Source organism: Sciurus vulgaris (genome assembly GCF_902686455.1).
Source record: "Sciurus vulgaris genome assembly, chromosome: 8".
NCBI lineage: Eukaryota > Metazoa > Chordata > Mammalia > Rodentia > Sciuridae > Sciurus > Sciurus vulgaris.
In genome coordinates, this window is record NC_136468.1 from 16,332,470 (window position 1) to 16,476,648 (window position 144,179).

General features: G+C 41.4%; 5 protein-coding genes, 1 long non-coding RNA gene and 1 pseudogene across 12 annotated transcripts; 4 read left to right on the plus strand and 3 right to left on the minus strand.

The window, feature by feature from the left end:
* Positions 1 to 1,249: 1,249 nt before the first annotated feature.
* LOC306667480 (intraflagellar transport protein 56-like) lies at positions 1,250 to 23,283 on the minus strand. Its single transcript, XM_079150142.1, has 8 exons — positions 23,171 to 23,283; positions 22,570 to 22,707; positions 20,216 to 20,308; positions 18,295 to 18,409; positions 16,272 to 16,321; positions 8,683 to 8,828; positions 7,632 to 7,803; positions 1,250 to 1,363 (listed from the first exon to the last, which is right to left on the minus strand). The coding sequence occupies exons 1-8, from the start codon at positions 23,171 to 23,173 to the stop codon at positions 1,265 to 1,267; spliced, it is 816 nt and encodes a 271-aa protein (XP_079006268.1). The 5' UTR covers positions 23,174 to 23,283; the 3' UTR covers positions 1,250 to 1,264.
* Positions 23,284 to 23,334: 51 nt separating this feature from the next.
* Positions 23,335 to 33,087, plus strand: LOC306667491. Its single transcript, XR_013765565.1, has 3 exons — positions 23,335 to 23,416; positions 31,195 to 31,444; positions 32,084 to 33,087. It is a non-coding gene; the product is annotated as an uncharacterized lncRNA (long non-coding RNA).
* Positions 33,088 to 40,437: 7,350 nt separating this feature from the next.
* Positions 40,438 to 40,968, minus strand: LOC306667294 (large ribosomal subunit protein uL24-like). The gene has a single exon (XM_079149769.1). The coding sequence runs from the start codon at positions 40,936 to 40,938 to the stop codon at positions 40,501 to 40,503; it is 438 nt and encodes a 145-aa protein (XP_079005895.1). The 5' UTR covers positions 40,939 to 40,968; the 3' UTR covers positions 40,438 to 40,500.
* A 4,855-nt stretch (positions 40,969 to 45,823) lies between these two features.
* On the plus strand, positions 45,824 to 100,823 carry ZC3HAV1 (zinc finger CCCH-type containing, antiviral 1). The gene is made up of 13 exons (XM_079150101.1): positions 45,824 to 46,859; positions 62,201 to 62,336; positions 66,050 to 66,302; positions 69,916 to 70,662; positions 71,381 to 71,482; positions 74,883 to 75,006; positions 77,173 to 77,353; positions 83,016 to 83,136; positions 86,615 to 86,717; positions 91,106 to 91,199; positions 91,938 to 92,068; positions 92,441 to 92,571; positions 98,173 to 100,823. The coding sequence occupies exons 1-13, from the start codon at positions 46,552 to 46,554 to the stop codon at positions 98,433 to 98,435; spliced, it is 2,694 nt and encodes an 897-aa protein (XP_079006227.1). The 5' UTR covers positions 45,824 to 46,551; the 3' UTR covers positions 98,436 to 100,823.
* On the minus strand, positions 65,453 to 65,846 carry LOC306667488 (large ribosomal subunit protein eL39-like). The gene has a single exon (XM_079150153.1). It carries the CDS (start codon positions 65,793 to 65,795, stop codon positions 65,640 to 65,642), a length of 156 nt encoding a protein of 51 aa, XP_079006279.1. The 5' UTR covers positions 65,796 to 65,846; the 3' UTR covers positions 65,453 to 65,639.
* Positions 100,824 to 108,797: 7,974 nt separating the features above from the next.
* ZC3HAV1L (ZC3HAV1 like) lies at positions 108,798 to 137,703 on the plus strand. Of its 6 annotated transcripts, XM_079152407.1 has the most exons (6): positions 108,798 to 109,920; positions 110,770 to 110,905; positions 115,938 to 116,199; positions 117,922 to 118,047; positions 118,754 to 118,905; positions 121,085 to 121,441. In XM_079152407.1, the coding sequence occupies exons 1-5, from the start codon at positions 109,343 to 109,345 to the stop codon at positions 118,858 to 118,860; spliced, it is 1,209 nt and encodes a 402-aa protein (XP_079008533.1). In that variant the 5' UTR covers positions 108,798 to 109,342; the 3' UTR covers positions 118,861 to 118,905; positions 121,085 to 121,441. The 6 variants fall into 6 exon arrangements, with proteins under 6 accessions (XP_079008533.1, XP_079008537.1, XP_079008532.1 ...); XM_079152406.1 differs by having other exon boundaries at positions 108,799 to 109,920; positions 118,754 to 121,441; XM_079152408.1 differs by lacking the exons at positions 118,754 to 118,905; positions 121,085 to 121,441 and adding an exon at positions 137,663 to 137,703 and having other exon boundaries at positions 108,801 to 109,920.
* LOC306667438 (non-histone chromosomal protein HMG-17-like) lies at positions 132,255 to 132,521 on the plus strand (annotated as a pseudogene). The gene has a single exon. The product of its transcript is annotated as a non-histone chromosomal protein HMG-17-like (transcript).
* Positions 137,704 to 144,179: the final 6,476 nt, after the last annotated feature.

Below are 144,179 nucleotides of genomic sequence, written 5' to 3' on the forward strand. Positions count from 1 at the left end.
ACAAATGCTCTTCTGAAATAATAAAGTTCTGTTTTTAATCCTTCCATATATAATTGTCAGGACTTCAGCAAGTGAAAATCTTTATTTGCTAAGACTCCATGATAACTCTTAAACCTAGCTTTGAACCAAGGAGAGCTTTACCACTGAGCTACATCTCCAGGGATTTTTATATTTTATTTTGAGACTAGGTCTCACTAAGTTGCTTAGAGCCTCTACGTTCCTGAAGCTAGCTTTGAACTTGCAATCCTCCTGCCCCAGCCTCCTGAGCTGCTGGGATTACAGGTATGTGCCACCATGTCCAGCTCTAGTCTTGATCCCACTCCAAGCTGAATTCCAACCTGTTATCTCAAATGTATCATTCTCTATAAAAATATAATTGAACTTATAAATTAGTTTAGAACTGAAAAGATTAGAGGCAGGAGCCCATAAGAGAAGCTATCCAAATAAAACTTTATCTTTGATGGAGACCTGACCTACAGAAGAAATGAAATTAATGTAAGTCATTGCAAAGAAAGAATTATTAGGGTTTAGTTACTACTTGATACTAGAGATAAAAGGAAGGGGAGAGTCTAAAATAGCTGTGGTTTTCAGCTTGGGGACTGGAAGAATCAGTGCTAAACAGAAATCAGAAGGAAAAGATAAAGTTATTATTATCACCATTTTTAGATGAGGAAACTGAGACTTGGCAATATTACATAATTTACCCAAAGTTCCCAGGTATCTGAGTTGAAAGCAGCTGCTCTGCATCTTACTACATTACATGGTCAATAGAATCAAACTTAATCTGAGCTCAGATTTTTTTTTAAAACAATGGCCATCATAATCTAGCCCTAAACTCAACCACTCTGCCCAGCTTTAGGATTCCCCAGTGCAAACTTACTTCTAGTAAAATCAGTGTGTTTGCAATACACTGATGTCACTGCTATTCAAGGTCCATGTCCTAGACTAGAAAGAACCCACTAAATCTTGGCCATCTTTCCAAGACCAGAAAATCTTCACCATTTTTTCTACCCACAAGGATATGTTTGTCTTTGCTCAAAAACCAAACATTTGGATCTACAGTGCCTTGAGCTACCTTCCAAAGGTAATATATTCCTGCTCTCCCAAGAAATATTTCCTTAAGGAAAGGGACTGATATCCCTGATTTCTCTTTTCTGAGTAAGGAGACAGTCCTTTGAAGAGGACCAATATATGTCGGGGCATCTCCTTTTATTCGCCTTTCTAGTTGCTGGGATGTACCAAAGTAGAGTAGGGCTGAAGTCAGTCAAGACGGGAAACCATTATTCACCAGATTGTGCCTGATGAGTTCTTTAGCAAATTCAAAAGACGAAGAAGCATTGTCCATCAAGCTTTTGAGTTCTGCCTGAAAATTAAAAAGCAAAGATTTATGAAAATAACAAGTTTATAGCTCTTATGCCACATATTTATATAATAATTTCTATTTTACAAAGAATTTAACATGCCATTTCATTTGATCCTTATGACTCTGTCAGTGTAATTACTATTCTTCACATTTTATAGATGAGCACAGTGAGGCTTATAAAAGTAGAGTCTTGAATTTCATACTAAGTGGCAAGTTTGAAAAATAGCACATTCCTAGTGTTAGGTTTTCTTTCAGTGCCAAAAGTGATAAAGAGTAAAGCCTTTAACAACTAAGTTCGATTCTTCAATCTGATCATTTCATCTATATCCTGATTCTCGTGGTTCCTCCTTCCTGCTAAACTGATTTTTATTTACATAATGTAATTCAAGTGTCTTTTCCCTTTTGTCTTATCTAGGATAGCTCTTCTGTTTTCTCTTGTCCCCCTTGATTCACTGTAGAACAAATGGTCAGTCATTTCCACAGGTCTTCACTAAGTCCTTAGGCTTATCCCCTTCTTTAACTTTCTGCTATTTCTACCTTATCAATCCATATTTTTTAAAAAAATTATTAGCTTTTTTAGTTATATATAACATTTGGATTCATTTTGACATAATTATAATAGCATGGAATATAATTTGCTTTAATGCAGTACTCTTTCTCTCTACTCTCTACTCCTCCCTCCCCGTTCCCCTCTGTTTTTTTTTTTTTTTTTTTTTTGGTACCGTGGATTGAACCCAACAATCTTCCTCTTATTCTTTTTCTACTCCCATTAGTGGATAGTTAAGATGTTCTGGATAAAATTGTTAAAATTCTTGATATTCTCACTGTCCTCTACAAACTCATTCCACTTGATCTCAGCTGGGAGTGCACATCTCTTTAGCAATCTTTTCTTTCCTTTCTTCCTTTCCCCTTCCCCTTCCCTTTCCCTTTGTGGTATTAGGGATTGAACCCAAGGCCTAACACGTTAGGCAGGAACACCATCAGTGAGCTACACCTGCTCCCCATCCTTTTATTATTTTGTCTTGAGACAGTGTCTTGTTAAGTTGCCCAGGCTGTCCTCAAATCTGAAATCCTCAGCTGGGATGATAGGCGTGTACACCCAAGCAACAATCCTTTTATTAATCTCTTCTTTGTTCACCACAGCAATTCCGAAGTTTTGGATAATACTAGGCTAGATTAGCAGGATTTTTGGGGGTTCCTTTTTGGACTCAAGATCCATTTTATACTCTTAAAAATTACTAAGGAGCTCAATGGGCTTTTGTTTATGTGAGTTATAGCTATTGATATTTATCACAAAATAAATTAAAACAAATTTTTAAGTATTTGGTTAATCAAAAGAGCAGTAACAACTCTACTACATGTTAACATAAATATTTTTTATTTTAATAAAATTATATTTGCCAACAAAAATTTAGTGATAGAAGTGGCTCTGTTTAACATTATCGAGAAATCTCCTTAATACTATCTAGCTTAATTAATATAAGATGAATAAGTAGGCAGGGCCAGCAAGGACCAAAGGTGAGACAAGAGAGCTGCCTAGGGACACAATGTAAGGAGGTGCTTTGTGCAAGTGGCGTGAGTCCCTACACTTAAACTCCATTCCCGGGCAGCCTGCCTGCCCTATTCTCTCCTAGCCCTCCTCCAAGGCCCCTACATGGGTTTCAGGGACCTTTGGGCTCCCAGATAACATTTTTTAAAATATTATTATGTTTTTTATACCTTTATTTTACTTGTTTATTTTTATGTGGTGCTGAAGATTGAACCCAGTGCCTCACACATGCTGGGCAAGCGCTCTACCACTGAGCCACAACCCCAGACTGCCCAGGTAACATTTTGATGGCCATGGGGCTAGATTATTCAAATTACTGCTCCTACTGGGGGGGAAAAACTTAAAAAATAGAGAAATTACTAAACCATTTTCTTAAGCATACCAAAGAGATGATAAGGAGCTGTCAGGTCAAAAACAAAGGAGAAAGACTAAATCCAGAGAAGTAAGAAAGCACAGAAGTCATTTTTTACTCTGGAATCAGAACTTCTACTTGATCATCTTACCAGGCAAGAAGGACAAAAACAAGGCCTAGGGCCAGAACAAGGTGGGAAATCTAATAGGAGATCCTTGCCATGATCATCTTGGATTCCAAAGAGCCACATGGGCAAGGGAAGGATGGAACAGAACTAGAATAAGCCTTGTGCAGAATTACAGCTCAGTTAGAATCCTGTGGGCAGTTAGAATCTCAGTCCTTGGCTTTGGCTTAAGGTAGTCTCAGTCTGATATTTCTACCAAGCACTTGGTGGAAAGAATACATATTATTTAGAGAGGAAAGTATTCTCATTGCAGGCCTTAAGTTATTCCTATAAGTAATTTTTCAAATACTATGTCCAGCACATCAAGATAACCGGAAGGAAGGAAGGAAGGAAGGAAGGAAGGAAGGAAGGAAGGAAGGAAGGAAGGAAGGAAGGAAGGAAGGAAGGCTTCGAAATCTGAAACATTTTGAGTACTGGTGTGTTTTTCAGATTAAGGATGCTGAACTGGTAAAGTCTATGCAAATATTCCAAACTTCAAAAAACTCTGAAACTTAAAACTTCTGGTTCCAAACACTTTTGGATAAAGGATACTCAACCTGCAACAAAATCTAATGGCCTTTTTTGCAATCTTCATCTTTATTGGTCTCTTTTGCATATCCTCCTTCTTTAAATGTAATTCTCCTTGTCAGTCATACTTTTAATTTCTCATTCAACCAACATACAGTTAGTATTAACTGTGTGCATACACTGTGCCTGGTCCTGGGTTACAAATGTCAAACAACTCAGTCCTTGCCCCCAGTAAGATTGTCTAGATTGAAGTAGTAGTAACTATCAAATGATAAGCATGATGATAGAGACACGTATGCCAAAAGCAAAGAAGAACGAACCTTAAATCTGCAGTAAATTTTAGTGATTAAGTCTCTAGGCTTTAGAGTCAGTCATATGTGTTTGAGACCTGAATTTGCCACTTATTATGTTAGTTGTGTAATCATTTTTTAAAAAAATATTGTTTTAGATGTTGATAGACCTTTATTTTATTCATTTATTTATATGTGATTCTGAGAATCAAATCCAGAGCTTCACACATCCTGGGCAAGTGCTTTACCACTGAGCCACAACCCTAGTCCAAGTTGTCTAATGTTGGCAAGTTATTCAAAGTACTTTAAGAGTTAAATCTATCATTACAGATTATTTTAGGTCAGAACAGATTATTTTAAGAACAGAACACCACTAGTTTTTTTGATAAACTGAACCATATAATACAGAATTCATTTTACTGAAACTAGAAAAATGCCTGATTTAATAAGAACGCCTTGTTTGCTAGGTGTGGTAGCACATACCTGCAATCCCAGTCTCTCAAGGCTGAGGCAGGAGGATTGCAAATTTGAGGCCAGCCTCAGCAACTTAGTGAGGCCTAAGCAATTTAGTGAGACACTGCCTCAAAATAAAAAATAAAAAGGTATAGGGATGTATTCAGTAGTTAAGCACCTCTGGGTTCCATCCCGAGTACAAAAAAAAAAAAAAAGCCCGGTTTAATAAGATTATCAAAATTAAATAAAAACTATATCCTATTGCTACCAAAATGAGGTTGCATTTGTTTTTTGTACTCTCCATTCCATACCCTCTCTCCCCACTACCAAACACTGCTGTACTCAGGGGTGACTCCATCTGTTCAAGTGTGTCATAGTGCTCCTTGTAATTACTTTTTTCCATAAAATTTGTTTTGATACAGTTAATTTGCTGGTTTAAATATCTACATCTATACATCTATGTGTAGATGAACATCCTATTATCTACCTAAATGTATACATGTGAATATGTGTGCACACATGTGTGTGTATATGTTGTGTGTATCTACATATAATGTTAAATTGCTTTATGTTAGTTAAAATGTTATTACAATTATGTTTTAGGGCTGGGATTGTGGTTCAGTGGTAGGGCGCTTGCCTAGCACATTTGAGGCACTAGGTTTAATTCTCAGCAACACATATAAGTAAGTGAATAAAACAAAGGTCTACCAACAACAACAACAAAAATTTTTAAATTATATTTTATTTAAAATATGTTAACCTAAGACCCTTCACCAAATAAAAGAAAAAGTAGGCCCAAATCTCCATCACATTGCTTAGGACCAGACTTCCTTAACAAGACACCCATAGTGCAAGAAATAAAAGCAAGAATCAATAAATGGGATAGATTCAAACTAAAAAGTTTTTTCTCAGCACAGGAAACAATTAATAATGTGAAAAGAGAGCCTACAGAGTGGGAGAAAATCTTTTCCACACACACCTCAGACAGAGCACTCATTTCCAAAGTTTATAAAGAACTTAAAAAACTTTACGCCAAAAATACAAAGAACCCAATCAATAAATGGGCTAAGGAAATAGGCAGACACTTCACAGAAGAAGATATACAGGTGATCAACAAATATATGAAAAAGTGCTCATCATCCCTAGTAATTAGAGAAATGCAAATTGAAACCACCCTAAGATTTCATCTAACTCCAATTAGGATGGCTATTATCAAGAACACAAGCAATAATAAGTGTTGGCGTGGATGTGGGGAAAAAGGCACACTCATCCATTGCTGGTGGAGTTGCAAATTGGTGCAGCCACTTTGGAAAGCAGTATGGAGATTCCTCAGAAAACTTGGAATGGACCCACCATTTGATCCAGCTATCCCACTCTTTGGTTTATACCCAAAGGACTTAAAATCAGCATACTACAGTGATGCAGCCACATCAATGTTCACTGCAGCTCAGTTTACAATAGCTAGATTGTGGAACCAACCTAGATGCCCTTCAGTTGATGAATGGATAAAGAAACTGTGGTATCTAAACACAATGGAATATTATTCGGCCATAAAGAAGAATAAAATTATGGCATTTGCTGGTAAATGGATGAAGTTGGAAAATATCATGCTAAGTGAAATAGGCCAATCCCCAAAACAAAAGGCCAAATGTTTTCTCTGATAAGTACATGACAATATATAATGATGGGGGGATGATGAGGAGAAGAGAAGAATGAAGGAACTTTGGGTGGTATAGAGGAAAAAGGGGAGGGAGGGGGTGGGGATGGAAAAACAGTAGAATGAAACTGACAGTATTACCCTATATATATGTATGATTACATGAATGGTGTGACTCTACATTGTGTACAACCATAGAAATGAAAAGTTGTACCCCATTTGTGTACAATGAATCAAAATGTGTCTGTAAAAATAAATATTTTAATAAAAAATAAATAAATAAAAATAAAATATGTTAAATAAAAGGTGATGATAATGTATGGTCTCCTGTTTTCTCTCAATTTCCTATAAAAGTAGGCTACACATCCTTTATCCATAGGCTTGTCAGGAAAATTAAATAATGGATATGAAGTGTTCTGCACAGTGCCTATAAGTTAGCCAGTTTCTCATTATTTATAAAATGTCTACATGCTTATCTCTCGGGATAACCCTGAAGAGAAGTTGAGGTGACTAAGTAGAGGAGGGAGTGGTTGCAGCAGAGGGAATGGAGTGTGTGACACTGTGGCAGAAAGAGAGTAGGGCATGCCCAACAGGCTCAAGGACTGGAGTGGGGAGGACAAGAGGGACTAGAGTTGGGTAAACTATTCAGAGGGCCAAAATCAGAGGTGAGGGGCTCTTGGACTAGAGCAGTAGCAGACAAGAACCGGGGGACTGATAAAAAGAAATTTCTAGAATAAGTAACTGATAGGAACTGGCAGATGATTATATGGAGATGAAGAAAAGAGTGACATATGCCCCAAATTTCTGATGTGGTTTACTGGATATGTATTGGTGACATTCATCCACATAGCCACAAAGATATTTCAGAGGAAGAAGCTAACACATTTGGTTTTAAACATATTTAGGTTAACGCAGGGCATCTAGGTCAAATTATCTACAATAAATTAGACATAACAGAGAATTCAGAAGCCAACATTTTAAGAATGGCATCTGATAAACAAAAATATTTATACAATTAGGTTCTTAGAGAATCATGCTGGCAATGACCAGGGATATTAATCAAGACTTGCAGATAACAGGTGCTGGAGTTGAGGCTCAATGGTAGAGCGCTTGCCTGGCATGTGTGAGGCCCTGGATTTGATACTCAACAGCACATGTAAATAAAAAAAAATTTTTTTAAAGAAGAGTTATAGATAACAGAGATCAATGAGTAACTTAAAAAGTATAAAGTAACTCAAATCAGAGTTCAGTCAATTAGAAATAGTTCAATCACTACCTCAGCTGCTTTGCCATTGTAAAGGCGAAAATGATTACAGGCCTTCAGATTGAGTGCGATGGTACTATCAGGAATTTGCTGAAGGTAAACAGCCAAAACTTCTTGAGACACATCATAGTAATCCAACTTGTAGTAGCAAAGGGCCACATAAACATTGAGGGCAAGGTATTCCCTATTGGAGAAAAGAATTAACAGTTAACAGTCTATACCTCACAGCAATGTCAAACTACGAGCTCAAATGCACAACACGGCAAAGAGAACAGGTCAAGATGTGCCCTGAAAGAAAGAAGACAAGATGCAATCAGCACAATTTTTCCTCCTTTTGCATTGTAATATTTGGGTATGTCAATATAAATAGAGTAAAAGATGGGAACTAGAGAGCAAGGGAAAAGTTCAGAATATTCATACTGAAAAATTAACACATGCTATAACTGAACATAAAACAAAGGGCACCCCATAAAGAGAAGGGACAAAGAAGCTTGGAAAGAGGTCAAGTGTTAAATGATAAAGTTGGGATGCTAATTCTTAAAAACGGTTTGTTTCTAATTTTGTCAGCAAGTTACCTACAATGTGATCACATCATTGAGATTGACCCATCTAGACCATGAATGTTCAAAAGGGGTATTATCACTACCAGAGGTAGTGGTTTTTATAAAAGCTGTTTTTTTTTAAAGTTGATTTTTATAGGAGACTGAAAAAAATCATACTAATTTTGTGGGTAAACATAGACGAACATATAGTACATAAACATGTTATTCATATATAAGATATACTTACACATACATAGACATATACATATTAAAATCTCATGGGGGGGCAATTGGAGAAAAAATGTCTACAAAGTCTCCTTAGAAGGGTAATAATGAAAAAGGTAGAGAAATACCAATCTAAACAATATCTAAGTAATTCATAATTGTATCAGATTATCAACCAAACAGATTTGAACATATAGTGCTACTAGATCCAAAGGACATTGGTCTTCAGCCAAACTTGTCATAAAACAAACTAACAAAATGAAAGACATTTCAGGTAGGCATGAAAGGACACAGACCTGTTATCTAGCAGTATTCGCTTATATATGTCGATAGCTTCTTGATAATGAGACCGCATATAATGGATTGAGGCCAAACTGAGTTGGTCTTCTGTGATATCCTGAAGATTTTGATGAAAATTCATCAATTTTTTCTCATCATTAAACTAAAATTGTGAGAGAGGAACAGACATGTAAAGATTCACATTAGTGTAGTTAGAGAAATCAATACCTATGTGATACAGATTTGAACGCCTCTTCTGGCCACTGTGTTTCTATTTTCTATTTCCCTTAGGCTCTGTGTTTCTGTGTTTTTCAGTCTCTCCAGAGAAAGAATGGAAATAACCTCAAGACAGAGCCTTGGCAGCGAAAAGTCTTTTTTTTTCCCCCCTTCGAGTACTGGAGATTGATTCTAGAAGCCAGAGGTGCTTTCCCACTGTGCTACATCCCTAGCCCTTCATATTTTTTATTTTGAGACAGGATCTCCCTCAATTGCTGAGGTTGGCCTCAAACTTGCAATCCTCCTGCCTCAGCCTCCCAAGTCACTGGGATTACAGGTGTGTACCACCTTACCTGGCTAGAAAGTCTTCAAATTACAGTTAATATTAATTACCTAACTCTCCACCCTCATCCACTTACCTTCCTTTCTCTATATTTTTGTTCTCTCCACTCTCCCTCCCCCCAACATCTCTGCCCTCCTCCTTTAACAATTTATCTGGTATTGTATAATTCTTTCTTCTTGGTGGACAATATGTAATCAAAATGTATTTCTCATTGTGTATCTTAGTGATTACAATTTTTTATCTAGATTTTCTGTTCTAGATTTTTTTTCATCCTGTCTTTAGTTACTATGTATTGTTCAGGGTGTCAGAATTCCATTCTAATCTTGTATATTTATTTTATTAAATGGCAGCTGCAAATAATGGCTGCCTTTTGCTTATACCTGGGATAGAACAGATACATTTTGATAGTGACTCTTTATATACAGATTACTCATGCCTGCCTGGTGTAAAATTGGCTTATTTGCTTAAAAATTTTTAAAGAATCTGTGTCCACAAAACAATAAATTCTGAAGCTGACTTTTAGTTTGGTCAGTGATATATTAGAGATAATCTTTCTTCATGGTGGTAGATACTGAACCCAGGACCTTGTCCATGCTAGGGTGAGCTCTCTCACTGAGCTACATCCCTATCACCTATTACAAGTAATTTTGTAAATTACTGTTTAATTTGTAAAATAAATATTAATGATGTCACCTAATGAATGCCTAAACTATAGTCTATAGACTACATTCTAAACTCTGACTTGGGAAAGTCTTTATTGAGTCTAATTTTTCTTACCTGCCTGCACTCTGTTTAATTTACAATATGCATTTTTTAAAAAGTTTCAAATGATACTATTTCCTGAGACATCAAAATTGGAAACAATTCAAATGAGAAACAATAGGAAAGTGATTAGGTGAATTAATGACACATCTGTTAAACAGAATGCTGTGAAGACATTAAAGTGCAGGACAGAGTAGTGAGGTTCCAAATTAAAATGTTATGACAGCACAAGACTAGGAAAAAATGGAGACAACCTATTCCATCTACTCAGCTTCAATCTTCAGATCTTCAATTTGCTGCATGTAGAAATGGGAATTCAAGTTTTAAAATTTTCCAATTTTTCAAAAGTCAGAAATAAAGTGTTTGTGTGACATACCCTATTTTTAAATATAAAAATTTGGAGTGCTGTTTTAGAAACACATCTGTGGTGCATTTTCAGCCCGTGAGATACCATTTACAATCTCTTCTCTAGAATATCTTGTGACATGAAAAAATGTATGAGACACTTTTAAGTTTAAAAACCTGGTTATACAACAGCATAAATATTATGAACCAAATCTGATAAGCATTCATATATTTTTAAAAGATATGATTTTAAAAAAACTGGAAGAAAAGAGAACAAAAAATAATAGTGTTATCTTTAAGTGGCAGACTTATAAGAAATCTTGATTTGTGTGTGTGATTTTTTAATGATTTTTCTAAAAGTGCTATGATGAACATTCATTATTTTTGTAATCAGAAGAAAAACAAATAAAATATATTTCTTAAAACTGAATTAAAGCCAAGTGTGGTGGCACACTCCTGTAATCCCAGCAGCTTGGGAGGCTGAGGCAGGAGGATCGAGAGTTCAAAGTCAGCCTCAGCAAAAGCAAGATGCTAAGCAACTCAGTGAGACCTTGTCTTGAAATAAAATACAAAATAGGGCTGGGGATGTGGCTCAGTGGTTGAGTGCCCCTGGGTTCAATCCCTGGTGTGCCTCCTCAAAACAAAACCCCAAATTAAAGACTGCCATTTTTAATAATGGCAGAGTAGTTTATAGCACAGTCCTCTCACCAAGAACAAGTAGAAAAGCTTGAAAACTACTAAATACCTGTGTGAAGGCATCAGAAAGCTACCAAAATAGTGAAGACTTCAGACACCAAGATCTCAAAGAGAATTTAAGGCTGGGCATGGTGGCGCAAGCCTGTAAGCCCAGCAGCTCAGGAAGCTAAGGCAGGAGGATTGCAAGTTTGAGGTCAGCCTCAGCAACTTTGTGAGGCCGTAAGCAACTTAGTAAGACCCTTTCTCAAAATAAAACATAAAAAGGGAGATGTGGCTTAGTGGTAAAGCGACCCTGTGTTCAATTCCCCGTACAAGGAGACAAGAGAGAGACAGAGAGAGAGACAGAGAATATTTAATGGACAAGAACCCAACAAGGCTATCAATTAGAACCACTGGAAAGGTACTCTAAAAGGTAAAATGGAAATAGACCAGCCTTCATAAAAACTGAACACCAGCTTTAAAGTAGTGAAATTCTACACACAAATCAGTAGATTTGCCCCTATCCTGTGTGCCTGTCAAAAACAAAAGCAAATTCCCTCTGGAAGAAGAAAGAATTATCCAAAGTCTAAAAATTATCCATATATATTTTCTCTTTTCTTCTTTTTCTTTTTTCCTCCTCCTTCTCCTCCTCTTTCTCTTCCTCCTCCTCCTCCTTCTTGTTGTTCTTCTTTTTTTTTTTTCTTCTCAGTACTAGGGATTGAACCCAAGGGTGCTTTATTACTGAACTATATCACCAGTCCCTTTTTGTTTTTTATTTTGAGATAGGGGCTTATTAAGTCACCAAGCCTGGCATTGAACCTGTGATCCTTCTGCCTTAGTCTCCTGAATAGCTGGCCTTCTCTATTTTGCAGGGGCAGGAACTGGGGACTGAACTCAGAGGCACTGAGCCATCTCCCTAGCCCTATTTTGTATTTTATTTTGAGACAGGGTCTCACTGAATTGCTTAGCACCTCACTTTTGCTGAGGCTGGCTTTGAACTCTTGATCCTCCTGTCTCAGTCTCCCCAGATTACACCTGGGGTTATAGGTGTGCGCCACCATGCCTGGCCTGGCCTTCTCTATTTTTATATACCATAGCCAGCATTCAATGCAACATTACCAAGCTTACCAGGACACTTATCTCCATTTCCTCTAACACTCCATGTACAGGACACTTAGCTCCATTTGACCAAAACCCCAAAATCAGTTATTGGGCGATTAAACCATTAGACTTATTATACATGGACTTTGAATATCTGTTATTGATAGGTTTTAAAAATTAAATTAAAAATTGGGGAATTTAAGAGTTGGAAATGGGCTGGGGTTGTGGCTCAGTGGTAGAGCACTTGCCTAGCATGTGTGAGGCACTGGGTTTGATACTCAGCACCACATTAAAAAGATAAATAAAAGTATTGTGTTCATCTATGACTAAAAATTTTTTTAAAGAGTTGGAAATGTTAAAAATGAAATGTAGGGGCTGGGGAGATAGCTCAGTCAGTACAGTGCTTGCCTTGCAAGCACAAGGCCCTAGGTTTGATCCCCAGCACAGCAAAAAAAATAAAATAAAATAAAATAAAATAAAAATATAAATTTAAGAAATGAAGAACACAATAAAAATTAAGAACCAAGTAGATGGATTTAATAGATGATTAGATATTACTGAAGAAAGGTTAGTAAAATGAAAAAAAATCTCTACAGTAAAATGTGAAAAAGTGTTTATATGCAACACAATGAAAATGTCTATATATGTGCATATTATTAGTGTTCTAGAAGGAAAGTATGAGACTGAAGAAAAATTTGAAGAGTTAATAACCAAACAGTTTTCCAAATTAAAAAAAGAAGGAGAGGTGCTAGGGATGTAGCTATGTTAGAATGTCTACCTAGCATTCGTGAGGTCCTGAGTTCAATCCCCAGTAGGAAAAAAATTTTAAAAGACGCAGCTAGAAACATCATAGGAAAAGTGCTAAGACCCCAAGATAATGCATAAAGGCGTGTTGGTGCACCCCTGTGATCCCAGCAACTTGGGAGGCTGAGGAAGGAGGATTTGAAGTTCGAGATCAGCTTCAGCAACTTAGTGAGGCCCTGTCTCAAAATAAAAAATAAAAATGACTGGGAATGTAGCCCAGTAGTTAAGCAACCCTGGGTTAAATCCCCAGTAACCGCCCCACCAAATAATATATATATGTGTGTGTGTGTATATGTATGTGTGTACATGTATAGGTATATATAGAGATAGACTGTGTGTGCCCATGTATGTACATATGTATGTATGTGTATGTATATATACATGTGTACATTATATACATGCATATGTATACATATAGCCAAGAGGTATAAAATTTTGTATATTTGTGTTCTCTTTCCACCCCAATCCCACTCCTGATTGACTAGATAAAGCCTCATCTATTTTACTGGTTTAAATTTTTTTAAAGCCATTGAAGAGAAATATGGAATTTTAAAAAATCAATTCTAGGGCTGGGGAGATAGCTCAGTTGGTAGAGTTCTTGCCTTGCAAGCACAACGCCCTGGGTTCGATCCCCAGCACAAAAAAAAAAAAAAAAAAAAAAAAAAAAATCAATCCTAAAGAATACAAGAAAAAAAGGGGATGTAGATTCATAGTGACAAATAGGAAATGAATAGTACAAGGTAGTTATTAAGCTGACCATATCAGTAAATACATTAAATTTAGGAAATGAATCAAATACTGGAAATTTTTAAAATGAAGATTTCAACTGGATTAAAAAGCACCAAAACTCATTTATATACTATTTATAAGGAAGACACTTGAACTATTAGGACGCAGGAAGTAAAAGGATAAAGAAAAACAATAAACACTAACCAAAACAATAAACACTAACCAAACCATCTGTGCAGCTACACAAATAGACAAAGAGGGAGTTTTAGAGATAAGGAAAGACATTTCATGATAACGAAATCTACTAGAAAGACACAAAAATTCCAAATCTGTGTACTTAATAACGGATTTTGAAAATCATATCAAGTAAAAATTGGCAGAACTACTAAAAGGAGGAAGAAGCAAAGAGATAATTACAGTGCAAAAAAAATTTTTTTTTTTTTTTTTTTTTTTGCGGTACTGGGGATTGAACCCAGGGCCTTGTGCATGCGAGGCAGGCACTCTACCAACTGAGCCATATCCGCAGCCCAGTGCAAAATTTTTAAAATTTTTAAAATTTAAAAAATAATTATTCTTATACTGCCTATAGGTGATTTGATAAACTTTCTATAAAACAATTTAGCAATATCAATGAAAAGATTTAAAGTTATTCATACCCAATAAGTCAATAAGTTCATTTCTACAATGTTTGAAATGATATTTTACAACTAAAAATTAGAAACTATCTAAAAATCAAATAAGTAGGAAATGTAAATAAATTATGGCACATCCAATGCATATGATGGAATGATATTAAACCATTTAAAAATTGGGTTTGAAGCCTATTTAGTGATGCAGAAATAAGCTCATCAAACAAAGGTAAGTGAAAAAAAGGGAAATACAAAAATAAATATTCAGTATGAATCTGATTCTGCACAACAAAGTAACAGACAGATAAATACGCATATAAAAATTATCCTGAAAGATGCCATCAAACTAAAAGACTCTGCAAAGCTCAGGAAACTATTAAGAGCTTGAAGAGAAAGCCTACAGAATGGGTGAAAATCTCAGCCACCTACTTCTCTTGTAGGGGATTAATATCCATAATATACAAGGAACTCAAAAAAGTTAACATTAAAAAATAAATAACCCAATTAATAATGGGCAAAAGAACTAAACAGAAACTTCTCAAAGAAGAAACACAAATGGTCAACAAATATATGAAAAAATGTTCAACATCTCTAGCAATCAGGGAAATGTATATCAAAATTGCATGTAGACTTCATCTCACTCCAGGCAGAATGGCAAGCATCAAGAATATAAACAAAAATAAAGGTTGGTGAGAAGGTACACTTGTACAATGTTGGTGGGGCTGCAGACTAGTACAACCACTCTGGAAAGCAGTGTAAAGATTCCTCAAACAACTATGTATGAAACTACCACAGACCCAGCTATCCCACCCCTTGGTATTTTCCCAAAAGATCTAAAATTGGCACACTAAGCGATACAGTCATGTCAATGTTTATAACAGCACAATTCACAATAGCTAAATTATGGAATCAATCCAGATGCTTGTCAATAGATGAATGGATTAAGAAATTGTGATGGGACTGGGGTTGTGGTTCAGGGGTAGAGTGCTTGCCTAGCATGTGTGAGGCACTTGGTTCAATTCTCAGCACCACAAATAAATAAGTAAAATGAAGGTCCTTCAACAACTAAAAAAGTACTAAAAAAAGAAACTGTGATATATAATACACACAACACACACACAATGTGTTCTACTCGGCCATAAAAAAGAATGAAATTATGGCATTTGCTGGTAAATGGATGGAAATGGAGAATATCATGCTAGGTGAAATTAGCCAGACTCAGAAACTCAAAGGTCAAATGTTTTCTCTCACATGTGGAAACTAGAGTAAAATAAGGGAAAATGGGAGGGAAGGATAGAATAACATAAAGAACCAATGAAATACAAATTAACAGATGAGTAAAAGAATGTCTAATAGAGGAAGGAGAAAAGGAGAGGGGCTGGAGGATGGGAGGGGAAAGGGGGATCATGAACTGAAATTGATTTCCATGCATGTATGAATTTGCTGGGATGAACTCAACTACTATGTATAACTATAAAGTTCTAATAAAAATATATTCTAAAGGAGATAATTCAAAAGATTAAAAGGTAGTTATTTTTAATATGGTAGATATTATTTCTTTTGCTCATTTTCTTACTTATATTTTGTTTGATAAAATAAATGTATATAACTTTTATATTTTAAAAACTTAGAATTTAAAATACGACATTATAATGATCAAAATTACTGCCATAAGGCAATTATGAAAAGTGTATGTGAGTCAGAGCAAGGTACCTCTAAGTCTGTTTCCTAAGAGATGATAAGATAGTTGAAACACATTGACCTTCTTAAATGACTGCTGTGTAAGGAGAGCTAAAACTTAACATCTCTGAATAAATTAGGAGGGTAAAGAACATTGATGGGGGAGACAATCCGATAAAATTAACATCTATATTCCACTTATTCTAGAAATACTGTTAACAGGAATTTATAGTTAATGCCTTTCTCTACTGTTAAAAAGAAGAAAGTCAGAGAAAAATACCGTTAAAACAAAAAAATTTTTTTGAAATGAAAACATAAATACCTTGTGAGCCAAATGGAAGAGCAGGCGGTTTTGGAGTCGACTTTTAGGAGCTAAAAAAAAGATCCAAGTTGGTTGTTAAAAAATTCAATAGTCGATGGCACTTAATACCTTGTAAGAATAAAATGATACTCAGATGAATCTCCCTAAATCCTTATCTATCTGATCCTGAGATGTGTCTAATATAATGAATATTGAGTCTGATCTCCACCTGAAGTAGTAGCAGCAACATCAAGAACAAGAGAAATGCTCTAACATCTGCTCTTCCCACCACTTTTTCTCTCTGATTTTGTTATATTCTCCAAGAGCACACACTCCACACAATTAAAACAGCAGCCCACTTTCATATTGTTCTTATATTGAACCAAACAGTGTTAGTGGACAACTGTGGTCATCTCAGGATGTGCATGAATCCACTATCATTCAGTTGTCAACCCAGAATTCTTTTTCAATTCCTTTTTGAAATCTTCTTTTCCACAATTATACTGCCATATCTTCCTAAGTAGTAGCCCAAACTTTATCTCAAAGGTCTTCTAGCATAGCAATGTACTACACTTAAACAGGAAGCCACACATAAAGGTCAACATCTTTCCAGTTCCAAATATCCTCTGTACTCCTAGAAATTTTTCCAGTTCTGAACACTTAATTCTTCATCTCTTTTACAAAAAAAAAAAAAATCCTATTTTAATGCATATAAAAGAAAAAATATTTTTTGAAATAGAGATAGCTACCTTGATCACTTTTATGTGTCTAACACTCTTCTAAGCACAAAGTCTAGAAACATGAGATACAGTAAACACATTAAAGGACCTTATGATTAAATTAGGAAAAACTTCACAAATATGAAACACTGGGTACAAATTACGAAAGGCTTCAAGCTGGGTATGGTGGCACATGCCTGAAATTCCAGTGGCTTGGAAGCCTGAAGCGGGAGGATCGCAAGTTCAAGGCTAGCCTCAGCAACTTAGTAAGTCCTTGTCTCACAAGAAAGGTAAAAAGAGCTGCGGATATAGCACAGCAGTAAAGTACCCCTGAGCTGGTAAATCCCCAGTATATATATTTTTTTAAGAAAGGCTTCAAGTTCCGTTTTTCCATGAAGATTAATATGTATGTAAACACACACACACACACACACCTGTCTTCATATCTTTGTATGTGAATGCGTATGAATTATACCCTGGAATGTATTCTTCCCTAACAAATTTCCTAACAAATAGTCCCTTATCCATTTCTCTAAATTTCATTGAACTTAATTTGATTTATCCTCTAATTATCCTTATTCTTTTCTCCCATGTTTCTCCTTCTCCTTACTCTTGTTTACAAATTTGAATGCAATCTCCTGAGATGACTGTCATGACAATAAGAAGGCACAGGGGAAAAGGTCTCTGGATTCCTCAAGTTAAAGTTACTGGGTTTCTGATTCAGAAATTGGGAAAGAAGCTATGAATCTGCAGCCGTAAGAGCTTACATACCTACACCTGACTACTGTACTACCAAGAGCAAGATTGTCCTACTGTGACGGGGCCTAAAAGATACCTTCCCTTTCTCTTCTCTCATCCTTCTACTTTGGGGATGTAGCTTCTTGGATGAAGGCTGATGGGAGTGGGGGGTACTAATGTGAGGGTGAGGGGAATTAACTCTTCCTTTAAACATAGATCAAATCCAATACACATTCCCCCTGTGGAACTGGGGATCAAACTGGGGCCTTTCATGGAGCTACACCTCAGCCCTATTGTTTAACAAGAATTTTTTTATTTTTTTAATTGTAAGACAGGGTCTTGCTAAATTGCTCAGACTGACCTTGAACTTGTGATCCTTGTGCCTCAGTCTCCCAATTAGCTGCAATTATAGACATGTACCACCACACTCAGCTCAAATTCAGTATTTTTTGAAAAATAAATCTACTTTTTAGTTTTCTAAAGCTAGTTGGTTCTTGCCTCCATGATAAATAAAAGAAGCTTTAAAAATCTCCAAAATGTCTCTTACTCTTAGTGAAGAGTATCAAATATAAAAAGAGTTCATTTACCTTTAAATCCAGCTGCTTCGGCTTGTTTATACATCCCAAGGAAAAAGTAGGTACAGGCTAGGTTCACCCAGACTTCAGGATTGCAATTTTCCTCTTTTGTTGCATTTTCATATTCCTGAAATACATGTTAAGTATTGATCTCATTTTGGCAGTAAAGCAATTGATAGACCAACCTTTTATAAGGAACTAAGATTTCTTACTGAGATAGGGCACCTTTACATTTAGAGAATCTGACCAACTCCTCATTCTATACTGAAAAAGTGAGATACAAAAGCTGAAGCTCAATCCTACCCACGCAGGGCTGTTGTTCATTTGTTTACACTAGGTTTCCCCATTCCGCTTTTAACACTGACAATAGGCTAACAAACTGCGGACATGAAAAACAACAAAAATATTTTATTTTTGCTAACTTAAAAAGACATATAAAAGTAAAATACTTAGGTTCAATTAACTTAAAATCTGATAGCTTTAATACACTTAAATTTTATTTCATTCTAGGGCTGGGTATGTGGTTTAGAGATAGAGCGCATGCATAGTATACATGAGGCTCTGGATTTGATCCCTAGTACTACCAAATAATTTTTTTTTCACTTCATTGTACTTATTTCTCAGTTTTGGTAATTTTTGTTAATTTGTCTTTGTTTTATTTTTCTAATTTTTTTTAGTTGTAAATGGACACAATACCTTTATTTATTTATTTATTTATTTATGTATTTATTTACTTTTATGTGGTGCTGAGGATTCAGCCAAGTGCCGTACACGTGCTAGGCAAGTGCTCTACCACTGAGCTACAATCCCAGCCCTCAATTTGTCTTTATGTTAAAAAAAAGGCATTAAATTTCTTAAGGATGCTTTCTGAGATTCACTTTCTTAACCACATTTTCCACATAACTTTCCTGGTTTTTATCAAATACCACTGTTTATTTTTGTATTACATTTGGGTTACTTTTTTCCCTATATCTTTCACAAACAGTAACCAGTTTATTCTGTCCTTCTCACATCTTTCCTTCTCCTTCAAGAATCTTGTTTCCTTTGTTCTTCAACTTACCTCCTCATTACCTGGCCTTGAATATTTTTTTGTTATGCAGAGTCTTCAAATTCTTTTAGGTTACATTTTGAGTAAGAATATGTGGGAAATGTTTCAGCATTTTCATTTATAAATCAAAACTGCTTGACAAAAAGCATCTATAATTTTATTGAGACCCATTCTCCTACATAATAATCACTGCAGATGGGTAGGGTTTGCAATGATCAAGAAAAATGATTACCCAAGAAATTATACTTAAAATAATAATAAAAAAGATTACATAAAGATTATACAATCTTGTCTATTATCTGAAAATAACCAAGTGAAATAAAAGTGAAATTCTTTTCAGAAAAGACTGATGAAAGTTTTTGTCAAAAGTGTTCAATATTTCTCTTCTAGAGATTTGGGTAAGAAATACTAATTCCAGATGACAGTATAGCTCAATGGTGGAGTACTTGCCTAGCATGTTCAATACCATCCTAATGCTAATGCTAATGTTGTATTAGTACACATGTTAAAGTAAAAAAGCAAACGAGACACATACTCATATGCTGGAATACATATATAGATTTCATTTTGTGTGTGTGTGTGTGTGTGTGTATGGTGCTGGGGATTGAACCCAGGGCCTTGTGCTTGTGAAGCAAGCACTCTACCAACTGAGCTGAATCTCCAGCCCCCATATATAGATTTCTGAATCAATAAATTAAAAAAGAGTCAGTGGGGGTTTCTATTAATGAAACAGAACTGGAGAGGGTAGATAGGGTGATTCAGTTTTTCTTTTTTACTTTGTTTTCCTCTTCATTGTTTGAATTTTACCTTGAGTAGATATTATAATACAAAGTTTAATAACATTTTACACACATTCCTGTTAAGATTTTTTACAATTTTACTAACCTCCAAAGCTCTCTTGTAGTCACCCAGATGAAAAGCACAGTATCCAATCCACAAATTAGTATCCTCTTCTTGTTCTCCAACATGACGTTTAAACTTCAGGTTTAAAGTTTGTTAAAAAAATTATGAAAAACTTTCAATAGTAAATCCTCTGTTTTAAAAAATGCTATATTAAGTTACTAATGAATTATCAGCAAGCTAAGTAGCATATGCAGAACAAAATATAGTTTAATTAGGCCTCTACTTATAGTACTCAGCACAATTATTTTCTAACCATCACAGAAATTTATATGTTCAAATATTTCACACTTGTTTTTCTATATTTATAGACACCTTACTCCAGAAAACATTGAGTTCTCTAATAACTCTGGATGATATGTATGGAACAAAATAATTGTGTGAAATGTTTAAAGCCAAAGAATTGAAGGTCAGAGAGGCTGAGCAAGGAATTTAAGATCACACAGCCAGCACATGTGATGACAGGGACTTAAAAGTACTGTCTGCCTCCAAAGCCCATATTCCCACCCTCCATGCTTACTGCATTCAACCTCATACCTCCACATGAGCACACACAGATTTATTAATAGGTTATAACCCTTCCCTGAGGATAAAGTACTAAATCATTCTACTACCCTTGACCAAGCTAGTTTACCTAAAGGAGTTACAATTTACAGAAGACTAGCTTCATTTATGTTCACCATGAACAAATATTTATAAGTTACTCAGCCAATAAAAGAAAAATTCTGTTTTGCAGGAATAGACTGAGACTTTGAAAGAGGATTGTGAATTAGCATGGTAAGGTGAGTTTTTTGTTTTTTGTAGTGAGTCAACACATGTTCATAGAGTATCACCACAGTGGCTTAGTCATGACAGGAGGAAGACATCTCTTTGATACATTTTTGTCTGTGATCAAAATTTACTCTTCTCACCAAATGCTATGAATTTAAGTATAGTGCCTTAAATCTGGAGGAATTTTTGAAGAATTACCCCTGAATTTGCCCCCAGGAATTCCCTGAGGCCATGAAATTTTTTAAATTCCAAACCATAATAGTTACCATTCCCCACTCCAATTAGCTACCTGAGAATGTAGGCATAGAGCAGAGTTTTCCTGCCAATTTAAAGGCAGTCTGAAATACAATAAGGAAAATGTCATTGCCTTAAAGAAAGAAAACAGAATGACAAAAATAGATTTATATAATCAACCCACTGGTTGATAGAGCTAGAAGTTCCCTCCAAGTCAATCTCTGCAACTGTAAAGATGAGTTGCCACCAAAAAAAGCTAAAAATTGAGCTCACTGCCAGAGTACTACTAAGACATGGAAGACTGAGAAATATATTTAAGTTAATTAAAACAACTACTATAGACAGATTCATAGTAATATAGCAAGAGTAATATCTGGGAGAAATGACTGCAGCACCACACAACCAGACATGCTGGCCAAACTCTTCATCTTCTGGTGTGCTCCTGCACTCTCCTCTAGCGTCTCACAAAACAGTTTCTCAAAGTACAATCTCCATCAACCATCTCCATTAGAAGCACTTAGACTACTTACTTAAAATGCAGACTCCTGAGGACTGCTGCAGACCTAAAGAATCAAAATTGCTAATGCAAGAGTCCAGGAAGACACACATTTTGGTAACTACTCTGGGTATTTCCAATACATATTAAAAGGTGAGAACTACTGGAGCTGGGAGTGTAGCTCAGTGGTGGAGCTTATGCAGGATTGCTGGATGCAATCACCAGCTGTGTGTGTGTGTGCGCATGCACAGGGGGTGGGGTCAGCACTACTGTCATAGAGATTTGAAAGGCTTTCTGGGGATACAATGTTTTTTAAAAATAAACATAGTAAATTGTTTAAATTTGACCCAAATTTCATTACATAATAGAATCCATCATAAATTGCCCAGGAGTTAGGATAAACAATGTGAGAAATGAAACTGTATTAAGTGTCACTGCATATTTTTAGGTTGAATCTACTATCTGTGAAACTAGACACAATCAAAGTGGCCCTTAAGAAATAAGTTGTTGGGCTGGGGTTGTGGCTCAATGGCAGAGTGCTTGCCTAGCATGTGCCAGGCACTGGGTTCTATTTGTAGCACAGAATATAAGTAAATAAAATAAAGGCCTACTGCCAACTAAAAAAAATTTTTTAAAGAAATGTTATTTTTAAATTCATCTTTAGTCAGGTTCATAGTTAACTTGGAATCTGCAACCTACCAAATTTACTAGGTTCTACCTTGAAGAAACCCCATAATGTATCCACCTGTTAGAACAACACAGCAACCAGAATTCACCTGAACATTCGCCTATAGTCTGGTATTTACCGAATCAAGAAGTAACCCTCTTTGGACATTACCTCCAATAGGGTAATAGCGCCAGTGAAATCTCTTTGTGAAAGTAGCTCCTCTAGTTTTGGAATCTTCCTACCTTTCTTCTTTCTTTTGTCAGAGTGCGGTAGTTCCCCGCCTACAGCAGGCTTGGCCCTTGAGAGCATCTGTAAAAGAAACAACAACGACAACGGAATGCTCCAGTTTCGATGGTCGTTTTAAACTGAGAGAGAGCGACAGCTCCACGATTTACTAGTCAAATCCTTAACAACAAACTCCAGGGAAGCCTATTCAAATCCCTTTTGAAGCACTGCATTTTCCTAAAAGGGCCATCACTCTGTACTTGAGCCGAACCCAATAGCTACTCCCAACTTCTTTATCCACTGGAGACGTTTCCACGCAGATTCTGTCACCTCGGCCTCCCCTTGCTCTGCTCTCCATCCCCTGTGCAGCTCAGGTGGGGGAAATGGAGAAGCAGGATGGAGGAAAGCATGGAGGCATTTAGGTCTGCACCGCTCCCTGCCCCCGTGGGGAACGCAGGGAGGCTGACACACCTGGACTTCGCCCCAAAGTGTGCTGGGAGTCTCTGACCTCCAGCCCGGGACACCTTTACTATTCAGAGCCACTAACCATCTTGGCGTCGGTCCTGTGAGCCCTCTGTGTGGACAGACAGCAAAGGCCGCGCCTCCGCTGGGCGCCGCATCCACACAGCTAGCTCGGTCTCCACGGCAACCCCGCCGGGCGGCCGGTCCGTTTGGGAGAAGAGCTCGTCGGAGAACCAGGAAACTCCGCTCTTTGGTTCCGCACCACTTCCGCCGCTGGAAGAATGGAAGCTCCTCTCTTGGGACGTTCTTTGTGCTGAAAGCGAGTTTGGCGGTGTGTCTACTTATGAATTTACATTAGGAAAAGACTAATTAGAAGGGCATTGCTGGGGCTGGGGAGATAACTCAGTCGGTAGAGTGCTTGCCTTGCAAGCACAAGGCCCTGGGTTCGATTCCCAGCACCCCCCCCCCCAAAAAAAAAGAAGGGCATTGCTTTTCCAAATGCAAGTTCCTTGGGAAATATATTTCCGAGGACCACTTCCGTTTTGGATTTGGGCTCCATAGCAACCCCGGTCTCTGACACCCTTCATGTCTCCTGCTGGTGAGCGAATCTGAACCGAGGGGGTTGACGTTTGAACGCGGAAGTGGAACCCAAATCGTTTCTTATCTGCTTAGATACGCCCCCACGCAGTAAGGAACTGTGATAAATATTTGCTGAGTGTCAACTTTATCCCAGTCCTGGCCGGGTGCAGTGGTGCACGCCTGTAATGCCCCTGGCTCAGGAGGCTGAGGCAGGAGGATCACGAGTTCAAAGCCAGCCTCAGAAATTTAGCAAGGCCCTAAGCAATTTAGCGAGACCCTGTCTCAAAATAGAAAATAAAAAGGGCTGGGGGTATGGTTCGGTGGTAAAGTGCTCCTGTGCTGAATTCCCAATTAAAAAAAAAAAAAATGTGTCTCACTCCTGAACCCAGTTAACGCGGCTGCAAAGGTAGTCTTCACAAATCACCAAATCGTGGAATGCTGGAGCTGGCAGTGTAAGGCGCCCAAAAAGGAAACCCCAACTCTGTCCCATGGATGGACGGCAACCCCAATCAACCGCAGGAGGCGTCACTTGATGCAAACCGCAAGAGGTGTTTATTCCAGCGCGCTGGGACCCAACTCGAGGAGTCGAGTCCCTAGCAGAAAATCTTGTAGGTTTATAAAGGCAGAAACCACACATCGGGAGGGGTCGCACATGAAAGGGAAAAGGGGGACAAAGCTGCCGGGAAATTTCAAAGGGGGCTGGGTTTGCTGATAACATACAACATGTTTCACAATGTTTTACAACAGGGCGTAGATTCTGGTCAATAGTTTCTGGTAATCATTCTGTTTGATCACTATCTGGCTATCTGGCTCAATTTACCCTTTTATTCTCTGTTTGGGGCTGTTTCTTGGAACAGTTTTAAGGGCTTTGTTCCCATTCCTGGGAGGGTGACCTTAGGGAGTTGAGATGACTGGGAGGGTGACCTTAGGGAGTTAAGATAACTGGGAGGGTGACCTCAGACAGCTTAAAAAAATGTCCATTCTTTCATTTCCCCATTTTCTTTTCTGGTAAGTTCTAATCATGGAACTTCTGTCTCTATATACTCTTCACCAAAGCTATTTCCATGGCAGAGGGACTGGTATTATTGCCTGAGCATTAGTACCTGTACAGCACTTATTCTTTCCCTGATGAAGGTGACTAGGCGATTTTAGGCAGGCAAGAGCCGAGGGGGCGGGCCACCAATTAGCAGCCCCTTGTTTGCAGTCCTTGATAAACAGTCCTTGATAAAGGCAGGTAAATTTGGTAATCAATGGCCTCCAGAGATCCTTGACATTCCATTCTTCCAGGGGCAGTCTCCAACTTGCAGAGGCAGATGACCTCATGGCTTCATTTCCTCGATTTGACCCGATCCCCTATTTCTACACTAACTGCCTATTCCCAATTCTGTCTTCATTCCCCGCTTTAGCTTTAGGAACCCATAACTGCTTGTTAAGGAAATGAAAAGGGGCGTCGGTCATTCTGGCTGCTTCGAAGCTGAATGGGGGCAGCGAGGGGCAAGCAGTTTGGAGTTCCTTCTTTTTAAAAATCGGGTCAATCGAGGGGTCCCAGGAAGAAGCCTGGTTGGGGAAGAGCAGGTTGTAAAGTCATCTGGGGGTGGCTGCTTCTATGATAGAAGAACAAAAAGACATGAGTACTGAAATGAGATTAGCACAAAGTAAATGTTGCAGCATCTGAAACATGCCACTGAGTATCATGAAAATGACAGAAGTTAATCTCTCACCAGGAGGTGAAAGAACTGAGAAATTGTTCCCATAACTAGGCCTAGCAAAGGCTGGAGAGGACAAGGCCTTCATTTGGGGACTTTAACATTGCCATAGATGTCCCTAAAAAATATAGTTAAGCTACTTAATGTCATCTGATTTTGTAAAATATCCCTTTATTGGTATAACCTGTGTTTAGTAGAGATCTCTATACTTCTGTTACTTAGAAATAGATAATCATACTGGCAAACATAGATTAAGTCTACCTGTGTAGCTTAGGAAGGTCTGCAGGCCTTAAACTGACTAAAAACTTCTGACTCTGGCAGTTTCTCTGATAGTTATCAGGATACATCTAAAGTTACATTTAACTATTATTTCCTTTAAATGCCCAAGAATGGCTATACTTTGGTTTTAACTGTTTTGCTGGGTGTCTAAGATCAAGCTGGTCAAATTGACCTGGTTCCTGTCTTGTTAAAGAGTCAGCTGAGTCCCACAGGGGTCACTCGTACAGAACTTAAGAGCGGCTCCTTAGCTCCACCAGTGACTTTGGTTAGGCAGGGTCTCTTGATGGGGTGACTTCCTTTAGAAACATCAAGGGATGTTTCCCCTTTTCCATGACCCTCCTCTGCAGCAGATGCACTGGATGATTTTTCATCCTCTAGTCAACAATCTCCTTGATCAGGAGGTTGTGTGACCCAGAGTTGCAACGCTCCTTAGAGAAGTTCTCTTACTCCCTGGGTTCAGGCTAATGTTGAGGGCAAGACCCAAATATGGACTTTTCTTGACCTCTGTATTTAACTCCAATTTCTAAGTTTGATCTTAATTATCCAGCAAGCCAGTCTCACCAGTCATAAATTAAGAGTAATGGGCTTTAACTTTGATGTCCATAACTTTACAGTTATTTACCCTTTTATCTAACTGGAGTCTGCATTAGTACTGGAAGTTACCACTATCTATTCTATAGGTGATGGCTTATTATCACAAGTTACCTAGGTTGTTTATTCTTGGAGCAGCTACTTCTGCAAAATATTAACAGGTAACAGTTTTACAAAATGAAATTAGCAAGAGTAAAAATATATTCAGCTTGTATAATAGCTATCTTGAATTTTGATTGAGAACTACATTCTATCCCCTATTTGAGATCACAGTACTTTTACAACAAGAACCAATCTTTTGACTATAACTTTAAATAAGCTGAAGTCTGGCTTATTTTGGAGTCACTCTAACATGCAGTAAGGTGGGAGGCAGAGCCTTATCTCAGGTAAGGCAGGGCTCTTTACAGATCTTAAGTGTTCTAATTCTGATGTTGATCTTTGCTTCTTCCTTAAATATCATTAAGTAGTTTACATATACTGTTTCCTGAGTCTATATAAACTTTATAATTAACACAATTTAACATAGTATCTAAAACATGAATCAAAGAAAGGCTGAAAGAGCTTTTGTTATTTCCACAATCCGAGAGTGCTGGGACTTGAACCCAGGCCTTCCGCTTGAGAGTCAGGAACTCTACGAGATGAGCTAAATGGCCTGCACTGAGAGAGCTTTTAACTTTCCTTTTGTGATTAAATGGCAAAATGTTTTCATGTTTCTTTCATATTTCACAATATTACCCTTTAAACAAATCAAACTCTAATGTTTAGAAATACATTTACATTTGAAATTCTTTATCTCAGTGTAAAAAGTAACAAATTTTACACATACCCTATTGATAGCAGGTCGTATAATAGAACATTAAATGATAGAAATAAATCCCCAATAAAATTTACTCTTTATAAGTTTAAGATTACCATTACAGACAAGTTTAATCTGGAGGATAGCAGAGCTTAATAAATTCCTTGCTTTAAAAACTTGTGGTCCTGAAAAATATGAACACATTTAATATACAACTAGTGACCATTTCACAAATAACTTGACACTTTTATCTTACCAAATTGAGTTTTTAAAGAGAAATGTAGACTCTGTAACAAAGTACAATACTCTATAATAGTTGTTTAACCATAATTGTATACACCCCAATTTTTAAGACTAATTGTTCTAAAGAATAAAACTTAATAGATACAAAGAGTAAATTAGTGTTTCAAATCCTTGTCATTTTACCATGTCATTCTACCATATAGATTAAACTTTGGTTTATATCAGAACATTAGTATTTCACCTTAGGAAAAACCTTCAATAGTTTTAGCTGTCTCACATATATATAACCAACTTAGTTACACACAAACTTGTTGAAACTTGCCCTTTACTTACACAGACTTTCTTAGCACTTACTTAGACCCTCATGTATTTCATCACACAAGCACTTTCTTACCCAGAAACATTTCCTTTTTCCTTTTACTAAATATATTTCCATACCCAGAACCTTTTATTTTCTCTTTCCTACTTGTTGTCCCCTTTTTGTTCACATTCTGAAACAACTCTTATGAAATTTCTGAATTTAGATAAATTACTCTATTTTAATAAGATTAAATATTCTGTTGTTTATAGTACTCTAATTGAAACACAGTTGAAACTTTTGGGACCCTTTGTATATAGAATTGCACTTGTTAGGACATAACTCTTAGTAACCTTGTTTTTAGTTTAGTGATGACACAAAGCAAGTTTAAACCCTTTTATTTACCAACCTATGAAAACACCAATAATGTTTAAGTATGATACCCCATGGAATTTAAGGAGTTAAAAGTACTCGATGTTATTTAACAATTAGCATTTTAACTTTGTAAATTAATCAGATGTCTCTACAAACACATTAGAGTAATCCCATACATGTTAACTCTAATTCACTTATTCTGTAAAAAACCAAGATATCAGATAAGTGTCCTGAACAGTATTTGCTGTCTCTTCCCTGTTGAAAAGTCCTAGAAACAATTGATATTAGACATTTTATTAACATCAATATTTTATTAGCTTGACCACCTAGAGACTTTCAAGTTATTTTCAAAGACATTTTACTCTTATTAGTTTACCCAATTTGAACCTTTTTAAATCACGTGAATTAAAAGTATCTGGATCCATTTTTAAATTTTAATTTTAGGAGCGCTCAGCTTTGATACAGACAAAACATGACATCAGACAGCACAACATACAAATAACACAAAATCAAGCCCTTGTAACTTTATAGGTGAATCTCCATTGCAATGTAACAGATGTTCAAAAACTCTAGTTGAATAAAAAATAGAACTGATCAAAAAATCATGAGCTCAAAAAAACATATAATTAAAAATATAGCATTTACTTTGCTGGAGTTTTAAAGACTCTTTTTACCTTTTCTTTCCCTGGGTTTGAGACTGGTCTCCTACTGAGCCTTTAGGCTTCTTTTATTTATATTTCAATGTAAGCCTTGACTGAGATCTGGAAGGATCTAACAGGTTTTAACAGAAACTCTGTGTCTAAGGCATTTTAGCCATCTCATCAGGACAGGTTGGATGTTAAAATTATGAGACCTTATTTTTCATTACTTTTGAGACTGAAGCTACTTTGCTAAGTTACCCTTCAGGGCTGTCGGGAGGGGGAGTCCAGAGAAGGAACCTTTGGGGTCCACCCGAGAGTAGCCCGGGCCGAGAATCCCCCAGTTGTTCCAACCCTTCCTCCACCTTGTCCGCCACAAACACACAACAGAACCAGATACAGACGGGCACCAATCTCTGATCCACCAATTGAACCCCATCAGCGCCCTTACCGACGGAGACTACCAAGCGTCCCTGGCTCTCCTTCCACCCTTAGGGCGTCCCCCAGGGCTGCAACCTGTGGCCCCCCAGGCACGTCTACCGGCCACTGTCCGGCCACTCTCACGAGTCACCGAACGGCTGCCACCGAAACCGAAAGCGCGCTCACAGAACCAGACCAACTAACAAAACACAAGACAAAGACAGACAACTTCGGGGTACCCCTTCTTACCTCCGAGGTCGACTCCGCGGATGAGGGGGGGCCATCTTATCCCGGACGAGCCCCCAAATGTAAGGCGCCCAAAAAGGAAACCCCAACTCTGTCCCATGGATCTACGGCAACCCCAATCAACCGCAGGAGGCGTCACTTGATGCAAACCGCAAGAGGTGTTTATTCCAGCGCGCTGGGACCCAACTCGAGGAGTCGAGTCCCTAGCAGAAAATCTTGTAGGTTTATAAAGGCAGAAACCACACATCGGGAGGGGTCGCACATGAAAGGGAAAAGGGGGACAAAGCTGCCGGGAAATTTCAAAGGGGGTCTGGGTTTGCTGATAACATACAACATGTTTCACAATGTTTTACAACAGGGCGTAGATTCTGGTCAATAGTTTCTGGTAATCATTCTGTTTGATCACTATCTGGCTATCTGGCTCAATTTACCCTTTTATTCTCTGTTTGGGGCTGTTTCTTGGAACAGTTTTAAGGGCTTTGTTCCCATTCCTGGGAGGGTGACCTTAGGGAGTTGAGATGACTGGGAGGGTGACCTTAGGGAGTTAAGATAACTGGGAGGGTGACCTCAGACAGCTTAAAAAAAATGTCCATTCTTTCAGCAGGCACCTTAAAAGACATCCAGTCAACCTCTCAGAATTAACAGACTAAAGTAGCCTGGCATGATGGTGTAGACCTGTAATCCCAGGGAGGCTGCGTCAGGAGGATCTTAAGTTTGAGGCTAGCCTGAGCAATTTAGTGATAATCCTTTCTCAAAATAAAAAACAAATAAATGAAAAGGACTGGGGATGTGGCTCAGGGGTAAAGCGCCTCTGGGTTCAATACTAGTATGAAAAGGGGCGGGGGAGGGGGTGATTTAGCAATAAGGAGCCCCTGGGTTCAATCCCTAGCATGAATACACACAGAGGAATTAACATGCTAAGGGACTAAAGTATTATTAGTTAACTAACAACTTGGGTGACTATTAACTTGGGTGTGGTAAAGTAATCCCTGAATAACCAGTCCTATGAAAATTCAATTATACCACAAACTCATTGAAGGTAAGTATGAGTTCTTAGAGTCCTTTGCTTACTGCTCCTGCACCAGCCTCGGCCCTTCCTCTCACTCCCTCAATCAGTTTAAGAATGAATAATTACTTATCTTAATTCACTGAAAATTATACTTTTGGTATATACACAAATGTGGATATATAGAGACACAGAAAGGCACACAGAGACTTCAGACATGAACTGTATTTATAATTCTTTTGGTTCTAATTTTCAGAAATATCCAGATACTTGGTTAGATTTATTGATTGATTTTTAATTTATTTTTTTATTTTTTGATACTGGGGATTGAACCCAGGGCACTTTACCACTGAATCACATCACTACCCCTTTTATTTTATTTTATTATTTTGAGACAGGTTCTCACTAAATTGCTTGGGGCCTCCATAAATTGCTGAAGCTGGCCTTGAACTTACAATGCTCCTGCCTCAGCCTCCTGAGTTGCTAGGATTACAGGTGTGCTCCAGGCTTTAAATTTAAAACAAATATTTTAACTTCTCTTTATAGCAGATTTTTCTATATCTTTTTGAGACAGCCTAATTGAGATATCATTCAAATAATCACAAAACTCGCCCCTTTAAAAGTATAATTCAGTGACTTTTAGTACATTCACAATGTTGCCATCCATTACCACGATTGAATTCTCAAACATTTTCTTCAATTCAAAAAGGAACCCCCACTGCCCATCAGCAGTCACTCATCATTTTGCCCTCTCCCCAGACTCTGACAACCACTGATCTGTTTTTCTGTCTCTATGGATTTGCCTTTGCTGCATAGTTCACATAAATGAAACCACACAGGAAGAACCACATGCCATATATCTAAATACTGAAAAAGTTTAAGTCAGCTTAACAAATTGTTAAATAAAATGTTTTATCCCTTTACCTTGACAGATATATCACCATGAAGAAGCTCAGACTTCAATTCCAAATTCCCAACTCGTCAGAATTCTGTGCTGGATGTGGCAGTGAAGAGAGATCTAACCCCAAGCCTCAGCCCACAACTCTTCTCTATCTTGTACTGTGAGGGCTTTGTGCATGTGTGTGGACACAACCCACAAATCCAAGGCCTAGTACTGTCCTTGTGCTGTCACTCTCTGATTGACCTAAAGGGAGGGCAGACCCAGAGGAGAGACCTGCTTTGGTATGGAAACCGGGTTGAGTGCCTATGGGCAGGGAATGCAGAGCATCTTGGCATGGCTGATGGAGGTGCATGGATTTTCAAGGGCTTCTCAGCCCCATGGACTCTTTGTGCCTGGGTTAGGGTGCTCTCACAGTGCAGGGCTCCAAGAAGGGCCCCCTCACCAGGGTCTAACGGCAGTATTGCCGATAATGCCGAATGCACCCTGTTGAGTTTGCTAAATCAGTTGAAATGATCACTGACTCCCAGCAACTTGGGGTACTGTTTTAAATCTCTGAATCCTGATATAGGGTGTTTGAACTGTAGCTATGGGACAGAATATGGCATCGAGTGTACTTGACGTGTTTGTCCTCCCAACTTCAGCTCTGAGAATCACCCACCTAGGTGTTATGAAACACGAAATATCAGGCACACAAAAGCCGATTGCTCAGGTAAGAGACAAAGTTGGAACTTGCCATATATTGTAGTAACAGAAGAACAGTTTTCTGAGAAATTATTTAAAAATAATAATACAAATTGTGATGGTTGTATGACTGTGTCAATTTAGTAAAGATCATTGATGCATTAATCCCACAATTAAAACAAGTGATTTTATGATACATAAAATTCATCTCACTAAATCTGGTTTTGTTTGTTTTAAAGGCAATGCAGCTCAAAGCTCAGTGATGTTCTTGAGTCACCAAATCTCCAGTTTCATCCTGATGCACAGTGATATTAACTTCTTAGAAACCACTGGAAATCATGCCCCTGTCCTTCACCAGGGTCATGAATTGTTGAGGAAATGCTGAGACATTAAGAAGTTTTGGCAGGAACTAAGGAAGTAGTCCAGTAGTAGAACACATGCTTCACATATACAAGGTATAGAAAAAAAATGTTTTGGCATTTCTCAGTAAGGTTGATTTTTCCTTAAGAGGTAAAAAAAAAAGTCTCATGAAAAGAACTCTCTACCTTTCTCCTATAGACCTTAGTAACTCTATTCGTTGGTTCTGAGTGCTGTTAGTTATTTTCCTTCTTTTGTTCACTAGGTTATAAATGTTCACTCTTACCACCAAAAGGAATGTCTTAGAAACCAAATTTTATGCCACTTCCTCCTATCAAGTTATACGAGGAGAGGATGACTAATGGATAATTCTAAGCAAGTGCAAGAGTGGTTCCTGGTCACCATTTGACCCAGCTATCCCATTCCTTGGTCTATACCCAAAAGACTTAAAATCAGCATACTACAGTGACACAGCCACATCAATGTTTATAGCAGCTCAATTCACAATAGCTAGATTATAGAACCAACCTAGAAGCCCTTCAATAGATGAAGGGATAAAGAAAATGTGGCATATATACACAATGGGATATTACTCAGCCTTAAAGGAGAATAAAATGATGGCATTTGCAGGTAAATGAATGGAGCTGGAGAATATCATGCTAAGTGAAATAAGCCAATCCCAAAAAACCAAAGGCCAAATGTTTTCTCTGATATGTGGATGCTGATCCATAATGGGGGCGGGCAAGAGAAGAATGAAGGAACTTTGGATTGGGCAGAGGGGAGTGAGGGGAAGGGAAGGGGCATGGGAGTGGGAAAGATGGTGGAATGAGACGGACACCATTACCCTACATACATGTATGATTGTACGAATGGTGTGACCCTACATCACGTACAACTGGAGAAATGAAAAGTTGTGCTCCATGAATAGAAATGCATTCTGCTGTAATGTATAACTAATTAGAAAAAATAAAAATTAAGAATTAAAAAAAGAATGGTTTCTGGATTCAGCACTCAAAAATAAACTCCTTGAAGAAATACACTTTTCAGTTGTTTTAAAATGATGTTGTTATTATTATGCTATTGCGGAAGTACTACATATTCACTATGAGAATTTTGGAAGATACTGAGAATTAAAATGAAGAAAATGTAAACTACACACATAACTAAGAAAGAACATTTATTAACATTTCAGTGCTTTTCAGAAAGTGATTTAACAAGCTTGGCATGGTGGTGCATGCCTGTAAGTCCAGTGACCCGGGAGGCTGACGCAGGAAGATTCCGAGTTTGAGGATAGCCTCAGCGATTTAGCGAGAGTCTAAGCAACTTAGTGAGACCCTGTCACAAAATAAAAAATACAAAGCACTGGAGATGTAGCTTGGCAAAGCCACCCATGTTGAGTCCCCAGTACCAAAACAACAGCAAAACTGTGGCCTCCTCTATGTGAGGATACTGTGAGAAATAATTTTCAAGTTCTGATTGCTAATGTAATTGTTTACTTGATGGAAAGAAGTCAGAAAGGCATATAAATATAAGCTGTAAACAGGAAAAACACCGGGCATTCCAGGCCACAGAGCCTGAGAGGAATGCCCTAGTCAACCACCTGCTGAGGTGAGGGATCCTGGATGGCCTGGTCACTGCTGCCCCCAGGCCGAAGGCAGCTGCCAACAAGGACTGAGGGCCTCTTAAGCTGGTGTGCTTTGGAGTTTGAATCTTGCTCTGCTGTTTCCAATGCATTAACCTCTCTGATTTTTAATTTTCTGTAAATAAAGATAATGAAACTCTCCTCATTGATTTGATTAAGATGCATCTGAGATCACGTATAAGCAAGAAGCATGTAACAGGTACATGAGCATGCAGCCTCTGGAGACAGACTGGCGGGGCTCATTTCCTGACTCTACCACTTGCTTCAGCTATGTTACCTAAGCAAGTCATTAAAGCTCTCTGGGTCTCTGTTTTCTCATACGTACAAATAAAATGATTAAAAAAATAGTGCTTACCTGGTACATCTATTGGTTATATAATTTAAGTGAATGATATACACAAAGGTTTTAGAATAGTGTTGGGCACATTGGTTATCATACGTGTTTCAGGCCTCATTATTATTTTTAACGGATACAATATTCATACCATAAAATTTAGCATTTTAAACTGCAAAGCTTAGTGGTTTCAGTATATTCCCCAGGTTGTACAACTAACACCACAATCTAATTTTAGAAGACTTCCGTCATCCCTGCTCACAAAGCCTATACACATTAGCAGTCACTCTGTTCCCCTCTTTCTCTAGCAACTACTTTATGGCTCCATGGTTTGCTTATTCTGGACATTTCCTAAAAATGGAATCATAAACACACACCTCTGAGTTTGCTTCTTTCACTCACCATGTTTTCAAGGTTCATGTGTCAGTAATTCATTCCTTTCTATGGCTGAATAATATTCCATTTTATACACACATCATATTTTGTTTAAGTCTGTATATTATTTAAAGCAAGTAGTGCCTAGTAGGTGTTCAGGGCTCAGTGGTCCTACCAGCATTCCACCCAGTGCATTGCAGTTGAGGGCACAGCTTCCATCCTATCCTGGATGGAATAAAATTCAAGGAAGAGGCCAAGCCAGGAAAGGTCACCTAGCGGCTGCTGGCTCCTTGGCCTGCCACGCCCAGTCCTGCCCTGGCGGGGTCCCCCTTAGCTCCCTCTAGCCCCACACAACCTGGCGCCTGTTGTCATGCCTGCTCCTTCTCTGCTGTCTTGGTGTTCCCAGTTCACCTCTGAACGTGGTTACCTACCCAGTGTCCTCCAAGAGTCCACACACCGAGTGGTTTCAAGGGTAAACATTCTTATCTCTCACAGTTTCTGCTGGGCGTGGCTAAACCTGGTGGTTTTGCCTCAGAGTTTCTCCTGAAGGTTACTATCATGTGATGTCTTCGCAGGGACTGGAAGCTCTCTTTCACCTCTCACCCACATGCTGAGCAACTCAGTGCTGGCTGTCAGACGGAGGACTTAGTAACTTGCCACGTGGACCTCTCCGTACAACAGCTCACGTGTGCACACAACCTAACAGTTGGCTCCCTCAGAGCAAAGAAAAGAGAGAAAGAAAGGAACCACGGTGTTTTTTGAAAGTCACACTCTTGCCAGGTGCATAGCATGCTTGTAATCCCAGTGGCTCAGGAGGCTGAGGCAGGAGGATCGAGAGTTCAAAGCCAGCCTCAGCAACTTAGTGAGCCCTAAGCAACCTAATGAGATCTGTCTCTAAGTAAAATAGCAAAATATATGTGTGTGTGTATGTGTGTGTGTGTAAGATATTTTTAAAAGGGGCTGGGGATATGGCCCAGGGGTTAAGTGCCCCTGTGTCCAATCCACTGTTGTTTTTATAATATCACACAAATCAGTCCCATTCGACATTCAACATGGAAGGAGGTTACACAGGGGTGCAAAACTCCCTGGGGGCCAGCTGGTGCACATCAGGCTATCATTAGCAACTCAACCCACCTCTGGATTCCCACATCCATTTCCTCTGCTCTCAGACTAGTGTGACCAGGGAGGTTTCGCAGCCTGACATTCCTCATTTCAACACTATCAAAATAGAGTCTAAATTCTTCCTCAAGGAGGGATGTGGCCCTCAGCTACTCTCTGGTCAAGCCCTCCGCCTGCACTTACAATTCCGTACCTCCCAGTTCTACTCTTTCCAGGGAACCTTGCTGCTAGGCAGGTCCAACCCCTGGGGAAACCCCTGTGCCTTCTGGCCACTCTGCCCTGCCGTGTGTTTATCTCGGCTTGACTGAGGCCTCTCCCCGCACCCATGTCTGCTGTAGAACACCTGTTTGGCATGGACTTTGGCTATTCCACCCGACTTGACCTCTGATGTTTATGTACTTTTCATTTCTATGACTTAGCATAGCTGAGTCATCATAGCCTGTGCATTTTGCTTCTCTAATTGGTGGTTCAACCAATTCCTATAGCTCCAGCTCTATATTATATAATGTTTCCCAGTAGCTCTGGCTTTGTACTTTCCTCCCAGTTGCTTCAAAACTCTCACATATTGAGACAGGGGCAAAGGTCAGGCAGTCAGTGTAAGTAATGAATGGTGGGAGTTGAGAGGGTGATGACTGCCGGACATAGCAGCGCACCCCTATAATCCCAGCAGTTCAGGAGGCTGAGGAAGGAGGATCACAAGTTCAAGGCCAGTCTCAGCAACTTAGTGCGGTCCTAAGCAAGACTCTGTCTCAAAATAAAACATAAAAAGGGCTGGGGTTATGACTCAGTGGTTAAGCACCCCTGGGTTCAATCCCCAGTACCACAAAAAAAAAAAAAAAAAATAGAGGGGAGTTAGGGGTGACAGAAGATTATTAAAGGAAGAACAATGGCTTGCCAAGAGACCATGCTCCTTGGCACTCTGGGTTGCTAATAGTTACCCTCTGCACCCCTGCTCCCAGTCATATATGTGTGGAAGAAAGAGAAGACAACAATTAAAGAGGGAGGCTCTGGGGTCTATAAGAAAGCAAGTCACACCCTCTCCCATAGGCTTTTGGCTCCAAGTCCCCTTCCCCTTCAGGGGAGTCTGTCTCTACCACTTTCTTAAATAAAACTTGCTCTCTACGCGTGCCTCTGCCTTTCTCGGGTGTTCATTCTGCAACACCAGGAACAGGAACCCATTGCCAATCTCCAACAGACCAGTATCAATGTGCTCTATCTTCCAGTAAAGACCAATAAAACCCAAGAGTGATCAACAAAATGAAAGCAATTAACAACAAATAATGAGATTCTCCCTTTGGCTCTCAATTCCTTCCCTTGTCAGGCGTCTAAAATAAGTGATGTATATTACTTTATTTCTTGATTTTCGAACTTGTCATTCTGAGAAAACTACTCCCTCAGGTAAACTGGAATGCGAGACTGCACACAGGAGAATTGATTAAGGACCTACTATCATACAGGGGCCAGGGGATGGGACATGCTGCCAGCATGGCTCCTCCAGCCCAGGAAAGTGATGGCACTTGAAGCGTCAGCTGAAATACCTGAATTTCTACGTCAGACATTAGAGGGAAAGTAGCATACTGAAGTGCACGTCAGATCAGACACCACCAGAGCAGATGCCCCAAGGTCGGCCAGAGGAATCGCGTTCATCGGGGCCATCAGGAACACACAGGTGTGAGGGACACCAGTATCACCAAGAAGTTCGGTGACGCTTTCCGCAGTAGGAGGGAGGCACTGTCCTAGCACTTGGTTTGCTGATAGCAATGGGGATTTTAGGGCCCTGACACAACACCAGGGAATGGCACTCAACAGCAGAAGCTGGACATTTGTAACGACAAAGTCAGAGTGACAACCAAGGGGCCACTTCTGCAAAGACTTTTGTAAGGAATCTTGGGTATTGTGAACAGAACAGAGTGTCCCTGGAAGGAAAATAGGTTGTCAACAAAGTAGTTTAATATGTACCATCTGGAAAGAATAGGAATTAATAAGCAGGACAATAAGGAAAGCAGTCACCCAATGAAAAGTCACAATTCTTTACCAGATTCCATACGCGAACCAGTGTTCAGACTCAGAACTCACTTGGAACCCACAGTAAAGGACCAGTAACACTATGACAGTGATGTACTGTAGTGGTTCTTCCAATACTTCTCTCCAAAGAGATTGACAGCATTTTCTGGAATGATGAAACCCTGGGGAAAGAGGACTGACTACCTCAGCATTTTGTGACTCTTGGGCACAGGGTCAGAGGTCAACTGATGCCCAGAGACCTGAAGCATCCTGATGACCTCACCTTAGATGTTAGAGTGGGACAAATGGAGTCTTGACTAACCTCCAGCTTGGAGTGGGTTCCTTGGGTCCTTGGACTCACCAGCTGACATTGCCCTAATCCTCAAATATATGGTTGAGATTGACATACTTGGAAGTAAGCTCAGCCCCACATTCACTCTGGTCTTGTAGGGTGGGAGCTACCATAATAGATGGAAGCCAAAGTGAAAGTATCTGAAATTGCCCTGACTTCTTGGCCAGGATAGGGAATATGGCAAAGATCAGTGCCACTCACTCTTAAGTATCTAAAGGATGAATAGGTATGATCCTTATAATATCTCTGTTCAACCTGGCAGTGTGGACCCTGCAGCAAATGGATGGATCCTAGAGAATGACTCCAGATACGGCAAGGAAGTAGTAGCCCCCATCACACCAGCTGTGCTGGACATAGCTTCTTTGTCAGAGCAGATCTATGCAACCTACAGTATGTGGTTTATGGCTGTTGATTTGGAGAATGCATTCGGTTCTACCCTAATTAGCAAATAGTTCCTATTCACATGTGCCGCGAATGAACTACTGCTGAGCATTGAGTCCCACAATTAAGCACGAAGACCCTGAGTCCTAAAACTGAGAATGTGCTTATTCGGAGGAGCTGGGGAGCCTGCAGAGCTGCAGACCGTTTTGTTCTTGACAGCACATCTCTTAGAGGGCAGTGCGAGGGTAAATCTTAACCCTGGCATAACACGTTGGAACAACTCACTTGTTTGCTGGTACAGAGAAAACATTTTTCCCAGTGAGGAAACAGGAGGTGTCCTCATAAGATGCCAGGAACCACACACCTAAAGTACGCAGCAGGTGGTGCAGTCGGGCCTTATTTTTCTCCTTAATCAGGGTCATGGCGCCCACAAGAACTGGCCCAGCGTGAGGAGCTACTGCCGTCTGTCCGCCGCGCTCAGCATTCCAGCCCCCTTGGCTTCCGCTCATGCGCAGGAACTCCATGTTCGGGTTCTTCAGGGTGCGCTCTCCCTGACTTCAGGAGATTGGCCCCCACACATGGAATGGATGACAAGTATTTGCAGTGTGACCACAGAGCTGTATTCAACCATTGGTGCTCTGTCGCAATGCAGTCCAAAGAGCACTGGAGCATGTCACTGATCCACTGCATTGGTGAGGCCGGATGAGAAACCGTTGGGGAGCAAGTGAGCGGCCTTGGCGTGACATGTGCTCCATTGAGTGGGAGCTGAACCTGTGAAGAGTCAGTGACCTGCCGCTTCATTAAAATGTTCAGAAATTCCATAGTTATCAGTGTGCTCGGTGTACCCTCCAAAACAAAAGATAAATTGCTGGATCTCATATCCCTTGCTGGAAAGAAGGAAGCATATAACCTGATAGGAATCTTTGGGTTCTTGAGGAAACACATTCCACACCCATGAATACCACTGCTGCCTCTATCCTGGTGTCTTAGTCCATTTTCTGTTGCTATAACAAAATAATCTGAGATCAAGTAATTTAAAAACATAAAAGCTTATTTGGCACATGGTTCTGGAGGCTGGCAAATCCAAGAGCATTGTGCTGGCATGGATCTGTCCTGTGCTTTTTATAAAGTCAATATTGCCATTATGGGGGCCCCACTCTCATGATCTCATCTAACCCTAATTATTTTCCAAAGACCCGCCCCCGACCCCCAAACACCACTAACACATTAATCTGGGAATTAAGTTCACAACACATGAACTTTTGGGGTACACATTTGTTATGGTTTACATTTGGTGCCCCCCAAAAGCTCATACATGAGACAATACAAGAAGGTTTAGAGGTGAAATGATTGGGTTGTGAGAGTCTTAACCTAACTGGTGCATTCATCCTCTGACAGGAATTAACCGGGGTAAGGTGAGTCACTGGTGGTGTGCTTTTGAGGAATATGTTTTTTCCCTGTGAGTGGAGTCTCTCTCTCTATCTGTGCTTCCTGGTTCCATGTCCAGAGCAGCTGCCCTCCACCACACTCCTCTCTATGATGTTCTGCCTCACCTGGAGCCCTCAGGAATGCAGTTGTCCATCTGTGGACTAAGACCTCTGAAAACATGAGCCCCCAAATAAACTTTTCCTCCTCTAAAATTGTTCTTGCCAGGTATTTTGGTTACAGCAGCAAAAAAGCTGAATAAAACAACATGCAAACCATAGCAACTGGGTTTATACAGAAGACTGCCGACTCTGAGTGGGGCCTTCCAGAACAGGAAAGAACTCAGGAGCAGGACCAGGCTACAAATAGCCTTCTGCCTGGACCACATAATTGGGCAGGTGTGGTCAGTAGAGGTGTCAGTAATTAAAAAAAACAATATATATATATATAATATAAATGTAATATATATAATATATATGTGTATATATATATATATATATATTTAGGGTGGTATATCTGTGGCAGGTCCCAATAGAAGACTCACAATACACTCCCTAACTCTGTAGAGCAAGCTCATGCCACCTGAAATGAAGGATTAAGCTCCTTTTTTTTTTTTTTTTTTTTTTCATTTTAGCAGTTTTTAATGCAAGTTGTAAATATGGTTACTTTATTCCTGCATCTTCTCAATTGTTTCTTCTTTATATTTGCCCTTTTCCTTTCCTACTTGGCGAGACTTGGCCTTCCGTTCCAGGATCTTTTTGCGGTCTTTATCCAGTTTTAGTCTGGTGATAACCACCTTGCTGGGGTGAATGCCCACATGGACAGTTGTGCCATTAGCCTTTTCCCGTTGCACCCGTTCAGTGTAGATGACATATTTCTTCCTGTAAACCTGGACCACTTTGCCAGTCTGCTGACCTTTATAGTGTCCTCGCACAACCTGAACTTCGTCATCCTTTCGGATGGGCATAGATCGAACATTGTACTTCTGTCTCAGCTCTTTGGAAAGAGGGTAGGACATAATCTTCCTGCGAATGTGTGACAGTGCATTGAAATGCCTTTTGCGGTTCTTGCTTCGGTCAGATGTCACAAAAGGATTGAACTTCATTTTAGCCGATGCCGCTTCAGCGATGGCCGCAAAAGGCGATTAAGCTCCTTTTGAAAAACAGCTCCTAGCTTCTGTTAGACCTTGGCAGAGATACCAGTGACCATGAATTCAGAATTGACCATTATGATGATCTAGAACCTGTTGGACACATCAAGTCATAAAGTCAGGCAGGATCAGTATTAAAGCCATCAAAGGATCAATGTGGTACATCTGAGGTTGAACACAAGTAGGACCAGGGGTACAGCTTTAAGAGCAAGTAACCCAAATTTCCATGTCATTTACTACAGTTGCCCCAGAACCCTTTCCTGAATTTTGCCTCTGGTCACATAAGGGATTCCATACAAGCTGCTAAAGGAGGAAGGGAGAAGACCAAGCCTGGGTTATGGAAAGGTCTGCTCAGTACATGAACCCTACAGTGTTATCAGGGAAGGCCTTAGAAAGGGTGATGAGCCATAAACTCCCAATGGAAGGAGCTTGGACATGTGCACCTCATCACACATGTGGTATGAAAGAATGACCTTAGCTTAGAATAAATGTGAGTCATGAGCAGTCACCATCTCCTGGCTGGGGATAGAGGGCCTGAAAGAAAAAGATTGGAAAATGAGAGACAAGCAGGTCTGGGGTAGAGGCACAGGGTGGATACATGGGAGTGGGCACAGAGTGGGAGGATGTTTGTATCACCTGTCCAGGCTTACTAGTAAGTACCTACCACAGAAAATGTGCCAACTAGACAAAATAACTTGGCTGGATAATGTTTTCCCAGTTTGGGGGATGGGTCCCCTCCCCCACTGCTGTTGGATGAAGAGGACGTGATGACAGAGATGGAGAGGATGCAAGAATCTATTGGCCTAGACCACCATCTGCCAAAATGGAAATCACCACTGCCACCCCAGGAGGCTCAATCTGCCAGACCAATGCTAAGTTCTCTTCCTTAAGAACACCAATAGGCTACTTGGTGGAAAGATCAGGAGTTCACTTTCATAGGACTGAACGCTTGTGGATATGGAGTGGCCTTTCCTATCGGCAGGTGTGAATAGCATCACTATCTGGTGGCATCAAGATTGCTGATTCAAAGACAAGAATCCCACATGTCGTAGCAGCTGAGCAGACAACTCTCTTTTGGCATAGGAAGTGAGGGGGAGGGAGCTTTTGAGCATGGGATCCACTGGTCACTTCACACACCTCACCAAACAGAAGCTTCTAGATGGATGTTTTGGAACAGTCAGTTGAAGGTGCAGCTGAAGTGGCAGCACGGGGGTGACACACCACATAGATGGCATTCTCCAGAACATGATGGTATACGCCTTGAATCAGGTAGGATTCTAGTATGTATTCCCAACAGAATGAATATATGGATCTGGAGAGAATGTGCGGAAGAAGAAGCAGCTTCACTTGACGTCATTCCAGAGACTCACTGGGTTTTTCCATTCCCACAACTCTGGGCTCCACAGAGTGAGAGGTCTTGGTCCCCCAAAGGGATACACTTGCCCAGAGACACAGTGAAGATCCTATTGGACTACAAGTGATGGCTACCTGGGTCTCCTAATGGAAAGGAGGGCTCAGTCCTTGACCAAATCAACTCCATTTTGTCCTTCTCAGACTCCATTTGCCTCGTTAACTTTTTCCCTTCTGAGCCACTCTCTTCTGCAATTACCTTGCATTCCAGGAACGACAAGTCTGATAGATAAGTATCTTTATGACAAAGGACCAAAACTACCCCCAAGCAATGGAAGCCTTGGCAGCTTGGAAGAACAGATTGCTCCATGACGATATTGCCCCCATAAGCAGGAGCAGTCATCTCACCATGAGAACCCAGTCACCCCCTCAAGCAATGATGGCTTTCCTGGGGCTTCACAGAACCAGTCTTGAGATAATGATCAACTCTACCTAACCTGACCAGGATTACCTACTCTGCCAGCTATGCAATGCACCTCCCAGTCATGCTTCTGTTCCCTTTTTCTATAAAACCTCAAAGTCCCCATCAGCCCCTGGAAGACAATTCTTAGGTCACCTTTTACCTCTTTGTCCCACTATGGCCTCTCTGATCAAAGCTCCTTTCCACTTTTTGCCGTGGCATCTCTTGGGTTGGTATTTTGGAATGGGTGGTTGAGCCTGGTCTTTTAGGACTCTTGGAACTGGGATCTTCTCCCTAAAACTCCAGCGACAGGAACTAACAGGTAAGAAAAGGAATGGTCATCTTATGAGAGGTAATTGATGCCGGTCAGCAAAGGAGGTAGAGCTGCTTTTATGCAGCAGGGCTTGCTGGAATACTTGTGGTACTCCAGTGGCCCATTTGGGTTATTCTTGGTCCTGCTTTACTTAACTCTGGCTGTTCATGGACAGGATAAGCGTAGCAACGCTGGCTGGAGAATGTACTCACATTGCATAGGAATGAGGATTGGGGCACCCGACCTGGTAAGCTGCGGAGATCTATTGAGGTGGCAGCTAAGGGTGAGAGGATTTAGAGCAGACTGTGGTGGAAGGATGTGATAAAGGCCAGGCATGGCCTTGAGACCAACTGTGATGACAGGCACCACAGTTCATCCCATTAACTGCCCTGTTCTAAGTTTCCCTGTGGGAAGATGGCTCCTATAGCTGTTTCCCAAATAGAGAAGGAAAGTCTTGGGGTACAAAGGATGGACTATACCTGCCTCAGGTTGCCCTGCAGCCCAGGGCTGGTGGCCGAGCTTGGAGGTGTATGTTAAGCTGGTAGCCTGCAGCTTCAGCTCCTTCCAGATCTGCTTTGCTCTTTCATGGTCTCTGGTGGCCTCCACCAAGGACACAAAGGCAGTGTGGTCCAAAGTTCTATCCTTTTCTGCCTAAGGCTGAGCTTCTGCTCCAGAGCTCCCCTTTGGGCTGGCAAACTGTCAGGTCTGCAATCAAGTCTGATGGCTCCCACTTCCTCCCTTGGCTTCCTCTGGTGTTGCACCCCGGAAATCTTCTGCACAAAGTCAGCATCTGTATCTCCTTTCTGAGAAGCTGACATGTGACAGCATGAATTTCAAAAATTCTCTAAACGTTTCCTTTGTCCTTCTTTCCCACAACTCAAATTGGTTTTCATGACTTCAAATTGAAGGAAATTATATATCTGTACTCCCCAAACCCTCACCAAACTGGACTCTAAATTCTCTAATCTGCCTGTTGCAGCTGTAGTAGTTAGTTACTGATTATCTTTTCTTCTCTCTCTCTCTCTTCCTCTTTCTGTCCTTTTTTTTTCTTTACTGAGAATTGAACCCAGGAGTAGTCTACCTCTGAGCTACAACTACAATTCTCTTTAAAATTTTGAGACAGGGTCTTGCTAAATTGCTGAGGCTGGTCTCAAATTTGCTATACTCCTGTCTCAGCCTCCCCAGTATCTGGTATTACAGGCGTGTACCACCACTCTCAACTCAACTCCTTACATGTTAATGTTTGTTCAAGTCTTCCCAGGTACATGTCCCCTAGGTGTCCCCTAGGTCTGTTTCTTAGACCTTTGCATGTTAAGAGTAACAGGCCACAAGAAGATAGACAATAAACACATTAAACTTAATTGATTTAATAATAAAAGACTCCTGGGAACCTGTCAGACCACAAACAAGGCCAAGTGGATTAAAAGACAACTATAGAAGCAACAGCCAGAGGCAACAAGAAGTCAGATGATCCTATGTGGGCCCAAGTTTGGCTGGTTTTCATACCATAGTACTCAATTTCTGAGACACAGTTTATCTATCATAATTACTATACTGAGAATTCCCAATAATCTTTTTGAAGAATTTCTAATTTGGCAACAAGATTTTATTATTGTTAATTTTTTTGAGGGGGGGTGGTACCAGGGATTGAACTCAGGGGCACTGGACCACTGAGCCACATCCCAGGCCTATTTTGTGTTTTATTTAGAGACGGGGTCTCACTGAGTTGCTTAGCGCCTCACTTTTGCTGAGGCTGGTTTTGAACTCACAATCCTCTTGCCTCAACCTCCTGAGTCGCTTGGGATTACAGGTGTGTGCCACTGTGCCTGGCTTGTTATGATTCTTTAAAAAGGCTTATTTCCTCTCTAATCAATGATCTATTTATTTTATTTTGGGATGTTGGGAGGAAAACCTTTTTCTTTTTCTAACTTGAGTCCACTGGGGCCTGCAAATTAGAATAGTCAGACAACAGGGCTTGTTCACAAGTGCCCTCAGGAGCTTCCAATGAGGGGAAATTCATGGAACATTCTGAGGGAAAGGTTTACATATCTCAATACAACAAAAGCAGGAATGAGGTTTTAGGCTTCAACAGGAGAGTGTGGAACAGTTCCTTGGGCTTTTTTATGTTAATGGAGGGTGCAGTGTCTCCCAGGCAGCTGAAAACGCAGGAAATTCCTTACAGGGGCGTAAATGGTTGTATTTTCCGGAGGTTCTGCTTTAGTCAGATAAGGGAAGTTAAGACAATAGTTATTTCTGCATCTTTTATAACTCAAAGGCTTTCACTTGAAAACAATCTATGCCAAGTTTGTGGAGCTAGTGGTGGGAGGGAACCGATTTTAAATCTTGGGATATGTCTAGGCATGTTGTGACCTCTTGCTATCAGGGGATTAAGAAGTGGTTTGGGGCTCCTACCTTGGCGATTATAGGAAGAACTGAATGGGTCAAAAGGGGTTCTTCGCAAAGTTCTGGAGAAAGAAAGAAAGAAAGAAAGGAGAGAGAGAGAGAGAGAGAGAGAGAGAGAGAGAGAGAGAGAGAGAGAGAGAGAGAGAGAGAAGAGAGAAGAAGGAAAGAAAGAAAGAAAGAAAGGAGAGAGAGAGAGAAGGAAGGAAGGAAAGAAAGACAGAAAGAAAGAAAGAAAGAAAGAAAGAAAGGAAGGAAGGAAGAAAGAAAGAAAGAAAGAAAAGGGGGGAGTAATAATCGCTTTTCTCTTAAGAGGGGTCGGTGGTGTGGCGAAAAGTGTGCCTACCAGTCCTAGACCAGGCGCATCGCGATCTGGGACCCCGGGGCCAGATTTTGGTAACCTCGTGGCTTCAGGGCTCCACTTGATGACAGTGCGTATTTCTCAAGTTACTTCCTCAAGTACAAAGTGAGGGAGGAAAAATCTCTAAATCCTAGAGAGGTGGAGAAGATTCACTATCTCCGGAGGCTGAGCCTGGGAAGAAGCGCTCCCTAACGTTGGCTCTTTCCGGGGGTGGGTGGGGCAGAGAACTAGAGGTCGCCTCAAGTGAGCCATCAAGACGCGTCATCGCCTTTTGGGTTGGTTTATAAAATCCCCACCAGAGCCCCAAGACCATTTTTACTTCCTCTTCTTTCTGAAGAAGCCTCGCGGTGCCCAGCTGGGGAACTACCTTCGTCGAACTAGAACCGAGAGGGGGCTGCCCGCGCGCTGCTGCGTCGCCAAGTCCATCTGCCCGCGCTCGTTGGCTGGTTCCCTCGTTCGCTCGCCTGCTGACTTTAAACCTGACCCAGATCTTCCCGACCCGAGGACGCCGTCGGTGCGTCTGGCCTCGCGACCCTAGAGCCTAGTAGGAAACCGAAACCGCGGGACTCGGCACCCGGCACCGCCCGCCTCCGTCCCCCGAACACTTGTAAGTTTCGATTCTCCCCGGAGCGGAGTCCCGCGCAGCGGCCAGGCCAGCGCACGGAGCTAGCAGGCGAGCGCGCCATGGCGGACCCGGAGGTGTGCTGCTTCATCACCAAAATCCTGTGCGCCCACGGGGGCCGCATGTCCCTGGAAGCACTGCTCGACAAGATCGCGCTCTCCGAGGCTCAGCTCTGCGAGGTGCTGGAGGCGGCCGGGCCCGACCGCTTCCTGGTGTTGGAGACCGGCAGCAGGGCCGGGGTCACCCGGTCGGTGGTGGCCACCACTCGAGCCCGGGTCTGCCGTCGCAAGTACTGCCAGAGAGCCTGCGAAAACCTGCATCTCTGTAAACTCAACCTGCTGGGCCGGTGCCACTATTCGCAGTCGGAGAGGTGAGTGCTCCTGGAGGGAGGGGCGGCTCCCCGCCGACCGCTGCTCCGGGAGAGGCGCGACCTCGCCGGGCCCTGCATCTGACGGCCGTTCCCTCCGTCCGCTCACTCCTCGGCTCCTGGTGGAGAGCCCCTGCTGCGCCCGCTCTCCCACCCTTGCGCTGCCCTTCCTTCCAGCGCCCCCAGACCGTTCCTTGAATACGGCCGGCGCGATATTGCGCAGCAGAGACCAGGCTCACCTCTACCCTTTTTGCCCCGAACCCTCCCAATGCTTTGGATCAGGCAGGGCCTAGAGAAGTTTGAGGCTGCTTTGGGAAAGTAGGGAAATACCTCTACTCTCCCGCCTCTTGAGACTTTTTCCCTTTCTGCTTCCCTCGTCTCTGGACAGGTTGGGTCTTCCCAGCAGCCCAGCCGTGCTCGGCACCTGGATCGGTTCCATGGCGGGAGCCGCAGGGCTCCACTTGGTCCTGGCTCCCTCTATGCCCTCAATACCAGTTTTCTCCTGTCTGGTGCCAGGCCACACCACCTGGCCTGAATGGTTACCTTCCAGGTTAACGAAGATGTCGTGACCTCGCCCAACCTCCTTTCCCGCAATCTGCGCGGTGGTCCACACCGTGGACTACCCTTTTTTGGAACCACTCTCTCAAATCGTTTTTGTCTTTCACTCCCTAAGGGAGCTCATTCCCGTGGGGTCAGCTGTCACATCTACAAAGATGGCTTCCAAATATGTATCCACTGCCCAGACCTGTCCTCTGAATCCAGTTCTCCATCTCTGGCGTGCATCTGAGCAACAGTTGCCCTGGGGCCAGACTCCCTCCAGGCAGGCTTTCTGACTTTCCCCATAACTTTTTTTTTTTTTTTAATATGTATTCTTTTAACTGTAGATGAACACAGTAACTATTTTATTTATTTTTATGTGGTGCTGAAGATTGAACCCAGTGCCTCACACGTGCTAGCAAGTGCTCTACCGCTTGAGCCACAACCCCAGCCCCACAATAACTTATTAATCCTCCTCCTTACAAGACTTGATCATCAGATCCTTTTGTGTCGTCTCTCATTCCCTCTCTGTTCAATCCCTCTTTTTTGTCATACTGCTGAAAGAATGTCTTGTTGAATTAATGAATGGTTCTCTCCGGCCTTGTCTTTCTCCTGCATTTTTTTTTTTTTTTTTTTTTTTTTCTGTCCCTAGAGACTTCTGCTCAATTATTTTTTCTTTCTTTTCTTTTTTTTTTTTTTTTTTGCGGTGCTGGGGATTGAACCCAGGGCCTCGTGCTTACAAGGCAAGCACTCTACCAACTGAGCTATCTCCCCAGCCCCAATTATTTTTTCTTGATAGAGTACTTTTCACACTTGGTGTACTTAAAACTGTAAGTGGTACCCAACGTCCAAAATGGTGGTTATTAAACTTTTGGTCATGCATTTATTAGCAAAAAACAACACTCACTCACTCCCAATATATGTAACAAAACAGGCAAAGGAGGTGTGTTTCAAATGGACCAAATAGATGAGGTAATTTTTAAAAAATGTATTTGTTTAGAACAAAAATCCTTTCAACTCACTCTAAAATTTTTAAAAAGTGCTTGAATATGTGCTCCCTTATTTAAATATTTACTTAGTATGTTGTGAGGCAACAGTTTGAAAGTCTGCATCTGAGTTGTGGGAAATTGTCTAGAGACAGTCATCCAAGTTACCAGCAACAAGAAATCACCCAGGATGAGATGAGGGGAAGTAGGTAGAAGACATGAAAGGAAGGAACATTCTAGCACTATACTGAATAAGGACAGGGTCGGAAGGCTTGGTGATCTTTTTTCTGTCCTTACCTGTTCTTTTATGAAAAATTCTTCACTAGTTTGTGTTGACTTATAATTTTAAATTTAATTTTTTTTCTTGGGAGTGTTTTAACATATTCAGAAATGGAGAGAAGAATCATGAGCCCCATGTATGTGCCTATCATTTTGGTTCAACAGTTCAAAATATGGCTCGTTTCATTTATTCACCCTTCCCCAGTTGTCTCCAATTCCAGTGTAAAGCAAATTCCTGCAGTCTTTTGCTTTATAACGACTTAAGTACCTCTAACAAATAAGAAGCATATTTTATTAACATAATTACAGTCAGATGATCCCGTTTTACTAAAAATTATAATTTTATTATCATCTAATACCAGTTGGTATTCAAATTTCCTTGATGGTCTTATAAATTCAACTTATATTTCTGGGGGAAAAAAAACCCTATACAGACATAATCTGTAATTGTTTTGAGATGTTATGTATCCCATATGTTTAGAAATTTTGTTTCAATTTGTTGCACATGATATGTTTAGGAGTTTCAGTTTTATGGATTTTATTGTTGTTGTTGTTTTTTTTAAACTTTTTGACCAGATTTGAAACATCAAAACCATGTCAGATTTCTAAAGTGGGTTGCTAACCTGCACTTTTCTGTATTTTAAAATATTATCTGTAAAATAGGGATTATCTTGTCTATACAAATTTAGATCGTCCCTCCAAGGAATTTAATTAAAGTTGTTTTTTTTTTAATGGAGTGATAAAATCTTATTTCTTACATTTTTTGTCTTAGCTATATTTAAAATTTCCTTTTATATCACGATTGAATATAGGAAATACACAGAACTTTGTCTTCTAATATGTGACACTTTCAAGTTTGAGGACTTTCTTCTCGAATCATTGGCTAATGGTGTCTGCTAATCAATCAATACCCATATACATTCAGTTCAGTTAACTGTTCTGTGTTTACATGGAGATAGTGTGCCTTTCACTGAATAAAATTTCCTCTGCAGTGCTATTGTTTATAAGTGGGCTTTCTCCTATTCTGTAGTTTCTCTTTTCTTTTGCATTACTTTGAGCCTTGTGTTTTAGTTGACAGCAAGGCTTACTTAGGTGTTGTATAATTATTTGTTCTGGTACATCAGTTTGGATATTTCTCTTTGTTTTGATGAAATATATTCCCACACATGGAGTTCAAATCCCAGTTCTGACACAAACAATAACTATCATTTATTGAACACATAATTATATACCAAGCTCTATGAAAAGCCCAGTAGAGATGATATTCAAGTTTGTCTTTTTTGTAATTCCTGAAAGTAGGTTTCATGAGGTAATCTCATGAAACTTGAACATAGAGGTTTTTAGAAATTTACTAAAGTTCACCTAGCTGGAAGAATTAATATTTGAACCTGATCTGTATGACTTCTTAAGTAGCTACTTCCATTGCCCAGTTTCTGTATGAAGTGTGATCTTTTATTAATTTAAGTCATTATAATTACTTGCAAGCATGTTTTCTGTATAACTGTTTAAAGTAGGCCCTCTGAATGTCTTTGACGTGCTTTGTGGTTTCTGCCCATGTGGGTGTTTCCTGTGGGCTCTTTCCTGTTTGTATACCTTTGCCTTTCCCTTTTGGTTAGTTGAAACTTTGGGTGGGGGCGGGTTGATGGGAGAAATACTGGTTGACTGCTTCATAAATTGAAAGAGAAATACTGAAATGCACAAAGAATAATGTGACAAGCATCATAGTGTACATATTCTGAATATATAGTAGAAATGACATTATATAAAAGGATATATAATAAAATAAGCTTATAACACCTCTCAGAAGGAATATTTACATGTTTCATTTCTTCTTTTTTTTTTTTGTTACTGGGGATTGAACACAGGGACATGTTCCCTGGGCTACATCTCCAGCCCTTTTAATTCATTTCTAACTGCTGAATAGCATTTCATCATGCGACTTATACTACAGTTCAGCTAACTATTCCCCCAGTGATGGCTATTTACAGTTTCTCACTACAGCAAACCATACTGCCAAGAATACATGTGTCTCTAGGTGCTCATGGCAACAGTGTCCCTAGGGCAGATCATTAGGAAGTAGAATTGCTGGGCTGAGTGGTCATACAGCTTCAACAATTCCAGACTCAGACAAATCAGAATTAAAGGTGGTTATACCAATTTATACTTCTGTGTTTGAGAGTCTCAGTTCCCCCCTTTTTCTGGCCAAATGACACTTGATACTATCAGACTTTTTTAAATGTATGCCAATTGGGAGGGTGTGAAATACTGTTGTTTTAATTTAAGAAGAATTTCTTGATCTGGAGTTGTAGCTCACTGGTTGAGTGTGTGCTTAATGGGCATGAGGTCCTGGGTCTGATTCCCAATACTCTCTCCACTCCCCTCTCCAAACAAAACAAAACAAAACAAAACAAAACAAAGAAAAAAAAAAAAACTCGTTAAAATTTTATTATGTGATATTTAAGTCTTAGGAAAATATGTAAAGAATACAACAAAGATCTTCAACCCATCAGTTGAAGAAATGGGATATTACACATTTTAACCTTCCTGAATTCTCTTCTTTGATCATTACTCCCTTCCTAGAGATAAATGTTTGTATTTGTTGATTGTTTTTCTCATGCATGTATTATTTTCCACATATTTTGTATTTTTAAGCAATACTTAGGATTGTTTTGACTGTTTTCAAATCTGAAGACCTATAGATGGTGTTCATACTGAAGGTGCAAATACAGTCAGTCCTCTGTACCATGGGTTCCACATCTGTGGACCTCGAAGTGCAGATGTGAAATGTTTGGTGGGGGGGATTGTATCTACACTGATCATGTACAGGTTTTTTCCTCGTCATTATTTTCTACACCAGTATATGTAGAGTTTACATTGATTGTATCTGGTATTGTAACTAACCTAGAGATGACATAAAGTATATTCGAGGATATACATGGGTTGTATGCAAATACTACACAATTTTATGCAAGGGACTGGAGTATCCCTGGGTTAGGGAGGTCCTGGAACAGATTCCCCGTGGATACCAAAGGATGACTGTACTCGCTTTGTTTGCTGTCATTCGCTCAACACGATGCTTCTGAGACTACCCCTGATGTAGAGCTCTCTATTTCTCTACCACCTTCTGCCGTGGGCACTGGGATCGATAGCTCTCGGTTTGGGTCTTTGTCCAGTTGTAACTCTATCTACTTTTTGAGGAGTCCACAGTGCCACAGAATTGTGCCCACTGAACCTGTGGTTCCCACCTTGAGTTTACACCATACACTGGATTCTCTGGCCCCTGGACTTCTGACCACTTGCAGGACTTGTGTGTACTTCTTCCCTGGGTCTTTCTACATGTGGAAGAAATTTGCATGTATAGGCTGGCATGTCTTTTGCCTCCGGATGACAGCATTAGCAGTGTAGGACAAAGCCCCGGTGGGAAAAGAAAGAGGTGGTGGGCTAGAGGTGGGAGCAGGACTGGCTGCCTCCACTCTGCTATATTCCATTATAAAACTGAGCCATCCAAGAATTCTAATTGGCCATCTTGGTCATTACGAAGCATATTTGTTAAGATAGGAAGCAATACTGGAATTGAACCAGAAGTGCTTAGTCACTAAGCCACATCCCCAGCCCTTTTTTTATACTTTATTGGAGACAGGGTTTCGCTGAGTTGCTTAGGGCCTCGCTGAGTTGCTGAGACTGGCTTTGAACTCTCGATCCTCCTGCCCCAGCCTCCAGAACCGCTGGGATTACAGGCATGTGTCACCATGCTAACAATTTCTTAGCTTGATTTATTACTATTAAATATTTAAACATTTGTACCTGGGCCTCCATTTATAGCCTTGCTTAGGGTCCCACAGGTTTTAGAAGGAAACTATTCTGATTCATTGAAATGTGTAGCTATCTTTTGTATGAATGTGCACAATTTACATATCCATTTTCTCATGATTGAGATTTAACTTTTTGCTTCTGGACCATGGTACTTTGAACATTCTGGTGTATGTTTCTTTCTTTTTTTTTTTTTTTTGGTGGGGGGGTACTGGGGATTGAACCCAGGGCCTTGTGCTTGTGAGGCAAACACTCTAACAACTGAGCTATATCCCCAGCCCCCTGTATGTTTCTTTTTTAAAAAAAAAATTTGTTAGTTGTAAACAGATACAATATCTTTATTTTATTCTTTTATTTATGTGTGGTGCTGAGAATCGAACCCAGTGCCTCACACATGCCAGGCAAATGCTCTACCACTGAGCTCCGACCCCAGCCCCTGGTATATGTTTCTTTATGTACATGTATTGGAGTTTCCCTGGCTATTTTGTAGTGGAATTCCCATACTTAAGTTTTTTGATATAATACCAAATTGTTTTCCAAAGCATGTTTGCCAAGTATAATTTCTACCAGATCTGAATAGTCCCTTACTTTATATTCTTTTTTCCCCCACATTTTAAGATTGGTATGTTATAGCTGTACATACTGATGGAATTTGTTGTTACATATTTTTACATGCACACAATATATAATATAACAATATACTTTGGGCAATATAACTCACCCTTGCTTTATATTCTTACCAAGTGGTATCGTAAGCCTTTTAAAATTTGTGCCAAGGATTGAACCCAGGGGTACTTAACTACTGATCCACATTCCCAGCATGTATCATTTTTTTATTTTGAGACAGGGCTTTGAACTCGGCGATACTCTTGCCTCGGCCTTCCGAGCCGCTGGTATTACTGGCCTTCATGTTAGGGTCTCTGGGCCTTTTTAAGGCATGTTACTTGTTTTATAAAATTGTCTTACTTGATGATGCTTCTTTGCATTTTATTTTTCGGTCACCTTAGTGTCCTCTTTATTTTTGTTTGTAATAGACTTTATTTTATTTACTTTTACCATTTTTTTAAAACTAGCTAAAACTTTTAAAGTGATTAATTCAGTGTTAGTAAGCACTCTCATGATGCTTGACCATTACTACTATCAAATTCCAGAACATTCCCTCACTCCCAGCAGAATCCCCAAATCCATCAGCTATCACTCCTCCTTGCCTTTTCCCTGGCTCCTGGCAACCAACCTCTCATGTACCTTCTGTCTCTATGGATTCTGGACATTTCCTGTAAATGAAATCACTTAATATATGTCCTCTTGGACCCTCTTCATCTCTAAGTGTGACATTTGCAAGGTGTGCATTTTACTTGTCCGTGAGCTCTGTTGTTTGTGTGAGGGTATTTACCCAGGAGTCTTCCTGGAAGTTCTTTCTGTTACTAATTTGCACTCTGTCTGTGGAGTCACGTTGTCAGGTTGGGAGCCTTAAAGACGTGCTCTTTTCTATAATATCATGACACAAAGGGGTATACCCCATAAGAATTATTTGGGAATTTCTGTTCTCTTTTCACGTTTGCTTGATTTTCTTATCTATTTTAATTTGATCACATTTGACTTTCAATGCCTATAGTGTTCTGTAGAAATTAAACTAAGAAACTCAATGACATTATAAGGGGTTCTGTGAACCATAATGAAATCTTCAGTAATGAAAAATAAGCACCTGGTAACAAAATACTTGCTACTTTTTACATAATATAGCAATGGCAAAAAATATCATTTAAAATAAATGATTTTTTTTTTTTTGTCATCCATAAAATGGGTCTGATTTTCTTACTCTTCCTGACCAGATTGTCTTCTAAACAGTAATCTGTGATCTTTACCTGCAGGCTGCTTTGAAATAGCCAAGGCCCCAAATGAGTGTGGAAAAGGAATCAAAGATCTTAGGAAGACTTAGGAGTTGAGGCCCAGTGAGAAATCAGAAATCACTTTAACCAAGTTGGAGCAAAGAAGCTGACTCAGGATCGGGGAGGAGAGTAGAGGTCCATTTCATGATCTTTTAACTGTTTTCCATTCAAAAAAAGAACTTTCAGACCAATTTGTGACATTAGATTAAAAGAGATCATTTAAGCCGGGTGAAGTGGCACACACCTGTAATCCCAGCGGCTTGGGAGGCCGAGGCAGGAGGATGGAGAGTTCAAAGCCAGCCTCAGCAAATTAGCAAGGCCCTAAGTAACTTAGCGAGACCCTGTCTCTAAATAAAATATAAAAAAAGGTCTGGGGATGTGACTCAGTGGTTGAGCGCACCTGTGTTCAACCCCCGTACCAACAAAAGAAAAAAAAAATTTAAATCAACTGCATCAAGGTATGATTTATAGCCAATAAAATGCCTCATTTCAAGTGAACAGTGTGAAGAGCCTTGACAAGTGGACCCACACCATGTTGCAAGACTGCAACAAAAGGCATGGAATGTTTTCATTAGCCCCAAAGGTTTTGTTGTGCCTCTTCTCAGTTAACCAGTTAATCCTCCTACTCCTCCAGTACTTTCAGTCCAGCCCATAATTTCCTTCTTAGATTAATAAAATAAATACAATGAGTTGTAGCATTTCCCCCTCTCCCTGATGGATTGTTTTGAATAATGTCCAGGTGTACAAGTACTCAATTTTCAAACTGTGCTTCTCGAACTTCCATGTGCCTCTGAGCTTACTAAACTGCAGACTCCTGAGACCCACAGAGGAAATTCTGGTTCCAAAGGGGTGGGCCCAGGCATGGGAACCTATATTTTAACTACCACCCCGAAGGATTCATTTGCAGGGGTCCAAACCCCACTTTCAGAAACAAATGCTACCCAGAGATGTGCTCTCTGACTGATGGCAAATGCAGTGTTGTGTGAATTCTTTAGGGCAGGGTGAACAGCAGATTAGAAAGTATTGCTTTCTCAAATGTTAAGGCAACCTACTTGTTACTTTATGTGACCTTTGGCATTCCAGTCACCTGGCAACAAGTGTTCATTGAGCACATGCTTTGTGTCACAAAGGTAGACTCTTCTAGAGCGCCTTCCTCTTCCTCTCTAAAATGGAATCCTCAGATCCCCTTAGCTAGTTATTAATTTTCCTGTTTGTTTTATTATGAATCTTAGCTTTCAAAGGAATTTATATCTGGGTGGGGAGAAGAGACATGTGACGGCAGAGGAGGCTTGTGTGACCTACTTTCCCTAATCATCCAGATTTTTGGCAACACCGCCACAGCTCCTGCCCTTTACTCTCTTCCCTCTCTGTGCATTTTCTCAGTCCTCATGTGGACTCAGGGCGATGCACCCAGAACTTCAGGCATGGTAGGCAAGTGATCTATCACCGGGAGCAAATCTTGAAAACGTCCCTGGGTGATCTTACCAGGCAACAATGTTTGCAAACCAAATGTCCAGACCGGGGAGTTGTCCACAGCAACAGAGAGATGATGTTTGGTGGCACCAGTGCTGTCTGTCCCACTCTTGGTACAACTGTAGAACGTGCACAGAGTCTGGGCCTTGGGTCCCCACTCCTCACCCCTACCCCCGTCCATAGCCTGGGTCGCCTCCTGTGGCCTCTGCAGTCTCTGGCCTGCTTGGTGTAGTCCTCTCCCCAGGCAGAGAACTGAAGCTTGGACTGTGCCACGTTGCAGCGGTGGCAGGGGCTCCCTTCTCTGTGCCAAGCATGTGCCTGTAACGCAATTGTGGTTAAGGCCGGCAAGTTCTCCCCGCTCTGCCTCTTCACTCCCCCACATGCACGTATCTGTGACCCTGCTCACATGTTCTCTCTTGGTCCACCGTTTCTCCCTGTCTTACTAGGGGTTCCGTCAGCGAGCCGTCCCTTCGGTTTCATAAGACAGCAATCTACTCGTGAACGTGAGAAGTATAAACACAAAGAGAATAGAAGTCTTGTGGCCTTAAAATGGTACTTTATTAGGGTGGTTGTTATTTATTTATTTACTTAGGTACCAGGGATTGTACCCAGCTTAACCACTGAGCCACATCCCCAGCCCATTTTAGATTTTCTTTTGAGACAGGGTCTCACTAGATTGTTTAGGGCCTTGCTAAGTTGCTGAGGCTGGCTTTGAACTCCAGTCCTCCTGCCTCAGCCTCCCGAGTTGCTGGGATTACAGGCGTGTGCCACCATACCTGGTAGGGTTGTGTTTTGATTGCCGACGTTTTATTTATTTATTTATTTTTTTGGGTGCTGGGGATCGAACCCAGGGCCTTGTGCTTGCAAGGCAAGAACTCTACCGACTGAGCTATCTCCCCAGCCCCTGACGTTTTATTCTTTAGACCAACGTTCTGTAGATTTATCTTTCACACATCCTGGTTCCTTCTCTACCTGGCTTATATTATGGTGAACTAGTTCCTGTTTTCTACACAAATCGGCTGTTTTCATCAACCAGGTGAGATATGGGGGTAGAGAGGGTTGAGGAGGAGAAAGGAAGGGCATTTTAATATAAGTTACTATCCAGATTCTCTTAGTTTATTGTCTTTCTTTTCGGTCTGCTGTTGAGCTGGCCCTGTGTTTACTTGACCTGCAATGCCCAAGGGCTCAGAGGTGAACATCCAGTTCAGGAGCCTAACCCAGAATCGAATGTGACAAGCCCAACCAGTGATTCTTAGCCCTGACTGCACATTAGAATCACCTGGGTTCCTGCTCCACTCCAATTAAGCCAATGTCTGAGGGTGCGGCCAGGCCCAGGTATTTTTAAACACTCCCCAGTTGATTACACATTTTGCTGGGATAAGAAGCCCTGTGGAGCCTGGCTGTTTGGATGGCACCCTCCGCCGGGGAGAACACTTTTTGCCTGATTTAAAATAACATTTTTTTTTTTTTTTCCTGTGCTTAGAAGGGAAAAGCAAAAGGGTCGTTTGTTTTTAGGTTTTTGGCCTGGGATTCTCTTCTTTAATCATTTTTGTTTTTACAGACTGCGTTTTGATTCGTTATACACAAATGGGGCACAACTTTCATTCCTCTGTTTCTGCACGATGTAGATTCACACCATTCGTGTCCTCATACATCTACATAGGGTGACGATGTTTGTCTCAGTCCAGTATCTTTCCTTCCCCCGCCCCCTCTGGCCTGGGATTCTTGAAAGACAATTCTGCCTCTTTCAAGGTCATTTCTAATCCTTTTTTTTATTTTAAAGTTACCATTTCCTATCCCAACTCAGGCAGTTTGTTTGAAGCTTATCATCTCCAAGTGCAGACAGTATCTGCTTTGTCCTGGGCACCTCTGGGAAGTGGGGAGTTCCTGCAGCCTAACCAGCCTTCCATAGGGCCCACTGTTCCCTTGGGGGAGGCATCCTTGAACCCGTGGTACTCAAGTGTGACTCTAGAACCGGCACCTCCACATCATCTGGGAGCCTGCTAGACATGTCAATTCACAGTGCCCCCAGACCTACTGATTCAGAACCCCTGGGGCTGCTTTTGTTCTAACAAACCCTGTACATGATGCCAATGAATGCAAAAAGCTTTGAGTATCACCTGGTAGGTCTCAGAGGAGACCCAAGAATTTGCACTTGTACAACTTCCATTTGGTGCAGAGGATGCTGTGCTCGGAACCACGCGGAACCACACGGTGCGAAGTGTTAGTCCTCAAGAGGCCATGGTAGAGCCAGGCGTGTACCACAGGCGTGGTGGTCCACGCCTCTAATCCCAGTGCCTCAGGAGGCTGAGGCAGGAGGATTGCTAGTTCAAAGCCAGCCTCGGCAACTTTGCGAGACCCTGTCTCAAAATAAAACACAAAAAGGTGGGAATGTGGTTTAATGGTCAAGCCCCCCTGGGTTCAATCCCTGGTACCAAAAAAAAAAAAAAAAAAAAAAAAAAGCAGTAATGAGGAATAGTGGCTTCAATAATCCAGAATGGTAATTTTTTTTTTCTTTTTGATTTAAAAAAGTCTTAGATTTTTATTTATTTATTTATTTTTATTTTTATTTTTTAGAGCTGGGTTCAGTGATCAGCTCTTCCCCTGATCTGAATCACCCTTAATTTCTCATCTTTCAGGCTTCAGTTTCCAAAAGTAGGATTATTTTGACGACTAAATTAAGTAACAAATGTAAAGTTCCTGTCACTCAGCAAACGTCTAATAAATGTTAGATGCTGTGCTTGCCCTCAAGTAGAATGTAGCACAAATTGCCCCTCATTGGTAGCTGATCAATACGCTGCAATTAGGGCTGAGATAAAGCCCCTAAAAAGCAGTTGGGGGAACTCTGGGGAATGTGGGGAAACAGCAGGGTCACCAGGGTGGGACCACCAAGGATAGGTGTGACTCCTTTTCCAGACATGGATGTCCTGGGTGGGCTTGGAAAGACCTGGACCCTCGGGGTTCTAGGCAGATCCCCATTAGGCTGCCTGACTGCTTTTAGTGTTTTAGAGCAAGTGCTGAGTTCAGGGACCTTGGAAGTGACATGTCCCTGGTGAGGACAGGCACAACCAATCCTGCATCTCCGTGACCTGCAGAGGTGTCATCAGCTGGGCCCCATGTTCAGGATGTCTGGACTGGAGTTCCTTATTCCTTCGACCAACAGTTATCAATGTCTCAGGGCCAGAGGGCAGAGTGTGTCGGTCTGTCTGTGGGAGTATTTTAGTGAGATCACTTTCAGATCAATATCAACAGGAACATTAATAGCAATGGCCTGGGAACCTTGGAGTGAGATGCCTCACGAGATCATGTCTGGTGGAGACATGAGGGGCCAGAGCTGGAGGCGGCAGGACACCTGTGGGCTGGGAGTGTGTGAGTGATAAAGCAGTGTTAGCCCAGCTGCGAAGGGTTCTGGGAAATGGAGGTTGGTGGGGAGCAGTTATCTGAAACCACAGAGCAGAATCCAGAAGTCAGCAGACAGCCGAGGTCAACCTTATCAAGCCTTATCAAGCAGCACCAGAAACAAGCCAAGTTCTTTGGTGGAAGGAGAAGGCTGCCTGGGAAAATGGCTGGGTGGAGGCTGTTGCCAGAGACAGACCAGCTGCCCTTGACCTGTTCATGAATCATGGGATGGCTGTCTAGGGTGGCAGAGCTCAGCAGGTGGCTTACAGCGTTGTTGATTCTGTGACTTTTTTCCTTATGAAGTTCTACTGCTAGATCTGAAGGAATTCCAGAGGGTTTCAAAAATGTTTCACACGCAGGCAACATTTGGATAAGTGACTTTTAGCAATTAATGCTTAGAGAATAACGTTTGCCTAGATGTTTCCCTTTTTGAAAAATCACCAGTTTCAGTGATTTGCCATTTTGCATTTCTCTTTATCAGTGACAAAAAACTAAAAATAATAGGGGGAACAGATAATAGTTAATATTTGAGAAAAAGGAGACAATTATTAAAAGAAAAATTTTAATAAAAAGCAGGGAAAACAGAATAAGGCTTGAAGAAGTGGAGAGGTATTTTCTGTTCCTGAATCAGAAAATTTGATGTAGTTAAGATGACATGTTAAATATGCAGTGGGATTAACAGAAATAAGGTTAACAGAAATAAGATCTCTGTTGTGCTGTTTCATGGAAATTGACAAAACTTAGAAAATTTTTAAGGAGAAACTAACAGTTAAGCACACTAAAGTATTTTTTGAAAAGGAGTAAGCCAATGATATTATAAATTACTCTGAAAAATATATAAGATATAGCATAAAAGACCTTTAAATTATATGGTATTATGGTATTGGATTCAAAGCAGAACAGCAGAAAGATAAAACACACACAGTAGGGATTCCAGTAGTTCTAAACTTGATAAAAGGTTAACAAGATAACAAGGAAGAAATCATATTTAATAGATGTTATTGAGAAAAATTGGTGCAAAACACATATGTCCCCCTTTGACAGCCTTTGCCATAATATACTTCAGATGTTTTAAAGAATTAACGTTGAACTGGTGGTGGCTTGTGCCTATAATCCCAGTAGCTCCGGAGGCTGAGGCAGGAGGATCACACTCAAAGCTAGCCTCAACAACTTAGCAAGGCCCTAAGTAACTCAGTGAGACCTTGTCTCTAAGCAAAATATACATATATGAAAGGGTTCAATCCCTGGTTAAAAAAGAAAGAAAGAAAGAAAGAAAAATGATATACTTATCCAGCTGTGGTGTATGAATTAATTTCACAAGTGTTAAACAGTCTAAATTATGAGTGGTGAATCAGGAGGAATTGTTCGTTTCAATATTTAGCAAAGGGCTGGGGAGATAGCTCAGTTGGTAAAGTGCTTGCCTTACAAGCAGAGGGCCCTGGGTTCGATCCCCAGCACTGCAAAAAAAAAAAAAAAAAAAAAAAAAAAAAAAAAAGTAGCAATAACAACCTTAATCACTTCTGATGAAAAAATGTGCAAAACTTTGAATAAACAAGATGGGTAAATTTAATGTTAAAAAAACATAAAGAACAATTACAAATCCGCAGGTCAGTACCTTTTTTCCATTATGTAGACAGTTCAAGGATATGAACAAATAGTAATGAGAAGAAATACAAGCTTCACACCTACATTTGGGAATATTTCAGCCTTGCTCATAATAAAAGTGGATATTAGTAAGAGGACAAGTTTATTTTATACCTACTGAAGTAGTGAAACTGACAAAACTCTGTGTTCATGTGCTTTTGGGGAAATAGACACTCCCAGGTTGCTGGCATGTTTTACAGAGACCAATGGATCAAAGTGAAACATAAGCTGCCAAGAAAATTAGTGCATCATTTGAGGCAATATTCCCAGTGGAACAGTTATCAAGAAAATAATGTAAAAGAAGACTATTTTACACAGATAGTTGCAGTTCTGCTATTTAACTAGTGAAAGTCTGGCCATTACCCATCTGTCAATTTGATAATGGTTGTGCAAACTAGAAAATACTAATATGCCATCATATCAATAACTATTAAAACCATAAACCTGAGGACTTCAATAATATATGTAGGATATGTAAACTAAGAAGTGGAATGAGTTTGTTTTGTGGACATGGATAACTGTCAGATTATGCTTGTCTCACTCTTCAGTGTGATTATATCAGGTGCTCATGGCTTTTGTATTCAAAAGCTGGATTATAGATCAATTCTATCACCTCGGAAAGTTGTATTGGACTCTGTTTTCTTAAATCACTAACATCCTAAAGTAAAGGAGATTTTCCTTCTTTTTCTGTGGAGTAGTTTGAATATAAAGAGCCTCCTCTATTCCTTTGTAGTTACAAGGTATACACTGATGTATAAGTCAGAGCAGATTAAGCAACAAACAATTTCACATAATCAAAATGTTAATAAAGCCAGATGCGGTGGCACATGCCTATAATCCCAGCAACTCAGCAGGCTGAGCGTGTTCAAAGCCAACCTCAGCAACTTAGTGAGGCCCTGTCTCTAAATAAAATAAAAAAGGACTGGGAATGTGGCTCAGTGGTAAAGCACCCTTGAGTTCAATTCCCATTGCCAAAAAACAAAAAAGTTAAGTAAATGGAATTCTTTTATCTTCTTGACTTTATTGTCATCTGTTTCTCAATGGGAAGTCATTTCTAATCGATTTATTTTAGTTTCTTTACCAGTTAGTATTGCAGTAACTAAGTCAGCATGCATGTACATGTGTGTAATTTGTGAATAAAACATACCCTCCCTGCCAATCTAGCTGCTTCATACATTTATCTTTTTAAATCGTCTTCTTCAAGCAGGACCAACCTGTGTTCGTTACCAAGGGATGTGGGCATTGATCTCAGCTGAGTGCGAGTGTGATGATTTCTTTTTCTTCTGTGAAGTGTGGAAACACTGACGATTGTCATGTTTTCTTCTAGGAACTTATGCAAATATTCTCACGAGGTTCTCTCAGAAAAGAATTTCCAAGTCCTGAAAAACCACGAGCTCTCGGGACTCAACCAAGAGGAATTAGCAGTACTCCTCCTCCAAAGCGACCCATTTTTTATGCCTGAGGTAAGTGACAGTTCCTCAGTTTGAATGGCAGGGAGAGCATTATTGGCAGTGTTGTATCATGGACTTGTTGGTAGGGGCAGAAAGACGCTCATGGTTGACATCAGGGCTCTACAGGTGGCAGCAGGGCTGCTGCTGAGTGACCTAAGAGATTCCAGCAATTTCCTTCATATTCAAAGTCTTTATAAGCGTTTGGCTCTGGGCTGCCTCCCCTGCAGGACTGCTAGGAACCCTGTGTGAGTGAGGATGAGCGGATGAGCTGGAGACCCCGTAGTCAGGGGACCAGTGGATGCTTTCCATCAGGATGGTCTCTGCAGTGAGGTTGGGAACATGATCTGGAAGCAGAGGGTACAGGGTAAGCTGTTATAACAGACTCCCCCTGCAGCACAGTGACTTGAATAAAATATACTTTTATTTGTCTGTCACTTGATAGTTTAGGTTAGGAGTCTGCAATCTGCAGCCCACAGGCCAACTCTGGCCAGCCACCTGTTTTTATAAATAAAGGAATCTCAGAACATGACCATACCTATTCATTTACATATTGTCTGTGACTGCTTTCATTCTGAGAGGGCAATCTGAGTAGTTGCATCAGAGACTGAATGGCCTCAAAGCCTAATATATTAAAATCTGGTCCTTTACAGAAAAGTTTGCCAGCTCTTGCCTGCATATGGGTGGTCAGGCAACTGGATTCCACAATGTCATACAGAGACTCAGGCCAGTAGGTCAGCTCTGTTATCTTCAGAGTGTGTCTTCCTCCTCTAGGTACACGGCTGTGCTCATTGGTCACCATATCCTAGCCAGTGGGAAGGTAGAGAGTAGTATGTGGAAGGCAGACAGTTTCCTTTATAAAAGATGTGACCTGGACAATGGAAACAGCACATCTGCTCACATCTCACGGGTCAGAGCTTATCACATGCATGGTCATGCTTAGCTGGAAGGGAGTTTTTGGCTGAGTGATCACTTGTCTACCTAAAACTTGGAGGCCTCCAATTCTAGAAGAAAGATGGGGACCATGGTGGATAATCAAGTCTCATTCCTGTGGCCATAAATTCTTGAAGATCACAAGAGCTGTTGGGGTGTGGTATCTGACCTGAGAAAAATCCTTAAGTGAAAAATTAGCTTCACTTTGAAAGAGAGGCACAGAAACATGGAAGGCCCAGATGGGGTGGGTGGAAGGGATGGAGGTTGGAATTCAGTGGAATGAACTTTCCCAGGTGACAAGAGACTTCCTGAGGATTAAACACTTTTTGACTGTGAGCTCAGTATATTTCCCTGAGGACTTTAGAAACTGAGACATGAGATGATGTTTTTTTCTTTCTTTCTTTCCTTCCTTTTTTTTTTTTTTTTTTCCAGTACCAGAGATTGAACCCAGAGGTGCTTAATCACTGAAACACATCCCTGGCTGTTTAAATTTTTTATTTTGAGACAGGATCTAGCTAAGTTACTTAGGGCCTCCCTGATTTGCTGAGGCTGGCTTTGAACTTGTGATCCTCCTGCCTCAGCCTCCTGAGTCGCTGGGATTGTAGGCGTGTACCACCATGCCCAGCTGCAATTTGGATTTTATCAGAAGGGGTGATACATGAAAGAGGGGCTAAGTTAAGTGCAAGAGGGAGTGTAGAGGATCAGCTGTGGCTGGGGAGACGTGGACAGGGACCTAAGAAAACGTTGGAGTGTTCTCAGCCCTTAGGTATCCCTTGCAGCCCTCACTCTGCCTTTAATTCCCCGTGGGACCTTGGACAAGGCATTGAATGCTTCTGGGCATCTCTGTTTTTATTTCTATTTTTTTACTTTTATTCAGTTAAGATTTAGAACTGCCTGCAAGTGTCAGACACTGTGCCTTCTATGAAGGCAGAAGTGCACAAGACACACCTGCCCTAAAATACTTAAAATAGCCCCACTTTTCCACTTAGACTTGACTTAGGAGAGCATGAAAACATCAGGCAAATCTGACTTCCTGGTATGTAAAGTTGTAAAACTATAATGTGTTTATTAAAGGAAGGAATGACTTCATTTGTTCTGGCCTATTTAAGGCCAGAGTCTTCTTGCTTCAATATCAGGATGGTAACGGGAATGTTAACCAAAGCATCATTTATGAAGTTGCTAGTTGTTCTTTTTTTTTTTTTCCCCCCATGGACAAATTTTTTTTTATTAAAAATCATTAGTTGTTCTTTTTTGATAGAGCCTCCAGGACACTGCTTCTCAAACTCGAGCATGTGTCAGGACCACCTGGAGGATTTGTTAAAACACAGATATGGGGGCTCCATCTCTGGTAGTTCTGACTAAGGCTTTGCATTTCTAACAGGTGTCTATGTGCTGCTGATGGTGCTTGGTCCAAGGACCACACTTTGAGAACTGGTGATCTAGAGGCTAGAATCTGGAGAGTAGACTCTATAGCCAATCACATCTATTTGAATCTTTGAATCTGGTGTTAGAAGCTATGTGGCTAAATTACTGTTCCTGGAGTCTGGATCCATCTAGACAAATGATGGGGAAACCTGTTCATCTAGTTTGTGCAGAGCCCATTGAAGCATCTATAAATGTTTTTATTTTTAAAAATGTCTGAAACTCAGGATTTTTACTCATCATATTGGTTTTCTTATTATTGGTTCAAGCATTTGCATCACACCTTATTGTGCATAACCCAGTCACGTTACTTCACCTGCTTAACAGTGCAACTTATGTAGATGGGGCACATATTTTCCTCCTATTACAGTAAAGGAAACAAACTAGTCAGTGGGTCCCCTGAGGTCCTCCAGCTGCTTTAGGGCCTCCCACTTTACATTGGTATCTTTTAGTCCTGCCTCATATGACCAGGCCTCCGTGATAGTATTCCACTTCTCAGTAGGAACTACATCTCTGTAGCGCAAGATATGTAGATATGTCCATTTAGATAAAAACTCAGGAATTTTCTTCTTTAGCTTATCATTTTAGACACTTCACATTCTTCATATCAGAGACCAAATTCTGAATTACAGTTATTGGTAAAACACACATTGATTTGATTGCAAAATAAGTTGATATCCCAAACTTAGAAATTTGTCTTTGGGCTCTTTTCTAACACAGGGCTCAGCTACCCTGTTGTAGTTGGCAGTCTGACAAGGATTATCAAATTCATCACTCTTTTTTTTTTTTTTTTTTAATGTTTCACATATTTATTTCCGAACCAAACAAAACCAGTACTACAGCACCTTTGTAACAAAGCTCATATTCCCAGTTAATTCTTCCCAACTGTCCTGATAATGCAGACAAGATGATCAACCACAGTCTTGATACAGCATAAATATGTGTGCCATTTCATGTAATTCCTTATAGACCCAGCTTAGTTCTCCTCCAATGTCTCCTCTTGGAATTGTACCTGATTTTATTACCAGTTTTCATTCGAATCCACTGGGGAATGGGACGATTTTGCTTTTGTTCCTTGGCCAAAAATCGCTTGATTCTGAAAGTCTTGTGAGAAGACATGGCGAGGAACTGAATACAGCGCACGCACCACAATGGCAGAAAAAAGGGGAAGAGCTCATCACTATCTTATAATTAGATTCCAGACCATTTCTGCCCAAATAAGCTATCAATTGAATATACCTCATCAGAGATTGTGGGCATGTATTTCCCTCCTTTTGCTTTAAAAATTTTTGTGGGCTTGAACTTTTCTTAATGAATGTGTGGCAGGTACACAGAGATGTTTTATCTCTGGCTCTGGTGTTTTCCTTCTGCAGATATGCAAAAGTTATAAAGGAGAGGGTCGAAAACAGATCTGTAGCCAGCAGCCACCATGCGAGAGACTCCACATCTGTGAACATTTCACCCGGGGAAACTGTAGTTACCTCAACTGCCTGAGATCCCATAACCTGATGGACAGAAAGGTGCTGGCAATCATGAAGGAGCATGGGCTGAGCCTGGATGTGGTCCAGAACATTCAGGACATCTGCAACAACAAGCACGCCCGGAGGAACCCTTCTGGGCCGAGAGGTATGTGTTCTTGCCTTTTAAACTGTGTGCACCTTCCAACAGAAGTTGCAAAGAAAGCAAATCTACCTGTGAGCGCTCTATCTTACCACGTAAACCTGACTTCATTTTCTCTTTCAAATCTTGTCCACGTGTATACACTCTTTTATTATGACTATAATCATAATACATATGTGATTTTGCAGTTTAATATTAATGCTTAGCATTATTTCCCCAGATCAAAAAATATTTATTGGGCTGGGGTTGTGGCTCAGTGGTAGAGCACTTGCCTAGCATGTGTGAGGCACTGGGTTTAATTCTCAGCACCGCATATAAATAAATGAATAAAGTAAAGGTCTATCAACATCTAAAAAAATGTTTAAAAAAATTATTTATCATTTTTCCAAAAGCTAATTGATAGGTTTTGTTTTTTTTTTTTAAGGGAAAGAAACAAACTTTTCTTTTGAGATTCACCAGTTGTTAATATTTTGTCTATTTGTATTATCTCTTCCTTTCTCTACATGTGTACATACAGATACTCATGCACATACACAACATTTTTGTGGTTAAAGCATTTGATGTCAACCTTATCTCGGCGTGAGTCTTTTCTCTTACATAACCATGATATAATTAGTTACAGAAAATTTAGCATCAATGCGAAACTATATAAAATTTAGTTTACCATTCTCAGTACTGTTTCTTTAAAAAGTTGTTTTATTGTGGATCAATATTCATGGCCTAAAATTTGCCATTTCATGGTGGGGAGTGTAAGCGCAGTGGTATAGCGCTTGCCAAGTAGGTGCAAGGCCCTGGGTATGATCCTCAGCATCACAAAATAAGTAAGTAAATAAATAATTTATCATTTTAACCATCTTTTAAGTGTATGGTTGGTGATATTAAGTACTCTCACACCATATATTTCCAGAACCTTTTCATCTTGCAAAACTGAAGCTCTGTCTTCAAAAACTAACTCCCCACACCCCTCCCCCAAGCATTCTGCTTTCTGTCTATAAATTGGACAACTCTAGATACCTCATATAGGTGGAAGCAGGTCATATTTACCCTTTTATTATTTTGGGGGTGCAGTATTGGGGATTGAACTCAGGGGCACTTGACCACTGAGTCACATCCCCAGCCCTACTTTGTATTTTAGTTAGAGACAGGGATTCACTGAGTTGCTTAGTACCTCACTTTTGCTGAGGTTGGCTTTGAACTTGTGATCCTCCTGCTTCAGCCTCCTGAACTGCTGGGATATTTGCCCTTTTATGACAGGCTATTTTGCTCACCTTAAGGTCTTCCAGGTTATCTATGTCATTGCATAGGTCAAAATTCCTTTTTTTTTTTTTTTTTCCTTCCCCAGTGATGCTTGGGATTGAACCCAGGGCCTTGTACATGCTAGGCAAGCACTCTACCAACTGAGCTATATCCCCAGCCTCCTCCTTTTTTTTTTAAGACTGAGTAATGTCTTAGAATTTTTATTATTATTATTTTTTAATATATATATTTAGATGTTGGTAGACCTTTATTTTATTCATTTATTTATATGTGGTACTGAGACTCAAACCCAATGCCTCACACATGCTATATTGTCTGAATAGACCCCATTTTGTTTATCTAATCATTTGTTCATGGACATCTGAATCTTTTCAAGTTTTGCCTTTTGTGAATAATGCTACCGAGAATGTGGGTGTATAAATATCTCTTTGAGACCCTGTTTTCTTTTCTTTTGGGACTATAACCAGAAGTAGACTTGCTAGATCTTCTGGTAATCCTGAATCTAATTTTTGAGGTGGGGCCACATGGTAAAACGGCAGCTGTGTCAGTTTTTATTTCTGCCGGCAATGCACAGGGTTCAGATTTCTGCGCATCCTCTCTAGCATTTGTCATTTTCTGATTTTTTTGACGATGGCCATCTTCGTGAGTGTGGAGAAACCATTTCTTAGGCATACGATGGCCATCTTCGTGAGTGTGGAGAAACCATTTCTTAGGCATTTTCATATTTTATGTAATGGGTTTGATCTCAACATTTTTTGTCTATGAATTGGCTGTAGAAAAGGTAAATTTCATGAAGCACATAGAATACATGAGTCCAAGATGCTGTAAAAAGTAACGAACGATTACACTTCCTTATATCTGGGAATGGTTTATCATTTACAAAAGGAACTTTCACCCAAAGTACCTCATTGTTTCTCATCGCAAAATCATGAAGAAAGGCAGATGTATTGCTTATAATAATATAAGGGTTAAAGAAATTGAGGCTTAGAATTTTTATTATTATTAGTATTTTTTAATATATATACTTTTAGATGTTGGTAGACCTTTATTTTATTCATTTATTTATATGTAGTACTGAGACTTGAACCCAATGCCTCACACATGCTAGGCAAGCGCTCTACAACTGAGCCGCAATCCCAGCTCCAAGACTCAGAATTTTTAAGCAACTTCTTAAATAATATTTATTCATAAGATAGTAAGTCAGATATGATAAAAATTCATTGAACAACTTTTATTTCTGGCAGACTTACATTGTTTTTAAAAGGATGAAAGGTAACGTGATGTATAATGAAAAGGCATGTGTCGGGCCTCACCTGCGAGTAGCAGAGCTCACGTGCTCTGAATCCATACCTAATGCTTTTCTCTCACTCCCCAGCGCTGTCTGAACAGAGGGTGGCTTTTTGTCACGTGTGCACAAGCGCACATGCAGACACATGCACACCACATGCACACTCATGCACACTCACAATACACATGCTCACTCCCTCCAGGATATGACTCATCACAGTTCTAGAAAAAGGCCACTGCTTTGTCAGTTTTGACTTTGTTTATTTGTACTGGGATAGAATCCAGAGGTGCTTTACCACTGAGCTACATCCCCTGTCCTTTTTATTTTTTATTTTTATTAAGATCTCAGGGCTGGGGAGATAGCTCAGTTGGTAGAATGCTTGCCTTGCAAGCACAAGGCCCTGGATTCAATCCCCAGCACTGCAAAAAAAAAAAAAAAAAAAAAAAAAAAAGATTTCACTAAATTTCCCTGGATGGCCTTGAATTTGTGACCCTCACCCCCTACTTCAGCCTCCTGAGTCACTGGGATCACAGGGGTGCACCACCATGCCTGGCTCAATTTTGACTTTTGCTATTAAGCTTAGGCATTGGAAGCGGGGTGCCTAATGAAGGAATCTGGAAAACTTCCTAGCTTAGATGAAATCATACCTTGAGAATGTGGTTTCATTTTGTTTGAGTATTATGAATCCTTAGATGATCAGGTATGTCCATATTACAGTGTGGGCAAAATCTAGATGATTTGCCCAGTTTGGTCTTTGCATTTTGGTCAGTGCTGGCTGACTCAGAAGTAGCAGACAGCGCCACCTAGGGGTTTGGGGAGTAAGGTCTACCTCTGAGTCCCAGGAGAGAAGCAGGTACCCCCATCCCCAGCTTAGCCATGGTTGCTGTTTCCTGCTCTGCTCACAGCACATCAGGATTCACCCTTCCTCAATGTATTTACGCACCAGATTAGGACAAGCAGTTTGATAGAAGTTGAATAGCAAGGCTGGAAAAGTAGAGAGGAGGAATAGTGGTAGGACCTTAACCACTCAATAATTTTTATCATTTTGTTTCATTTTTCTTTTCCTCTTTCCAGCTCCTACCCCGCACCGTAGACCTGTGGTGCCTAGAGGTAGAAGCAAGAGTAGGGAAAGATTCCTGCAGGAGAGCCAAGAGTTTTTTCCATCTGCCTCAGCTGCTGCTCAGAAGTCCCGCACATCCAGCCCAGATGTTGTGGGCCAAGGGCCTCCCCAGGAGGATGGGCTGGTGGATGACCTCACCCACAAGTTCACATATCTGGGGGGTCAGGATCGCACCCAGTCTTCCTCCGTCTTGTCTAAGGTATCTGGTCTTGGAGGACCAGATCAGGTGGGATCAAGCCAGAAGTTTTCAGAGAATGGCAGCCCAGATGGCATCTTTTATAGGCATTCTGATTCGACGCCGGCCTCCAGCCAGAAGGGCTCCCCAACCTGGCTGAATGACCAAGGCACTGGGAGAGATAGTGTGTTTTATCCAAGTCCAGCTGCTGTGGTCTCACCTCTTGGTTTTGGAAAAATACCTGAAGCCGTAACTACCAGAAAGGGCACGGCCATCCTCTCCCCAGACCTTGTGAATGTCAAGGGCAAGAATGGGACTCAGGACACTCAGCATGTCCCTCTTTTTAATAATAACGCTGATGGAGCGGCCATGGATATTACTGCTGCAAGATTTTTAAATTACGGAACCACCAGCAGCAACCAGAGAGAAACGGCGGTAGCTAGGAATCACCAGGACGACGGCACTTCTCCCCAGGATGTGAAGATTGCCAGGATGAGAAACGACCCAGGAGCAGCTTTTCGTAATGGTAAATGTAGAGGGGACCTGTGTTGGGGTAGGAAGTCTGTGTATAGCACTCAAAATGGCTCTAGACAAAACGTGGATGAAACTACTAATGGACAAAACTGGTGCTGCTGGTTTTGGCTTAAAAATAGCAACCATTGGGTGAAATATTCTAGAAGTCAAAGTCTGAGAAGCCAGGTCTGCACGAGGTGGCATTCTGCCTCAGTCACCTCCACCTTCCTTGAGCAACAGAGCTGCAGCCTGGGGGACCCAAGGTCATGACTCTGCCAGGACCCTGTTAACCCGCTCAGCCTAAGTCACTCCCCAGAGTCGCTCAGACCTATATCTTGAGTTTGCAGCAGAGCGGCCCTGGCTGGTAGTTTTTCCTTTAACAGGCTAGTGTTGGAGGTTTTGGTGAAGAGGAGGTACTGGTGAGAAGCCTAGTGTCCGAAGATAGGCCAGGACCCGATGATAGAACCACGTGGAATAGGCTGCTACATTTATTGAGAATTAAAATCGTTTGACTATAGTTTCAGAAATAATCATAGCTCTCGTGTGGCCCTAGTGCCTATGTTCCATTTTATGAGGTGACTGAGCTCTTGGGAGTCACACAAGAATCCCAGGAGTTTTCTTGACATGGCTCCCGTGGTAGGAATTATTTCCCAGTGTGAGACCCGGTATCTTTAGTTTTCATTTAAACATGAAGATTGGCATGCCTGTGTCCTCTCTCTTTTGTTTTATAGATTCCATATCTGATGTCATAAGCACCACATCTTCTAGGATGGATGATCATGCTTCAAAGGAAATTTGTCTAGATTATCTGTATAACGGTTGTCAACTTAATAGTGAGTAACATAAGAACTTTCTACAAGTGTCTACCTTTTGGTCTTGTGATTCGTGCTCCTGTGAACATATGTATGCCAGTATTTGTTCAAGACTGTTTTTACTTCTTGGGGGTAAATGCCCAGACCTGGAATTTCTGGATTGTGTGGTAATTCTGTATTTAATTTTCGGAGAAAACATTTTCCATAGTGGCTATACCATTTTTCATTCCCACCAGCAAAGCACAAGGGTTCGAATGTTTTCTACATCCTCAAGCAATCCATTCTGGGTTTATCTGTTGTGTTAGGTTTTCATCGCTGTGACAAATACCTGAGAAAGTTAGTTTAGAAAAAGATTTATTTTGGCCCTCGGTTTCCGAGGTTTCAGTCCATGGTTGACTGGCTCCATTGCTTCTGAGCCTGTGGGGAGGTAGAGCAAAATGGCTCACCTCATGGCAGCCAGAAGCAGAAAGAGAGTAAGGGACAAGATAAGGAAGGGACAAGATACACCCTTGCAGGGTGTGTCCCCAATGCCCTGCTTCCTCCAGTGAGGCCCTGGCATCTAGTTTTACCACTTCCCATGAAAGCCACCAAATTCTGGTAGAGCATTTTTTTAAAAAATTTTAATTTATTTTATTGTAAACGAATGGGATACACGTTGTTTCTGTTTGTACATGGAGTAACAGCATGCCATTTGCGTAATCATACATTTACATTGGGTAATGGTGTTTGATTCATTCTGTTATTTTTTCCTCCCCCGCACCCCTCCCACCACTCTTTCCCCTCTATACAGTCCCTCCTTCCTCCATTCTTGCCCCCCTCCCACCCCCCATTATGTGTCATCATCCACTTATCAGCGAGATCATTCGCTTTTTTGAGATTGGCTTATCTCACTTAACATGATATTCTCCAATTTCATCCATTTGCCTGCAAATGCCATAATTTTCTTCTTTAAGGCTGAGTAATATTCCATTGTATATACACATATATACATATACATATATACATATATACACATATATATACATATATACATATGTATATATATATATGTGTGTGTATATGCCACAGTTTCTTTATCCATTCATCAATTGAAGGACATCTAGGTTGGTTCCATAGTCTGGCTGTTGTGAATTGAGCAGCTATGAACATTGATATGGCTGTATCTCTGTAGTATGCTGATTTTAAGTCCTTTGGGTATAGGCCGAGGAGTGGGATAGCTGGGTCAAATGGTGGTTCCATTCCAAGTTTTCTAAGGAATCTCCACCCTGGGAAGCCACCAAGTTGTGAATTCCTCAGTGGGTGAATCCACTGATGAGACCAGAGCACTCATGATCCAGGCACTTCCCAAATACCCGACTTCTGAACGTGGCTGCGTTAGGACCGGGCCTTTGGCACACAAGACTTTGGGAGAACTTCCAGATCGAAAACCATAACACCTGTGGTGCCATTTTGTTTTAAAATAGTCACACATCTTTTGAACACTTCAAAAATGATTTAAACATAACCTAATGAAAATGTTAATTTGTTTTTGCATCACTGGGGATCAAACCCAGGGCCTTGTGCATGCTGGGCAAGTACTCTACCACTGAGCTAAACCCCACCCCAGCCCAACCCTTTTCATTTTTTATTTTGAGACAGAGTCTTTCCATGTTGCCCAGTCTGGCCTCCAACTTTCTGTCCACTGCCTTAGCCTCCCAAGTCACTGGGATTATAGGTGTGAGCCACTGTACCCAGCACATAATGAAAAATTTGAAAAACAGGACTTTTTTCTGTATTCCTGTATTATGGCCTATAACATTGACCTATTAGTCAGCAAGCATTTATTTAATGACCATTTTTTGCATGCCCAGCCCCATGCCAGTTATGCAAAGGGGCTGTGAGATAAGCAACAATGCAACATTTGTAATTAAGGTGGGGCATTAAAACATGCACAGCTGAGAGAACTGCATAAAATCAGTAAATGCATAATGGCGAGGTGACGGACTTGCTAAGGGAATACGAATCAGATCAGAAGGGAGAGACAGGTTGGGGGATTCTTTCTGCAAGAAATGAATTTTAGGCCAGGACTTCAAGGAAATAATAAATGGTTGCCTATGCTGGAGGGCATTTTGTCTTCATATGTGCATGTGGGGAGCGGGAGGTTTCAAGGGTAACTCTAAATTCATGAGTTTGTGGGGAGTGGGGAATTTTTGTTAAGTTTTCATGGGGGATAAAGGGACCTGAACAGTGGACATGGGGCAGTGCCAGCAGGGACCAGCATGAGCAAAGGTACAGACGGGAACCACCTGGCAAGGAGGAAAGGCAGGCCCTGATGGGGAAAGTCGGCATTGAACTTGGTTGAACTGGCTAGACTTCCCCAACAACCTATAGGCCTCCTGTCTTTTTTTTTTTTTTTCTTTTTAATTTCTAATTAGTTGTACATGACAGTAGAAAACATTTTGACACATCATACATAATTGGAGTATAACTTCTCATTCTTCTGGCTGTACATGATGTACTATCATACTGGTCTTATAAACATATATGCACTAATATGTCTGCATAATGACAATGGGTAGTAATGTCTGATCCCTTCAACTATCCTTCCTACTCTCGTACCCCTCCCTTCACTCCCTCTGTCTAATCCACTGTGCCTCTATTCTTCCCTAGTCTCACCCTTATTGTGAATTAGCTTTTGCATACCAGAGAATATATGTGACCTTTTTTTTTTTTGGGATTGACTTGTTTCACTGAGTGTGATGTTCTCCAGCTCCATCCATTTACTGACAAATGACATAATTTCATTTTTCTTTAAAGCTGAGTAATAGTCCACTGTGTATATATACCACATTTTCGGGCTGGGGATATAGCTCAGTTGGTAGAGTGCTTGCCTCGCAAGCATAAGGCCCTGGGTTCAATCCCCAGCACCGGGAAAAAAAAAAAAAAAAAAAAAAAAAAAATATATATATATATGTATCTCACATTTTCTTTATCCATTCATCTGTTGAAGGGTACCTAGCATGGTTCCATAGTTTGACTATTGTGAGTTGAGCTGCTGTAAACATTGATGTGACTGCATCACTGTAGTATGCTGATTTTAAGTCCTTTGGGTGTGAACTGAGGAGTGGGATAGCTGTGTCAAGTGTTGGTTCTATTCCAAGTTTTCTGGGGAATCTCCATACTCTTTTCCAGAGTGGCTGCACCAATTTGCAGTCCCACCAGCAATGTATGTGCACCTTTTCCCCCACATCCTCTCCAACATTTATTGTTGCTTGTATTCTTGATAATTGCCATTCTGACTAGAGTGAGATGGCATCTTTAGAGTGGTTTTGACTTGTATTTCTCTCAATGCTAGAGATGTATTTTCTGTGAAGTGTCTGTTCAGTTCCTTAGCTCATTTATTGATTGGCTTATTTGTTTTTTCTCCTCTCTGTCTTTGTAGGCCTCTGTAACAAAATCCACTCCCTCCGGCCCTACCAGTGGCAGATACTCGTTTCAGACACCTGGATGGACTTTCTGTATTCGGAGAAGGTTGAGGAGGCCTATTGTGACCCCAAAACCCACATGTAAGTTGGGTACCCTGGCTTATGTGATCCACATCAAAGGAAATCCTACTGTTAGGTGCCTGGCTAGGGAGTCTGGAAATATCCACTAACTCAAGTGAAGTAAACAGTGATGTGATTATTTGTTTAACTGATATTTGTCAGTGTATCCTGCAGAAAAAGTCAGTTCTTAGTCTTACCAACTTGATGCAGAACTATTAAAAGAACCAAATTATTTTCAACAAATGAGCCTTTGGCTTCATTTCATAATTTAAAAATATGATTTGAGTAGCCTCATGTAGTTCTAGTGCAGAAGTTTGTTGTGTGCTTTAGCATTTTCTAACTTCTTTGTGTTTGCGTTTTTTTCTCTGTCTTGGAGGTAACTTTACATTTCTGCTCTCTCAGGGCTGCAGTGGGTAACACCCACATGACCATATTTATCTGTGATGTTCAGGGATATAAAATGCAGCCTAGTTTTACAAGAAATTTCTTTGGGCAAGGGTGGCGGCCGGGAAGTGCCTTCTTTTTTAATCTGCAGAATTGACTGAATTTTGGTGGGGATTCTGTGTTGTTGAATATGGCCACCAGAGGGCGGCATAAGCTATTCTTGTTTCCAGAAACTATATATTTACCCCCTAGGTAAATCTAGAACAATTCCTCAACCTTAAAATTATTGACATTTGAGGCCAGATAATTATTTGTTGTGGGGGACTGTTTAGCAGTATTCTTGGTGTCTCTCTCTCTCTCTCTCTCTCTCTCTGGTACCAGGGATTGAAACCAGGAGTACTTAACCACTGAGCCACATTCCCAACCACCAATTCAATTTTGAGACAGGGTCTCACTAAGTTGCTTAAGTCCTTACTAAGTTGCTGAGGCTGGCTTTGAACTTGCAATACTCCTGCCTCAACCTCCCAATTACAGAGCTGTATTACAGAGGTGCACCACTGCGCCCAACTTGGTCTCTATTCTTCATCCCAAGAGGACCATACTCCCTTCGCCCTACCCTACCCCAGTTGTGATAACCAAAATTATTTTCAGATATTGTCAAATGTTCCCTGGGTTTAAAATTGGTCCCGAGTGAGATGCACTTACTGATCTAAGAGATCTTTCTTATAGCAGCAGTACTCAGACATTTTTATCTAGGACCCCTCAACACTCTTATGTATTGAGGATTCTAAAGAATTTCTATTTCTATGAATTTACAGCTATCAATGTTTGTCATATTAAAAATTAGAACTGAGAAAAATTAAATTTTAATCAATCTACTCACACATGACAATAATAAACCCCTTAGCATAACTAACATTTCTATATAATTATATTCATATAATTACATTTGTTATGTCAGTTACTACATATAGATAACTGTAAGCATGATTGTTTTCCAAAACCAAAAATTTATCAAGAAGAGTGACATTGTTTTATATATTTGCAAATCTCTGTAATGTTGGTCTTAATAGAAGATGTCTAGATTCTCTAATCTGCTGCTTTTTAAAATCTATTGTGAAATTATAAATCACATAGCCTCCAGAAAACTCCATTGTGCCCTTGTGCAAGCCTGAAACCAAAAAAGCAACATTAAATGTCTTGATTGAATTATGAAAGTTACTTTGACCTTGTCAACTCTTTCCGAAGGTCTCAGACTATACTTTGGTAACTATTTGAATAATACTTTTTAAACCTGGCCGACTACGAGCCATTTACTTTCCACTTTTTTGTTTTGTTTTTTTGTTCTAGGGATTGAATTGAGGGGCGCTTCACCACTGAACCACACCCCCAACCCTTTTATTATTTTGAGACAGGATCTCACTGGGTTGCTTAGGGCTTTGCTAAATTGCTGAGACTGGCTTTGAACTTGTGAACTCCTCCGACTCAGCCTCTCGAGCCACTGGGATTACGGGCATGTGTCACCACACCCAACTGAGTCACTTTCTACCCTTAAACATATCAGTTGTTTTGTGAGCAGTTTTACTTTGGGGTATTTTTTGAGGGAAGAATCAATACGTTTCATGATGTCATTAAATAAGTAGCATAGGCAAGTTTCTTTACCCTCTGTGTTTCAGTTCTTCTGTGTGTAAGATCCTTTTCAGCTCTAAAATTTTAATTCTGTGCTCTCATTAGGGAAGAGACCGGAGCGCAGAAAACAGGTCAAGGAAGCATTTCCATCTCCTTTACAATTTCCTCTCTCAGCTTTTTTGTAGGAACTAATAAATTCAATTTCCAGAATATGACTTGTAACTCGAGCCCCATCCGACGCCTCTCCACTCCTTCATCCGCCTTAACCCCGAAGTCAGCCAACTCTGTCTTTGCCACCAAATGGATTTGGTATTGGAAGAATGAATCTGACAAATGGATTCAGTATGGGGAAGAGGTGAGTACCATTCCCCCTTGTGGGAGGCTCTCACTTAAACTTGCCAATTTAGGGGGGAAAACACTATTAATAAAATGTTTGAAGTCTACATGCCCACCCATGCGGAGTGGACCTGGTGGAGAAAGTGATGTTTTTTACTTATACCTAGCCATATTTACTTTTCTTTTATTTTTTAGTTGTAGATAGACACAATACCTGTATTTTATTGATTTGTTTTGATGTGGTGCTGCGGATCGAACCCAGAGCCTCACACATTAGGCAAGAGCTCTACCACTGAGCTACAGCCCCAGCCATATTTACATTTTTTCTTTTTCTTTTTTTTTGTGGTACTGGGGATCGAATTCAGGGCCTTGTACTTGTGAGGCAAGCACTCTATTAGCTGAGCTATCTCCCCAGCCCCATATTTACATTTTTTAAGCAAGCATATATTCCTGTTGCAATCAAAAACAAAAACACAAATTACTTTTTTTTTTTTAATAAATCAGTACTGGGGATGGAGTCTAGGGTCTGGTGCATGCAAGTTCTGTCACTGAGCTACACCCTCAACTCTTTTTATTCAATTTTGATTTGGAGACAGGGATATATATATATATATATATATATTTTTTTTTTTTTTTTTTTTTTTGTACTGGTGATTGAACCCAGGGCCTCTTAACCACTGAACCACATCCTTAGCCCACTTTTATATTTTATTTAGAGACAGGGTCTCTCTGAGTTGCTGAGGGCCTTGCTAAGTTGTTGAGGCTGGATTTGAGCTCACCATCCTCCTGCCTCAGTCTCCCGAGCTGCTGGGGTCACAGGTGTGTGCCACCGCACCCGGCTCTATTAGTCATTTTTAAGGAACCCCTGAAGACATGAGTCAGCCGTATACCCCTCTTCCTCACTATCCGGGATGGGGTGGGTCTCGTGATAGCTTTCTCTGTATTAATACTAACTGTACAGAGACTGCCTCTATGAGAGGCAGAGCAGGAGAGAGAAGCTGGAAGGCTGCTGGAGAGGGTGGGATGGTAATTGTACCAGAGGGTGTGTTCATTTCAAGCACTGAAGCCACAGCTGGTAGAGATGGACACTAGTATTCAGAGTTTATATTCAGATGGATTGGAAGGACCTGAACTAAAAGATTCTAGGCTGACCCACAGAGGGGACATAGAACAGGGGGTAGAAGTTTAGAAAAGCTGAACTTCTGTCTTGCATCTCTGTCCTTTGATGCATAGGATAAAAAAAGAGGTGTGCAGAGAAGAAAGGGAAGGGAGGTCTTCAATAGAAACTGAGATCAGAGTGATGAGAAAGAACAAAAACGAGATTTTTGAAGTAAGGAAAAGAAAACGTGGCCTCAGGTTCTACAAAGGTATAAGTCAGCGGCCTCTGAATTTGACTCTGAGCTGCAGAGCTGCCAAAGAAACAGAAACACCATCTGTTACAAAATCCCCTGCACCTCTATGGCAAAACACACCGGCCGCTCAGGAGAGGCACCCTGATTTCTGCTGGGGAGGCATCTCTCTGGGTCTCATGGAGGGGACAGCAAGGTGTGCCTCGGGAGGTGGGGAGTTCTACAGTAAAATGTCCTGCTGTCAGTTCAGTAGCACCGTGCTGTCCAGACTGCTTTTCATCAGCAGATATGTTTTATCAAATAATCTTCCGAAGAACCTAAATGAGCCAACTGAAGTCAAGCCCAGCTGCTCCCTTGAAACAGGATAGGGCCCCAGAGCTGGGTCTCCTCTGCTCTCCTCTCCCATGGGGGCCCAGGTAGCGTCTCTCGGAACACGTTCTGCTGAATGGTGTGGAGAGGCTCCCGTGATGTTGAACTCTGCACAGATTCTTCAAAATACAGTTCTGTAGAAGTACCTGAGGGAATAAAAGTTAGAAACCTGAACTAAGTGGCCTCTGTCAAAATAAAAGTAAATTATAGATCTTAATAGTTCTTGTGTCAGGTCCTTGCAATTTACTAAGCCAAAGGAGAAAAGTGAGAAAACCTTTTTTTTTCTCTCCCCTGATGACAGGGTCCCAGTGACCTATCGGTGGGGTATAATTGGTATCTAAATTTAAATTTACACAAGTTTTGTAGATTGTGTTCCCTAATAAAACATAAGAAGCTTCTTGAGGGGGCTGGGGAGATAGCTCAGCTGGTAGAGTGCTTGCCTCACAAGCACAAGGCCCTGAGTTCGACCTCCAGTATCGCAAAAAAAAAAAAAAAAAAAAAAAAGCTTCTTGAGCTCGTTAATACAAAATTCTCTAGGGCCCTCATTCTGCATTAAATGCAGTTTGTAGACTGTAACTTTATGTCTGTGTACGTATGCAATGTTGAATTTATTTAATCTGCAACACATGTTCTGTATATTCATTGAAGGTGTGAATAAATTCTTACGGTTTCTTATTCATTAGATCCATCATTATGTGACATTATATGACACTGAGTTGACTCTTCTGTTGTTGAAAGAGAGAAAGAAAATCAGTCCCTGGGTTTAGAGTTTTCCTTGCTGGCTCTTCATTTAAAATAGAAGTGGTGGTTCTAGGAGATTTGAACTCCAAACAATGAGCAGCCCCGTTTCTCTCATGACTCAGTTGTGGTTCAAATTTTGATCTAGTGCATAGTTGGGGAAGAAAGTTCACTGGATAGTCTTTAGATGTGCCCTGCAGGGTTTTTTTGATTTATTTATTTATTTATTTATTCATTCATTCATTCATTCATTCATTCATTTATTCATTGGTACAGGGGATTGAACTCAGGGACACTCAACCACTGAGCCACATCCCAGCCCTATTTTGTATTTTATTTAGAGACAGGGTCTCACTGAGTTGGTTAGCGCCTCCCTGTTGCTGAGGCTGGCTTTGAACTCATGATCCTTCTGCCTCAGCCTCCTGAGCTTCCGGGATTACAGGTGTGCACCACTGAACGCAGCTAGGTTTTATTTCATTTTTTAAAAATATATATACTTTTTGGTTGTAGGTGGACACATACCTTTATTTTATTTTTCTGTGGTGCTGAGGATTGAACCCAGGGCCTCATGTATGCTAGGCAAGCATTCTACCACTGAACCACAACCCCAGCCTTTATTTTTTTAAAAATATTTTTAGTTGTAAATGGACACAATACTTTATTTTTATGTGGTGTGGAGGATCGAACCCAGTGCCTCAGACATGCTAGGCACTTGGGGTACAGACATTTTCACTAATGAAGAGTTGGCGCGTTTGCTTGGCATGATTTTTCTGGAATTGATACCCTTTTAAGGAAATTAATGAGGGAGCTTAATGAGGACTTATACATAGATGGTGGGCTGGGAGATGCTATGGTATTGGAGGTGATGATTGACTTGGTAGGCTGTTGGACAGTAATAGTACAGTAGAGCAGAGGCTGGTGATCACTGGGTTTGCAGCAGGTGGGATGTGCAGAGGCAGTTTCTCATGGATGCTCACCAGCACAGAGCTAAGCTTGGGCATTATGGTAACTGACATGGAGGAATGGCGGGGGCCCTAGGCCTGAGAGGGCTGCTCAGAGTCAGGGCAGGTGATAGCTCTAGAAAGCCAGGGTTGCAGGAGTAATTGAGGCACAGGACAAAAGCCAAGACCAGGCCACTGCAACTGAGACATAAATGCAAGTCGTCTGGGAGAATAAATAATTGAAGGCCCAACCTTATTCAATCATCTCTTCATTGATGCAGAACCACAGTACTGTAGGACACTCTAGGACACATTACGACTATTAAATTAATTAAGAGGTAGAAGGACTAATGAAGCGTCTCACAAGGTTGTCATTGCCTGTCACTTAGGAGCATGAGACAACACTGACTGGGGATTTCCAAAGATCTAGGGCCAGCTTAGTGCAAATACAAGAAAAACTGAAGGGACCCTTACTAAAGCAGCACCTGGTGAGTGACCTGGACAGAACACAGGTGTGAGAGAGGAGAAAGATGCCCCAGACTTGAGAGTCGTCTCTGGACAGAACCCCTCCTGGTCAGCTGACTGTGTGACCTCCTGACTCTCACATGCACCAACATCATCCCAGTCCTGAGAACCACCTTTGCTGTGGGTGTCCACTGACCTGAAGGGAAATGTCATCCTTGGGGACTTAACCATGATCCACAAACACAAGTACAGTGTGTGGACATGGCTGAGAAGGTCAGCATGGTGCCCAGCCAGTCACTGACTTAATGGCCCTGTGCTGGCCTGTATGATGGCCTATAGCCTCGTGTGGCTATTAAATTTTAAAATTACATAAACTAAAGAATAAAATCAGGACCTCAACCCTACAGCGAATGGCACTAGTCACATTTTGAATGTTCGATCGCCACATAGTTCTAGGCTACTGAAGGAGTTAAAAATAAGCCCCTCTGGTATATCGACTATTTTGAGTTAAAAGGCACTTGGAAAACAGCAGGTGTGAGAAGATCACTCTGACCTCCCTTCTGCTTCTTAGAGCAGGGAATGAAATTCCATGTGAAAGACGCCCCCCTACAGCAGAAGGAGGGTCATGGTCTTATCATCAAGGACAGGGCTTGGGGCAGAGAGAGATCTGTACAAACAAACCTGTTAGGAAAACCTTGTCTTCCTGGCCACCTCTCCATCCACTGAGCACCAGCCAAGCCCCTTTGCCTTGTAATATGTTTGTAACTTACTACTTCAGGTCTTTGTTTTCTGGTGAAGTCTCCCGTGTAAAAGTTTGTATGTTTTTCCTTATGTCAATTTAATTCTAAGACCCAGCTGAAAAACCCTAAAAGGTTCAAGGCAAGATTTTGCCTCCCTTAAATACCATATAGGACAGCACAGAGACTGTTCCCATCATTGCAGAATATTCTAGTAAACAGCACTGGTCTAGACCCTACAGACCAGCGGCATCGGCATCATCTTGGAGCTGTTGAAATGTGGAACCCCAAATCCTTCATCATGATCTGTGCTTTATCTAGATCCCTGGGTGATGCACATGTACATCAAAGTTTGAAAGACTTTGGCCTTTCGAGCCAGGAACAGGGTGGGTTCTATAAGGCTGAGCAGGTATTCAATAGATACAAGACTTCAGTTAGAGGGTTGGGAAACCCTCAGGCCCATGACTATTTGCCTGACCAACTTCAGTCGGTCTTTGGGTTCAAAAAATGTATATGGTTTACCAGGCTTATTCGATCATGGCAGCAATCTCTTTTCCGATCATTTCTGTCCCAGTGCTACTGCAACAAACACCTTCCTGGCATGACTTCATTGTTGTATGCTGCAGGTTAGAAAGTTCTAACGCCTTCTACCCTTTGTTCTTGCTCTGCCTCCTGTAGCAATTTTCAGATTTAATCCCATTGTGCACCATGTGCAAATGTTTGAATGCTCAAACATGTTCCTCCAAACTCCTCTACATCAGCACACTCCTCTTTACCTGGTTTTCCCGTTCAGATGCTTCACAGATACCTTGAAGCCAGAGATTAGATCTTTATATTATCTGAGTAGTCTTCACAGCTTTTATTATAGCCCCAGTGGCAAATCCAAGGCCACTTTCAGCGTAGAGGGTGGACCACCTAAGGCATTGACATGGCTCTGCCTGAATGCCCTTGTGATCTGGCTTGGGAGCAAGATGCACTCCTGTTCAAATTCCATGGCTAAAATGAAACCATATGAGATGGAACAGTCGAGATTTCCTAAAAGCCTACTCTACAGTCTTTGCCTGATTTGTTTTTAAACTTAGAGCAACAACCAACCCTGTTCGAACATCGACTCGACCTACCTGGAGTCTTTGTTCCAGTCCTGTCCCAGAGGAGTGGTGCCCTTCCAGGTGGGGTCACGGAACTACGAGCTGAGTTTCCAAGGTGAGTTTCTGTGTTTGGCCTGTCGTGTGTGGTCGGAATCCAACTCACCTGTCCGTGTGGGAGTGGGAACAGCGAATGTTCTTGGTAGCCAGGTGAGCAGCCCAGCAGCGGTTGGGCCTGTGTTCTGAAGCCCTAGCTGCAACCACCCGCCTGCAGCCCTGAAAGGGCCCCTAGGCCCACTTCCTCGTCTCGGGGTGGGTGGACCTTCAATTCTGCTGGTCTGAGTTTCCCATTCGGGGTGGGCAGTTGAATTTTCAAGTGCTGATGACAACAGTGGAGGCCTTGTGCCTTTGGACACCTTCAGAGTTTTAGAAACCTGCTGTTCCTTTGAGAGTTCATCACTAGATCCACGGATGGATGGTTTCATCCATCACATTGACTAAAGCAGTGTGCTTTCTGCCATATTTATTTGAACCACTACAGGAGTGTCTTCTGGTTAGCATCTACCATTGTCTCTACTCTTCTTATGTTTAGTAAGAAAACAGGGCAGGAGCTGTCCTCCCTCTGAAGGTAATGTCCTAGTGGCACACTTCCAGGGCACCCTTGCACATGGTCAGAAACTTGCCTTTTGGGACCTGCTTGGCAGGTATTTTGGAGGAAGTGAAACTTTCTCAGGACCTTGATTTCCCAGGTGGTTCCTGAGATTTGAGTCCTGTACCACTTAGTGTACATTAAGTAATGCAGATTCTAAGGACCATTGTACTGGCTGTGTATGTGTGTGCATGTGTGTGCACATGGTGCTGGGGATTGTTGAACCTGGACCTTGAGCATGCTAGGCAAGTACTCCACCACCGAACTATGTCCCCAGCCCTCCTCGTACTCACCATTTTGGAAAGCAACCTGGCAGTCCATGTTGAGACATGTTGAAATAGTCCTACTAGTTTCATCCCCCAGAAGTCTTCCTTAGAAAATAATTTACCAGAAAGTGGGGAATAAAAGCTTTCATCAGTGAAGAGCTTTATTGAACCCTTATCTGTAGTATTAAAAAAATAGAAATAGCCTGTGTACCAGAGGAGTAATGCTAAACAAAAAGGAGTATGACATGCCTGTGTGTATTAGATAGTTGTCAAAAACTATGATTATGAAAACTGTGTTAGTAAAAGAAAAACTGGATATTGTTAAATGAAAAAGGCAGAACCACAAATTTATGTTTATACACTTTTCTATGTGTATATTTAAGATGGAAAAAGGTTTGAAAAATTTTAATGAGCATAATCATTGCAACAATGTGTGTGTGGACCACAACTGGAAATCAATGAAGGAAAATCTGTTCTATGGGGTCATGGAATTAAAAATGACTTACCTGCTGGGTGTGGTAGTGCACACCTGTAATCCCAGTGGCTCAGGAGGCTGAGGCAGGAAGATGGCAGGTTCAAAGCTGGCCTGAGCAACTTAGTGAGACCCAATCTCAAAATAAAAATAAAAAGGACTGGGGATATGTGGCTCAGTGGTTAAGCACCCCTGGGTTCAATTCTATTCATAATAATATAATAACAACAACCGTAAAGTTTTTGTCTTTGGTGGTAATATATGGCTCTCACAATTTAAAAGGGTGATGGAGAGATGAGAACCAAAGTACCTTGATCCTGAGTCTACAGCAATTTGGTCAGTTGCTTTTGTTCACCTGGTTTATAGAAATCAGCTCAGAGCAGCTTGTGGTGTTCCAGACTGTCTTTCTATTGCTCTCATTCACCAAATTAAAATTTGAGTGCATCTGTGTGTCAGGCTCTGTCCTCGGCTCTGGGGGTACGGTGGTGAGGTTGCTGTCTTGGAACCCATGTTCCAGAGGGTAGTGAAAGTCCATGAGCAAGTGAGCAGATCAGGTAATTTCAGAAAGTGGTAACTGCTTTGGAGAAAATGACACACAGGGATGAAGGAGTCAGACATTGGAGGAGGCAGGGGAGAGCACCCAGGTTGGGCCAAGGAGGAACCTTTGGAATGGAGGGAGCAGCCCACGCTGGGAGGAGGTACTCCAGGAGAGGGAGCCGCTAAGGCTGAGGCTGGCAGGTGGATCCAAGCTTAAAGTTTCAAAGAAAGGAAGAAGTTCTGCAAGAGATGAAAGCAAAGAGGAACCTGGATTTTTTGTTTTAAACATGGAAGGTGTGGGAAGGTCTTGCAGCACTGCAGCGTGATCAGGGTTGCTTTTTCGCTCTTATGTTTGTTTTGCTAAACATCATCTTTATGGAGGCTTGATAATGACAATAAAATATATGCATTTTATTTAGGCTTAATTATTACAATAAAATGCATGCATTTCAAGTGTGCAGTTGGTCCAGTATTGACAAATGCCTGTAACCACCAGCGTAATAGAGATAGAGAACATTTTCATCAAACCCCAAAAGTTTGCTTCTGTCTCTTTGCAGTGGGTTTCTGCTTCCCCTCACTCACCTCATCTACTCCCATGACAAGCTGTGGCTGGTGTGCTTTATATCCCTACAGATTAGTTTTGCCTGTTCTAGAACTTTATATAAATAGACCCTTGCACTACGTATTCTATACATAGCTGGCTTCTTTCACTCAGAACAATGTTTTCTAGATTCATCTATGATGCTGCATGTTTAGTTGTTTTTCTCTCTTCATTGCTGAATATTCCATTATGAGGATCTTCCATCCTTTGTGTATTCATTCGCCAGTTGATGGACATTTAGATTATCTCTACTTTTTGGTTATATAATAATGTAGCTGTGAACATTCATATGCAAAGTCTTGTAGATAATAGGTTTTTATTTATATGTCTCTAGAAGTGGAATTGATGGATCATATAGCAGCACATGTTTAACTTCATAAGAAACTACCAAACTGTTTTCCAATATAGTTGTACAATGTGTGGTGATTACTTTTTAAAAGGATTACTGTTGCAGTTTGGAGCCAGGACGACAACATGCATGAATTGAAAATGACATTTCACCCTTGATGAAAGAAAAAAATTGATAAGCTCTATCACATTCCAGCCCCAGTTTAGGGTAGCTTGACTGGAGGATGTCTTGTCATCTGGGTGCCCTAGCTCTCTTTTGCCATCTAATTTTTATTTAAGGATTAGGTTAATCTTGACTGGGCACAGTGACACTCACCTGTAATCCCAGCAATTTGGGAGGCTGAAGCAGGAAGATTGCAAGTTCAAGATCAGCCTCAGCAACTTAGTGAGACCCTGTCTCAAAATAAATAAAAAGAACTGAAGATGAGGCTCAGCAGTAAAATGCCCCTGGGCTCAGTCCCCATGTGGTGTGTGTGGTGTGTGTGTGTGTGTGTGTGGGAAGATTAGGTTTCTTCTGAATGTTGATTCAATACTTTGCATTCTGAATCTTTGAGTAAGGTCAGTGAGGGATATAAGTTTTTTTTTTTTTTATCATGAACAGTTTTCATCCAAATCCATTCATGTACAATTCAGTCATGAACATTTGCTGTGTAAGTAGCTCTGAAAAGTGAGTCATTTTCTGGGGCTGATTCTTGATTCTTGTTTTTATTTTTCTGTTTAAAGGGATGATTCAGACAAACATAATTTCCAAGACTCAAAAGGATGTCATCAGAAGGCCGAAATTTGTTTCTTCCCTGGATATGCACCAAATGAAAAGGGGACAAGAGTAAGTGTCACCCAGCAGGGTTGGCTGGCAGATGTTTGAGGTGTTCACTCCCTGATCTCTTCAAGTTCTCATGCATCAGGATCTTGTGTTCTTGGAAAGCTCCTGCTGGCTTTACCCTGCAGTGTCCCTTTGCATTACCTGTGAACAGTCCCCTTAGTCATGGATGACAGAGACACTAGGCCAGGGGACTGAGGGCAGAACTCAGTGGTTGAGCACTTGCATAGTGGGTGTGAAGCCCTGCATTTCCATTTCCAGCACTGGGGGAAAAATAGTATTAAATCAGGAAACTGGCATTTTCCTCTAACTCACAGGGACTTAAGGCAAGTCTCTTAAATATCCTGGGCTTCAGTTTTTCCAACTGTGGCCCACAATATCAATAATGACTGGATTAATGGGGACATACCTAAGAAATAATTAAAAGCACTGGGTTTTTGTTTTGCTGTGACTTCTGTGTGTCTGTGGTTGTGTTGTGTGGTTTATAGAGGATGCGATGCTGAGGAAGAGATGGAGAGAAAAAAGGGACAAGGGAGTTCCTGAGCAAGGATTTAGAAGGAAGATGACATTGGTTAAAGGAGCTTTTTTGTTTTAATTTATTTTTAATTGACATAATAATTACACTGACTTGCATTAAAGGAGATTTTCAAAGGAAATTTTGCCATAGGAGAGTCACTGAAATTGCTCATGAAATTCTCAGTAAAATCTACTGTATTCACAAACATTTTTGGATTTGGACTTTTTCCCCCCACTGGTGATGTGTAAATATGTCAGACAGGTTTCAAGGTGTAAAATCAAGGTATTGTGGTTAGGTTTCTTTGGTTATAGGAATTTAAGGTATTTTGTGAGAAAGGGAAGGATAAATCTGAGGGAACATAGAAAATACTATCCTGGGAGAATCCAAGACTGGGATGAGGAAATGAGCTACCTCTGGGCCTCAGGGGTAACATTAGTTCCAATTTACCAAGGAGTCGGAGCAGCCTGGGATCACAGGTCCTTGCCAGTGACCAGGTCAAAGACTAGCTGTAGATCCCCTTAGTTCAGAATCTTCCGATTGCTCATTAGCTGTGAGGATCTGTTCAGTAAGTACTGAGGATTTGTTCAGTAAGTACTAATTTCTCTGGTTATATTTTTATTCCCCTGGTATTAACACACTCAGTAACTATGTGTGCGTGCATATAAACACACACACACACATATACACACTCCTGTCAACCACATTCTGAAAACAGTATAGTACAATAAGACACTGACTTATTAACTAGTCACAGTGATGCATGTCTGTAATCCCAGAGGCTTGGGAGACTTGAGGTAAAGACTGTAAGTTCAAAGTCAGCCTCAGCAATTTAGCAAGGCCCTAAGCAACTTATCAAGAACCTGTCTCAAAATAAAAATAAAAATAAAAATATCTGGAGATGTGGCTTAATGGTAAAACCCTAGGATCCACCCCCAACAAAAAGACACTGACCTATTATTTATTGACTCATTAATATTAGGAGAAAAACATGCACATAACTTTTGTCACAGTAGATATAATTCTTGTTTTATTATATTATTAATCTTTCACCATGCCTAATTTTTAAATCAAACCTTATCATATGTAGGATAAATTAGGAAAAACCGGTATATATAGGGTCCAGAACTACCTGCAGTTTCAGGTACCTGCTGAGGGGTCATGGTATGTATTTCCTGCCGATAAGAGGGGACTATTACATGCACGATTGAGAGGACTGAATTGAGTAAATTCTAACTTCAGAGTTCCAAACTTCTGCCACTAATTAGCCTAATTTTCTCTGAATTTCTCCCCATCTTGCTTTTTTTTTTTTTTTTTTTTTTTTTTTTTTTTAAAACATGGCTGGGGATATAACCCAGGGCGCTCTACCACTGGGCTACATCCCCATCCAATTTTGTTTTTCACATTGAAATGGGGCCTTCCTGAGTTGCCCAGGCTGGCCATGAACTTGCAATTCTCCTTCCTCTGCCTCCCAAGTAGCTGGGATTACAGGCGTGCACCATCACACTCAGCGTGCTCTGAGTTTCTTTTCAATTTCCCAAGAATTAGAATCAGATCAATCTAGCTAATCTAAGGCCCCTTCCAGTACTTTCAACATTCAGATTAATAAAGTTAAAGAGATTGCAGGTGGGGAGAGGGAGGAGTGGAATTCACGCCCTAGTGGAGCTTAACATTCTGTGGATGAGACAACATAAGTAGCTGCAGTCGGGAGTCGCACAGGTACATGGAAGTTCTGGTCAACAACAAGCCACACATCAGCCAACCCACATAGCCTCTCGTAGTAAGCTCTGCCACTCACGCTTCTGCAAACCCAGCGGGTGAGGTCCGCGCAGCAGAATGACCCGGCAGTGCATCTCTCAGCACGCAGTGCATGACTGTAGTTCTTCCTTGTATAAATGTCATCCCTAGCAAAGCCCTTCCTCGCCTCCCTTTCTTTGCCCTCCAGTTCCCATTATCATCTCCTCGAAGCTCTTGAAATGTTCTGAACTATGCATGGCACACAGTGACATATGTAGAAAGTGAGAGTAAATGGCTAAAATTATTTGAGAAAAAGGGTGTCACTGGGGCTCCTGCAGAGAAGGAGCTTTAATGCTGCTGTCCCCCATCCATCAGGGACACCTGCTATCAGAATAGGACAAGGCCATGAGTGCTTATGCAGTGCTTGGAGATGTGAGCTACATACAGCACACTCCGCGCTCTGTGGGCATCTTTTATTTCATTTATTTATTTATTTCTTATTTTTAGTTGTGGATGGACCTTTATTTTATTTATTTAGTTTTATGTGGTGCTGAGGATGGAACCCAGTGCCTCTCATGTGCCTGGCAAGTGTCCTACCACTGAGCTACAGCCCAGCCCTCTCTGGGCATCTCATTGTGCATGTGTCAGTCTGTCCTGCACTACAGATGCAAATACAGAGTGGAAATCGGAGTTTAAAATACAGAGAGTCTGGGGCCGATCTTTCTCATTCCCTCAGACCCTTCATTTTACACGAAGAGATCTTTAAAAGAGTTTCCCCTAAAGCATTAAATTTTTAAAGGTAATTGCTCCGATTGTGTTTAGTTTCAAACACTGGTGAAAGTAGCGAGAACTGAAGGATAACCTACTGGGTGCCCCGCCCCCGAGGTCAGCAGCTGTCACGGTTTTGCCATGGTGTTCCTTCTGTCCTAACCATCACCTCTCATTTTTTCTTTGGCTGGAATATTTGAATGCAAATCACACCTGTGTTGTCATGTAAATATTTTAGGCATGTTTCTAACAGAAAAGGAGTTTTTAAAACATCATGCAATACCATTTTCCTACCTAACAAAATCGGCAGTGATTCGTTACCATCATTGAGTGCCCAGCCTGTGTTGTTTTTCCATTGTCACATAAGTGACATAAGTGACACTTTACAGTTGGTTTGTTCCAATCAGCATCCAAACGGGGTCTGGACATTGCATTTAGTTGATTTGTCTCTCAAGTTTCTTTTACTCTCTAACAGTCTTCTCTCCTTCACTTTTTCTTCATGCAATTTATTTATTTATTTATTTTTTTAAGAAAAGGGTGACTTGACCTATAGAATTCCCCAAATTCAAAATGTAGCAAAGTGTATCCTCATGGATCTATGGGTCATTTCTGTAACCTAATGATGAGATCTGAGGACTGATTTGATCCAGGTTCTGTTTTTCTGTCAAGAATAATCTATAAGGGATGCTTTGTACTTCCTGCTGCATCTTATTAAGGAAGCAGGTAACACCTGATTGTCCTGTTTTTAGAGATTTAGAGTAAGGAGAGGTTTCAGTCACTTCAACCTGGTCCTTCCATCACAGCGTTCTCCATCTGGTCAGTCACTTAATGGTCTTAGTAGCTATTTATGGTCACTGTTTGAGTCCAGTATATACCATAAGGTGTTGCAAATGGTGGTTTTCTAATTCTTTTGCTTTTCTTGCAATAATTAGCTGTGATTCATCTAAAAAGAAGAATTTTTCTTCCTCCGTGGTTATTCTGAAATACAATTAATGCAGCAAAGACAGTGTTCTTTCTCCCAAATCCGTTGTTGTACTTCAGTGTCTATCATTTGACCAAAAGTTATAGCTGATACTTGCTTTATTCTAACACATTAGTATCTTTGAAGCTTTAACCAAAATATAAAACGTAATCCATGTGTTTACACTTTAAATCAATGGAGAGATGGCATTCAACTTACTAAATTATGAATAGTTACTGAAATTAAAAAAAAAAAAAAAAAAAAAACACTTGTACAGCTATATCAGGAACAGGCCAGGAGGTACTTCAAAGAAAAATAAAGAAATAAACCCTGCATCCCTAGGAAGTTATGGATAGAAAGTCACCTGGACACGTGAAACACAACCCCAGGTGAATTTCCATTCTCTGTTTGTAGCCATCAGCTGGCGCGGCCTGCCGCAGAGTCTCTGCTAACTTCAGAATTGCTTCTTCAGTGGGATCTTGGCTCCCACCCTCCGAATGGTTACCAGGTACTTGTTTTTCACTTGATTGGTGGGTGAATCCTTTAAAGAGGGGGGAAAGTATTTTGCTATAAGCACGTATGTTTGTTGATTTGAATGAATGAACTGCTTCCACAAAACTCCGGGGTCAGGATTCAAAGACAGACTTCTAATTGTGTCACTTTTCTGGAGGACAACTCACCCTGACAGGGAGCCTCATCGTTTTTGTGGTTCAGCCACATATGATGGCATATGGGCAGATCCTGATGGCAATCCTTGAGGTAGACATTAGTACCTTGCTGCACAGAGGAGAAAACCAGCTCAGAGAGTAAAAATGACTTGGCTCAGTGTGCCTCACTCTGCCACTAGCCTGGTAGGGTGGAACTGTTCCTAGACTTGAGACTCCAGGTTTGGCTCCAGCCCTTGTGAGGGCCAATCTGCTTGGACTCCAAGGGTACCTTCAATTCCTCTGTCACTGCATTGGTTTGAAGCTTTAAGCAAGGGCCTTGTCAGGTCACTGGACTAAATCAGACACTGCAGGGGACATCCCTTTGTCCTTAGGCACAGTGCTTTGTTAACCTGAAGTCATCTGAACAGACAGGCCCATTGCCTATTGGGTGTCCACACCTGGAATGAACACCCTAAACCAGCCTATCCCCCCGCTTTTGAGAACTGGCAGTGATCCTTAGTAGGGGCCACACATGTAGATATAGCAAGCTTCCAATGTTTCCTGCTTCACATTAATATATTAAAAAAATTTTTTTTTAGTTGATAGAGCTCAATAACCAAAACAGAGAATATACCAAAATAAGTGAATATTTTAAAGCTTCCATGAAAAATTTCAAGATTGAAAAGATAAAGAAGATCTTGAACCCAGAGCTCTTGCAAGCTTTTGAAAGGTTGGTGGCCATGTGATCATATTGCTTTACATAGAATTTGGAAGGATTAGTTCTGATCTGACAAAATTTATATTTGCTGGTTTATTTTAGTAGTCAAATAACTACTCTAGTATTTGCTCTCTCTCTCTCTCTCTCTCTCTCTCTCTTTTTCCATTGCCTAAAAATCTCAGCTTTCCAATTTCACAGTTCAATGATTCTATATGTCTATCCTTTAAATGTCTTCATAAATTTATCATTTTATAGCCACTGCCTAAGTTTTCCATTTTGAAATTGAATGAAATATAAATAATTAGACTTTAGTTGGGAATAATGTTGTTAAGTAGACTGGGAGAGGAATGTTCTTGGTGTTGAGTCTGTCATTTCTCATATTAGGAAGAAATCGAAGATGCAGAAAGACGAGAGCTTGCTGTTTTATGCAACAAGTCGTGCCCATGTGGATTCTATTTGTGTGAATAATTTCGACTGGACCCTGCATGGACCTCATGAGCTCAAATATGGAAAAGGTGTGTGCTGGCATAGAGGAGGCTAATTAGCAGAGTCCCACTCAGACTTTATATGTGCTTCTAGTAAGAGGTGTATGTAATGCTTTTTTTTTTCTTTTGGTGCTGGGGATTGAACCCAGGACCTTGTGCTTGCGAGGTGAGCACTCTACCAACTGAGCTATATCCCCAACCCATGATTTTGTTTTTGTCAGCATGTCTAGGCTTTGGCAATAATAGAAAGTAAGCTCACAGCAATCTTAAATGCACAGATTAGAATGGTTAGTTGACTTGGGGGTTGAGCGTGGGCCTACCCCTGCTCCTGTCATCTTCTGTCTGTTTCTGGGAGTGACCCAGGTCCTCACATTGCTTACATCTGCTCCATTTGTTGGTACATTGTCCACCATTACTACTTCCTAGAGATGGCTCTTTCTGACCTATGTCCATGGCTGCAAAGTAATTTGAAGTAGCTTTCTGTTGCCACCAAAGCCTTCTAATTAAGGATGAGGAAAAGAGGCTCTTCCCTACCTCAGGCCACTTGGGGTCACCTGGGTCCCAAAGTCTCACAAAATCTTTATGCCTCTTTCTTTTTGCTCCTAATCTCTTGTGTGCAATGTGTAAAACAAAAACAAAAACATAACACAACAAAATCAAAGAATCACTTATCTTTTGAGAACAAGTAATTGTTAATCATAATTTCATACAACTAAGATTAAATTTACATATAACCCCCAAAAGAGAAATCATCAAGTGATGGTTCTCTTGGTCTGTCTCCTGTTGCACAGAAGTAGAAGTATTATTTATTTTTGGTGTTGGTTTTCCATCCCCATCTCCTACGATGCCTTTAGTATTGATCACATAGACCGACTTGAAGCCCTGGACCCATAATCCTGAAAAGTCTGGCGGTTATTCCCAAAGAGGCTGGTTATCTAAATACCAGAGATCCTGCTACTCTCTGGGGAAAGCACTCCCCTGGTGCTGGTATGAAACTATTCTGGTTAGACTGTGGTTTAGAGCGGAGCTCAGGTATCCAATGGGAAAGGAGGGACAATAGCGGAAGACAGGTTAGTAACAGAGTCTGTATGAGCAGTGTGCCAGATCAGAACTGTTGCTCATTCTGGACCAAGGCTAAGAATAAGAACTGGCAATCAGGAAAAACTCTCAGCAGCCAGGGGAGAGTACAAAAAGTCAGTTCAGATTTGGATAAAAGTAGAAGCAAGGTGAAAGCAGAAAAAGAAGCATGTGTTGGGAGGATCTTTCAGGAAAGAAGGGCCTGTCCTGGCTGACTGGATTCTCAGGGCCAGATGGAAAGCATGTTAGATCAAGGGACATTGACTACCCAGGACACTGTACTGTCCTAAGATTCTGCAACCCAGGCACCTCAGCATGCAAACTGCTTGAAAAGAAAAACAAAACAAAACAAAAATGTTATTTTTAGATGTAAGAGAAGTGTCTACATGGAAAATCCAAAAGCATCTACAAAGAACTGAATGTTGTATTCTATGCAGAAAGTGGGATGTGGGTTCTTCTGTGTCTGCCTACCTCTCCCTCCTCTCTGACTTGCAGCCACTTACTGTGCCCTGGTCCAAGCCTCCCTGAATGACTGGGTCAGAGTCAACTTGACCCTTGCTGCCTCTTAACCTAGAAAGTGTTCCTTCCCCAGATTTTATTCAGATTTTTTTTTTTTTTTTTTTGCAGTGCTGGGGATTGAACCCAGGACCTTATGCTTGCGAGGCAAGCACTCTACCAACTGAGCTATATCCCCAGCCCTTCAGAATTCTTTCTAGTTGACAAAGCCTGTGATTTTTCTTGTATTGTAGTACTAAATCCTATGTGGTCATTATCAGCTGACCATAATTCTTTCTCTCTCTTTATATTTCTTCCACTAATTCTAATTATACCTGAGCAAGGGCCATGTCTGGCTAAATAAAAGGAGGCTATATATAAGAACTTGTCCTTAAAAAAAAAAAAAAACAGACAGACTTGCCCTTATATATAAAGCACATTATCCCATTACATAAACATATCGAAAAATGAATCAAGCCAGGTAAGGTGGTATATACTTGTAATCCCTGAGGCAGGAGGAACGCAAGTTCAGGGCCAGCTTCAGCAACTTAGTGAGGCCCTAAGCAACTTAGTGAGACCCTATCTCTAAATAAAACATTAAAAGGACTGGGGATGTGGCTCAGTGGTTAAGTACCCCTGGGTTCAATACCTGGTATCAAAAGAAAACAAAAAAGAATCAAAGTAGATTACAGAAAAGCAACCTGTGGTAAAGTCTGAGACCTCTAGGAAAAGAGAGGAAGGAAGGGAGAGAGTGTTCATGAAAGTGAAGGATTATCAAAGGTCAGGAAGGCTGGAGACAGCACAGTGTTTAAAGATTGATAAAAGATGGCTGTGTGCCATGACTCATGACTGTAATCCCAGCTACTCAGGAGACTGAAGCAGGAGGATTGCAAATTTGAGGCCAGCCTTGGCAGTTTAGTGAGATCCTGTCTCAAAAAAAGAAACTGGCAACTGATTTTCAATAAAGGTACCAAGAAAGAACTTCCATTGGAGAAAGGATAGCCTCTCTGATAACTGTGGCTGGGAAAGCTGGATATCCACATGCAGAATCTATGGAGTCTTATTGCAGTCCATTGTATTGTTCCTGAACCCAGCAAATATGGAGTGGGAGCAAAGAGATGCCAGAGACAAACAGCAGGAAGGAAGTCAATGGATTTTAGTGGGAATGCAAAACACTAATACATTTTTTTCCCTCAAGCTGTATTACAGGACTAAGTAGTGCTTTCTACCTTAGTGACTCAAGAGGGTGTACCTATGTTATAATATCATATATTAGAGCTAATATTTACATCTGAGTTAAGTAAGAGAAGGTTAAAATGGGTTTTTTGTGTGTTTGATGCTGCAGATGGACCCCGTGGCCTCGTGCTTGCTAATCAGGTGTTCTACTACTAAGCTATACTCTGGTTCCTGTTTATTTTTTTAAGTCACAGAAATGTGTGTGCTTTAGAAAGTTTCTTTTCAAAATAGCTTAAATTGTTTAGAAGTTCTTGATATATGAGGAGTGACTACAGACACTTTAAGAAACAAGATAGGACTATGCTATGATGTAGGTAGCCCGGCAGCGTAACATGGAACTTGTAGTGGGTGCTCATCACAGTGAGAAATAACAAAGAAGGCACATCTGCTACCCCAGACCAGTGCAGAGACTGCAGCAGAGCAGTATGGGATGCAGCTGTAACTAGTTATCTGGCAAGACTGACAAAGTAGGGTGGTTGGCAGTGACAACTGGTGGTCAACAGAAATGTGGGGTGGGTCGGTGACTTTTGTGTGTCTCTGGTCATTTCCCAGTTATCTCCTGACCCATTTCATAAGATTGCAAAAAGATCCTGATCCCCATTTTTGTTTGTTAAAAATTTTTTAAATTGTAGATGGACACAATACCTTTATTTTATTTATTTATTTTTATATGATGCTGAGGATCAAACCCAGTGCCTCACACATGCTAGGCAAGCGCTCTACCACTGAGCCACAACCCTAGCCTGATCTTGATCATTTGATCCCTGCTGTCTCTTAATATAAACTTGTCTTGGTTATGCCATACATTGGTAAAGGATAATACAAAATAAAAAGGGTGTAGAAAAACCATTTGGAGACAAAGCATGTGAATTATGCCCATAAACGTATGAAAAGATGCTCAGTGTCAGTAGTATTCAGGAAAATGAATACATAAATCAGGTGGGTTTAGAAGGTTTTTTTTTTTTTTCCCCCCTTTGGATTGGCAAAAATTAAACCCAACATACCCAACGTTGACAAGGATGTAGAGAAACAAGACTGTCTTCGTTGCCAGTGATAAAATTGTTAGACTACTTTTCAGTGCCTGTCACAACTTAATATGTCAGGTCCTTTGACTCAGCCATTATGACTTGGCAATCTGCTCTACAGATATACTGAAGTTCTGTATAGGTTATTTAGAAGTGCTGTAATAGCAAAAAAGTGAAATCAACCTACATTTGCATCAATTTAATAGTACTTAAATTATGATAACACCCGTACAGTGTAGTTCTCTGCAGCCATTAGAAAGAACAGGGGGAGGGATAGGTGTACCAACATAGCCAAATCTCTAGGACTTAAAGTGGAAAGGAAAGTTGTAGAATCATTCCTAGAGTATAATACTATTTATGAACACATAAACTAAAGTAAAACTATTCCAGAGTATATGTACATATATGAATGTGAATGCATATAAATAGGTGTGAAAGCATTCCCACCAGGCTGTTCCTGGGGAAGGGCAGCAGGACAGGATTTGGCAGGTTGATATGGGTAGTGTATTAATCAGCTTTGCAATACCACAGTGAAATACCAGAGGCAGCTAGCTCGAAAAGTGAAGTTTAATTATGCTCACAGCTTTGGAGCTTCTAAAGCATGGTGCCTTCGTTGGCTCAGTCCTGGCCACCATTTGCCACCCGTTGTGTGGGAGTGTGTGTAGGAGCAAGATGATCACATCACCAGCTGAAGTGGGGAGAGAGGAGATGGGAATTTTACATCCTTTCAAGGGCTGGTCCCAATGACCTAAGGACCTCCTACTAGGCTCCACTTCCTAAAGTTCTAACCTTTCCCAGTAGCACCATCCTGGAAACCAGTCCTTTAACACAAGTGGACATTCACTCCAAACCATAGCAGGTAGACTTCCATGTTTTACGTTAAATACAGTAGAGCATCAGTTACCCAGAACTTCCAGTATTTGATCTATTCAGAATAAGCAATTTGTCTGAAGTTCAAACATTTAACTATTAAAAAGGTGGCAGCAAACATAATAAAATTTATTAAATGTTTCTTGCCACAAAGAAAACAATTTCCTTTTTGTGAATTGATTTTTGCATGGAAATCAGAATTTGCCATTATGTATGCATTTCCTTTATAATGACAGAAAACAGATGGGACATGGCTCAGTGGTAGAGTGCTTGCCTAGCATGCATGAGGCCCCAGGTTCAATCCTCAGTACTAGGAAAAAAAAAAAAAAAAAAAACTAAAGTGGCAGAAAAAGTATTTTAAACAATAAAAATAGGAAATTTTCTCTTGTCGGGAAATTGTTGATCTGCTGGGTATGGAAATCTCCATGGTCATCTGGGGTGTTTTAAAGTTGAGGATGGTGCATCAGCTTTCTTTGGAAAACTTTGTCGGGGTCAATTCCTTCCCCTTCTTTCCATACTTTCCAAGACCCACTTGTAGTAGTAATTGACCTTTGTTCCTTAAAATGTATGCAATGTGGAATGGCCTCTGCTCTGGAGGATCAAGGGTTCCAGCTTGATTCATTCAACTTCCCCTGCATGAGTTGCTTGAATGGGGTCCCTGTGACATCACCACATGATGACCTCTGGCTTTCCTCCCCACTGTGAGCCTCATGCCGGAGCAGATGCTTCCCTGCTCTTTCAGGAGGGTGATATCTGGCTAAGTATACTTGTGTCATAAACATTTGTTTACATACAAAGGTGGGTTTCTAGGTATCAGTAAGATACTGTTGACATATGCTTAGTCTAGCCAATCATCTGATTCTAAAGAATCTTACAAACTATGCATCTTCTTCATAATAATTCTGAAACTTTTTTTGATTATTTCTAGGAAATCACTTTGCAAAAGAAGCCTTCTCTTCCCATAAAAATTGCCAGTATGATGCTAAAAACACCATTATGTTCATTGCCCGAGTCCTGGTTGGAAATTTTATCGAGGGAAATATGACATACACGAGGCCTCCTCCTCCCAATGACAGCTGCGTGGATACGATTCCGAATCCCTCCATTTTTGTCATCTTTCAGAAGGATCAGATGTACCCAGCCTATGTGATTGAATATAGTGAAACAGATAAAGCCTGCGTGATTTGTTAGAAAGGGTGTCACACCCATTCCGTTCACAAATAGGACCAAATTGCCCCAGGTAACAGTTAGATTTTTACATTTTCTTATCAAATTACCTAATGCCTTAAATCAGTGGTTCCCAAACTTTGCTGCATGAAAACTTCAATGCCCAGGTTGTACCTCATCCCGACGAAATCACTCTTTGTAGGGCAACAGCCAGGTAGTGGTATTTTTGTAAGTCTTGCAATGATTCCAGTGTGTTAGGACGTTTGTGTTGTCTTAGCTGCAATTGGTCAAGGCTCTTTTCTGAATTTTCCACAGTTCCATTAATCTTTCTCTTCTCTTTTGAGCTTTACGTATAGCATGGTTATGTTTTAGTTAAATTGAAAGAAAATTAATTGGAGAAATTTAACAGGTATTAATACCTATTCAAATAAGGACATAAGACATTACAGACTTGGGGGTGGAAGATTATGAACAGCTGGGAGAAAAGTGCCTAGGAACACATTGAGGGGGAAAAACAAGAAAAAAATGAAATATAAATGCTATTGTAGACATAACCGCAGTACTATATCGTATCATGTGATGAAAGTAATCTGGGGACCCGTTTCTCTGACTCTGCGTTTATTCAGAAGACAGACTCCACAGGACTGACTCTTTCTGGGATGCGACAAGTAAGAGCCATCAAGTATGTCTCGGAGAGAAGCAAGCGACTGGAGTTCACTGCCCATTAGGGCTCTTTATTTAATGGTGACAGAGTAGACATTTATGTTCTAATTAATGTGATTACAGAAAAGGTGTTCTGCATGCCAAACTTTCATGATGACGTCTGTATTTTAGGAGGACTGCAGAAGCAGGTTCACAAAGCATGACTGATAAACCTGTGTGCTATTGTAGTCGTTTGCTGTGGTCGAGGAGAGTCACCCAGGAGTTAGGAGCAGGCCATCCCTGTTGAAGGATGGAGCTCTTACAAGGCGAGATTCGTTTATTTGTGAGCACAGACTCTAAACAAAGAGAATGAAGTCCCAAATAGGGACCTTGTGCCCTCTGGGGCTTCTTTTTGTAAAAACAGTAGATTGTATTGTAGTGTAGTCAGTTTTTAGAGCAGTCGAGGTGCCTGGACCAATATCATCTTCCTTATCTTGAGTCAGGTTTTTCCTTCCAATTTTCCTTTCTCAACATTCCATTATCAGTTGCCGAAAGTTCATATTAGGTTTTAGATGAGTTCAAAAAGCTTCACAATTCCTTGGTATAGTGTTTCCACTAGTAACACATGTGTAAAGGTCTTTTTTAAGAGCAGGGTTATTTTTCTGGAAGGCTTCACACAAGTGGTTATTTTCATTCGCTCTGATTGTGATTTTGAATGGGCACTCTAAATGAAGACACTTAGAGTTCATTTCTTGACCTTGACCCTTGAGCTGTAGAGGTGCCCTTTATCCAGCTCCTTCCAGATGTGTAGTTGGCTACTTCACAGGCATCTCTAGCTGCTCATGTCCATCCGCCTTCCTCACAGGAATATGGTCCTCCCCCAAGTAAACAGTGTCACTGGATCTCATCTACCCAAGTGGAATTCCAGGAGCTATACTTGACTCCTGCTGTCCCTCCCACTACATATCCAAGTCCTTCCCAAGTCCCATTTTACCTCTTCAATATCCCTTGGTGCCTTTCTAAGTTGTTCTCTACATAGCAGCAAGATTGGTCATATTTTAAAATATTTACTTTGTGATTCTCTTTTCAAGCACAAATCTGATCTGATCTTTAGGATAAAATTCCAAAAGCATGATCATGGCCCCACATGATCCTCCCTTCCCTAGACTTTTATCATTTATTTCTTCCACATGAGCCAGCCTGGCTCCCGTGCACTTCTTCGGTGCCCTCCTCACCTAGTTCAGTGTTTCCTACTGAGTACTTCTACGTTAAAAAAAAAAAAAAAGAAAAAAGAAATACTTTGCAACATCTGTTTTGTTATCTTCAAAATGCAATTCAGAGGTAATATACTCTGCCTACATACAATAAAATTTAAGTAATACTACTATTAATATAAAAGACAAACAGAAGGCCCACAGTTCGGGCACAACCTTACAGTACTAGGAGGCATAATGAAGTAGTCACATGCTAATTTCTACTTATAATAAATAAATTTGAGCTTGAAAGTAGAGCAGATGCTATTGTAAAGACAAAGAAAATGAAAAAAGCAGGGATATGAGGGTACATTAGAATAAAAACTAGTGCTACAGCAACTTATTTGCATATAACACTTGTGTGTATATGATAGGAGAAAGAACGAAATAACCTTCATTGAAATAGGCTATGTAAGAAAATTTACAGATTGTCGAAACAGAAAAAAAAAAGAGAAAATATTATATTCTTACAGACGAGCTGTAGATTATATGTGAATGTCTAGCGAGACATTCAAAATCCGTATGGGGTTTCTGATGATTTCTCATTGTGAGAAATTGTCCACCATATCGCAAGATGCTCAGCATACTTGGTTCTCGCTTGCTGAATGCCAGTTGCGCCCCACCAGCCCCTGTCATAGCCCCTGTCACTTACCCACTATACCTGTTCACCCTCTTCAGAGCAAATGTTTTGTAACATCCCCTTTGCTGTCCTGAGATGATTTATAGATAATACAATATATCGACACACATGAATTCTTAACATATTAATTTGATGGCCTAACTCTATTATATTGGATATAGAAAATTAGAAATTTATAGTGAAAATAAGGTGAATTTCAATATGTAAATGCTCAGGCATGACCGCGCTATAAGCCATGAAATAGACAGATGTTTACTCTTATAATGAATAGGGTTGGACTTAAGAGTTAGTTAGGGGCTACTTCCTATAAAGAAGTACAGGAAAGTGAAAGATTAGCATTATGGGTCACACTAGAAAGGGAACCATATTAGTATTAGGGTGAGTCATAACAGACCATATACCTTATCTGTCTTTAATAAAGGAAAGGGCGAAATTACCTTCATTGAACTAAGGATAACAGGACAAATTGCAGATTGTCTCAGAGGGAACGTGGGTTCTTTTCTCTCAGACAAGCTGTAGGTCCTGCATAGATGTCCAACAGGACATCAGACAGTTGTACTGGGTACAGGATGGTCATTCATTGTGTGGGAATGACCCATGCACTGCAGGACATCTGCTACCCCCACTGTCTCTACTCAGTGCGGCTTATAGTCCCCAATTATCATGAAGCCAACACCTACCCATCACATTCCATATGCTGCAGTGAGAACCACTGACCTCTCTGTCTAGAAGCTTTAGATTCAACTGTTACCTCCATCAGGAGTCCTATAGAATAGGTCACACCTTGCTCCCCTCCCCTGAGAATTTTAAAAATATTTTGTGTATTGACTTGTTCATTAGCATCTATGAAACTTGAGATTGCTTCCTGCGTTAGAATGTAAGCTCCCCAAGGGCTGAGTCAACCAGTCTTGTTTGTTTTTGCTACCACTGATGCCCAGCCTAGCTGGGTGCTTGATATATTGATACGCTGGATAGACTCTGATGAATAAGTAAGCTCAACTATTTATGTTGTAGTAGTTGAGTTATATTGCTTCTTGTTCTTGTTTGCTTCATTTGAGATGATGTAATAAAAAGAAAACAATAATTTTGTTCTGTTGCCTTTGTTTTTTTTTTGGTAGGTGTTTCCAAAAAGGCCATTGCAGACACCAGTCTATTCCAAGGGTTGGGGCGGTGGGAAGAGGTGTATGTTGTATCCCTTCCAGGGCTATCACTCTGCTGCTGCATGACCTAGGAACACTCTGCCAGGCATGGCAGGTGTGGTGATGGAGAAGCCCAACGTTGGTTGGCACATCTTTGATCTGCAGACTTAGGGCTGGAAGGACCAGAAGCTGAGAACATACCTTCATTCTTTGCCTCCTCTGGCCCCTGGGGGTGGGCAGTTGTTGGGGGCTGTGCCATGTTGGTGGCGCCAAGATGGCGCCTGATCACATCGGCAGCGAGGAGGTTAATTGACATAAGCACACTCAGGTGATTTTCTCGTCCACGCACACAATGTATGCACATGTGTTCTCGAGCACTAATTGCCTGCTAGAGCGTCCCCTCTCGCCTAATCTTGCGTAAGAGGCATGGCCCTGCTCTCCGCGTCCTGGAGGTGATATAAGCATAGGCGGACCGAGACAGAGACACAGCAGCCATTAGCAGAAGACACGCCACAGCAGCCGTTAGAAGCAGCCAGAGGGAAAAACACAGCAGCGAGTAGGGGCAGCTGCGGAAGGCAGATTGCGGATCGGAGAACTGAGACGCATCACTAGGGCACCTTAGGTAGACACACCCTTAGTTCACAGGATGCAGGACTTTCAGGCGTGGCAGGCCTCTCTCCTTCTAAGCTCTAAGAAAAGCCTGTCTTTCTTTCAAAGTTTCTCTCTTAAGCAAAGTTTCTTTCTCTCTGATAAGCAGGGTCTCTCTCTCCTCTCAAAGCAAGTAACAAGCAAGAAACAAAGTCTCTCTCTCCTCTCAAAGCAAGTAAACCTCATTTCCTCTATCCTCTATAAACAAGCAAGAAGGCAGTGCACCAAAGAGAAAGATAGAAGTGCCTCAGTTTCCACTCCACCACCCATAAGACCCGTGCAAGTTGTTGCTGCAGGCTGTGACAAATATCCATGGATTTTGGAACTGCAAAGAGCCAGCGACAGGCAGCAGGGCCAGGCTGAAGCACAGAAGTTAAATGTGTAAGTGGTCAACAGCAGACTCAAAACCCTTTCCTTGTTTTTATATTTTTGCAGTACTGGGGATTGAACCCAGGGCCTCATGCATGCTAGGCAAGCACTCTTCTTCTGAGCTACCTCTCCAGCCTTCCACTTGGTTTTTAATCACAAAGCTTTGGGTAGTGAGAGAAGGCGAGGGAGAGCAATGTGTATGGCAGCACAGATTTGATAAAGGGAAGGTGTAGTGCCATTTGATCTGGGACCTCACTACAAGTAAAACCAGGAAGGGCAAACCCATTGGTGTTAAGGCACCTGCATTCAAATACATGAAAATGCTATCGAACCAAGTGTGGGCAGGTATTTGAGGGTCTTGGTTTTTTTTTTTTTTTTTTTCCTCTCTGTATTTATTTACTCCGTTCTAGCATGCTCACAATAAAATCTGCAATTAGCAGCATTTGGTGGAAGTGAAGCCAAATGGCAACCACTTCTTGCTCCTGCCTGTAGCTGCTAGGACAGCTGTCAGGAAAGGCAATGAGTGCCCAGTGGGACGTGTGTGGTTAGGGCCCCTGGGGCTGTTTCAGGACATGGCTTTGAAAGAGTGTGAGGGATAACAGGCAGCTTTCATTTCCAACATGAAGGGCAGAGGGGATGATCGTACATCAGCAGTATCAGTGTCTGTCCCTGGAGTGACCTGACAGAAGCCTGGGCTCCAGAAGTGTGCCTGGAAGTGCCAGCAGCTTGAGCATGAGCTTCAGAGTCAGGGGTGGAGGAGCCCAGGGAACGTCCAGGGAACTGCTTGAATGCCAAAGCCCCAAGCCTACAATGCCACGTCCAATTGCAACCTGCTGCTTCACTTTGCCATTCTCCAGCAGTTGACTCTGGGATGTTTTCTTTGTTTCCCTCTATCCCCTTCCCCATGAATGACCTTTTTTGTTCCCAAACTTCAGATATCATCCACGCCATAGAGTTTGAGTCTGGAATGTCCCCCAAAGGCCCGTGTGTACATGGTTTGGTCTTCAGTGTGGAACTCCTGGGAGGTGGTGGAAATCTGAAGAGGTGGGAGGTTTTGGGTCATCGGAGGACTGGGGATGCTGGTCTTGTTCACTCTGTTTCTCAGTCACCACAAGGTGAGCAACTTACTCCACTACCTGCTCCCTCCGTGATACACTGTGTTGCCACAGGACCAAACCAATAGAGCCAATTGGTCATGGACTGAAACCCGCAATACTGAGCCCAAAACAAACCTTTCCTCTTTTTAAGTTGATTTTTCTCAGGTGTTTGTTACGATAATAGGAAGCTGACTCCTGATACCACACACTTTGAACTCCTGGATCTGTACCTCTGTTGAGGCTCAAATAACTTGTGGAAGGTGTCACGGCTAGTGAGGAACAGAGCCAGAATTATGAACCCAGATCCAGAGCCCACAGATGTGTGCTACTGTGCTGCCTCTACAGGACAGCGTCCCTCTTCCTCTCACCTCCCTACCCTCTCCCTGCACGTACTCTGGTCTCCTCCACACTTTTTCTGACTCACAGTCTTCTCAACTCCCAACCCCCCATCCTTTTTCGACATTCCTGTGGACGACCCACTCAGTGTCCCCAGCCTAGCGGTCTCTGTCTTCATCTTCACTCTACTGGGCAACCCACATCTGTCACCCACTGTCATTAGTCAGAATCGCTCTAGAACTACTCTTTCTGAAATCCTAAACTTCTGTTCCCATTCCTGACCTTCCAGCTCTCTTACCGTCCCCACATCTACTTTCTCCCCGCTTTTAGCCACTTCTTGTCTCCTTTTGCACCCTCAGTTAGCTGGGAACCCATCCTTCAACCTTTGACCCCTCTTCCATTTAATACTTGTGATCACCCAGAACCTCTAACCTTGCGCTCATCTACTTGGCGAAACCTAAAAGGGGATCAGTCAGATTCTGCTCCTATCCATTGAGTGTCTCCAGGGAGAATGGTGGAGCTGCCGGCAGGGTGCATTGTACAGCTGTGGCCGCTGCCCTCGCCAAGGCTGTCCACTGCCACCATCCCTCAGCATCCTCCCCACTCCTAGTCTGCCTTGCCGACCCTTCCCAGTCTCCTCAAGGACCCCTCCCACTCATTCTTCAACCTGTGTCCTGCTTACAAAGGCAAAGCAAGACTATCAGGAGGAACCTTTTCCAGTTCCTGACTTGAGCCCGTAGACCTGTCTCTGTGCAGGTGTCCTCGCTTCCTTTCCTCTTGACTGAACAGAAAAGGTCTCTCTCCTCCTGTCTGAGGTCAGTTCTCCCACTGGGTCCTGTTGTTCTCTCACTGCTTTTTGGACATCACCCACCCACTAACCATCTTCTTCCCTGTGTTTTCAACTTTCCTTCTTGCTAGCACTTTCCACTTGCTATATCACCATACTTGTCTCACCTATAATCAACTATCTTTCTGAAACTTGTGCCTTCCTCTAATTATTTTATCATCTCCTTTTCAGATAACATGTATAAAAGTAGCATATAAGGCTGGGGGAACGGCTCAGTGGTCAGGGGCTTGCCTAGCTGGCATGTGCAAGTCCCTGGGTTCAACTCCCAGCAAGGAAAAAAAAAAAAAAAAAAAAAAGTCTATAGTCTCTGAATTTTCCCATTCTTTTTTTTTTTATATATATATTTTTAAAGATGTTGATGGACTCTTATTTTTATTCATTTATTTATATGCAGTGCTGAGAATCTAACCCAGTCTCTCACATGCGAGGCAAGCGCTCTACCACTGAGCCATAACTCCAACCCTCCCATTCTCTTTTAATTTTCATTTTTACAGACTGCATTTTGATTCATTGAACACAAGTGGGATACAACTTTTCATTTCTGTGGTCGTGCACAATGTAGATTCACACCATTCGTGTATATACACAGGGTAATACTGTCTTTCTCTGTCTACTATCTTTCCTTGCCCGATCCCTCCTGCCCATTTTCCTCTACACCATGCAAAGCCCCATTCTTTTTTAATCTACAGAAGTATGCTGTGTTAGGATGGGGATCACAGCTCAGTGGAACAGTCAAATGTCTGAAATACACTTGCTTTTGCCCTTAGTGGCAAAACTGCTCCCTGTAGTATTTTACCTTGCTGACCACTTTCTCCTTGAACTTGTCTCCTCCGTGTGTCTATCCATGACTCACATTATCCTCTAACCACTCTTTCTCAGCTTACACCTTAGGCTGAGTTCCCTGAGAAGCAAAGAGATAAGGATTGAAAGCAAGCAGTTGATTTGGAAGTTGATCCTAGAAACACTGGTAAGGGAATGGGGAGAGGAAACGGAAAGGAAGGCAGACACTATAGGCTGTGCTAATGGGCAGACTATGGCCATGGGCAGCGGGCTCAGTTCCACTAAGAACCTGTGGGAGGTTGTGGAATACATACTCCAAGTTGCTCCATGGAGGAATAATGAGCTGGTTCATTAGTGGGGTGGTGCAAATTGAACTGACAATAGGAAAAAAACTCCAAAGTTTATTCATGTACATATGGAGCACACCATAGCGGCTTCCTAAACAGTTAAGAGGAGCCCAGCGTGAGAGGCTGAGGCAGGAGGATCCCAAGTTCAAAATTAGCCTCAGCAATTTAGCAAGGACCTAAGCAACTTAGTGAGACCCTGCCTCTAAATAAAATATAAAAAGTGCTGGGGATGTGGCTCAGGGTTTAAGCACCCCTGGGTTCAATTCCCAGTACCAAAACAAAACAAAAACACCAGTTAAAGAGAAGAATTTACAAACTGAGATTAATAGGGGAGAAAGGAAGGCAAAATGACTTCTTTGGGAAGAACAAATGGTTTCTAGGTAACAAAGTGGAGAAAAGTTTGAGATAATGCTTATATAGGTGTGGGAGTACCTTCTCCCTCTTCTCCCTTTCTTTCTTTCCTGCCATGAAACTCGCCCAGAGAGAGGATCCATACAGGCTCACTCTCGCTCTCGGAAGCTTCTGCTTTCAGTGAGATAAGGAGAATTCCAGCAGTGTTTTTCTTTCTGCGTCTGTTGAATCTCAAATATTTTTAGTTTAAAATAATCCTCATACTCTGGGGCCCAAGTGGGTTCCCACACCAAAAATTCCCTAATATCACTGGTTGAGGGCTTTTTTTGGAGGTCTGAACTCCTTGGGAATCCTAGTCTGTCTCTCTTTAGGCAGAGAATCCTGCTAAAAACACTGAGCACCAAAAGTGTTATGGGCCAGGTTATATGGGCAATGACCAAACAGACTCCATTTTACCCTGAAACTCCCCGTCATGTAGGAAATGCTTCTCCCATGAGAAAACTCCACCTGTGTACCCATCAACAGTTGCCTAGCATAGCATGTTTGGCAACACAAAATGGCAATTCTTTTACAATGTAATATTGTTCTCCCTCTGGGTTCCATTTTTCTTGGGCAATGTACCCTAACATTTGTTTAAATGTTAGTAACCATTCTTTGTCATAGCAACAGCCACTTATGACTAATGTACTGACATGCTTTACTATGGTTATAAAAGTTGTGCTCTAACCCCTCGAGGGGGTCGAAGGGTGCAGACTTGCAGCCTGCCCCTCCATCCCACCAGCTGGTGAGTAAAGATGGTTCCCTCTCCTGCCTTAAGATCGACTCGGTGATTTATTGTGATCTTGTCTTAACAAGAGGCCACCAGCTATTACCACTTTGGATTTTCTACTTCCTCTACCGCTTCTTTAATGGTGGTATTCTATTCCCCAAGATCTTATCCTTACATAATCCTTACAGCTTCAGTTACCTGATATTCTGATGTCACTCAAATCTATACCCTTCCCTTTTCATCTCCCTTAGGTGTGAGTGTGTGTGTACACTACACATCTTACTTTGGATTGTTCACTGCAAACACAACAAAATAAGAACTGGGTTGACAGTCTCTTTTTTTTAAAAAAAATATGTATTTTTTAGTTGTAGATGAACACAATACCTTTATTTTATTCATATATTTTTATGTGATGCTGAGGATTGAACCCAGTGCCACACATGTGCTAGGCAAGTGCTCTATCTCTGAGCCACAACTCAAGCCCTGGGTTGATAGTGTCTTAAAACTTTTTCTCTTCTGTTATTTCATATTTTGTCTTGCTTTCTTGAAATCTGGTCTCAGTACTGCCAGAGTCTTTCTAAAACATCTGTCTTAGGCTGGGGGTATAGCTCAGTGGCACAAGGATTGCCCAGCATACACAGGTGATGGGTGACCCCCACATGCATGCATGCCTAAAAATACACAAATAAACACCTGTCTTTCAACATGGCAGACAGTCTTTTAGGTGGAAGGGATATAAATATGAACAAGACAAAGAGGATTCCTGCTTTCATAAGCATGAATTCTGCAAGTATATAAATAAACAAGAAAGAAGAAAAATGCAGACTGGGGACCTACTGTAGACTGGGAGGTCAGAAAAGGTATTTTTTAAGAGAACACATTGAAAACCAGAACTGAATGAAACAAAGGACACAACCATGCACACGTGCAGGCAGAGACCATGTAATTCCTCAGCTGAAAACCCTTGTTTCAGTGGCTTCCCAAAGACCTCAGGATCTAAGTCCTAATTTCTTAACCTGGCAGAGAAAGTCTTACAGCCTGAGACCAGCTACCTTCCTCTAGTTTTTACGTTACATGGCGTCAGCTCATGTCATACTCACAAGCACCACGAAGACAGCAAGTAGACCAGCCGCATCCCCATTGCCTTTATTCATCTTTGTACTCTGTCACTGCAGTAGGAGTCAGCTCTATAAATGTTTGCAAAATGAGACGTTGAGCAAAAAGCATAGATGCATAATTAATGTATAGGTTGAGATCAGTGCTGTCCAGGAGGAAAAGCAAGTCACATGTGTCAAGTTTCCTCATAGCTCCATGGGAAAAGTAAATGAAACAGATGAAACTGTCTTTACATTTTATTTAAAGGAACATATCCAAAGTAGTATCCATTTAACCTGTGATTCACACAGTTATTGAGGTATTTTACATTCTTTGTTTATCTGAAATCTTCCAAATCCATGTGTGTTTCACACATCACATCTCAGCTGGGACTGGCCACTTTTCAAGTGCTCTGCAGCCACAGGAAGCTTGTGGTCACCTCCTTTTAGACATCCCCTACCAAGTGTCTAAAGTGGCCAGCAATTCACCTCCTACCACCTTACCTATTTTATCTTCTTTGCAGCCCCTACTACTACTGGCAAAGCTCTGGTTTGCCTGTCTCTTTTTGTGACAAGGACTCACCTGGAACGGTGCCTGGACAGAGCAGACGCTCAATAAATGCCACCCCTGCCTGAATCCCTGCCCAGTGGGCACGCAGGCCCGGGCCTCCTTTCACCGCCCACCCCGGGCTGCCCTCGCCCTTCCTCCCCCAGGCGGGACCCTGGAATGTTGCTGGAAATCGTGGACGTGACTGGGAGGAGTCTGGCCGCCTCGGGTTTCGCGGGGCGCACAGGGACGCGGCCGCCGGCCATGGCGGACCTCACGGTGTGCTCCTTTCTCACCAAGGTGCTGTGCGCCAACGGCGGCCGCATGTTCCTGCAGGACCTGCGCGGCCACGTGGAGTTGTCGGAGGCGAAGCTCCGGGACGTGCTGCAGCGGGCCGGGCCCGAGCGCTTCCTGCTGCAGGAGGTGGAGATGAAGGAGGGCCTCTGGGACGCAGAGGCCGAGGCGGCGGCGGGCGCGGGCGGCGCGGGCAGCGGCGGCGGCGGCGGCGCCGGCGCCTGGGCCTGGAGGGTGGTGGCCGTGTCCTCCGCGCGCCTCTGCGCTCGCTACCAGCGCGGGGAGTGCCAGGCCTGCGACCAGCTGCACTTCTGTCGACGGCACATGCTGGGCAAGTGCCCCCACCGCGACTGCTGGTGAGGCGAAGGCGAAGGCGCGGGAGGGCCGGGAGGAGGGCGCGGGCCGCGGCCGGAAGGTCCAGCGGGAGCCGGAGCAGAGAGAATGGCGGAGACGGGACCCTCGGAGGGGCGGGAACGGGCGCCGCAGGCTCCTCCTGGCGAGGCCTCGCCTGCGCTGGCGGCTGGTTGCGGGGTGAAGCGGGAGGTCCCCTCGGCCCAGATTCCCCAATCGCCCCCGAACTGCTGTCCCGCCGCGGTGCCTTCGCCCCGCGCCTGGCTTAAATCGGTGTTGGAACTTTTGAGTTCACCGCCTCAAAGTGCCCTAGGGGGGACACCTGAGGATCCCCTGAGAGCCCGCTCCCCACGTTACTGGGCTCACAGGAGCGCGGCTGCGCTCCCGAGCCTGACTATCCTGGTCTGGCCGGACCCCCATCCCTCCCCCGGAAACAGGGCTGGAGGCGAGTGAGGACCTACACCCTGAGCCACGAGCTGAAGCTCTTGCGTGGCGTCGTCTCGCCGCTCCCTCACCCCCAGTTTAGGTGGAGGCGCTTTCTTTCCAACGTTAGTGGTCAGTGGGAGACGGGGCCCTCTCTGGGTGGAGAAGGCCAAGTGCAGTTATGGACGAACAGATGTGCAGCCTCTGCCCGGGCAGCTGACTGCCTGAGGTGCCCTTGGTTTGAAAGCAGCCCCAGTGAACATGAAAATGACCCTGGGAAGGGAGTAGTTTCAACCCAACTTTCTTATTATCAATCAGTGTCTGGGAAATTGTTTGACCCACCTGTAAGTTGAAAGTTGCCTAAGGCAAAAATTCCACCCGCTGGCCCTTCCTCACCTGGGCTTCTGACCCAGAGCTTCGTGTTCCCCCAGGTCTACCTGTACCCTTTCCCATGATATCCACACACCTATCAACATCCAAGTCCTGAAAAATCACGGGATTTTTGGCCTCAATGAAGCCCAGCTTCGGATCCTGCTTTTGCAGAATGACCCTTGCCTTTTGCCAGAGGTGAGTGACCCTGGAGTTTATTTATTATAAAGATGTCTATATGTATTTCCCTCATTTCCTTTTTTGGCTTTATATTGTAATTGCTTTGAAGTAGTATGATTTAGTTTCAAATCCTTAAAAAGTACCCTTTATAATTGCTATAATGGCAAAATGAGCATGTATATTTCTGTTTAGCTATAAATAATTATTTTAAGCCAAATAGTGAGAATCCCAAGAGAAAATATCATGAGACCACCAATTAAAAGTAGAATTTTCTAATCTGGCACAGTGATTCTATCATAGACTTTCTCATGTTGCCAGAAAAGGGGTGGGAAGAAGGTCAAACAGTGAGGAGAGCACCCGCCATTCAGGATGCCTTGTTTTAACTCTAGGGTGTGGTAGGGTCCAGAGGAAAAGAAAGTCATGAGGTTAAACGTGAGCTGGAGCAGATGGCAGAGGCCCCCCTGGAGGCAGTTGAATCTGTACCCCAGGCAGTCCTGGAGGGGATGTTGGGAACCAAGGTTTCTTCTTGGCCTTTGTCTCATTTTAACCGTCTGAAAATTTTGCAGCAGGTTTTCTGTGTCATGTCGGTGAGCCAGGTGCATCCCACTGTGTTGCAGAAAGTAGATCCACCCAGAAGTTGGTGCAGGTTACTGGGAGGAAGGATCAAGAGGGTGGCAGCAGCTATGAGACTGGGACCAGACCTTCCTCTATTAGAGAGAAGGAGCAGTACAACTGCTGTTTGCCTTTGAATTTCATCCTTTTTCTTGATTTATGGAAGTTTAACAGTTTTATGTCGTCAAACTCATTGAATCTTTTTCTTTATGGCGTTTTAGTCAGCTTTTATTGTTGCTGTAACCAAAAGACTTGACAAGAACAAATGTAGAGGAGGAGAAGTTTATTTTGGGGACTCACAGTTTCAAAGGTCTCAGTCCATAGAAGGCCAACTCCATTCCTTGGGGATTGAGGTGAGGCAGAACATCATGGTGGAAGAATGTCTGGAGGAAAGCTGTTCAGGACATGCCCATCAGGAAGCAGAGAGCTTCACTTTGCCCAACAAGAACAAAATATAAACCCCATAGGCACACCTCCAGGGATCCACCTCCTCCAGCCACACCCTACCTGCCTACAGTTGCCATTCAGTTAATCCCTAGCGAAGGATTAATGTGCTGATTAGGTTTAGACTCTTACAACCCAATCATTTCACTTCTAAACTTTCTTGCATTGTCTCTCACATGAGCTTTTGTTGGACACCTCATATCTAAACCACAACAATGGCTCTACCTAGATGACCTGGGCCCAGCTTCATCTTGTCCTATTAGACTGCTTCAGTGTTCTTTGAACCCTTACATTGGGAGGCTACCCTGGCCCCTTCAGTTGGGCCTAGAGGTGTGTGGGACACAGCACATGGACACTTAGACATCAGGGACCACAGACAAGCACAGAGGATGAGGCGAGAATGATGCCTCCTGTCTCTTGTGTGAAGATGCCCAATTGATCCTTTCCCTGCTGTCCTAAAGGTACAGCTCATAATCCAGACACAGCACACAAGAAAAAAGACCATGGCAGATAGTATATAAAATATTAGGCTGACTCATTTGAAAATTTAGCTGAAATGGATACATTTCTAGAACGTAGAGCAAAGCAAAATTGATTCAAGAAGAAATAGAAAGCCAGAAGAGTCTTACATTTTTTTAAAAAATAAAAGCACTAAACAAACCCTAAAGCATTAGTTTTCTACAAGAAAACATCAGGCTTACAAAGCTTTATCATTGAGTTCTATCAGTTTTGTTTGTTGTTGAAGCATAATTGAAATGTAAAAATTATATATTTATGGTGCATGATGAGGTGTTTTTATATAAGTTTACATTGTGACATATTACCATAATCATGCTAATTAACATATCTATCACCTCACATGGTTATTTTTAAAAATTTTTGAGTGATGAGGACTTTGAAGATCTATTGTTTTAGCAGTTTTCAAGCATGCGGTATGTTATTATTAACTATAGACACCACGCTGTACCTGAGGGCTCCAGAACCAATCCATAACTGAAACTTTATTCCCTTTACCTGTAACTCCCCATTCTCCCCCCAAGTTCTAACACGTCTTTAGGGAACAGATTATTCTAATATTTGGACTAGGTCCGGGATCTGTTTTCCTTGATCTTCTGTACATTCTCGAACCAGCATCCCACTGTTTAAAATAGTTCATAATGTGTTTTAATGTATGATAATACAAGTGTCTATGCCCATTATTCTTCTTTTTCAGTTTTTTGTTTGTTTAATCAATTCTTGTTTTCTTCTTCAGGTAAACTTTAGAATCACTTAAATTCCTAAAATTATTTTCTAGGACCTCTTTGAGGAGGGTTGAAATTGCATTAAAATTGAGTTCATTTTAGAAAATTGACACAATTCTAGATAGGATATTTCTTTGTTTTAAAGCGAGTCATCTGTGTCCTATAGAATTGCCCCTGTTTTAGGTTGGTTGATGGTGTCCTGTCATATCATTTAACATGTTCTCCTATTTTTTGAATATATGATGAACTAATAGTTAGCTCTGGAGGTTTTGTCGGGGTCTTAAGCCCCCTTGCTCTTCTTGACCAGCGACAAGGGGAGGGGACACTCCCCAAGAAGGCCAGACCAGGATAGGTAGGGCTGACTGACCGCACGCGCGCAGCCCTCCGGGCAGAGGACAATCAGACACATCAGGGAGACTGGTCACAGCAGGAACTCGTTTATTGAGGAAATCACACAGCTTTTATGTAGGGTGGAGGCTAGGTGGGAACCAACCAGCTTAAAGGTCAGCAAGGCACGTGGGTTGCGGGGGGAGTGTTCATACAGGTGAGAGTCCCATAGGACTATATGGCAAGCACGAGCTGGTCACATTGGTGGAACTATTGTTAACCAATCCCTGACAGTGGCCTGGTTTATCGTCATTAACCTTTGAAACCGCCTTTGAGGCCTTGATCTTGCTCACCCTCCAGGGAGTAAGGAGTCAGCCTGAGTTAGTTAACGTGTCATTAGTCCCAACAAGGTTTGTTGGGATTTGGGTTTGACTTTTATAGCAAGAATATTTATATATTTGTATACAATATTTATATATTTTTTATAGCAAGAGTATTTTTATAGGTGCATTATTGGGGTAACTTAACCCATTTGCGTGGGAGTGACTTTCATGGTCAAAGCTGGATAGGGGTGGTGTTGTATCACATGGGGGTCATATAATATCTTGCCATCTTTTGTGTGTGTGCCGTAAGTCTGATTAATCATTTCAGAACTGACAGCCTGATCCATCTTTATAAACTTCCCAAGAGTATGTCCTTGGTTTGCCTGGAGCAAACCAGTTCACATTCGCGGTCTCAAAGTAATCACTGACAGTGCTCCCCTGCTCCCTGCCGCGATCACACAGTATATGTTAGTGTCACCAGTGAGTTGGTGTCACTGGAATAGAGCCTAGGTAGGGATTCAGGTCTTGTGATTTATTGAGGGAGGGCTCTTTAGGAAAAACCAGTAAGAGAGGAAGGGAAGCAGGATATAGGGAAGAAAAGACTACAAGCAAGGTGAAGTCTGGCCCTGACTGTGGAATAAAAATTGCACTGAAGAATTGTCCTACCCTGGAGGCAAGGGGCCAGCCTCTTGTACCTCCATGTGAGTCCCTCATTGGCTGCGGGCTTTGGGGGAGAGCAGGTCAGTTGAAGGTCTAATGTAAGAGGAGGGGGTCGCCACAGCCAATGCACACAATAGCTCAGGGAGGCCTGGCTGGTGCCCACTGGCCCTCTTATGCTATCCCTCAACCTTTCAAGATCTTAACAGCTCTTGACAATCAGAAGATGCCATTTACACCAGGGAACTGCAAATCAAAACCACCATATCACACCCTAGTTAGAATGGCTATGGTTACACAAAACAAAACAAAGACCCCAAAATAACACACGCTGGTGAGGATGCAGAGAGAGGGAACTGTCATGTACCATTGGTGGGAATATAAATTAATGTACCATTATGGAAAAGTACAGAGGTTCCTCAAACAAGCAAGCAAAGAAACAAAAACCAACTACCATGTGATCCTGCAATTCCTTTACAGGGTGTATAAGCAGAGGTATTGAAATTAGTATGTTGAAGAGACATTCTGCATGGTATGTTTACCATGGCACTGGTCACAACAGCCAAAATGTGGAAACAACCTAGGTGTCAATTGATGGATGAATAGATACAGAAAATGTGTACGTATACACAATGGAATATTATTCAGCCATAAAAAGAATGAACTGTGCAACAAATTGTTAGAACTGGAGGACGTGATGCTAAGTAAAGTAAGTCAGGTGCAGAAAGACAAATACTATATGTTCGTCCATGTGGAAGCTAAGTTGATCTCAGAGAAGTAGGGAATAGAAGAATGGTTACCACAGCCTGGGAAGGGTGTGAGGGAGGGAAAGATGGAGAGAGGATGGTTAATTCTTGCACATAGATGCAAGAATTACCTACTGATGTTCTGTGGCACTGTAGGGTAACAATAGTGGACAGCAATTAATTGAATATTTCAAAATATCTAATGGAATTTTGATTGTTTCCAATACAAAGAAATGACACATGTCTGAGAGACAGATATGGCAGCTACCCTGATCTGATCTTTATACACATTATATACACATTGTATACATGTATCAAAATGCCACACTGTACCCCAATACAGGGTACATAGTAATATGTACAGTTACTGTGTGTCAATTAAAATTTTAATTAAAAAAGAAGATGCTACTTAATCTCCAGTTTACTAAGAGGAACCGTTGTTTATGGGCTGAAAAGACACAACAACTGGGTGTGGTAGCTCACACAACTGTAATCACAGCAAGTCAGCAGGGAGGAAGGAGGATCACAAGTTCAAGGCCAGTGTGGGCAATTTAGTAAGACCCTGTCCTGAAATAAAGTAAAAAGGGCTGGGGATGTAGTTCAGTGGTGAAGCACTCCTGGGTTCAGTCCCCAGTTCTGCAAAATAAATAAAGATATTGTGAGAACTAATATTTTAAGTGTTGCCTTGTTTCTGTCCCAGGTCTGTTTGCTGTATAACAAAGGTGGGGATCCCTTCTATGGTTACTGCAACCTCAAAGACAAATGCACCAAGTTTCACGTGTGCAAAGCCTTTGTCAGGGGAGAGTGTAAGCTTCAGACCTGCAAACGGTCCCATCAGCTCATTCACGCTACCACACTGAAGTTGCTACAGGAGCAAGGACTGAGTATTCCAAGTGTCGTTAATTTTCAGATCATCGCTGCCTACAAGCATATGAAGCTGCACAAGACGCTTGAAAATAAAGGTGGGTATATCAGAGGCAGACAGGAACTATCAACGGTGAGGTAGTTTCAGGATTCTTCATAGTAAAGAAATAAGAACAGTGACTTGAAAGTGGGTCTAAGGACAAAAACCACTTCATATATTAATTGAAGCTTGTGGTTGGGAAGGTTAGGACAGTCAACCAGTGATAATAGTGAAGGGTTTCAGAAGACTGAGTTTATAGTATTTGAACAGAGTGTCTCCTGGGCAAATTGGGGGTCAGGAGCAGTCTTAACAGCTTCCTGCTAGATGGGGAGAGGTAGATGGGCTGGTGGCTGGAAGGGTAGGGATAACACAGGGGTGGCTTTCTTTTATCAATTCGTTTAAAGGTTTTTCTTTTTTTATTTTTTAGCAATTTTTACCACATTACAGAAAAACTTTTTTTTTTTTTTGGTTTGCTTTAGTATATCGGACATCTTTCCTTTTTTTTTTTTTTTTGCAGTACCGGGGATCAAACCCAGGGCCTTGTGCTTGCAAGGCAAGCACTCTACCAACTGAGCTATCTCCCCAGCCCTTGGATATCTTTCTAATATAAACTATGAGAAAGCAATTCCAATTTAATGGAAGAGATGCCAAAAGATTCAAGATTAGTGTTATCCATTATTAGCATGTAATACTGAGGGAAAGATCAGTGAATTGTGCTCATAGGATTCTGTCACCATGGGAGAATTACAGAAAAATTTGGAGTACAAACTAGAAATAAAAATTACATGTGATTGGGCTGGGGTTGTGGCTCAGTGGTAGAGTGTTTGCCTAGCCTGTGTGAAGCACTGGGTTTGATTCTCAGCACCACGTGTAAATAAAATAAAAGTCCATCAAAAACTAAAAAAAAAATTTTAAAAATTGCACGTGATTCCCCTCACTCTAAACAGTAATAATTGTTACAATGTCATTGTAGACCCTTCAGTCCTGTTCCTATGTGAATGTTCTTTTAATTATAAAGTGTGCTGCTTATTTATTAAATTTGTTTATAGCTTAAAATCAATTAGTGGTGGGCTTAGAATGAGAAAAGGTAATTAATTAATTGCCAAAGTCAGAGGTACTGAGCTTTTAATGTGCAATTTTCTTCCTTTCTTTCTTTTTTTTTTTTTTTTTCTCCTCTAGTACTGGGGATTGAACCCAGGGACTTGATCATGCTGCACAAGTACTCTACAACTGAGCAACTTCCCCAGCCCTTTAAAAAAAAAAAAAAAATTAAGTTTTGAGACATCCTCTTACTAAGTTGCCCAGGCTGGTCTCAAACTTGTGATCCTCCTGCCTCAGCTTCCCAAGTAGCTGGGATTATAGACATGTGCCATTGTACCCAGCCCTGAAGTTTTCTTATGTCAGAATGTTAGTGGCAGACTTTATGAATTTGAAAGTAGGGGGGACTCTGGATGTACCAGTGTCACAGGCTGTCTGGGGAACCCTCCGTGGTGGAAAGGACCTTCTATTTCATATGTAGGGCCTGTTGTTATTGTTATCTGGTCAAGTTTACTGAGACTCTTCTAACTATGAAATACTGACTTTCTACTTGATATTGTTATATTTTTAATATATCAATTGCCTATTTTAATTCAGAAGGCACAAACTCTCTAAACCCTGGAGGGTATTTGGAGTCTTGTCTGAGACCTGGCTACCTGGGCTGATGTTCCCAATGTCTAATGAAACTTAAAGTAATAAGAAGGATGTTTTGGAAAGCTCACCCCTTTCTTCTTTCTTTTAGATAACTCAGCTACTTTTCCAGAGGGTTCACGGGGCCTTGAAAAACAGGGAACACAGGAGGCCAGGGCTGCAGAAAACAGGCCTCTGGTCCCTATCCCTGCTCAGCCAGCCAGGAAGCCCTGCCCAGGTAAACCTTAAAAGGGCACGAGTGAAGTAAGAAGCTTGTCCATCTTGGAAGACCTGAGAGCAAGTCTTTTGCTGAGCTTCAGTTTGTAACCGTTTGTTCATTTAGTAATTTCTTAATAATGGTCATCCATAGCTACCTCACAGTTTATTGTGAGTGCTAAAGAGGGGAGGATAAAATTGGGCATGAGTGATTGGGGATGAGGCTGGACGTGAAGCAGGCAGAGAGCGGGTAGAATATGAGCAGAGGGGTCAGTCCAGGGCAAATCCTGAAGAGGCAGCTTCTGCAGTTCTTCAGCACCTTTCCCAGGCTGGGCAGAAAGCTCTTCAAGTGGTAAATGTCTGCTGACTTCTGTGGTCTGGCCAGTGATTAGCGACACGTCCATATGAACAGTTTACATAGATCCATACACTTTGCACAATTTTCTACTTATGTGTTTCATAAGCATTTCCATTTTGTTCACATTTATCATACATAATCATTTTTTTGCACATAGATTAATCTATCATAGTTTAACTACCTCCCTGATTCTGGGATATTTCAACTCTTAACAAATTTTGAATATACCTTTTTATAAAATGTACACAGTATGGAATTTATAAAGCCATGCTTTCCTTTTGCTTATAGGTGCTAAGTGATATTGTCTTTTGGTTTGCATTTCTTTAGATACATGTGTGTGAACAGTATTCTCCATAACTGCCTTCTGCAGGCTCTATTTTGTGTTTTGTATACGTGGCCTTTTATTGCCGGGGCCTCTGTGCTCATGTGGGGCTCCACGATTTTCATAAAAGGATGTCATCCATACAGTGCTCATGATGTACAAGCTTTGTGGGTCCAACCTTGGCCTGCACCTCAGAGTAGGTAACCTTTGGGTTCCTGTCAAAGATTTCTACCTCGGCCTATCTTTATCTTTTATTGAGCTTTTTACTAAGCCCAGCTGCTGTAGTTTGAAGGAGGGGCAGTTCATCCCTTACTCTAATAACTCTTCTTTCTGTGGATGCAGATGGACCACCGGAAATCTGTTTGCTTTACCCATTGCGTGTTGACTTCCCCTTCCTCCCTCTTTCCTCTGCTCTTTGCTTCCATACACCCTGCTGTCTTTCTCAAGTTACGTGTAGCTGTTACATTCTTTGTTTTTATCAGGGGGTACCGCCAAGAGGCAGCTCTATGAAACCCTTTGCTGTGTGTTGTGTAGTAACATTTCCAAATATCATTGTGTAAAGTGCTTTCTTAAAAAAAAAAAAATTTGTTGTAATGCAGTGTGAGAAAAAGGGACAATATAGTATGTTTTCATAAAACCAAATTATTTAATTTTGAAAAAATTTCTGTTTTAATTTTGAGAAAACTGAAATGCTCTTCTATTGAGAGAGGGAAATACAAAAATGTTTTCAAGTGAGAAATTTCTGTTTTCTCTTACATGGACAATATGATTCATACAACTTAGGATAATCTTTTTACTGTGGTTGTCAACAACAGTATTTCTGAAAATCCTTATGTTCTGCAAATTTTAGGTTTTTTTTTTTTTTTTTTTCCTTTCTTTTTTTTCCCACTAGTTCTGATTTTTTCTGGTGCTATTGTTTTCCCTTGGTGGTGCTGGGAATCCAGCCCAGGGCCTTGTGCATGCTAGGCAAGTACTCTACCACTGAGCTTCATACTCCTACAGCCCTGGGGAGTAAATAATTACATTTAATCTCTATTTTATCATTTTACAATGTATACTTTTGTTTAGGCCATATAAACCTTTAATAGAAATAGTGAGGGTCTAAACGTGTGTCCTTTACACTGAGAGACTTGGTAGATTTTCACATCATTGTGTTCCTTTTATATATCTTACAGTTGTGATTTTACACGTGAAGTAGGTAGAGGAGAGGCCCTTTGTCATCTTTGTTGGAATGTTTTATTTAGTTCTGTCATCTTTCATTTTAATTTTAGTTCTTCTGATAATCATTCTATAAAATTACCTTATATAATTACTGGATCAAGTCTGACTGCTCACCCCACTACATACTAGTTAAGTCAAGAGACAAGGTGTTTAGGCAAAGAAGCTGACTATTCAAAAAGCTGGCTAGGTGAGAAGATAGGGCACCCCGTCCAGCCCATCTTGCTGGGAAGCTGATTTCGATGTGGCTTGGGTAGATGGGAGATGGGTGTTCCCCAGTTGGAGGGTCCTGTCTCACAGTGGGTGGGCCAGATGATACACATCTGATCCTTATTGTCTGGTCTTGAGATGTTTTTCAGTTCTGCAAATTTCAGAAGCACAGGTCATTATTTCCTCAGGCTATTCTTGTCACTGATGAGTTACACATTACACAAAGGACAGGCTCAAACTGGGTAGCTGCCACTAGTCTCTCTTGGTGATTGCCAAACTCCTGGTGAAAACAGGCTTCCATTAGTTACTTATTACAAACCGCTGATAATGAAAGAAAGCATCTTTAAACTCAGTTGCATAATCACACTTCTTTATCCGTCTCTCTTTCCATCTGATGATCCAGCTGTTAGACTTACCATGTTAGAGCTGGAGATGCGTTTTCTTTGGTAATTTATTGGGGGTCACAAGGTGAAGCCTCACATCTGTGGGCTCCATCCACATTATTGACATATACTAACTTGAATTAATTCATTTTTCTCCAGAGTTGTTTCTCCTTTTGTTTCCTTACCACCATCCAGTCATTTGACTTAAGCCAAAAAGCTGCAAATTTTCCTATACTCTTCTTTTTCTTTATTTCCTGTGCCAACTTGGTTACCCAGTGCTGGAGACATTTTACTCCCAAGGAACTTCCTAAGGCTTACCCTTCCCTGCACAGTTCCTTGGTTCACACCTCCATCACCCATTGCGTGTATTCCACAGTTAAATGTGGTAGGCGTTTTTAATAGGAGGGGCTAGGTGGGCTCCTTGCTCCCACTTCAACGATGGTAGCTTCATTTTAATGTTTATTATATTAGACCTTTGTGGATTTCACTGCTCTTCTTACTGTCCTTCACCTAGCCGTCTGGTTGATCCTTGAAAAGCAAATCTAATATTGCTTTATTTTCACATAAGGCAAGTCATAAACTCCTGGAGTGGACTGTCTGCGAGAGAAATGGGTCTCTGCAAATTGCCCCATCTAAAACAGGCACCACGCTGATTTCCTTCTGGGAATGTGGACCCAGTTTGTCATATTGTCCAGTTTTTCTGAAGAAGCCAGAAATCCATATTTTTGTGAGAAATATTCTGATTTTTAAGTATTGGTTTTTAATTGGGTTTTAGAAATTAAGACTCTTTCTGCTGACCCACTTGGAATATTTGAAATGTACTCTCTAGAAGAGGTTCTTTCTTTTACAAGTCCCAGATCTCACTTCTCTCTGCCTGCCTAAGAACCTGGCAGTTAGTCTTCAAAATGTTCGCCTTTCCTGACCCCTAGGGGGCAGCTCTTATAGAACTTAGCTACATTCCCGGCCCTTTTTCTTTCTTTTTTTTTTTTTTTTTTTTTTTAAGTGCTGGGGATTGAACCCAGGGCCTGGTGCTTACAAGGCAGGCACTCTACCGACCAAGCTATCACCCCAGCCCTGCTTTTTAGTTTTCATTTTGAGGCTGAGTCTCTCTAATTGCCCAAGCTGGCTTTGAACTTGAGATCTTCCTGCCTCAGCCTCCGGAGTAGCTGGGATCACAGGTGTGAGCCGCTGTGCCCGCTTCCTGTAGTGCTTGCGTAGTACTTTCCACATACATCACAGTCTTTCTGTTTTTATTCCCTGGCTTTGAGCGGAATCATTATTCTTGGTAATTCTAACATTTGGAAGTTAAGACCTATTTTTTATCATATAATGAATTAAATGCTGTATTTGAATCTGTTTGAATCAGCATCATATGGGTCTTCATTGGTCTTCAAACCCCACTTATATTCTTTAATATTCAGAAATCTTTTTCTCCCAGTGGGTGTGAAACTTAAGGTAAACATCTCTTTCAGTACTTCAGTTTGAATTGTATAGATCTAAAATTAACTCTTTAACACTTTTGTTTATAATGCTAATTCTTTCCATCAAGAATTAAGTCTCTCCATTATTAAGTGTGTTTCTTGATTTTTTCTTATACTTTGTTCTTATTTTTGTCTAGGTCTTATTTTGTTACTTCTTTCTTGACTGTTTTATGTCTGTGTTCTTACTCAACATGGAAATCTTTATCTTTAGAAGGCTGTTAATCTTACACATATTTATCTTTTGGTGAATTGTCTTTGTTCTAATAGTTGTAGATGGCTTTTTTTTTCTAAAAATAAAACCTTAACTACAAAGTTATTTCTTTTTATGTATTTCTATTGTTTTGCATTAAGTACAAACAAAATGTGATAAAAAGTTTTTTTGGCATTTCTTCATTAAATATAAAGTTGTTGGTTTTAAATGAATGTTCTGTATTAGAATAAGAGGAATAACATCTATTCTTTTTTTGGAATTTAAAAGCTTGATAATATGACTTGGTATCTTTTTTTATCACTTAAATCCCTAATATGATTGACTATATAAAATGTTTTCATAATATTAAAACATCCTTAAATTCCTGAGCTAAGCTCTACCTGATTATGGTATATGTTCTTTTAATGCATTTTCCCCCTATTTTGTATACATTTATACATTCATAAATAAAATTCATTTATACTTTATATGTGTATATAGTAATTTCCTTTTTATTTTTGTATTTGTATGCTCAAAGCATAAGTTTTATTCTAACTACTGTTTAGCATTTTTGTAAATTGATTTGAAATATTTTTAAAAAATTATTCTTGTGCTTTTAAATTACTCTCTCTGTTATTAGTGGAGACTAGTTTTCCAAAAAAGTTTTAAAAAAATATAGTAGGGCTGGGGATATAGCTCAGTTGGTAAAGTGCTTGCCTTACAAGTACAGAGCCCTGGGTTCAATCCCCAGCACCAAAATAAATAAATAAATAAATAAATAAATAAATAATAAAATAAAATAAAAAAATATAGTAATATATCATTGTGGAAGTTTTAAGAGAATGTAGGAAGAAAGCCAGGTATGGCGGCACACTCCTGTAATCTCAGGAACTTGGGAGGCTGAGGCAGGAGGACCATAAGTTCAAAGTCAGCCTCAGAAATTTAGTGAGACCTTGTCTCTAAATAAAATATAAAAAGGACTGAGGATATAGCTTGTTGTGGAGTGTAACTTAAGAACAGACTGATCACAACTGAGAAGTCCAAATTTGAGAGTCTTTATTAGCTGGCCGGCTGACTGTCTCACACAACGCCCAAAATGGCTCTTGGGAGAACAGCCCCGAGTGTAGGGTTGCAGGGGTTTTTATACCATCAGTCAGTACATCAATCATAAGTGACTGTCGCTATGATTCAAAACTATAAACTCATATCATGAGATCTAAAATCATAAGCAGAAGTGGATGTGGGTCAAAACGACCTTAATTGGGTAAAAGTTAAAGAATGGTTACTAACATCTAGACATTCACTGTTGACATGGTACATTGTCTAAGAAAAATAGGAATTGGAAAGAGAACAATTTTACATTATATAAAAATTGTCATTTTGTGTTGCTAAACATGCTATGCTAAGCCACTGTTGATGGGTACAGAGGCAGAGTATTCTCACGGGAGACTCTAAGCAACTGCTGGTAGGTACGGAGGCGGGAGAAGCATTTCCTACGTAACTTGGAGTCTCAGGGTAAAATGGAGTGTTTAGTCATTGCCCATATAGCCTGGCCTGTAACATTTCCATGGAGTTAGATATGTCAACCTGTCACATAGCTTAGTGGTTAAACACCCTGGGTTTAATCCCCGGTACCAAAATGATAATAGTAACAGAAATAGGACTGAACATACTGTTCTGGTTTGGGTTTGCCCCTCAAGTGTTTGTATGTGGAAAGCTTGGGCTCAGGGTGGTGGTGTGTGACCTTTAGGAAACAGGGTCTAGCGGGAGGTCCTTTAGTCAGCTGAGGGCATGCCTTTGGATGTGAGACTCCAGTTGCTCTTTGGCTTCTTGTCTGGCCAACGTAATCTCCTCCTTTTGCTTGTGCTCCTGCTGCCATGATGCCGTCAGCCACGAATTCCACTAGATCCAAGCTGTTACTGGCGCCATGCCTTGAACCTCCAGAACTGTGAGCTAAATAAGCTCCTCTTCCTTATAAAGCAGCAATATTCAGGTGTTTCCTTATAATAATGGAAAACTGACTAATGCATCTACCGATTACATAAGTGCACATATTTAAAACTCTACTATTAGTTGAATTAGAAAATGAGATTGAACAATGTCCTAGTTATGCACTTTATCAATCAGTATTTAATTCCAACCTATAGAAGGTGATTCCAGTTTAACGAAGTAAAGGAATTTGGCCAGGCCCAGTAGTGCATGGCTGTAGTCCCAGCTACCCAGGATTGAGGTGTGAGGATCACTTGAATCCAGGATTTCAAAACCAGCTTGGGCAACATTGTGAGACCCTGTCTCCAAAACAAAACTGGAAAGTAAAGGAATTTATTAAGAGTATGGGGGCTGGGGAGATAGCTCAGTCGGTAGAGTGCTTGCCTTGCAAGCACAAGGCCCTGGGTTCAATCCCCAGCACCGCAAAAAAAAAAGAGTATGGATAGTTCACAGACTCTGAAGGAACTGTAAGAAGAAAGTTGAGAGACTGCCACCAGGAACCTCACCCCAAATTGTGCTTGAGAATTGGTCGATTAACACATCACTGCTCCCCCACCTCCCTCAGGCACAAGATGCTGTGGCTGTCACCACCACCACAGTAGTGCTGGGTCCCCAAACTGAACTGATGCCACCCACCATCCAGATGGATTCTGTGCAGACTTTATTTCTCTGGGTTACCAGCTTCTGATAAAGTGAGACATTATAAAGTGCAGCCTCAGGGGGAAGAATCTGTGTTACCTGTTGATGTTCTGGCTACAGGGGAGGATGGGAGTGTGAGTGTCTGAATTTGCTGTCTCCATAGCAAGAGATGGGCTATGCCCCACATGAATCAGACTTACACAACACATGATGAGGATTTGGAATGACAGGTGCGTTCTGCATTCCATTACATTAGCATCCCCATGTTGTTATGCACATTTCCCTCCATTCTTACTTTTAAAAGGAATGAGGCCACTTGTTAGGCTGAAATAGGAGGATCACAAGTTTGAGGCCAGCCTCAGCAACTTAGGCCCTATTTCAAAAGAAAATAAAGAGGAGTTGGGGGCAAGGGCTGGGGATGTGGCTCAGTGGTAAAGCATCCTTGGGTTCAATCCCCAGTAACAAAAATAAAAATGAAAGGGGGTAGAAGGTTTTCTAAATATTCTTACAATGTTTGTTCACGGGGTACAGAAAACTGAATAAAAAGTTTCATCCTCAACATGACATCAGATATGCAAAAGAATAGTTGAATAGGAAAAATATTAATAGTGTTCACTTCTGGATAGTATTTCAGCTCAGTTTTGGGGACCCAGCACTACTGTGGTGGTAGTGGTGACAGTCACGGCATCTTGTGCCTGGGGTGGCAATGGTATCTTAGTGGACCAGTTCTCAACTTTAGACCCTTCGGAACTTTCCAGATTTCCTACAATGAACATGCATTATGTTAATGAGGGGGAAAAAAACCCACTCAAAACAATAAAAATGCTCAAAACAAAAACAGACAAATCGTGTCCTCTTCTTAGTGTTCCCTCCTCCCCCGTACTGGGGATTGAACATGGGGCCTTGGGCAAGCTAGGCAAGTGCTTGGCACTGAGCTGTGCCCCCAGGCCCCAGGCTGATCATCTGCATCTGTCCTCTCCTCTGCAACATCTTGGGTTCAACTACTGCGCTAAACCCCATCTGTTCACAGCTTCACTCACCGCCAACCCCTCCGCCTGGTTTTTGCCCCTGTCTGTGTTTACCAGATGTCTCTAAGAACCTCCAGGTAGAATTTGCTGGTAGTTCTATTCAAGAAATCCCAGATGAGAAGCACATAGCCAGGACAAGCTAAGCTGCCTTGTAACACGATCCACGTTATTTTCTCCTGAGTCTGTACACCTGATCTGCATCCTTCCTTCCCAAATTTTGATAACTTTTATGCCAGCTGGTACTACTTTTAACTTCTATCAGTGGTTCTTCCTGTTATCCTTGACTGTGTGGATCAAACTCCCACTTGTTTTCCGTATCAGTCCTGGTAGCCTCCTCTGCTCAGCCCCTATTTCATCATCAATGACAGGCCTCTTTCAGTTGCCCACACCGAAGTCCCCTTAGGTGCCTGACCATCTGAAGACTGAGCCAGCCCTGTTCCTGCACGTGAGGTAAACACCATGTATTATAAAACAGAGGTTTTATTTATTCAGGTGTTGTGAAGTTAGCAGACCAGATTGTCACTGAAAAGGCAGTTTTCAGAGAAGAGGGGGCCAAGCAAGGCCACCTGACAGGTGCTTGCAGATAACTGGCAGGACATGTGGGGGGCTGGAGGGTGGGGACGGTGAGGCGGGTAAGCAGACTGAGCAGGTTTAGGATTGGTGGTTAGAAGAGCTTGAGCAGCTCTGGGCGCAGGGGCTGCCGCTAGTTGTCTGTTCCTAGACCTTCAGTGATCGGGGCAGAACAGAGTCCTGAAGTGCAAGATGAAAGGCTCACTCGAGAGTCATTTTCTATCTCTAGGAATCCCATAATTCCAGGAGGGACAGTCCCTCTCTAGTCAGAAAGGACCGAGAAGTCAAAGCTTCAGATACAGAAACTGGAACGTGTGGTTAATACCATGGTTCAAACACCCAGGCTGTCCTGGGCAGGGCTTAGTTAGCACTGGCCATTGCCCAGATCCAAACCCAGTGGTGGTCTCTGGGCTACTCTAGATTTGCTGCCTGGTCATCCTTTTGTATGAAGCACCTTCAGTGACATTTTGGTTACAAAAATAGTTCAATATCCTAATCAGTATCTATAGCCTTTGCTGTGTGACTTTGTAGCTCCTCCTTTGGAAAGATGGAGCCTCCTTCCCCAAACTCCTGCAGGTGAGGTGACTTGTTTTGGCAAATGGGATGCAGGGTAAGTGAAAATATGCCAGTTCTAAGCCTCTTGGAGAGCCCTCGCCCACTTCCACTCGTTCTCTCTCGAAGAAACCTAGGTTGGCCTGTTCCCATGAGGAAAGTCCAGTTGTCCTGGCTGAGGGCATCCTGTAGCAGCCTCTTGCTTGCTACCCTTCACTCAGCCACTTCATGAGCTCAGCAGGGTCACCTCCTCCACCTGCAATTGACCATTTGTACACAAGTGAGCCCAGCTGAGACCAAGAGAACTGACCAGTTGACCTGCAGGTTTGTGAGCAATGCTAAATGCTAACTGATTGAAATCACCAGGACTGGGTGGTTTGTTATGTAACAGAAGCTGACTGAAACAATACATAATCTCATCTACACACCAGAATGTACCCAATTTGATAGGTACTGTTACTAGCATTGTCTTCATTTTATAAATAAGAAAACTGAGGCACAAGGTTCTTAACAGACAGTCACGTGCCTTGTGGGTGGTAGAGGTGGGCTTTGAAATCTAACTCTGGGCCTATTTTCTTCACTACCACCTCTGCCATTCCACTATTGCAGGGAGACCTGAGGTCCAGGAACCTTCCACAGGCTCCAATTCCATTTCTTTACCTGATAACTCTGTCAAATATGTAGTCCCTAAATAAGATTCTATCAGTGTTGTTATACTCACCTGACCCAGGTTATTGGGGCTTCTAGAGATTTTCATATTCCTTTTTCAGAGAACAAGTCAGTTAAGGACACATTAATTATTTTCTGGGGTAATATTTTGAGACAATATAAAAGGTATGTTACTCTTCAAACTTTCATCTATTTGTTTTAGCATCTGTCGATGATTCCTGTCAGAATCACTTATGATGATGGCTGCCAAGGATAGTTTTCTAATTCCATTATTTATTATACTTTTACTGGCTGGCTTCCTACTGAGAGAGAAGAGTTTTCCCTTATTTACTTACTTGCTAGGCAAGGGCTCTACCACTGAGCTACATCCCCAGCTCTATCCTTACTTACTTTGGTGCACAAATTGTTTCTTATTTGTCCAGTGGGAGTCCCTTTAAGCTAGCTTCTCGGTCCTTTTGACATGTCCTCATCATTCTTTGGGCATTACTTTGGGAGGCTCATTTATGCTTTCTCTGCTTAAGCCCTGGAAGCTACCTTTTCTTCAGAACAAAAACTTAGCAAAAACTTAGCAAAAACATTAGCAAAAACTTCCACCTTTTCTTCTCCACCTTGCTGATTTTTAGTAGAAGGTATTATTTATTTATTTGTTATTTATTTATTTATTTTTTTTGGTGCTGGGGGTTGAACCCAGGGCTTTCTGCCTGCTAAGCATGCACTCTACCGCTCAGTTATACCCCAGCTGAAAATGACATTTAAAATCAAGATCTGTATATAAACTGAGATGTGCCCATAATAATTGTTGGGGAAAGAATTCTCTTGGATAGGGGTCCAGAAATGGGTGCACACACACAAGTATGCATTTACACACATATACATACTGCACAATCAATATTTATTTGTACATGGTGCTATTTATGTGTACATTAAAACCCTTGAGTTCACATCGAATCCTCCAGATCTGATGCAGCTCCAAAGGCTTCATTCTCTCTTACTTCCTGTCCATATTTCTAAATTCCTTCTTAAACAATGAGAAGACTACATGATACCTCAAAAGTTATACTATAAATTGAAGTCAGAACCTCAACTTAAGACCCCCAGTCCATTGCCCACTGCATTAGACTATATTCCCATTATTCATTTACTTAATGTTCACTTCTAGAATGTATAGAAAAGAAATTTCAGAATTGCTAAACACCTCTATAAGAGGAATTCTACTAACTAGAGTTAATATTTGACTAGTAGCCATTTTATCCTTAAACTGGGATCATACAATCCAAACAGCGTGTTCAAAGTGAGTTAGGTTGGGTCAGTTTAGTTAGGTTATGTTGCCGCCAGCAGCAACAATCCCGCGGGAAGGAATCGGAGGCGGACTGGGAATGAACTACTTCTATTATCTTTTTCTGGGATGCTTTCTTGCTTGCTTGCTTGCTTGTTTGCTAGTTTATAGAGGAAGAGAGGCTTGCTTAGAGGAAGAGAGGCTTGCTTGCTTTTACTATGCTTTCAGAAAGGCTATGCTTATCAGAGAGGCTATGCTTTCAGAGGAGAGGTCTGCTGCTTCTTCTTAGAGGTGCGTCCTGCATCCTGCATCCTAGAGGTGCGTGCCAGAGGTACTTGCTAGAGGCATTTCCTAGAGGTGCGTGCTATCAGAGGTGCTTCTTAGTGGCACAGCCGGCGTACTGCGTCCTTCATTCTGCAATCTAGAGGTGTGTTCTCCTCTGAGGTGAAAAGAATGTCTTATATACACTCAAGCAGCCAATCAGCTTAGGATTAAGTAGCACTATTGGAGCACGCACCACGGTACCCATTGAGAAAGAATGAGGAACATGTGTTGACCACTAGCGCGGAAGAGACATCAACCAATCAGGCAAAAGGTCATGAGAGATCATGCCATGTTAACACTAATTATGCGTCACCTCTTGGCCCAACGCCAGCCACCGTCTTAGAGCTGCTTAAACAGGTCTCTGCAAGGTTATTCTTTTGAAAATACAGTTTGGTTCATTTGCTCCTATTGTTTTAATTTGGGGATGGCCCCTATCCTTGATTTTTCTTTTCTTTCCTTTTTTTTTCTTTTTGCAGTATATGAAATACAAAGGTGGTTTCAAAGGTAGGGACTAAACAAAAATGGATGTTCAGCAAGGTGACACACCCTACCTCTCATTCTTCCCATCCTGTTCCCACCCACCCCTGTAGGTAGCGGTGTTCCTCGGCTAGGGCTGCTATAAGAAGCGCTATGAACTGAGTGACCTGAACAACAGGTATTTATTTTCTTACAGTCGTGGAGGCTGAAGTTCAAGATCAAGGCGTGTGCAGGTCTGGCTCTTCCCAAGGCCTCTCTCCTGAGCTTGCAGGTGAGTCCACTTCCTGTGTCCTCACATGGTCTTTCCTTCACGTGCACACATCCCTGGAGTCTCTTCAACTTCCGAGGACACTAATCATACTGGATTGGGGACTCATGAGTCCTCACTGAGACTTAATTACTATCTCCAAAACAGTCACACTGGGAGTTAGGACTTCAATTCATGAATTCTCAGGGACCTAATTTGATCTATAACTGTAACCAGTCTCACAACTCTCTATTTTAGTTTTCTGAAGGTTTTTTTGTTGTTGTTGTTTGTTTGGTTTTTGTTTTTTGGTGGGGATTAAACCCAGAGGTGCCTTACACTGAGCTACATTTCCAGCTCTTTTCAATTTTTATTTTGAGATGGGGTCATGCTAAGTTGCTGAGACTGGCCTCAAATTTGCCATCCTTCTGCCTCAGCCTCCCTAGTTGTTGGGATTACAGGTGTGTGCTACCATACCTGGCGAGTTTACAGTGGCTTTTGTTTGTTTAGATGGGTAGATACATATAATATATACATAGGTGTATATAATGTATACACACATATAAACATATGCATATATGTAAATATATGTCTATATATTTAAAGTCTTATTTCCCTTCTTTCTTATGTAAAATATAACACAATAAAAGATAATAGTCTCCCCTTATTGGTTCTAAGATCCCCAGTAGATGCCTGAAATTTCAGCTAGCACCAAACTCTGTAATACTGTGTTTTCCCTATGTGCCCTATGTGCCATCTAGAATCAGAGTTAATCTGTCCTTCCATGATTTATACCCTGCTGCCTCCTTTGCATTACTATTCTTTTTTTTTTTTTTTGCATTACTATTCTTGAGCTTTGAGACCATTATTAAGTAAAATAAGGGTGACTTGAACACAAGCACTGTGATACTATGACTGTCAGTCTGATAACTAAGAGGGTGACTTATGGATGGGTAGCATATGCAGTGTGGCTATGTGGGACAAAGAGATGATTCACAGGCTGGGACACTCCAAGATTTCATCACACTACTTGGGAGGGCATGTATTAAAATGCATGATTTGTTTCTTTCTGGAATTTTTCATTTAATATTTTCAGGCTGCAGTTGACCATAGGTAACAGAAACTACAGAAAGCAAAACCATGAATAAGGGGTCTATCGTTGACTCTTTTGTACTTCATTTGTTTTCACATAACAGTTTATCCTGAAAATCACTCTGTAATGTATAAAGCTGCTCTCCCGCCCTTTCTGTTGCAGCCATTTTCCCCGCCTCCCAACCACTTGTGAGTCTGTGAACATCCTAGCTAGCTATTGGTTCATCAGTCAGCTTGCAAGTGTCCTTCTCCGATATTGGTCCCCTGTTAGCCCTGCGGAATTCAATTGCTTTACTGTAGCTTCCCCACCATCTTTTCTCATGCTTCTTCTGTCTGTCCTCCTCACTTTCTCTATCCTCCTGGCTTTCACACTCTCTCTAGCGTGGGCCCTTTCTCTTTCCTTTCTTTTTTCCCCTCATTTTCTCTCTTACCCTGCGGGGAGACACTCTGTTTGCTTAATAAATTCCCTTCTGTGATTTCCCGGTCTGGCGTGGTTTCGTGGGATTTCCTTACACACTCCACACGAATTCATAGTTAACTAAAACTCTCGGTACTCGTGACAATGTAGGGAAATGACTTCTTTCATATGGTATTTATGTGTTAGTAAATTCTTTAAAGGTGGATATAGATCGAAGCTCTTTGCAATTTGAGGGATCAGTTCAAATTTTGTTGAAACTATGAGTTCTTGAAAAACCTTTTTGTGGGTTGTATATATTTTCACTCATCACTCTGGTTAAGGCAAACTTAGTAAAGACCAGGGAAAACTAACTTCCATTGTAAAGCACGAGTTTAATACTTTAACCTATAAAGTTAGTTAGTGGATAGAAGGGGGTATAGCTTAACGTAATGGGCACTGGACTGGGAGTCTGAGTTGAGGTTCTGCCTTCAATTTATTATGTGACTTCTGATGGATCAGGTAGTCTCTATGAGTCATTTTATCATGTGTGAAATTGAATTAATTCCACCTGCTCTTAGAAGCCTAGGCTATTTTAAGATTGTATAGGGAATGATCTAAGACCAGAGCAGAGATGGCGTGTTGATTTTACATACATGCCTACCATACAACCAAATGTCCTGAGAAAGGAAGGTAAATATTTGCCTAAGAAAACAGTGTTGGGGGAGCGGTATGAAGAAGAGGCGAGAACGACCCCCCGGGACCGATCAAACGCCGCGTGCTGCATCCCTGCGTCCCACCGCAGTCGCCACCATGCCCAAGAGAAAGGCGGAGGGGATGCTAAAGGAGATAAAGCCAAGGCGAAGGACGAACCACAGAGAAGTCAGCAAGGCTGTCTGCCGAACCTGCTCCTCCAAAGCCAGAGCCCAGGCCTAAAAAAGGCCCCTGCAGAGAAGGGAAAGTACCCAGAGGGAAAAAGGGAAAAGCCGAGCTGGCGAGGATGGGAATAACCCTGCAGATCATGGAGATGCCAAAACAGACCAGGCACAGAAAGCTGACGGTGCTGGACATGACAAGTGAAGTGTGTGCATTTTTTATAACTGTGTACTCCTGGTGACTGTACAGTTTGAAATACTATTTTTTTATTGAGTTTTATAAAAATGCAGAATTTTGTTTTCCTTTTTTTTTTAAGCTATGTTGTTAGCACACAGAACACTTCATTATTGTTTTCAGGGGAAGGAGCATACGTCTCTAGTAGAATGTCTCCAAAGCTGGATTGCTGTGGGGGAAAACACCTTCCCCTGCTGCTAGTTTTGAGAGACTTCCTCTTGGCTCCCAAGAGGAGGGATTCCCTGGTGTTGGCAACATAGCCACCTTGGCACAAATGCCTTGTGGAACGGAAAAACTCAAATTCATCTTATGTCCTCCTCTCCCTCTCTGCCATCAGCATAGACTTAACTCCCCTAAACTCAGACCCGTTGGGACCTGTCTCCCAACAATTGGTTTTTACCAGTGTGTCGGCCATCTGGACTTCCCAGTGACATCATTGAGATACTGTCCCTCAGAAGAGCAACAGTTCCTTTTCTAGATTGTGGATCTTCAGATTAATAATTTTTGCCATTTTCATTTCATTTCCTGAAAGTCAGGGTCGGCTTGCGAAAAGTTGTTAAACAACATGCTAAATGTGAAATGTCAACCCTCACTCTAAACTTTCCCTGTTCAGAGCATCAAATGAAGACTTCATTGGGGTTTATAGTGGCTTTCTGATTTTGGTAGTCCATCGAAGAAGGGAGTTTGAAAGTTGTTTATACTGTTAATGATTGTCTGCCCATGTCCTGCCTGAAATGCCATGATTGTTTATGAAAAGTATCTTTAATAAAGCTGGATACAGTTTGGCTTGGAAAAAAAAAAGAGAGAGAGAAAAAAAAAACTGTGTGGTAGAGAGATCCAGCAATATTACTATCTGAGTAAACCAAAGACTTTTAGAGCCAGCCCGAGGAACGTGGAAAAGATACACTGGGACAGAAGAACTGTTGACTGACATCAGAGCCAGGAGTACCGGTGAGGTGAGCTCATGAAGTAAAAGAGGAGGGAGAAACAGCAGAGGGACAATGATGGCACTGTGAGAACACCCTGATAATAGGAAACTGATTGTCAATATTTTTGAGAGTCCATCTTCATGGATGGGAAACCTATGAATATGTAACATCACATAGAAGAGACATAGTTTTTATATTTAGAAAGCCCATGAGAAGCAAATGAAATAATAATGGGAATGGAAGTGATGAAATTACTTTGGACTGACAATCCTTAGAGTTGATACTGCAATGTAGAAATGAGTCATAGCGCAATTAGGAAAGCTGTGATGGGAATATTTCAGCTGTCTAGCTGAGGAAAACCAGTGCGGGTGCTAAGGACTGCTCCTCTCTGTCCTGCTAATCTCAACAGCCTTAAGCAAGAAACAACTAGAGCCTGGGCAATGGTGCACGCCTATAATCCCAGCTACTTGGGAGACTGAGGCAGGAGGATCACAAGTTCAAGGCCAGCCTAGGCAACAAAGTGAGACCCTGTCTCAGAAAACAAGAAGAAGGCCTGGGGTGTAGCTCAATGATAGGGCACTTGCCTAGCATGTGCAGGGTCCTGGGTCCTGATCTCCTACATTCCCATCCTTGCACATATAAAGAAACAATTGTAGAGAATTAAGATAGTGTATTCGTTAAAAGCTTGTGGATCTATATGATTTTTTAAAAAACTACTTACATGTATTGTTTTGATAACACAATAAGAAAATTTCAAAATGATATAATATTTGGAAAAAAAAAAACAGAAAAAAGTCTGGTGAGGCTGGCAGTCCCTGTTTACTGAGCCTGGTGAGCTGGATATTCACAAATAGCACATAGCACCAATCTGATAGCTGACTAATCGCTGGTAGAAGTTCTCAGTTGTAAGACTTGCGTTCAAGTAGGTTGCACAAGAAGCCAGCTAATGTGATAATTAGCAATTATTTAGGAAACTCTGTCTTGTCTTAAAAAGAACTGAAAACGTTTTCCTTAAAAACATTTGCCTTGGGCTGGGGTTGTAACTCAGTGGTAGAGTGCTTGCCTAGCATGTGTGAGGCACTGGGTTCAATTCTCAGCACTGCAGATAAATAAATAAATAAGTAAGTAAATAAATAAAATAAAGGTCCATCAACAACTAAAAAAATATATTAAAAAAATTTTGCCTCACCAAAATAAGATAATTGTTAAGCTTTGCTTCTTGATTCATATTTCATTAAATTTAAAAGTATTTATAAATAAGGATACTAACATAATTAATGTGTCATTGAGAAAATCAATAAATTAATGATTTTGCTTTTGTTTTATTTTTATTGACTTTTTTTTTGTGGTGCTGGGCATCAAACCCAGGGCCTGTGTATACTACACAAGCACTCTATCACTGAGCTACACCCCTGGCCCTATTTTTATAAATACCAAGGTAATTCATGAATTGAAGGCTTCTAACTTGGTTGAGGCCCTAAATATAAATTTACTTTTTTTTTTTTTTTAAACTATTGAGGATTGAACCCAGGGCCTCATGAATGCTAAGCAAGCATTCTATAATTGAGCTACATCTGCAGCCCTTTTTATTTTTCATTCTGAGAGAGGCCAGGGTCTCATCTCACTTAGTTGTCCAGGCCAACCTTCAACTTGATATCTTCCTGCCTCAGCCTCCTGAGTAGCTGGGATTACAGGCACTGTAATGGGCTGACAGATCTGGCTCCATGAGAATGTTATAGGCCAGACTCAAAGGGAAATGACTAAACAGACTCCATTTTGCTCCGAGACTCCATGTTATGTAGAAAATAAGCTTCTCCCATGGGAACACCCCGCCTCTGTGCCCATCATCAGTTACTTGGTGTGACATGTTTAATAATATACAATGGCAACTCCTATGTAGTAAAAAATTGCTCTTTTGATTCCATTGCTCCTAAACAATGTACCATGTGAACAGTGATTGTGTGGATGTTAGTAACCATTCTTTACTTTGTACCTAGGTAAGGGTCATTCTGACCCACTTCCCCCTCTGTCAATGATCTCATGATGTTAGTTTGTAATTTCGAATCATAGCAACAGACACTTATGATTAATGTAATTTTTGATATAAGAACCCCTACAACCCTGTGGTCGGGGCTGTTCTCCCAATAGCCATTTTTTTGGGGCATTGTATGAGACAGTCAGCCGGCCGGCTTAATTTGGACTTCTCAGTGGTGATCGGTCTGTTCTTAAGTAAGCTCTTCTCTCTGCTTAAATTTACATTTTCTGAGCTTGTCTCTTAGGTCGGATGAATGATTTGAGAGTGCAAGTGTTTTTGTTTTTGTTTTATATGCTGGGACAGACAAAATACTAACCAAATAATCTGAAACAAAAAATTAAACATCAGAAATCAGGGGAGTTTGAGGGTACTGAGTGCAGTGGTACAGTACTTGCCTAGCATGCACAAAGCTCCAGAAACACACACACACACCATCTGGAAAAAAACATCTAAAGAATAATGAGGAAATAGCCTAAAAGCAATTCTAGGAATTATAGCACAAAGAGCGAAACCTGAACCAATTGTAGAAATGCGAATTCCAAGTAGGAGTTTAGGGCTGCTCGGGATCCCACGGAAATACTACAGAAAAACAGGTTATAGTGCATTTGTTAGTGCTATAGAGATTGAGATAATACTAAATGTTTTGTGTTTAATTGTTTAATGTCTAAAACTACGTAATCAAATCTATAGCATAACCAATCAGTGATACCAAAGATCAATTGAAAAATAAAATTCAAAAGACAGAAGGATTAAGAGGATTAAAATATTACCAGCAAAATCATAATGCTCTGACCTAGGCAACACAGCACTGAAGTTCAACTGTGCATTGAAAGGAATTTCTGAGGAAGTAACAGATCAGTGGCTTCATCAGGGTTGCAGGAGAGAGGCATTTTCTAAAATTGGTAATGAAAAATCAGCTGAGTATGAAACTCAAAATACTCAGGGCTCTATCAAATATCATAAGAAACCCAAACACACACACACACACACACACACACACACACACACACACACACATACACACTTCAAATTTGGTGCTGGGGAGTGAACCCAGGGCCTGTGTAAGCTAAATCCATGCTCTACCACTGAGCCAGCACTTTATACAACTAATAAGTAGTTAGTAACATTTAAAGAAATACCAAATAAAATGACTTTGGAACTTGGAATCCAAATGAAAAAGCAGAGGGACTGAAATCAGTATCTTTAAGATACTTAATACTACTCATCAATGATGAGAAATATTGGTAATTGTAGTAGCTTCCATTTCTTACAGCTTTACTAAATGAGACAAGTACTGGGTGAAGTCCTTTAGGTAAACCACCTCATGTGGTTATCAAAATGGACATGAGGTAAATGGGTGCACCTGGGTCACTCGCTCTGGGTCTCTGCTTTAAAGGGCTGTCTCTGCTTATGACATACATCACTCAGTACTCAGGGAAATGCTTCTCAACATCTCCTATTGTATGCCCTCTATACCGAGGTGGCTGCATCTGTAAGGCCCCAATGAGTTAACTTAAAAGGTTGCCAGAGTTGCTGATGCTAAAAAGGGGTTAAAAATGAAAAGCTGCAGACGAGCTGAAGTTGGCCTAGCTAGATAACAGGATGACCTTGGCAGCTAATTTAGGCTGTTGCTAGGGGTAATGGGGGATCCCCCCAACTGCGGTCAAGCTGACCTCACTGCTGACTTCATATATACCAATGGTTACTATGATGACTAACACTTGGCAGCCAAAACGTATCCTAATATGCAAACAAGGACATAAACCCTCCAATTGTAAAAGAGAAACTGAGTCCCTTTGAAGTGTATAAAACAGCTTGTAAATTTGTGCTCTCGGAACTCGGCATGGACTGCTAAGCTGGTCTGTGCCCGAGCAGCTGCTTGAATAAACTGGTCCTTTTGCGCTCCCATCCGACTCTGGCTCCCTGGTGGTCTTTGGGGACTCGTGGACTTGTGCATTACACATCTGAATGCCCTGCAGGGCTGTGTGATGCAGGAACATGGGTTTGGATTTTGCAGAGGATGTCAGTGGTGGAAACAAGCAGGTAGGCAGAAGCGAATTGACTCCTCAGAGAGCTTTGCAAAATGAATTGCTCTCCCTTCGTCGTTTCCGGCGCCCATTTTCCTTCCTTCTTTTTGTTTTCATCAGTAGTTCTGGACATACTCACAAATTGAGCAGCATTTGCCACAGTGCTCCTGGCAGCTGTGGGACATTCTGTACCACGAAACAATTCCTGCGATTCCTCAATAGATAGATAAGTAGCATTGCACATAATATGTGAGAGGCAGGAGATAAATTTCTTCCACACTGCATGTGGCATTTAACATGGTTTTGTGTTTTATAAAAAATATTTTTAGGGCTGGGGTTAGTTCTCAGTGGTAGAGTGCTTGCCTAGCACATGTGAGGCACTGGGTTTGATTCTTAGCACTGCATAAATAAATAAATAAATAATAAAATGAAGGCATTGTGTCCATCTACAACTAAAAATATAAAAAAATACTTTTAAGATTTAATTATGTTTTTAAAAAATTAAATGGGAAGTCTCATGTCACCTCAGGATGTAGAAAATCAAGGACAAAGCCAGATGATCTACAAAATCATACTCTTGAGTCCATAAAAGAACTGTGATCACAAGGGAAGTTAACTGAAATCCAAAGAGTGACTTGCTGTGCAGGCAGAAGTGTGACACAAAGGCTGGGTCACCTTTAGCAGAGCATGGAGAAAAGAGAAGGCCCCACACAAATGGGTAAGATGAAATGTGCTAGAATCTTAGTGAATTTTTTTTTGTGGGGGAGTACTAGGGATTGAACCCATGGGCGCTTTACCACTGAGCTATGCCCCAGCCCATTTAAATTTTTTATTTTGAAACGGGTCATACTAAGTTGCTGAGGCTGGCCTTGAACTTGCCATCCTCCTGCCTCAGCCTCCCAAGTTGCTGGGAATACAGGTACACGCTATATAATGACTTTCTAGAGGCCAAGTATGGGCTAGCAAGTCAATTTGTAACGGCTAATAGCAGAGGAAAGCTGAAAGTTATGTAAGGAACCTAAAACAAATAGACTGTAACAACTGACAGTCCCCCCAGCCCTGGAGCAAAGACAAGATGCTCCTCATATTACAGATGTGCTTATAAACACAAAAAAAAAGATGAAAAGAAATGAGAATACCCAGTTGGATTAAGGACCTGGAAGTCTGATAACTCTTATACACTGCTGGAGGAAGGGTACACTGGAAGACTGTGTTGTAAAGGTCTTTAAACTATACATGCTATTTGATCAAATAATTCCAGTTGCAGAGGTTTGTCATGTGATAATAAAAAATGATTATTAAAATAGTAATAATTAATAATAATAATGAGAACTTCACCTAAAAAGTTGTTTATATTTGTTAGGTCTCTAGCAAGAAACAAATGGGACACTTAAACAGGAAGAGCGGGAAGAGTTTAATGAAGGACCATTTATAAAGGTCTGGGCAGGGTTAAAGGAAACCAGCAAAAGATGGTGGCAAGGGGAAGGAGCTGTTCTAGAAGCCCAGGAAAAGTGACCATGGGAGACAACCTTCAGCCAGCGTGGTGGTCTTAGTTCAGAGCCTCAGTCAACCAGTAGTCCTGGAATTGGTACCCTGATCTCCCATTCCTTCCCATCATCAGATTCCTTGCTAATGTTTACTTGGGCTAAACCCACAGGAAGCCAGAGGTGAGGAATCCCAGGGATGCAACAGTAAGTCCATAGTTACGAAGATCAGCCTCCCAAGCAGACGGCATGGTGCAGAAGGGTGGAGGATGGACTGAGCACAGCACTGATTAAAAGCGTGGCATTGAGCAGGGTGCAGCTCTGTGGTAGAGCACTTGCCTCGCGTGTGCAAGGCCCTGGGTTTGATCCCAAGCACTGGAGGGGAAAAAAAAAGAAAGAAAAAAAAAAAAAAAAAGGATCCAGCACAATGTTTGATGTAGCATTGCTTAGAATGATAAAATATTAGAAACTCCTTAAGTACCCATCATTAGGGAATATGCTAAACAACTTGTGATAGGCTTGTATCTTAGTATACAATTCTACCAGTAAAAGGCACATTTTGGAAGTATTATTTATTAAGGTGAAAGATATTCATAATATATTGTTGAGTGAAACAAAATTTTTCATCTTGTCTGGCCCCATTTTTAAAATCTTTATTTTGTATGTGAATTTATGCATTTAAAGAGTCTGGGAAGAGCATTCACCTACTGTTAATAATACTTCTTCTGGAAGGTGAGATTACAGATCATTTCAATATTCAGAATTTTGCTTCTTTATTTCTTATGCTTTTTCTACAATGTGTAATAAAAAATTAAAGTTCTTTTTTTAGAAAAATGAAAAAGATGGCATGATCCCAGATTTATTCTGAGTTTAATAGGTGCTATTCTTATCACTGATAAGGAAAATTTCTTAAGAATCCTATTAGAAGCCAATTTCATTTATGAGCATAGTTACAAAATTCTTAAATGAAATTCCAGCAAAGAATTGAGCAATGATAATCATCATTGTATATTTAGTTCGGTGCTTATTATACATTGGGTGCATGGTGTATTATTAATTGCCAGATTCTCCAATTTCCTTTGGAAGTCAGCACACTTTTTTTTTCATGGTCTAGTGCTATGTTGTCCTGTATGGAAACCACTAGCCCCATGTGGATATTTAAATTTAAATTAACTAAAATTAAATCACATTAAAAATTCAGTTCCTTAATTGTCTGAGCCATACTCTGTATGCTTAATAGCCATTTGTGGCTAGTGGCCATTTAATTGAACAGCACAGATTTATAGAGCAAATCCATCATTCTAGAAAGTTCTTCTGGACAGTAGTGGTCCAGAAATTTCCTAATCTTCCCTTTAAAATGGTGGATGAATTCCACTTGAGAGTTGTTCATGGCAGGTAATTTTGTCTTCTAGCTTCTCACAGTTGTCATCTAGCTTCTTGCAATTGTCATCCAGAACCTATAAAATTCAATTTTGTATAATATTGAGCAAGATTCACTACTCAAGCCTATTTTATTGTTTGGAGATTGCCATTTCCTAAAGGGCAGAGCTTGTGTTCTTCCTCTTTTTCTGTCAAGAGCCTTAGTCCACTAAATTTAATAAATGTTTGCTGATGTCGGCTAGTACAGCTTCCCCAGCTCCTTAGAAGACCAAGCCAATGTCATTATCTGAAGCAGCCTTTTATGTTTTCAAGTGATCTCTGGTTGGTGTTTCTCAGTGCACGGCAGAGGAATCCAGCACTTCTTGACATCCTTGATGTTTGATAAGCTGTTCTGTCAGTGGGAGGATGGAAAAGTAGATGCCAAGGTACCTTTTTCTGGGCCTGGTACCAAAGAACTAAGGACAACCTCATGCTTCTCTTAGGTTAATTCACTCCCTCTGGGGAGAGGGGAGCAGGAGATGAGAGAAGAGACTGGCCTTGGCTTTGTTCTTGTACTTCTGTTTATTCATTCAACAAACACCGAGCAGTGGGTGGGGAAGAGATGAAAAGGACAAGGTCCCCGTGCTTGAAGAATTCGCAGTCTGGTTGGGGAGCAGACTCCTGAAGACTTAATTCCATGTGCCAATGCAGTGACAGAGGTATCTTGGGGACTTGTGGGAACATAGAGGAAGTGCAACAAGCCCAGCCTTGGTGAGATCAGGGAAGGCTTCCCGGAGGAGTGAGGCCCCTGATGCCAGAGGACTCAAGACCAGGGGTTTCAAACCCAGGAAGGGTGTGCCTCTAGAGATTTGAGCAGTAGAGAAGTTTCTAGAGACTCAAGGCAGCTAGACAGATAGATGGCTACTATCTGGGTTTGGCTTCATTTATTCATGTAATTGATCTGAACTCCATGACAAGATGGAAGAGGGAGGAACTGAGCTAGACTATTATCATTATGCTATTCTGAGCTTGAGCCAGAGTTGAATTTTAGAACATGGTTATGTGTGAGCTGGAGTTAGTATCAAGCCGGAGAAGGCGAATGATCCTAAAAATAGCTTGCACCAACTGTTGCCATGATGCTAATGTGGATTTCTGGCTGCCTCAAGAGAGTTGCCGTGGACTTGGAACTACGCAGGAGATGACCATGGCGAGCGCAGGCAGAGGATTGAGCCGGCTGATCTCCTGCAGCTTGTGGAGTCTTGGAGGAAAGGCGGTGAGGGAAATGGCAAGAGCAGAGAGCAAGCCTGGAACCTGCCTTCAGACCCTTCCTACGTGCCATTGCTGCCACCGAGCTGTGTGAGAGTGGCAGACATCTCCAGCCCAATCCATCCAGGCATGGACCTGGTACCCGCTTTGTATCCATGGTCCCGGGCACTCTGAGGATGTCCCTCCCTCCACTGGCTTTTATTTTGGTAGCAGAAAGTCCTTCCCAGGGGCTGAGGTGAATGGAGGTAGTTATTTAGTTTAGATTGGGGTGGGTCTAGATCTGACCCTATCCTACTTATTTCCTCTCTCTCTCTCTCTCTCTCTCTCTCTCTGGTTGTCAGTGAACCTTTATTTCATGTATTTATGTGTGATGTTGAGAATTGAACCCAGTGCCTTGCACATGCTAGGCAAATGCTCTACCACTGAGTTACAACTCCAGTCCCTATTTTCTCTTTTGTCCTCAATTCCTCTTAATAACTTTTCTTCCCGTTAGGCAAGAGGCCCTGTCTCGTGGCATGCTTTATTCATTTCTATCTTCCTACTTTGTTTTCTCTGCAAGCCTCCCTCCTCCTCCTCTTCGTCTTCCTTTTACAAATGTTACCCATGGTTTCCGTACTTTAGGACCCAGCTCAAGCCCCATGCGCTTGGTGACTCCTTCCTTACCTACTAGCTGATCTGTTCCTTTTTCAGATTTTCGTGTTCATAGCCTACATCCTGCCATCTAGCACTGACACTGTTGATGGTAAAGAGGGGGAAACTAAGTCAGAGGCCACTGAAGGCCTCCACCTTGATTCACCTGCCTCTTCTCTCCTCTCTGGGAGGACGGCATTGACGTCGAATTGTTTTTTTTATTAAAAGGATGAATATAGTGGCATCGCCTAGAGGAAGAATGGCTGTGAGCCGAGTATCCTAATGCAACCGTTTTAAGATTGTCACAATTCCTTCCCAGTCATAGAGTGTTATGTATTAGTTCATAAACCAGTTGGTATTAGCTTTCTCCACTTGACATAACCCAAGTCCTTCCTGTGTCTGTTCTCGGTTACCGTACCAGAAACACCGCACTGCCTCTTCCTCCACTGCCATCTACCAAGCATCCCTCCTGACGCTAGCCTGTGGGCTGTGCATTCCACCTTTTCAAAAGCATTGCATGTTGCTCTCAGTTCCATCTCCTCTTAGCTCTGAGAGTTTGCTCTGGCGATGATCTGCTGCATTTTCTTTGCTCACAGTCTTTGGACTCCTCTTTTATCTAGAAGGATGCTCAGTCTTGTCTACCCCGAAAGCACCTCAGCCTTACTGTGTGCCATTCTCTGTGTCTCCACTGCTTCCCAACCTGCTCACTCTCTCACCTCTTACTGTTTGTCTCCTACCCCCTTCAACGTAGTGTGGAGGTTTCTTAAAAACTAGAAAGCAGAATCACCATGTGATCCAGCGATGACACTACTGGGTACACATCCAGAGAAAACCGAATCCATGTGTCAAGGAGACGTCTGTATGCTCGAGTTCACTGCAGCAGTTTTCTCAACAGCCAAGATGTGGAGGCAACCTAGGAGGCCATCCACGGGGGGCTGAATTATAAATGTGGGGTTTATAATGGCATACTGTTCAGCCATAGAAAGAAGAAAATCCTATCTTTCTCAACAACATGGATGAACCTGCAGTATATAATGTTAAGTGAAATAAGCCAGGCACAGCGAGAAAGTCTCTTGTTAATGACTAGATCATCAAGTTCAAAGAGGTCTTCCCCTGGGTCCTTTTGACCCTGACATTGACTGCTCCCTTTATTTCAAAACTTTCATCCCAGGCTTTTGGTGACATCTCATTTGCATGGTGCTCTGCTTTCTCTCTGCATGGTTCCTCACCTTTTTCACTGTCTCCTCTTCAGCTTTTCCAGAAGAAGTTCTTTCTTGAGGGCCCTTCCCTGGTCCTCTTTTCTTTCCTTCTCTCTTTCTAGGCACAGTGGTGTTTTCTCACATCTTTAGCTAATAACCCTGTGCCGACTACTTCCTATCTGTATCTTTAGCCTTCCAGCCAACTCCTCCAACCCCAGCTGCTCGTGGCCACTGCTCATGTTAACAGAGCTCCTGGTGCTTGCTCAGCATGTTCCAGCCAATGCCTTTAGTACTCAAGGCTTCGTCTTTTCTCCTAATCCAGCGTCTCCTAATCACGTGATCCTTAGGACCCAGAAAAGCATGAGCCTACAAAAATAAATAAATAAATAATTGGTTTTCATCGAAGTTAAAAAAATCCTTCCTTTTGTAATGGACCATTAAAAGAATGAAAAGACAAACTGTGGATAGGAGAAAATATTTGTAAACACATGTCAGAAAAGATTTTTTTTATTAAGAATATATTAAAATACTTACAATTTGAGAAGTAACCCAAACATATAATGGGTAAAAGATATGAATGACACTTCATCAAAGAGGATGCATCGGGGCAAAAATAAACACATGAAAAGGTACATAACCTCTCTGTTCCTTAGGAAAATGCAAATGAGACTAATGAGTTGTCTCTCCATGGCTACTCCA

Bases quoted from the DNA above. Each gene is read 5' to 3' on its own strand.
- LOC306667488 (XM_079150153.1), bottom strand. From the start codon at position 65,795: ATGTCTTCTCACAAGACTTTCAGAATCAAGCGATTTTTGGCCAAGGAA.
- LOC306667294 (XM_079149769.1), bottom strand. From the start codon at position 40,938: ATGAAGTTCAATCCTTTTGTGACATCTGACCGAAGCAAGAACCGCAAA.
- LOC306667480 (XM_079150142.1), bottom strand. The intron at 16,322-18,294 runs GTAAATGAACTC...TCTTTTTTTTAG, and splicing joins CGAAGCAGCTGGATTTAAAG to CTCCTAAAAGTCGACTCCAA. The intron at 7,804-8,682 runs GTCTGTGTCCTT...TTTCTCCAATAG, and splicing joins CGAATACTGCTAGATAACAG to GGAATACCTTGCCCTCAATG.
- ZC3HAV1 (XM_079150101.1), top strand. From the start codon at position 46,552: ATGGCGGACCCGGAGGTGTGCTGCTTCATCACCAAAATCCTGTGCGCC. The intron at 77,354-83,015 runs GTGAGTACCATT...TTTTAAACTTAG, and splicing joins GGATTCAGTATGGGGAAGAG to AGCAACAACCAACCCTGTTC. The intron at 86,718-91,105 runs GTAAGTGTCACC...CTCTGTTTGTAG, and splicing joins CAAATGAAAAGGGGACAAGA to CCATCAGCTGGCGCGGCCTG.
- ZC3HAV1L (XM_079152407.1), top strand. From the start codon at position 109,343: ATGCCACCCCTGCCTGAATCCCTGCCCAGTGGGCACGCAGGCCCGGGC. The intron at 109,921-110,769 runs GTGAGGCGAAGG...GTGTTCCCCCAG, and splicing joins TGCCCCCACCGCGACTGCTG to GTCTACCTGTACCCTTTCCC. The intron at 110,906-115,937 runs GTGAGTGACCCT...TTTCTGTCCCAG, and splicing joins ACCCTTGCCTTTTGCCAGAG to GTCTGTTTGCTGTATAACAA.